This window comes from Lytechinus variegatus, chromosome 2, assembly GCF_018143015.1.
Source record: "Lytechinus variegatus isolate NC3 chromosome 2, Lvar_3.0, whole genome shotgun sequence".
Classification (NCBI taxonomy): Eukaryota; Metazoa; Echinodermata; class Echinoidea; order Temnopleuroida; family Toxopneustidae; genus Lytechinus; species Lytechinus variegatus.
In genome coordinates, this window is record NC_054741.1 from 68,633,389 (window position 1) to 68,741,410 (window position 108,022).

A 108,022-nucleotide genomic window follows, 5' to 3' on the forward strand; every position below is an offset into this window, starting at 1 on the left:
AGAGGTAGATAAAATGAAGAGAATCATAGCATTACAACAAAGAGAAGACGAGAATGACGACACAGACGAAGATGAGGAAGATGATGAAGACAGTAAAAGAACGAGGAAATTAATCGGGGAGTAGAAGAGGACAAAAGGACGTATGAGGAGGAAATATAGATGAGAAGGTGGAGGAAGAGGGAGAAAAGAAGATGGAGGAGGGGTTCCAATATGATGATTAAGATGAACAACTGTGATTCAGGTTTGTTTCTTATCTTATAACTAGTAGTAGGACACTACAAAACTGTCTTTCAAAGTGGAATTTGTTTTATTTCTTTAGAGCTTCTTGATTTATCAAATGTTCGAATATACATACTTATTTTGTCTCCCAACCCGAAACAAATTCTACTTAATTACAGCATAACCCTTCACTGCACTCGCTGCAATAAATTACATGTTTTTAAAGGTGATACCCCCTGCAAATTAGTTGCACGTCATTGAGATGTTATGAAGCACAATTTGTGTAATAATTACTACCATATGTTTTATCTCCTATTTACCGCACAGTCTAGAACATCAAATACACCTAGGATGACGATTAGATGCCACCATCTTATATCATCTCAGTGGAGGATCCTGTTACCATGGTAACAAGTCATTCAGGGCAAATCATGCTAGTTGCAACCGCCCAACAACTGACGTTCTTATTCACGTTTCTGAAGACTACCTCAATCAAACCAGGAATCTATACTCTCGTAGGCCGATGACAAAACACACGACTCCAGAATGACCAACTAATCATCAGTGATAGGAATCATTTGAATGACTGTGACAGATCATCGGATCATCAAGAAGTTGTCTCAAAAGACTTACAACTATCCTATAATAAATGGTGAACTAGGCAGAGCGGACGAGCATGTAGAAAAAAGGCTGAAAAAGCGAAATGAATTATTGCTTCTGTCCCTTTCATACAAGTCTTCAGATAAAGCAATAAGTGAAGGGGGATGTATTGTAAAAGAGGTCACAGAGAGATATATAATTAATGGAGAAAATAAATCATTGGGATAATCTTATAATAACACAATATCTTGTTTCGCTGTCTTCGTTTAGCTCCTGAAAAGATAAAACAATAGTGATGATTACATAACTAACAAAATGTTGTGGAAAGCATCAAAACTCACAAAATGCATTATAAAATGAATGGGAAGCAAGATAAGAATGAAATATGTGACCTGCCACCCCAAAACCAACAATAAGTCGACCCAAATAATTATTGATATTTTTCTTGGGCTTGACGATTAATTTCCTAAGCTTTAAAATGATATATGATATGTTGAAATTGACCAACAATAACCATTACAAGGATTTGATTGAATGCAGAGGAAATTCAGCAAGAGTTTAAAAAATAAGGAAAAAACAAGGTTTGAAGTTTGGGGTTCACTCAAGCGTGAGATGTGCATACCTGTGTAATCTCTTGAAACTTCCAAGCAGTCCGAAAAAAGTAGTGTCCAAGAAATGTATCTTTTTTTATTCAACTTCACGATATCACATTTTTACAGTATGAAGAAAAAGAATTGTTCTTTCAGATAAGCTATTTTTTAGTTTTTAGAAACGAAATTACTATATTGGCCATTTACAGAGAACCTTACCTGGCGACTTATTGGTGGTTTTGGGAAGGTAGGTCACATATAGTTTTCGGTTTAAAATGGTTCATCTCTCAAACCTTTTTAATTTGGAGGTACTTTTTATTTTTCTAAACTCTCTACAAAGTTTATGTACCATATCACTCGAACTTTATACCTCTCTTATTCTAATCTATTTCTCTTTTTATCATTACTTTCTTGTTAATTTTCTTCTTCTCCTCTTCCATCCCATCTATCTTCCTACGATCCATGATATTCCCTTCTCACTCTCTTACATTTTCTTTCTTCTCTTCCTCCACTTCCCTTTTAGTTTAATTCCTTGTATCTAAACAATTCTTTACAAAATGAACATTTTTATTTGTCCTTTTCTAATGATGGGAAAAGTGAAATCAAGAAAAGTGAACCACAGTAAATCATTGATTTTTGTAACATCACTTAATATCTCTAGGTAAAAAACCTAGTCAAATATTACATCAGCAATTCAATCTGATACAGGGGTCATTCGTTTTATACACAATATCATGATTCCACAATAACATAGAAATTCACATGCAATATCAAGAAAATCATTTAAATCAAAACCATATATTTTGCAGATAACTCTCAATGTCAGAAATTATGATGAAGTCAAACAAAATTCATAAAAAATTAATTTTGATTTTTGGATTATGATCATGAAGGAATATGGAAGCACTGTAGCTGAATGATAGAGACAGTAATGGCAAAATAAGTTAGGGTGGAGAGAGAGAAGGTGAAGAAGGAAGAGAAGAAGAAGCGGAAGAAGGTGAGAAGAGGAAGAAAATGAAAAAGAAGAAGAAAACACAGAAAAGGAAAGATGGAGGAAAACATTTGATTATTAGGAAGAAAGAAAAACTAGAAGGCAAAGAAAGAAAGGGAGGATAAAAAGGAGGGGGGAAGAAAGATAAAACGAGGAAGAAGAAAATGAACAAGTAAAAAAAAGAGATAAAAGGAGAAAGAAGTAACACATGACAAAAAGAGCGATAAAATATAAAAAGAATTGAAAAGGAAATAGACAAGATAATGAAGAAGAGACAGTTAGCTATTGATATATTGGTAAGAAAGGCCTATTCCAAAACATAATAAAAAACGGAAAAGCATAGAACTCTTACATGTAACAACTAAACATAAAGAGAACATAATTATAAGGATGTCTTGCATATACAAAAATGAAATGCAACAGTTGTACAAATGAAATAAAGTGTGATCTCTTATCAAAATGACACTATTTTTTGTAAAGGAAAATATAACCCCTGCAAAGTGGTTTTGTTGTTACATTATACGTTACAATACAAACTTACCACAATGGCATAATAATACAATTCCAAACTGTCTGAGCAATCTGAGCAAACAATATTTGTTAGTGGTCTAAGCTAAAATGTGGACCCACATGACTTTGTGATGCTTTATGTGTCTTTTAATACTTAACAGCTTGTAATTAGCAATAATTATGTTTACCCTTAACATACATGGGAGTGCAGAAAGGATCAGAATACAAACGAAAAACCTGATCTACTAAATATTGAACAGTCTCATGTTACAATGAACAATGATTTTTTCGTTTTAATAAACAGGATATATTTTCCGACAAAGTCTTACCAGTTTTAAATAAAACTTAATTCGTGCTCCTCTGAATAGTTTCGTCTTAAAATGTGTGTGCTGTGGCAACCCATGAAATCATATAACAGACCTAAGACAATTGTCAAGGGTAGGATAGTTCGTCCATTAAGAAATAGTGGATTGAGGGATTTCGGACAATGGATCACAGGACATTCGTGGGAAGAAATCTACCAATTGAAAGATCCATCCGAAATATGTGAGTTATTACTATGCGAAACAATGGCAAACTTAGACCGGTACTTACCAACGAAAGAAGTACGTTTCTACAATGTTGACAAACCATGGATAACTCCATATGTCAAATCATTGATCAGGAGTAGGCAAAAGGCCTTCAAAAAAGGCAACAAAACATTATGGCGCAAGCTCAGAAATAAAGTAATTCGCTCCTTATCTGATGCTAAACGTCATTATTACAGCACCCGTGTTAGTAACCTAAAAACCGACAACCCATCAGCATGGTACAAGCAAATAAAAGTGCTTACCAATAGGAATACTGACCCGGTAAATATTGATCCCAATCAACTGAATTTGGTAGCGGATGCGATTAACAAGCATTTCGTTTCAATCGCAGCTGACATTCCCCCTTTTGACAAAGCGTCTTTACCTGCTTTCTTACCATGTCCATGCTCATGTCCTCATGTTCAAATTTATGATGTGTACTTAAAGCTACGGAAATTGCGAACTGGTAAAGCTGGATTAACTCATGACTTACCTCTCAGGATTTTGAAAGAATTTGCATATGAATTGTGTGTACCTTTAACTGATTTGATCAACCTATCATTCCAAACAGGAATAGTACCACAACAATGGAAAGCAGCTCAAATAACACCAATTCCGAAATCATTACCGGCAACCATTAACAATCTCAGACCAATCGCATTAACAAGTCAATTTGCAAAAATTGCAGAATCTTTTATAGCCAAATGGCTTCTTCAAGATATCACTGACAAAATTGACTCACGACAATTCGGAAACCGATCTGGTTTTTCGACCACTCATTATCTTGTGAGTTTGCTCCACAAAATGTATGAGAATGGCGAAAAGAGCAAGAGTCTATCCACAATATTGTGTGTACTGATTTCACAAAGGCTTTTGATAGGCTGGATCATAACATCCTCGATAGGAAGTTGATCAAACTCAATGTTCGACCTTGTATCATTAAATGGATTATAAGTTTTTTTGAAAATCGTCAACAATGTGTAAAATATCAAGGCACTTTGTCTAATTACTCACCCAATCACACTGGCGTGCCCCAAGGGACTAAATTAGGCCCTATCCTCTTCCTGATTATGATAAATGATGCTTGTGAAAACACATCAGTCGATTACTATAAATATGTAGACGATCTTACTTTGTTGGAATGTCGTAAAGAAAATTATCCTTCTGACTTACAATCTACATTATACAATCTGGATCAGTGGTCCTCCGTTAACCACATGAAGTTGAACCCTTCAAAATGTTCTTCACTAACTGTGACATTCTCCAAATATCCTCCTGCTGAGCCAAGCTTTCATATTAATAAGTTACCTCTACAAAAACTTCAATCTGTTAAAATTCTTGGTGTAATCGTCCAATCCAATCTAAAATGGGACCTACATATAATGGAAATCATCAAAAAATTAACAGGAAATTGTACATGTTTAGGCTTTTGAAACGATATGGGCTGTCTCTATCGGATCTGAAATTGGTATACATGGGCTACATTCGTCCTGTTATGGAATATTGCACCCCAGTTTTTAATGGTGGGCCTACAAAGAAACATGTAAGAAGTTTAGAGCAAATTAAAAAAAGAGCTTGTAGAATCATGTTGGGCCCAAACTACACAGATTATGCCAGTGCTTGCCTATCATGTGAAATTCCTACTCTGGAATACAGAAGGGAGAAACTCAGCCTGGATTTTGCAATATCTTTAACCAAACATCCAACATTCAGTACCTGGTTACCTCCTCCAAAAAACTTAACCATCAATCTCCGACATACTCCTAGATATCAGCAATACAAATGTAAGACAAATCGATTTCGCAATAGCCCCATACCATATTTCATAGATCTCCTGAATAAAGACATGCCCAATCAATAAACCCATTACTCATTTGAAAGCAATACCAGCCTACTTGCAACATCTAGTTTTTTAATGAATGAGGAAATCAACTCTTTTTAATATCCATATATTTTTATTGATCTTTTACAAACGTTTACGTATTTTGTTTTTATTATTTTTAATTTACTATTTCCTCATTATCTTATGTACATGTATATAAATTTTCTTTGCCAAAGTATTCTTGCCTATACACATATTTCTCATGTCAGTTTTTACAAAGTTTACTGTTTTTTAATGTTTGAAATATGTAATGAGTCTTTTTATTGTTTTTACTTTGTATACATGAACAATTCAGCCATTTGGCTGCGACTCATGTTTTTAATAAACCTTGAATTGAATTGAATTGAATTGAATTGAATTGAGCAGATCATCTTAAGAGTTTATGACAGATCATAAAATGACATTGTGAGTTCATGCATCCATTGTGTAGGGTAATATAAATTTGTTAATTATTTCAATGCATGTTCTCCCTTTTCACTCAATAATAAGACAGTGTCGATTGAACCAAAATGAATCGTAATGCGTTCAGACACGAAGGTAACAGACGACTTAGGGAATTTTTGATGATATCGTAATAGCTGGCGCCATTTCTTGTAATGAGAAATCTTTATTGAGCATGAAAGCGCCATACTATCGCCCCTTTTGGTCACAATCTTATCTGCTTATTAACAAGCAAGGATGGTACTCGCATAGGGGGTGGAGTAATCACCCCCTCTGAATTTGCAAGTATTGGATGAAAGGTAAAAAAGTGTGGAGAAAAACAGGAAGAAAAGGGAAGAATTTTTTAAAAGAGTACCAAAAAGAGGGGTCTGTACTATACCTCTCAAGTTTTCCCACTATCAAACTATCTTTGTGCTTCGGCCTTGCTTGTCATAATCACGATTCATATCATTCAAATCAAATCAGTATTAGACAATATATAATAAAAAATAATGAATGATTAGCACCAAAAGCTGAGACTAAATAAAAATCAATGAGAAGCTAAAAAAAATGTGAAGTCATGCAGCAGCAGAAATATTAATGAGAAGAAATAAATATTAATCTTTCACAGTTCTTGGAGTAGGCCGAACAAAATGATTTTATAACCAAACTAATAAAATAAACAATAAGAACATGACAAAAGGTGAATTCTAATTTGACCAACCATGGCCTTAAACAGAAAGCACGTGTAAACTTTTTCGAAAAAAAAATCGAAAGCGAGGGAGAGAAGCAACCGAGCTTGTCATTGGGGTGCTTTTGCAGTGTGTTAAGTGAACTCAAAAGATTTTGTGAATACTAAGTACGACCATGTGACTAACCCAAAGAGTACCTTTGTATCTGTTACTCTTCATTCTACTCTTGATAATGTAACTAAAATGACAGGATTTATATTGATTTCCGAAGTCAGGATAAGGCCCCCCTAACAATAATGTAATAATCCAAGAACTATGCGGACGCGAATGCATTATTACGTCATATGCAAAACGCGCGCTTCAAGCTATTGTTTACATTAGTTCTTTGAACTGCTATATCAGTGTTCTATTGTGTTACTTGCGGTTAGCATTAGCCTATAGTTCTTTACAGCGTTTCGAAATTTATCTCAATTAAAATGGGATGCATTCGGAGCAAACCGATTCATCGTCTGGATGAAATCGAGGATGAGTACGTCTTCGATAGCCTCGATGAATCTCAGTCTACTGGATGCCAACTGAGCATCGTCGAAAGTAAATCCAATGAGAACTCCTCTGACGTCAGGAGCCTTCCAGAGGAGATGGATATTGAAAATGGTAGGCATATCAAATCGATTTTTAACAAAACATAGTTTAATACTTGTACATCATTCCCTCTTTGGATAAATATCTACGCGGTGATATTTTAGCACGTTGTTTTAACGTTAAACAATATTGTATAAACTTTTCCAAATTGTTACATTCTTAGAGACCTTGTTTAAAACTTTGAACAACTTTGTTAGAAATTCTAAACGATAGTTTTTAGAGAAAAGGGCTTACAAACGTGCACAAAATTTTTGACTGTGTATCATGACTTCATTCTATAAATAAACATGCTTTGCACGGAATAAACAAAAAGATTGCCTAAAAAAGTTGCAAGAAACTTGCAATCAATAAATTGAAAGTAAATGTTAGATCCCCAAATTAATCTTTAGTCTTAAATTGAGTCGCAAATGATTGCTGGTGTCAATCGTGTGATTCTTGCATTTTTGTTGTTGTTGAAAGTGATATAATTTCTTGTAAATTTGCAACTGAAATTTGCAATCAAGTGCATAACACTTACTTGCAACATCGTTGCCGTTTACGTGTTAAAGAAGGTGGGAATGTTAAGAGAGAGAAAGAGAGGGGGATAATAATCGAACGAATGATGGAATAAGAGTATGAGACATACACTCTTTCCAAAATGAAATGAATAGATCTAGAATGTAAGAGATAATATGAATTCGTTAAATAAGTATTATCAATCTTTATGTTTTGTCGAGCTATGGCACACTTTCCCACGTACTTTTGTTTATTAATAATTGCTAAAAAGGAATATACTTATTATGTTATTTTTGTGTATTCTCTAGTTTATTGTATTATAATAAATGATTAATTTACCACATTATTATACTCTTCGATGCTTATTATAGTGTACCAAGGGTGTTACAGATTATTCACAATAAAGTAGCAATTCAAATGATACATTTCCTAATATCTACTTTCATTTCATGAAGATTATCATGTTGCGATCACCCAACGGATCGTTTCCACCTCAAACGACAACGAGGAGAAATCTTCTGATGATGTTATGACAGAGAGAGTAAAACTCATCAAGGTATGTTACTTCCAATCAAGGGATGAATCAAGGATTAATAGAATAGGAAAAATATGAAGAGGAAATTCAGTTGATACTAAATAAAATGAGGAAAAATGACACCACTGCTTCAAAATGGATGTAACACAGGGGCATTTTTTTGTGAGGGGGGTGTTTGTTTAGGGTAAGAATAAACCATTTCCGTTTTCAAGTTCAGGTTCATGTTTTAACCAAAATAATTATTCCTACACTGTTAGAAAATTTATCCTTAAACTAAAAGAAGTTCCTGCAGCAGAGTCTCGAGAACACCTGTAATCTTACCAGATTGCGTAATCTTACAGGAAATTGGTATTTGGTGTGTGTAATCTTACAAATTTCCTTAAATAAAACACTCTTTTCCCCTTTTTCTAACAGACCTGTTCTGTTAAATTGCAGAAAAATTCCTGTTTCATGAATTTAAAGAATGATTCTGGTATTGCTTTCTGCAAAATCTTCTCTTATTTTTCTGTACAATCAGGTTTTTTTTAACAGTGTACCAAAAGCCCTTCATTCAAGAGAATAAAGTGTAAATAATAATATGCATTCTATCTTAAAAATACGTAGTTCCCTATGCAATAAATATCATTCATTTGAATTTTAATGAACAACATTAAACTATACTGTCAATGAATTTGACGATTTTCGCATTTTAGATGAGACTACAATTATTTTTCACTCTTATGTACATTTTATCGCTCCAGGAGCAACACTGAAAAAAAAACAGTTATTGTATTTTGATTCTTGTAATCCTGAATGTTATATGCAGGACATTGCCGATCTTCAGATGGCTGATTTAAGAATGGCAAGGGAAAGGTTTCACAGAACCATTATCCAAAGAGATGCCAGGAAAGTAGTTGCGTTACTGAAGAGGCAGCCATTCACTGAAGACACACAGATTGATGGGGAGAACGAATCTTCTGCAAAGAAAGTTGCAATGTGGCAATTGGAAGAGGAGAAGGAGCAGAAGAAAGAGGAGGAGGAGACTGAGGAGGAGGGGAAGAAGGAGACTAAGGAAGAGGGGAATGAGCAAGAGGAGGAGGAAGGGAAGAGCCTTTCCGAAGACACAGCTGTACCCGAATTTAGATATTTTCAGGTTTGTTCTTTAATTATTGATACTTTCCAGACAGTGATACTAAAAGAGGATAACAACCTCACCGATCTACAGACCAACACTGAAGACACTATACTTGGAACTAAATTCAATTTCATTCTTAGGCTTAAACCACAAGTAGATTGAGAAACAATATAATTAGTGTACAAGCAATGCATTTATATTAATATTTATTTTTTAAGTAGATTATAAAAGATTATTGTAATATTTTTAATAACTACAACCAATTTGATCTTATATCGCAGGATATCGTCGCCTCTCAGATGGAAGAACTGAGAGGTGCTCGGGAGAGACTTCATCGATGCGTTATTATGAGAAACGCTATGAAAGTGGTGGATGAACTGAGGAGACAGTCTACGAGTGATGCGGAGGAGGAGAAGAAAGAAGATGAAGAGGAGATGGAGGATAAGAACGAAGGAAAGGAAGAGGAGTCTGACAAGGAAGACAAGGATGACGAGGACGAGGAAGGCGAGAGGGAGGGTGATAATAATGACGACAAGGACGAGAGGGATGCAAACAATGGAGACAATGATGACGGGGAGCCTCAAGATGAGGAAAAGGAGGATAACGAGGGAAAGGAAGAGGAGTCTGACAAGAAAGATAAGGATGAGGAGGATGACGAGGACGAGGAAGGCGAGAGGGAGGATGACAATAATGTTGACGACAAGGACGAGAAGGATGCAAACAATGGAGACAATGATGACGGAGAGCCTCAAGATGAGGAAAAGGAGGATAACGAGGGAAAGGAAGAGGAGTCTGACAAGAAAGATAAGGATGAGGAGGATGACGAGGACGAGGAAGGCGAGAGGGAGGATGACAATAATGTTGACGACAAGGACGAGAAGGATGCAAACAATGGAGACAATGATGACGGAGAGCCTCAAGATGAGGAAAATGAGGATGAAGAGGAAAAGGAAGAGGAGTCTGACAAGGAAGATAAAGATGAGGAGGATGACGAGGACAAGGAAAACAAGGAGGATGACAATGAAGATGACGAAGGAAAGGAAGAGGAGTCTGACAAGGAGAATGAGGATCAGGAGGATGACGAGGATAAGGAAAGCAAGGAGGACAATGAAGATGACGAAGAAAAGGAAGAGGAGTCTGACAAGGAGAATGATGACGAGGAGGATGAGGGTGACGAGGACGAGGAAAACGAGGAGGATGACAATGAAGACGACGAAGGAAAGGAAGAGGAGTCTGACAAGGAGGATCAGGAGGATGACGAGGACGAGGAAAGCAAGGAGGAGGATGACAATGAAGATGGTGACGATGGTGACGAGAAGGATACAAACAAAGGCGAAAATGATGACGGGGATCCTCGAAATAAGGAAAAGGATGATGACAAGGGGGAGGAAGAGAAGAAGGAAGAGGAGAATGAAGAGGAGGATGGAGGGAGCGATGGAGAGGTGGACGGGGAAGACGAGAAGGGGCTTGAACAGCAGGGGCAGTCTCATGATGAAGAAAGAGTTGTTCCCGATTTCAGCCATTTTCAGGTTTGTTCTACCTTCCTTTCAACGTTTTAAATAAGGCAGTAGCATGCAATACACATGTATATCAATATGTTTTCGCTCCGGAACCCCATTTACTTTACTTCAAGAATCACCATATGAACTAGAAAACACAAATAAACTCATACTGATTTCTTAAGTGACGATCTCAGAAATTATAGAACATGTACCCCAGCCCCTACAAAAATGAAAATATGAATAAAAATTGGTAAACCCCCTCTATTACTCATAATCCGTACAAGTCATTACCCGGGTAAGAACTTAAGAAGGGACAAGATAAACTTTTGAAAAAAAAGTCCTTAACTACTAGAATCACAATTAATGCATAAATATATCATATTGGGTTGCCATATTGATGAACATAATTGAATTTCACATTAATTTGCAGAACATTGTCCAGGCTGAGATAGAAGAACTGAGAGCTGCCACAGAGAGAATACACAGGTGCGTTGTAAGAAGAGACGCATGTCGAGTAGTGGAGGAACTGAGGGGACTCTCCCTCAGTGATAAGGACGACGATGGGGAGGAGGAGAAAGATACGGACAAAGGACATGGACAGTATAAAGGAGAGGAAGAAGAGGAGGAGGAGGAGATGGACGCCATCGAATAGAGAGAGAACGAAGAGAAAGATGAAGAATGAGATGGACGGGGAATAAAAGACAGAGTTTGCCAATCTATCATAAGGGATACGAGATTAGCAGAGGAAACTGAAGAATCAAATTCTCCGTGATACGGATGATGAAGGTATAAGCCAAGGAGCTGTGAAGTAAGGAAGAAGGGAAGGTGAACGAGGATGGCGACGACTATGATGGCGATGGTGACTACGAGAATGAGCAGAAGGAGGGAAGAGGAGGAATAAGGGGAAACGGGACAAGGACGAGTTGGGAGAGGAGGAGAACAATGATGAAGAGGACGGACAGAGTGTGGAGACCCACGATAATACCAATGTTCCTGATAAAGGTTTGATATTTGTTCCTTTCATTTTTGGGGAAAAGTGATAATCATAGGCCTACTTTGTGAGAAAATCTAGCACCATTATTCCAACATGGACGAAAAATGTATTGGACAATGTTATCAATATCATTCATACAAATTAATGGATTTCAGTCTATTGTTGTCACAAATCTGCAATCACAATACACATATATATATATACCAGCACGTGTTTCGTGTAGGCCTATTGATGATCAAATGAAATTTATATTGACTGGCAGGGTATAGTCAAGGCTGAGGTGGAAGAACTGTGAGCTGCCCGGAAAACAATTTAGCGATGCATCATTAGAAAGAAAGAGTAGGAGAGAACACTGAAGACTCTAACTATCAGTGAGGAGAGGGACACTGACAAGAGAAACGAACAGGATGAAGAGGTAGATAAAATGAAGATAACCATAGCCTTACAACAAAGAGAAGACGAGAATGACGACACAGACGAAGATGAGGAAGATGATGAAGAGAGCAAAAAGAACGGGGAAATTAATCGGGGAGTAGAAGAGGACAAAAGGACGGATGAGGAGGAAATATAGATGAGAAGATGGAGGAAGAGGGAGAAAAGAAGATGGAGGAGGGGTTCCAATATGATGATTAAGATGAACAACTGTGATTCAGGTTTGTTTCTTATCCTAGAACTTAGTAGTGGTACACTTCAAAATGTCAGAAACATTTATTTGTATGAACTTCATGATTTATCCAATGTTCAAGAATACATGCTTATTTTGTCTCCCAACCAGAAACAAATTCTAAGCATTACAACATAACCTTTCACTGCACTCACTACAATAAATTATGTATTTTCAAAGGGGACACCCCCCCTTGCAAATTAGTTGCCCCTAATTGAGATAATGTTATGTAGCTCAATTTATGTAATAATAACTACCATAAATTATGTTTTATCTCCTATTTACCGCACAGTTTAGAACATCAAATACACCTAGGATGACGATTAGATGCCATCATCTTATATCATCTCAGAGGAGGATCCTGTTACCATGGTAACAAGTCATCCAGGGCAAATCGTGCTGGTTGCAACCGACCAACAACTGACGTTCTTAATCAAGTTTCTGAAGACTACCTCAATCAAACCGTGAATCTACTCTCGTAGGTCCATGACAAAACACACGACTCCAGAATGACCAACTAATCATCAGTGATAGGAATCATTTGAATGACTGTGACAGATCATCGGACCATCAAGAAGTTGTCTCAAAAGACTTACAACTATCCTAGAATAAAATGAACTAAAATAAAGCAGAGAGGACGAACACGTAGAAAGGCTGAAATGGCTGTCTAAAATGAAATGAATTGTTTCTTCTGTCCCTTTCATACAAGACGTAGTCTTCAGATAAAACAATAAATGGTTTCAGGGGATGTGTTGAAGATCATCTAACAAGCCCCACAAAACAAAATTAAGTTTACAATGGGTTATAACATTGTAAAAGAGGTCACACAGAGAGATACATAATTAATGGAGAAAATAAATCATTGGGATGATCTTATAACATGTTGTTTCACTGTCTTCTTTTAACTCCCGAAGAGATGAAACAATAGTGATGATTATATAACTGACAAAATGTGGAAAGCATAAAAAAAACACCAAACCCACAATAAAACTAATAGGAAACAAGATAAGAATGAAAATATAGTTTTCAGTAATTTAAAATGGTTCATCTCTAAGACATTTTTAATATTTGGGGTAGTTTTAATTTTCTAAACTCTCTGTCAAAAATATGTACCTTATCATTCCAACTCTATATCCCTCTTATTCTCTTCCGTTTCTGTCTTTAACATTAATTTCTTTTTCTTGTTTTTTCTTCTTCTCCTCCATCCCATCTATCTTCCTACTTTCCTATTATCCCTTCTCTCTCTCTCTCTTATATTTTCTCTCTTCTCCACCCCCACATCCCTTTCAGTTTTCTTCCTTGTATCTAAACAATTCTTTACAAAATGAACACTTTTATTTGTTCTCTTCTAATAATGGGACACATTAACTAAAAAAATATTAACCACAGTAAATCATTGATTTTTGTAACATCATTTAATATCTCTAGGTCAAAAACCTAGTCAAATATTACTTCGGCAATTCAATTTGATACAGGGGTCTTTTCGTTTTATACACAATAATCATAATTCCACAATAACATAGAAATTCACATGTAATATCAAGAAAATCATTGAAATCATAACCATATATTTTTCAGATAACTCTCAATGTTAGAAATTATAATGAAATCAAACAAAATTCATAGAAAATAAATTTTGATTTTTGGATTATGATCATGAAGGAATATGGAAGCACTGTAGCTGAATGATAGAGAGAAGGGATAGAGAAAGTAATGACAAAATAAGAAAAGGTGGAGAAAGAGAAAGAGGAAGAGAAGAAGCAGTGGAGGAAGGTGAGAAGAGGAAGATAATGAAAAGGAAGAAAACAACCTAGAAAAAGAAAAATTGAGAAAAAGCAGACTTGATTATGAGGAAGAAAGAAAAATTAGAAGGCAAAGAAAGAAAGGGAGAATGAAAAGGAGGGGGGGATATAAAACGAGGAAGAAGAAAATGAACAAGCAAAAAAAAAGATAAAATGAGGAAGAAGTAATACAAGACAAAAAAGTAATATAAAAAAAATGAAAAGAAAACAGGCAAGATAATGAAGAGACAAAGTTAGCTATTGATATTGGTAAGAAAGGCCTATAACAAAACACAAAAAAAGGAAAATCATAGAACTCATACATGTAACAACTAGAAGCATAAAGAAAGAACATAGGATGTCTTGCATATACAAAAATGAAAAGCAACAGTTGTACAAATGAAATAAAGGGTGATCTCATATCAAAATGACACCATTTTTTGTAAAGGAGAAAATAACCCCTGCAAAGTGGTTTTGTTGTTACATTAAACTTTGCCATACAAACTTACCACAATAGCATGATAATACAATTCCAAATTGTCTGAGCAATCATAGATTTGCTGTTTGTTTACATGATTTGAAATACCTACTCTAACCAATCAGAAATTACTATTAAGGGTTCTTCCTCATTCATGAAATAATTCAGCAATTTCTAATTAAAATATTTGTTTCTAGAGTAATTGAAGAGGGAAAATAAGTTAAAACATCAATGTATACATGATAGGTACATTTTAAAGCACACAGAACATTTATAATACACAATATATGTAAATTCATAAAAATCTTACATTTTTATTCACATTAATTCATAATATACGAATTCATGATCTATTGAAAGAAATTGTTTAAATGTATCTATGTACAGTACAATGTATTTTGGCAACATTTTCTATATTAATTATAACTGTAAAATCACAATGATAAAATCAATCCAAAATTGCAAAAAATAACTATTCAACAACATTACGAGTGTTTTTGATTTCAGATAAATCTGTACATGTATAAATACTATAACTTAGCGTCTAGAATACCTGATATAGTATGTGAAATAAAATGTATAGTAACAGTAACATTTTGCATAAAAACCTCAACTAAAGCACAGTGAATACACAAGAAAAGCACAAGATGAAATACAGCATAATAGATAGGGAGCATGTTAGCACAAGAAAATTTTTGTTATCCCTCATCAATCACTGTACTATATTTTTCTACAAATACTGTATCAAATGGTTTGATATAATAAAATTCATCTCTTATTACAATAAAAGATCTTTTAGCCCTTAAAATGTTGAGAAAATGACACAAATTTATAAATGATCTGGTGCATTAAGCACCAATGTTGTATGGAGTAACAGGGTGTGTATGTTTGGTGTCAATGGCTAATGTTAGTGTTGAGTGAACTTAAAATAAATGTTGGTAATAACTTTTGAGATGACTTATTAAAAAAGACAGAGGTAAAATGGGATATATCCCCGGGGGGGGCCACTTCCATTCACGAGTGGATACCATGCGCGACCATGGGGTCTCGAAAAGCACCCTAAACACGTAATTTCCATATTCTGAAAATGCACCCCTTAACAAGTATTGGCGTGTGAAACCCTACCCTTAACAAAAAGTATTGGAAACAAAACGATACTCTCGTTAAATATTCCCTGAAATGAACCCCTAAACAAGTACAGGAATGTTTTATTGTTACGGGTCCTTCGGTCGTCGATAGGCTTTACCTTATTTGGTTTAGTACTCACCCCAGCTTCTACACCTCGCGCAAATCGGACTCTAAACACGAAGTGTTGGGGCAAAAAGGACATCCTTTATAGAACATTTTAATTTTGTTTTATCATCCCCGCAAATTCGACCCTAAACACGTAATTTTCCTAGCGAAATAGATACCCTTTTTTATTATTTTTGTGTTTTTGACACCCTTATCACGTTACGTACGTAATGTGCCCTATCGTGAAAAAGACATCCTTTTTACGTGTTTTTTTGGTCGCGCATGGTATCCACTCGTCAATGTAAGTGGCCCCCCCCGGGATATATCTTTGTACCATACTAAAAATATGCATTAAAAACATCATTTCTCTCAGAGAGTCATAAGACAATACTGATTCATTCATCATTAAACTTCATTTTATGAAGAAAATCCTATGTACAAATAAAAAAATCATGAAATCTAATTAACTTGTGTGATTAACTTTGGTAGAATGAATGGAACACATATGGGACAATAAACCTTAAACCCTTTTGATTGTCAGATAATTACAACATTGCATGACCATCTTTTCCTACCCCCACCCTATCAAACCTACCTATTCATATTATTTGCAAAATTCATACAAATTCATGCGATAAATATGACGTTTCATTAATTTGAGTACATCTACATGGTTAATAAATTCCTGTCCGACTCAATTGCTTTTCAAATGTTGTACATTGTCTTTCTTCTCAAGACTTCTTCTAAGTCACTATTAAAATGATGACTATAATAATATAATATAAACATGACTTGACAAATAAAGTCACAATCCAACTTGGATTTTATCCCAACTCTAAATTCGAATCTTTATCATATTCTCTATCTATCATCAATATACAATCTCTCTGTAGTATATTAGTTATGGAGTGTGCAATTAACCATAAAAACAGGTTTATCATGAAGTTCCGAGCTGCAAGGATAACATGAACAAGCCTCTATGTAATACATACACGTACCCTGAGTGAAATAAATAAAACGATTTCTTTATACAAAACAAGAAGTTAAAAAAAAAGACAGACTGAAGTTGAAGAATACTATGCAAACATATATCTAACACAATAATGCTTATACAAGTAATACTGATCTTACAAGAGACGCATGAGTTCCATGCCAATACCATCAAAGCGTAAACGGGATCATATTCTTTCCGTTATTTATTCATTTTTATCTGGCTTCATTACATATTCTTTGAAATGCACTGTATATCATTTCCTGTATTTGGAGCTAAATTATGTAAGAAATTAGTGATCTCTTCTCATTTTTTATGTGTCAGTCAGGAATTACAAAATGGACAATATGTATGCAGCCGAATTGTGTTTACCCTGTAATAACAAATATAAAATATGCAAATTATCAATGATTTGGTAATATGTGTAATTGGCAATGGGAGAGGTATATTTCATAATATTTTTTATACAACTTGAAAATTTGCACCATCCTCAATCATTACTTTAAGTACTTTTAATACTTTTATCTTTATCAATATGACAATTAAAATAAGGTAAACCCTTTTTTTCAATACTGCATTGTAGTGTTACAATCTCTAGAAGAGAAAAAAAAGCAGTAAGTAAAAATAAATAGCTCATATGATTCGAAAATGTTTAAAATCACTGGGACTAATTAACACTTTCCATTGTAATAGTTTACGTTTACACTTCATCTACATTATTCACTAAAGATTCAATGTGCTTCTGAAATGGTCAATTCAATAAATACTGATATTCTGAAATACAATCAATTCTGGATAATACAATTTCCATACATTCATATTTAAAAATGATACATGTTATCCCCGTTTGATATTCCTATCTAATATTAATTTTTTAACATTTATAATCTACTCAATGCACAATACCACTAACCATGACCGATAAAGTAATACAATCTTGAAAAAAAAGATGGGGAAAGATTATACCGTATACCCCCTTCAAAATGTATTGTTAGTGTTTGATTCAAGGAAGCAAATAGCAAGTATTATTTCTTATAAAAAAGTAAAATCTGTCTCTAATTTTCATTAGCTTGATAGTTAAATCTTATATTTAGTTTTGGTACCCCCTAAAGTGCATTTCATTATTCCATTTCATTACTATTAATTAAAAATGTGTCAAAAAAACCCACAGCAAATTATCGCTTGAATGATCGCTGTCCATCATTTCAGTAGCTTTTAACAGCAGCTTATACCTTATCTGTAACAAGTTGACTAAACGAAGCCCTGCACTGGATCCCTACTGGTTGGTAGACCATACTCCAAGCCGTATGGAATGATGAAAGTACTGAGTGGATTTACCCTGTCGTTGAATGCCGTTAAATTCATGTGAAAATTGTTAACATCAATGATCGGTGAATGAGGTGTTTCATCAATATTTGCTGTCTGGCAAGGTGTCATATCTGACAACTTTCCTTGGTTTTGATTGGTATACAAGCAAATGTGTCTGGCTGTTACCATAGTAGCTGTCAGAGAATGAAGATTCCTTTTTGGTGCTGATAACTTTCAGAACATGGCCCACAGATGCTACGTTGCGGATGGAGTTGAAGAATGGCAAATGAGCACAAGGTCAAAAGGTCATACTATTTCTTCCATGACCTTGCGTGAGGTGTTTGCAGCACCAGTAGGAGGAGGTGACGTTCCTTGTACAGGCATGGTAATGACTGTTCCTGCAAATGAAGCATGCAAAGGATTGGGAATTAGTAACTTTTACACTGGTCAGGATCGTATTTCATAAAGCTGATCATAATTTATACGACTGGTGACCTTTTCTTAAGAGCTAAATCAATATCAGTGAATATCTGTAGCTCTATATCATTTACCACAGGATGATGTTAAGAATGATGTTATATTACATCATAATGTGTTTGATATGATGACCACAAGACCTGTGCAAAGAAAAAATTATTAGGTATCTGCATGGACAACAGCTTCTTGCTGCCTTGCGAAAAAAAAGTTTTGCAAGCAGGAGATGTTTTTGATGCCTTATTTTCGATTAAATTTGAACACAAGATGTGTCGCACTATATATGAACAAGGTTTAAGAGCAGCTTTTATTGAACAGACCCTACACACTTTTACTCATGGAGGAGACCTTTCTTGGTGTCCTTTACGAGGAACAACCTACCCTGGGTGTTCTTGAGAGTAGCTACAGATTGCACTGGAAGAGTCAAATGACCTCTTGGTTTTCTGGTAGGTGTCCCTCTACTTGACCTCCGAAGGCCCTTGACCCCTCTCTCAGGTTTGTCACCAGAGGGAGCCTTATCTTCCGGTGATGCAGGGCGCCGCTGGTCCCATACCTCGTTATCTCCGCAGCATGCACAAGGAGTCTGCTGCCGACTAGAGTCTGTTGATTTAGGCAAGGGTTGTGGATAATGCGTCTGAGGGGTGATGGTGTTGGGCGTGTCTGTTTTGGATTCTGAGGGGGTGGGGGTTTTAGAGGATGGAGAGCACACATGATTAGTTCTAACTTGGGATGACACAGAGTCTGGTGTTGTAACGGTTGATATACTGCTCTGAGGTTTGTACGGCTGGATGCCGTCTCTCCTGGATGTATTGACTCGCGTTGAGAAATTACTGCCGCTGCTGGCACTAGCATTGGCGTCGCTCCCCGACCGCTTTGGGTCATCACTGTCTGAAGTGTTATTCTGATTACGATTTGATGATTGCGTCTTTGTTTTATGTACACATGAAGGTGTGAGCTGTGCTGGTGGGCCTAAATTCCAATACTGTTGAACGACACCTGGTTTTGAATACACACACGGGTCACATCCCGTTACCTCACTGTGGCAGGTCGTAGAGCTACCATAAACACTCTGCGTGCTGTCAAAGTTTTCAGGGCTGCTTGTGGAATCGCTGCACTCAAAGTCTGCATTGAACGCCGATAGGCTGAGGCTGCTTTCCGATTCGGAAGCCCTGCGCTGGTTGATGGCACCCTGCTGGCAAGCCGTTGAGGTGACTGTCTCTAGGTGGACCTGGACGGGTACATGGCACTGATCCCGGTAATGTCTGGATCCCTGAGACACACCCTTCCTACCACTAGCACCACGTGAGCAATTCACTCCACCACCACCGCCGCTATTATTCCAAGGGACGTATGATGAATTTACCACATAGTGGCTTTCAAACGAAGCTAATCCCAGCTGGCGTGGGGTGACGCACTGGGAGTTGTACTGACCGTTGCAATTGATATGTCTATGACAATGTGAGCACACGTATTCACAGTTTGACTGCCACGTTAACGGGCCCCTTCCAAACCATCTCTCAAGCTGGCTCTGAGAGGTGGACGGGAGGCGCGGCACACCTTCCCTTACATTTGAACCACTCACTGCTGTTGACCGATGTTCTCGCTTGGACGATGACTGCGGACATTTGCTTCGGGAATGTTTATGATGGTGATGGTGGTGATGGTGTGATGATGATGTTCGATGGTGATGATGGCTTGGGGCTGCAGCATAAACCCCTTCCCACGATGCGTCTCTTGTTGGTGAATTTGGCAAGCTGACTCGAAGTTGTTGATCAACAGGACTGACATGACCTGATGGGGAAGCCTCAGAACTTTTTCCATCTAACCCACAATCTGGGAAAAAACAAAGACGACAGATACCATTTTTAATTCTCAAAATTTTCATAATTTGAAATTGAATGATTCTGTATATTACAAATACAATAAATTATCCTTTTTTAAGGTTAAACATATATGGTCACATTTCTTAAGTTGGGTATGAAAAAAAGGTGGCGGATGAACAATTTTCCAAACAGTGCCATGGATAAATTATTGCTACATCACAGCATCTTGATCAAATTTATTGAGTAAGATCTCATTTTGAAGCTAGAATTATAGGCTAAATATATTACTATAAATTAGATCAATACAATTTCAGGAACAAAAACTATAGCACATTAAGTTTGAAGTAACAGGGGTGGCAGATCTGGTGGATGCAGTGAATGATTGAATGTTAATATACAATTAATGCACATTTATGAGTGTGTTATGATGATGCAGCACACTCGAGGGTATTTACAATTATGCGAAAGCACGAGGCGCTTGCGCTGAGTGCTTTTGCATAATATTGTGAATGCCCGAGAGTTGCTCGCATCGTCACTAACATCACGAATCTTAAAATATGCATTGTTTTATAAAACGGGTCGGCAAAATGAATTTTTCATGGAAATCTTGTTCAAATCCCTCCAACTTGGGTACGATCGCACAGACGAAGAGATCACAAGACTGTCAATTATGACATCACAGGCGTATCTATTATGCGCGCTAAGTAAGCGCATCAAAATCCTAGCCAGCTAGCCTCTTTTACTGAACGCGTATCAGTTTTTACGTGCTATTGGAACTAATGCTGCACAAAAAATGCACGGTGCTGCACGAAAAATGCACGACTGGAAGGTTGCGCATAATTGAAGCATGAACACGTGACTTGAATACGCACTCACCATTGGCTACATCCTTGAACCCGTTTTATAATCAAACTTAATATAATATGTAATATGACTGTCAGCCTCATATTCAAGGCAGTTTAAGAGCAGGGAACAACTAAATGCTATAAAAATTTGACTATTTTGAAAATATGCAGGATTGAAATACATGTGTATGTCAGCTCTAAACTGCAACCTAATCTATTAGTACACTGGAGAAACTGGTTAATTATCTACTTTGTAATCTTGATTTTTAGTACAAATGTTGTGTATCATTGCAACAATTATTTCTACCCATGTAGTCATTTTGCAAAGCATGTAAGCAGTGACAGGCATTTTGGGGGCAAAAATGTAAAATTATATATTGTTAATTAATTAAAGTAATTAATATGCATACACAAGGAAAAATTTTCCTTGTATCGCATCGCAATTTGCTCCACATTTTTGAAAGACTGCTATGCATACGGTCTTTTGTGTAGCATAGTTTTACATAGGACTGCACATGACTTAGTTGAGAACTTTTCTCCTATGACAAAAAAATGCTATTCAAATTTGATAAGCAAAATTACATCCTGATACAATAACAGATAATTATTTGATTTTTGTCATAGATTTAATCATTGATATCAAAAGATTAAAACTGCAAAATAATGGGGTTATCAATGTTGCATTAACCATTTTATGTGCAGAAAGTCCAATTTGAGAAAAACACATTTTAAAATTCATATTTACATTGACGTCTATGTAATAATTAGCTGTTAATTAGTCATTTCAAGAAAAAATAAAGGTATTTGAGCATTAAAACTTTTTCATATTTTTTTGACAGAATTGTAATACCTATAACATATTAAATTATTAAATTTGTTTGACCATTTTTACCTTGTTCGCGAAATTGGACCACCTAATGGCATGCGACCACATACAAAAAAGGTATGTAGCTTCTTAACACATCACAAGGATAAACTCTTTTCAAATTTTCAATTAACGACCTCTATAACTCCCATGAATCTCCTTAGAACAAAGCTAATGTGCAAGGATTCAACTAGATCTAATGGACCCTGGTATTAGAAGTGAAAGAGCGCCATCTTCAGTTCTAGACATGCCATGGTCGGTGGCACCTCAGGCAACACAACGGTCATGGTACAGAGAACAGACTGTATACTTACCTAATATATTATACATACACAGCGGACAAGTTCGGTTTGAGAGTAGCCATGGATCAACACAATGCTTGTGGAACTCATGTGCACATGGTACTATCCTTAGCTCCTGAGCGTAATAAAAGAAAAGAACAATCACAATGAGTCAGGTGCATTGCTTTGTTAGAGTAAGCCATCACTAATCAATTAACATTTAAAAACAACATGCAAATAGAATTCATCACTAGAATGAGAAAGAGAGAGACAGAGATTGAAATGGAGAAAGAGAAAGACGGGAAGAAAGAGAAAAAAAGAGCAGAGCCGAAGAGACAGACAGCCTAAGAAGAGCTTGACACTTTATACAGATCAAACTTTAAACACACTTCCAAATGGTATGACATGAAGCAAACTTGAAAACAAAACCTCATGTTATCTTGTACATATAGCAGAGCTAGACAATAGAAAGTTGAGTTCACATCTTATAGGGTAAAACCATGGCAAAACATACTTCAATATGAAACGAAATATTGAGTTGGGACAGGAAGTCATTTTGGCTTACAGGCACAGGCCGACATTGATAGAAAATACCTCTTTCTATAAAGTGCATGGATTGTAAGATGAGACTCTACACAGCCTTAGTATAACTTGGGCATCATAGAAAATAATCGAGAGTTCATTTCTTCTGGAGCATTAGTCTGGAAATGAACTTCTAAGAAATGTTTTGGTCATCTGAGTGAAAATAGGATTTCTTCCTACTACCTGGGATGAAGTATGAAACCATTTAAAGGTTGAGTCCACCCAAAAAGAAAGGTGATTTTAAAAATACAGTAACAAATTTCATCAACATCAGATGTAAAATAACCAAGTAGTGACATTTCAATAAGTAATGATTATTTTCACCAAACAGTTATATGCTTATTGCAGGTGATATGCCAATGAACAAGTCTTTTTGAATAAAAAAAAATTGAAAAAAGTAGTGTTTTAATTCTCTGTAGATTTACTTGCAGGTGAGATACATGTACAACTGACCAGGTAAGAGAGAATTGTGATTAGTCCAAGTGGGATGGACAAATCGGGATTAGACCAAATGGGATTCGACCAAGTGAGATGGACAAATTGGGATTAGCCCAAGTGAGATGGACGAATTGGGATTAGATCAAATGGGATTAGCCTAAGGGGGATGGACAAGTTGGGATTAGCCCAAGTGGGATGGACGAATTGGGATTAGATCAAATGGGATTATTTCAAGTGGGATGGACAAAATGGGATTAGCTCAAGTGGGATGGATGAATTGGGATTAAACCAAATGGGATTAGACCAAATGGATTTAACGATTTGGGATTAGACCAAGTGAGACAGACAAATTGGTATTAGACCAAGTGGGATGGACGAATTGGGATTAGATCAAATGGGATTATTTCAAGTGGGATGGACAAAATGGGATTAGCTCAAGTGGGATGGATGAATTGGGATTAAACCAAATGGGATTAGACCAAATGGATTTAACGATTTGGGATTAGACCAAGTGAGACAGACAAATTGGTATTAGACCAAGTGAGGTGGACAAATTGGGATTACTCCAAATTGGATAAGACCAAATGGTAATTGAAGAGTTTATTACAAATCCTACCTCTCCTTCCCGGAACTCTTCTAAACATATGGCACAGATAGTACCATCCGATGCTATACTGAGTGTGGTAGCCCATCTGTCATCTGGAAGGATCTTCTGTGAATAACGCTGCTCATTATTAGAACAGTATTTTCTAACCTCCATTTTGGATAGTGCATTCAATGCTTGTCTGGCCTGAGAGGACTAATAAGAAAGAGAGAAAAGAAGAAATAATGGTGAAATTAAGCCTGCTATTCTTCAAGGTCAATTGTCATAAAATTTGATTTTTATCAGTAAGACATCAAAGGAATTCAAACATAGTAGTTATTCAAAGGAGATTGAAATTCAATGAACCTGATTGTTGGTTACAACTTTGATGTTATCACCAATAGAAAAGTGATACCTATATTGCACTGGCTAGCAACACTAAAAAGATCAGAAAAAATAAATTAAAGCTTCTGTTGAAAGGACATGTCCACCCCAACAAAAAATTTAATTAAATAAAAAGAGAAAAATCAAACAGCATAACACTGAAAATTTCATCACAATCAGATGTAAAATAAAAAAGTTATGACATTTTGAAATTAAACAGTGAAATGCACATCCTGGTTGGTATGCAAATGAGGTGACTGATGGTTTTATCGAATCACTATTTCTTTTGTATTTAATTATATGAAATATTTTCTCCTCATTTTCAAGTGAAACAATGATTAATTCCTCCCTGAACATGTTGAATTAGCAGTATTTCTCATATGGTTCAGTCAAGTTGATCCTCATTGTCAAATCTGTAAAAAATGAAATATTGTATAATTCAAACTATAAAAAACAAAAGAAATAGTGAGGGACATCATCAACTGTCTCATTTGCCTGCCACTGAGTTGTACATATCACTGTTTTGCGAAAAATATGCAAACCTTTAAAATGTCATAACTTTCTTATTTCATATCTGATTTTGATGAAATTTTCAGTGTTTTCATTTTTCTGGGGTGGACTTGACCTTTAAACACCAGGCAATATACAAGTACATTCAGCATGTCACAAAAATAAAACATGGTTCAACCTATAACATGGCTGATTAAAACAAATCTGAGAGAAATCAAGCAAAGATAGAGATGTTCAACGTTCATAATTTTAATATACATCACACACCTCTTTTCACCTGATTTGGTAATTGTAATAGGGCCACTTTTCCTTTAATATAGTTCTACTTCATAGAGTATAGTTATGCTTCACGGATCCAGCTCACGCGCCTGGTATTGTGATCATCGAGATAAACTGCATTAATTGCTTCACTCCTAGCTGGTGGTGTGTCTTACAAAGGAAGAAAGGTCTTGGGCAAGACTGACCCTAATGGTGTTCTGACAAACCCATCAACGCTGTAGAGTCATGCATGGTGTGTTCAAACATATCTTTAAACAAATCTTTAAACATGGGTATTGCAGGATCCTTATTTCAAGCGGTGAAAAGATAACAAAAGGGCTTGGGACGATTTGCCCCCTGAAATGCTCAAAAGTGCCCTGGAAATTTTTTTTAAAGAGCCCCCGGAAACCCCCATTCACTACAATGTTGAAGCTTATCAATGTTGCAGATTTAGGCAGAAAGGTGTGAAAAGTAGTCCATGGAAAAAAAATTGCCTGATTTCAAGACATGTCACAATGCAATGATAAACCTTAGAAGTAGATGCCAGCTAGAAGTGCATGCAATGCATATCCAAGCTGAAGTTCAGACCACTTTAATGACAACATAGATTCACGATGCATTCAAATGATTTTCAGATAAAATGGTTCAACAATCAACACCCTTTTCAATAGATGTTTGGTGGTAAAAACTTTTTAATAGCACAAGAGAAAAGACCTTCATGACCTTTGCTATGTGCACTTAACAGACAAGTTTGATGAAATAATGAAAGTGATACAAAAAGCAAAAGGATATAAAGGAAAGGATACAAAATCTCTCAATATTTCATGTGGTGTTTTTTTTTAGACCAACATTAAAAGTCTATTACACATAACTATAATTCTTGATTCTCGGGTAAAAATGACTGCTTAAACGAATTCTTTGTTCCATTCAGGGGAAGGATGAGGACGAGCAGAAAGGTTGATGCTAGTCATGGTGGCTGCGTTCCTCATCATGGCCATTGATTTGATTTAAACGACTGTCCACAATAAGATCTTGGTTGAGAAAATAAGGCAGCCTTATTGTCTCTTACTGGCGCTACATTCTGAGGTTTGATGTACAGTCTGAGAATGACATAGTTGACCCGAATGGAGGGGTTCTTTAACAGTCTACAGATGGCTGTTCAATAATTAGTCTGGGCTTATGATATGAAAACCGGCCCAAATGCAATCATTTATTGTCAGGCAAGCAAGCGTAGCTTTGGAGAAAATAGATGGTTGCTTTTTGTATGATGTCTTTAGTCCTGTATTTAATTCATAAGGGTAAGCTTACATTTTGATCTACTCAATATTTATCATCTCACCATTTCTAGTATGAACTGAACATAGTTAGTTTCATTCCTATGTCTTACCACAGAGGTATTACCAGAAGTATGTTCAATCTCATCCGTGGTAATTCACATATTTTCACAAAAAAATCAACAATTCGTATAATTGTTCACATATTTCAAAAAATCTACATTTTTCAGTATTACTTCATAAAGCCAAATATCCAATGCTAGAATCAGCGACTCATCTATATAAGTTCTTGATATGAAGCTACAAGGAATTTGTTTCTAGAGATGAAGAAGAGAGGACCATGTACCAAGTCTTGCTGGACCCACAGATCAAAATAGGGCCAACTGGTTATCACCATCTATCTGAAAAGATGATTTTAGTCCTGAGCTAAGAGACATGAGTTCGTCCACTAAACATCCCTGTGGAATTTTAGAAAACTTTTAGCTAGTAGGACTTAAGAAGTATGGAAAGTTGGGGCGGGATGTAGGCCCTGACTATTGAGGGTCATTCAATTTCAAATGGCCCTTTAACATGTAGTGGTAGATCTTGCAAATCCTGGTTGGTGACTATGCTTATGGTCTTACAACAGCCAATATTGTAAGGCAGAAAATTTAAGGAAAGTCCAATAAGGGAATAGAGCTCCCAAATTTAGGAAGAACAGCCAGTGATGATTTTTTTTCAGGACAGGACTTTTTTTTAAAGGACCCTTTTAATTTTTTTCATTCTATGACGTATTTAAAGAGAAATTCCAGTAGTTGCAGTTAACACTGATTTCATGAGAAAGTCTGTAAAACAAGGCTTAATTGCCAGTATGTCATCGAGGATCTAGATCTGGTACAGTTACATTAACTGGACTTTGTGAAATCTTGAAATCTACGCTGAAAAATGTTCACTCCGAAAATCCCCAACACAGATAAGCGCACGTGGGACAATGTATAATTATTGCTTAGGGCGTCGGGCCCGACGCCCTACCCGAATCCCGTGCTTATTTGCTGATTTCTCAGCAATTACACAATTTCTTCCAGAATCCTTTGGCACATGCGTTTTATTTATACAAACAGACACTTTAGTGGTCATTTCATTGGATTCTGTACGAACTCATTTTGATATCGTTACCAAAACTAGCATTTACCTTTAAGCGATGGAAATTTAATCAAACTACTTTCCCCTCACAAGATTTGTTTGTGTGAAAATGTGTCATAATGATTCCTCCATATATATGCATACGTAAATGGGAATGTATTCATCAATCCTGTACAATGTTTACAATGGGCAGGATTGTCTCAAAGTGTGTAATGATATCTTGAGTAGTGTACAAAAATAATTTCCCCAAATATACCTATAGCAAAGAGAACTAAAAACTTCTAAAATCAAATAGAATTAGATTTTCAACAAATCAGAGGCAACATGACCATCAGGGAATCCTACAATGTGACATGCTCTCCTATTTTGTATTAAAAAAAATATATATATAATCACTCACCCATTCTTAGAGAATGACTCCACCAATATTGTAACCCCAGAGGCTATTTCAATCACTAACAAGTTTTCAAGAAAGACCATGTAGTATATGCAGTACAAACAGGTAAAGATAACTTTATGTCAGAGCAATCTGCAGGCATTGGTCTTTACAGTAAGTCTAGGCATGGTCAGAGTAGTAGGTCCATGGTCTGGGCTAGTTGTTTGCGGTCTCTACGGGAAGACAACCTACCTGTTTTCTCTTCTGCCTCCATCTTAACTTGAGAACAAGGAGCAGGCATATGATGGAGATGAGGATGAAGAATGCCACAAAGATACCCATGTCAAAGAACTCATTGGAACTCTGCAAGAATAAAACAAGATACACATGGCAATGTAACAAATATCAAAATTATAATCAGAAAGCATAGCATGCAAATGCTATGCAGTAAGATGTTGGCGAGGGAATGAAGAAAATAATAAATATGGAATTGGTCACTTATTAATTAGCACAAATGAAAAAAAAAAGATTGATAACTATAAAAAGACAAAACCTTCACTGTTCTATTCATTATATCCTTTGTTTTAAAAAAATTGCAGTAAAAATCCTTGTAATTTTGAAAATTGGAGGGGGGATAGCAAGTACTAAGATTTCACACTGGAGAAATACATGAATATTTTCTGATCTGTGTAATATTGCCTGATCAAAAAATACAAGGTATTTATTGTAATCAGGTTGGTATGAACATCTTCGTAGATGTACCATCCACTGCCCACAGCATGCAAAGAGTTAAAACCGACACACTCTTCTCTCTGACACAGTTTGCCTTTTGAAATATGATCAAAGCTATTTCCTCTAGTGTGAGAATAAAAACTACAGATGGAATCCATGATTATCATCATTAAATATGGATGATTCATATGCCTGAATGAAAGTTATGGAATGGACGGGTTCCTTTGATCATATAGGTCTATGCTTTGATACAGGTTTCAATGGGGGATTTAAGTACAGAGAAACCACACCTGTGACATGCAAGCTAAATTCATGTAGGTTGTCACTACATGCCTATATAAAACATCTAACATTTTTATGCAAGATATGAATTCTGTGCTCCTAGATTGCAGTCTTTGCCAATCAACGGCCTAAATTCCAATAAGCGAGTAAAAAAACAAACCTTAATAGACTACCTAATAGTGGAATAAATCGGCTCTAAATGAATCCTTATAAACTATGACAGTCACATTAGAGTCTCTAATTTCCCGACTGGTAATGGACATAATCCATCAAAACGATCTTTTTACATCCTAGGATTTCATCGTTCGAACATAAGACGTGATCTTTCCAAATGGACAAAGGATTCCTTCTCTTTTTCTTGAGAAATAACCGACTTGCAAATAACCTTTCTCAAAGGTCAGCTTTTTCCTAAGATGCTTTTTCTTATCCAAGAGATATTTTCTCCTGCTGCAAGAAATATAATCAACAGCAAGTTGATCTTCCATAGAAATAATTACCAGTCGCATCGAGATTTAAGCCTAGGTTGTAACATCTGTTATTTATCTCTTTTAAGCAGAACATGTAGTATCAGGTGTAGTATGACCAGAATTTTATCAAATTCATTCAACTAAATAGAATAATATGATACATGGTCTGTTAAAACTACTACATGTAGCATTCTTCAATGTTCTTTCAATACATATAGGCCTATATGCAGCCACTCACTACCAGCACAGTATAATGAACAGACAAGAGCATACTAAATCAATACCCCTGTCTCCGTCCCATGAACATATACAGAAGCTGCTCAATTACAGGACAATTATCCTGCAAAGGCGGTCCCTATTACCAGCTCAAAGAGACCGATCCGCTCGCTTTACACAAAGGAACATAATTCCATTTTATACCTTGCTAATTAATGCAACCCCGATGGCTTCCGTATCGATCTGGCTTCTGAGCTCCTAATAGAAGAGAATTTCTGCAGTTGTTTGATGCACTTATTTTTCTATTTATACTTCATTCACTTAAGCTGGTTTTCTGATGAAACATGCTTTAAATGTCACTGGAAAATTTCAATTTTCAATAATGAAATGTTATTCCGACATGTATATATCACTGAATATTACAATTCTCACCAGCTGACAAATATGTATAAGAGCATTTATCAATCACAGTTACTTGTCCGTTTGAGGCAGCTTTTCATGAATGCTCATAAAATGGCTATGAACAAAAATCTCAATACACCTCTAAAGTTTTCCCTGTTCTGCTGGACATTTTATTTTCTTTTAATTAGGGAGTTTTTATTCCTATTGAAAAGACTTTGCAGAAAGATCTTACAGAGAGTTGCGATTGATCCAATCATCACAACTATGGAAAGCCAGCAAATTCAACATAAAAAATGCATGTTTTTTCAAAAACTTTTCTAAAAAAGAATGTATATCCATAAATTCATTTCTTGACAATTTGGTGTGCTCTCCTTTGTTTACAAGGACATTGTGCAAATTTCCTGTAGACAAAATTATGACACTGATGGATGTCCACAGATTTACAATTGACTCTTTATAAGACAGGGCTCTGATTGTAGCGTAGCTGTGTGTTATTGGAGAATTGCTCACCATTTATCGATGAAACCAACTTCAACCCCCCCACAAAGAATAATTTAAACATAACTGTGAAGCGTATGAGAGCAAGAGAGAGAGAGAGAGAGGGGGGTACACTGAGGATTGCTAGATAAAAAATATAGGAATTTGTTAAAATTGAGCAAAACAACAGAAAGAGAGACTGACTCAGAGAAAAGAAAAAGCATGATGTTGAGAGAAGAGAAAAGAAGAGAGGAGGAAGAGGAGAACGTTCAATCCATCATGATGAAGGAAAAGGTAAGATAAGTCACTACTGACGATCATGAAAGGAGATAAACGAGGGAATGACGCAGGCAGAGTGAGATAGTAATAGTGGCAATTGAACGAGGCGCTCTTTGCCTCTCAGCGCAATGCGTGAAAGGCAGCGAGAGTGCACCTCCCCACCATTATCATTCCCCATGAATGCAAACGGGCCAATATCTCTGGAAATTGATTGAATTTAGAGAAAAATCAGCAAGATAAATGGCAGAGTTGGCGGTTAGCTGATAGGAAACTCAAATGCTTTGGGGTGGTATGGATGCCTCCCTCCCGAGGTGAAAATGGAGGCCTAGTCGGGGGCAATTTATGGGTATTGCAAATATAACACTAGTTTTCACAAGGCATTTTATCTATGTTGGTTCGGAGATGTAGAGAGACTTTATCAATAAAGTGGAGTGCTGTCCCAACAAAAAAACATGGATTGTTATAATGGCGATGGTGATACCATTACTACTACTGCTGCTACTGCTACAACAACAACTACTACTACTACAACTACTACTATTACTTCTTCTTAAAGGCGTATTACAGATAACAATCATTAAAATGGTGAAATAATGATAATTATAGTATTGAATAAAAAAGATGATGAATCAATACTTTTCATATACCATACTCTATATCAGCTGTGGCAAGTGGCTCACCATACACAGTATCTAAATGAGACTCAAATGCCCATGAAACCTCTTTCCATATTTAAATAATATAAGCATATATCCTTTTTGAAATCATATGCAATGTAACAGCAATTTACTGTGGTATTTGAACAGCTATGTGCATTAGTAATAAACAATGAAACCATTGATACCACACAATCCTTATCAAGATTCAGGAAGCACTATTTACTTCAATCATCATGAGATAATCTGTTGCCTGAAACAGTACTTCTGACAATGACATCATCAATGACATCATTCCTTGTGGAAATGATGAGAGACTGTACTTGAAATAGAATAGTGGCATCAAATGATTAAAAACAAACACACCAGTCATTATATTCGTAGATGCAGCAAAGGAAAGTGAAAATATGACATCAATATTGAAGCTGTGACGAAGATCAGGATAAAAACTAAGCCATGGCCCTTCAGGGTGCTTTAAAAACAAATCCAAAATCCTTCTTAAAAACACTTCACTTTCTGGGAAGATGCAATTTGTCAAAGCCTTGCGCCATCTGATGCTCACTGGTTTTACTCCAGGGGTACTCTAGACTAAAAACAAATCTTGATCGAAATAAAGAGACTAAACGCTGAAATTTCATCAAAATCATCTTACATGTAACAAAATGATTGAATTTTATAGTATAGCAATATTTTGTGAAAACAGTTATATGCCAACTGTCATGAATATGCAGTAGGTGGGCTGATGTCATTTCCCTACTTTCTTTTTCTTATGTCATTACATGAAATTTAACAACATATTCATTTCATATTTTCATACGTGTGTGTATGATATAACTCCCTTATAACAATATAGGTTGCATTAATGATTACCTTACCCATTAAATCAGTTGTCGATCCAAGTCTTTTCATTCCTTAAAGTGTCATAACTTTCTTATTTTACATTCGATTTTGTTGAAATTTTCAGCATTATGCTTGTTTGATTTTTTTTTCTATTGATTCACATTGATATTTTGCTGGGTGGACTTGACCTTTAAACAAAGAGCAAGAGAAAGAAGGGGAAAAAGAGTAAATACAAATGTTGCCTTCAACACAATGGATTGTGGAGGCGGAATAAAAGAACAGCTAAAAATTCACAGCTCACACACACAAAAATGAATAAATAAAAGAGAGCATAAATGAATATATACAGGAAGGAAAGTGTACAAATCAGAGACTGATACAGAATGAGAATGAAAGCTTCTTGCAGTCATATTATAACCTCTCAAAAACAAATATGCAGAGAAGAATGATTGAAGAACAGCTTATGTAAATCTGAGCAAAATGTTATAAAATACTGAAAATTGTTTATCAAACACAACAAAAAATAAGCTCCAACCAATGCCTTTAGCATTGTCCTCCAGATTTTTAGAAATCCTTATTTTCTTTTTAAATTTCATATTCTTGCATACGGCCTTGACATCACAACGGTACACGTCTTCAATTAAATCACTACACAACATCAACTTAAATCCTTGAAAGATTGCAAATACACGTGCCAATTTGGTAACCAAGACTTGAAATTGCAAGATCATGTGACTTTTCCGTAGGTGAAAGCATGCCGATTGATCACTTGACTTTGTTACATCTGATCCCAGGCTGTGATTGATTGGGGGTTATGTTTCTTGTGGTATACCGATGAATCTTACACATCCCTGGGTATACTAGCTACCTTGCTTCCATCAACTCCTACAATGCATTCAGAGTTAGAATCTGTTCAGACACAGAATGTTTACCAGTATATAATGACTCACTAGTATAAAGAAACATATGGAATTATATACCTGTAGCCTTCAGACATTTTGCATTACCCCCCCCCCCCCCCCCTCATACAAGATCATTGTCAATTTCTATGACAAAGTTTTTAAAGTTTTTAAATTGATACGTTGTTAAGATTAGCCAATATTACCTTTTACTTGTGCTAACAATCAACCCTGCCCAGTTATAATACTTTTTCTAACTTCTTAGGACAAGATATTAATTAGCCAAACATGAAACTGTTATTTGTTATCAAATTATCAAGTTCATTTTTGTTTCATGATGTTCTGGGATCAATATGCATATTCACATTTGACTGATCACCTGTATATTACAAAGAATTGCTTAAGCTACAAAATACCTTAAAATTATTTTGAGAATTCATATCTGCCTAAACAACATATTTAAAGTAGTCATAGGAATGAGCAATGAGACTGAAAGCATTTCAACAGAGAAGAATGCACATTCACACTGAAAATATCTTGGGCAAAGTTCTTGTATTTTGAAAAGTACGAACTAATTTGCAGGAAATGTCATTAAAGTGATAATTTACGGGTCATTAATCAGCATTAAGGCAAACGTTGGTGAGGAATATTTTAATTATGAGAAAAAGCAAAGCAATAAAAAAGAAAGGGGGGAAATACCACTACTGTTTCCAGCACAGAATTCCACGAAGTTTGACAGACTGATCATCACCAAATTCACAAAGTGGCTAGAGAGGCTAAATTCAATGAGAAATATATTTTTCCCCCTGATATGACATAGTCGAATGTCTATGATCTCACAAAAAAATTTAATCTTTAATGGTAAAAATCAAGTGCTTATAAATGGTACTATTATAAAAATTAAAAAAATTGATTGAATTGTATACTTTTAGCCATGATTCAAAATTGCCTCAAAGCAAATACTAAACATAAAAAGCATTCATTTCAAAATTGGTTTTACTTGCCTCAAGGGATGCTTTGTGAAAACAGGGACAATATTATCCACATTTCCCTACTGCAATGGTATTTCTTTAACAGTTTGAATCAGTCAATACACATTGCTCAAATAAAATGACCATGACCATCACCTCGTATGCAAATTCACATACAAACAAAATTGGTTAAATTGCATTATTAGCCACATTTCCCACTGAAGTGTACAAACCTGAGAGACTCCTAATTTTTTTTAGTGACAGGGTTAGAATTAAGAAGCACACTGTCATACCCTTTTTACACACGCTAAAATTTCCTTAACTCCGTACTATAGGTGGGGCTAAATTGCCATTTAGCCCCACCTATAGTACGGGGTTAAGCTTAGCCCACTTTCTTTTTACACAGCATTTTTGCAAAGTGGGCTAACCCCACCTTTAGTACGGGATTATTTGGCCCTGCAAAAAAGCAGGGTTATCCCAGCAATTGCGGTGCTAAGAGCGATAGTACGGGGTTAAGATCGCTAGTGTAAAACGAAAGTGGGCTAAGCTTAACCCCGTACTATAGGTGGGGCTAAATGGCAATTTGGCCCCACCTATAGTACGGGGTTAAGGAAATTGTAGCGTGTGTAAAAAGTGTACGAGTGAAGTACTTGTACTACGAATGATCGACAAAAACCACTAGTCCGGGGTTAGCGAGTTTCGTGTGTGAAAAGCAAGCATTCCTTATCCGGGGGTTAGCAATAACAATTTGGCATGTGTGAAAAGTAAAAAAATAGTACGGGGTTAAAGATAGTACGGGCATGACGGGGTTAGCGATAGTCCGGGGTTAAGAAAATCCTGTGTAAAAAGGGTATCAGTTAAGCTTAATGCAATGTTTGCACAATCTATGCTAAATGAATTAAGACTAACCTTGTATCTCTGTTCCAATAATGATAAGAAATAAAAAGAAAAATTGGGGAAACAAGAAAATATAAAGTTAGTTAAAAAAAATTTAAGTAATGATATGTATTAGGAAGAAATGAAACAGGTTGCTTTTCAAGCGATTTTTTGTTATACATATATTGGACGAAATGCGTAATAAAGACCTTTTAAATGGAGATTCTGCAAAATTTCATTGGAAGATTTTAATTTCACAACAGTCATAAATAGCGAGTGTCATATAGCAATGGTCGTGCAGCAGTACAAGCTCCCAACTCTGACCGGCTAGCATGTTCTCTATATGAACCTGAAATTGTTCCATCTCAAGATTTGGATCAGCCCCTCTTTGGGATTAATCATGAGGTTCAAGAAACCCCTGTGTCCATCAGCCAAAGTAGGGGAATTCTAGTAAGAGCATAAGATGTGACATGGGGGTATGGAGTAGGTGTAATGTATGCTCCACATTTGAGTAGCATGTTGTGTATATGAATAAATTATCCCAAGCCAGTTCCAGTGTGTCTCCACATAGGCCTAATAGTTTGCAAAATTCTTGCTTTCTCCACAAAAAAATCCAAAGTTGACTTAATAATGAAATATCAAAATTAAGCCAATTAAATATCCTGCAAGATGCATTTCTAGTTCGGATTGGGAGAGCTTGCCATTGAACACACAGGCTGATGCAGAAGAGTCTATTGATGCATGCCTGGGGTAAGGATTCCTTATTTGGAACCATAGCCTACTGTATACTGTAACAAAAGCGACATCTCTTAGGTAATAATAATAAGGGATATCATAAAAGCATTTATGACCTTCTAGATAGCTGTTAGATTATACTGTATACTAATCATGGTCGAGATAGGTTCCATCACCTAAGGAATGAATTTAAAGACACCTTAAGTTTCCATGCATGTTAATGACCACTCCTTATGCGGGCAACTCTCAGTGATATCACTGTGATATCCCTTTTATATTTAGTTGAGCACGGGAGTAAATCCTTTTTGGTAGTGAAGAAGCTGATATGAATATTATCTGTAACTAGAGACTCATGTATACATCATGGAAAGATGCTGTGTTTAAAAAAACATTTTGATCAATGATTGGGGGTTGAGATCTATAATTTTTTCAGGCTAAATCAGCATTCAACATGCTTATAGTGGCAGCAGCTATGTACAGGAAATACAGATAACATGCAGATTTTGAACAGATCCTAGTAAGGGGTCTAGGTTTGGGTCTATTGGCCTGGATCGATTCCACATTTGATAAATACAGAAGAGGTAGCAGAAAGGTACTCAGAAGGTGGTTTCAAACCGCCTCGATCACAAGAATCCCCGTTAAATTGCAAGAACTTTTTTTAAGCTAAAAAATACCCATTAATCATTCCTGCATTCACACCGCCCTGAAACATACCCTTTCGGGATAAGTTCCCGAAGTTACGAGCATGCGCAGTATGGTCTGATAAGCAGGCAAGGCACGAGATTCAAAATCACTAGCCCAGCAGCCACCCACGCTGACGCGTCCAACGACACGCTGGGCTAAAAGTTCCCGTAAATTGCTTTCACATTGCCAAAATACCTGGTATTTTCTGATCGGGGTAAATTTCCCAATCAGAGAAGACCTGGAACTGACGAACTTCCAGGCGGTCTGAAACCACCTAGACATCAATTAGTTTATGTGTAGAATGTAACATTGTCATGATATTCCGATGTGATGCTGAATACAATTGTTTTAGGTTCAGATCTGTAAAGGTCTGGAATGAATGGACCGAATTCAGAAAAGGTGGTTTTTAAAACCATCGGTTGATGAACCCATGGTTTACGCAGATTTCCTGAATAAATTACCCTTATTTACTGCGTAAATGCTGATGCCCACGTTTGTAACAGTGCACCAAATTGACGCCTGTTGCCATGGTTAAGTACGCTATTCTATTCATGGGTCCATGGGTCCACTGTTTGAAGAGTGGACTCACTAATTTTAAACGGTGGACTCATGAATAAAATAGTGTGGATTACCATGGCAACAGGCATCAATTTGGTGCAATGTGAGAAAAGCGCACATCAGATTTGGACATTTTTTAATATACGCAGTAAATAATCATAATTCATAAAGGAAATCTGCATAAACAATGGGTTCAACCAAAGGTTTTAAAAACCACTTTTGTGAATTCGGGCCCATCAGTCTACAAGCTCCCTGGAGTGAGTATGAAAGAGGCAACAGATTCATGAATTTCAATTCTGTATCCATTACCACAACCCTGACCATTAACAAGAAAGAGAATCCTATCTCATTATGGAAATAATGAAGATGTATCTTTCTTGGTGTGTTCCCAGGAGAAATGAGGGTCATGCTTTTGCATCACACTGGTGATATGAATTTAATTTCTAAAGGCCTTTATCGAAGTCTATATCTCAAGTGAGATGGAAGAAGGACACATGAGACGGAAAAAAATTGAGAAAATAATGAAAAAATTCTGATGAGTGAATGTGTGAGAGAGAATAACACTGAATAAGACATATCAAGAAAGGGATATAGATAAAGACAAGCATTTTACTAGGAGACAGTATAATTATGGGAGAGAGACTGAGAAAATAGGAGAGGGAAGAAAGATGCTCAACAAGTGGGAGTAAGAGCACAGTAAAGAAAGCTAGAGAGAGAAAAAAAGAGAGAGCCAGTGAGAGTGAGAAAGTTAGAGGATGAGAGAGCAAGGGAAACAACCCTTAAATAATGCGTTCTTATTTTCTCCTCTTCAAGACACCCGCAGCAGTGTAAGGTATTAACAGAATTCATTTTCTAATCCGCACTGCGAGGACAATCACCTTCTCCCTAATGGAGCAGAAATTGGAGAAAATGGATGGTTGAGTTATAATTCCTTTTCATGAGGCACAAAATCGCAGATGGGGGGGGTATGGAGACGAAAATTGAGCAGCTCTTCTATTCGCACTGGAGGCACAGAGTCTCCTTGCAACATATGTGGTTTTGAAGTTCAACCTAGTTTGGTTAAGAGTTCTGGGCTCTGATACTTGATACTGTTACAATTTTGCCTTCGCTTCCTCCCCATTTCCAATTTCATTATCTCTCCTTCTCTTTCTCTTTTATTTCAACCTTTGACCGAGATCTCCTCAGAAGCAATTTACTGGACAAGAATCTCATTTAGATTTTGGAGGTGAAAGTGACAGAAGTAATTTTATGAATTGAAGTCACCCATTCTCTCCTCCATCCGCCTCCCTTCCCCTCATCCGCTTGTTTGTTTTAGCGGACGTGTAACGTTCCCAAGAGAATCACAATAATTACATGGGTTTTTAAAATGAGATGATGGTGTGCGGGAGACGACTTTTTCCAATTATCAGTCTTTTGATTAGTCATGTGTTTTAATCCATGGATCGTGTCATTTCTCACATTTAGAGTCATCAGGAAACCAAATTAGATTTCAAAGACTGTTGATCATTGTAAGGCAGTGAGGATTTTAATCATCCCCTATATATTTTTTTTTAACTTGAAATCATACGCTCTCCATAATTTACTTTCAATAGTAAGAACATAGAACAAGCTTAGGAGACAGCTATTTTTGAACAATAGTAAACTTCTACTTGATAATGATAAGGCAAGTTGTTGTTCTTTCAACATTTGGGCTGGGCAAAAGCTTCTCAGTTGTAAAAATATGGTCTGGCTTACTGCACTTGGCACACACAAGCTTAAGCAAACTTTCTGACCAGGGCGTACCAAGGTGTACAGGGACATGAATCTTCTCTTGTGCATCTTTGAGCAATATACATATTGCCAACAGACTATATTCTATGCAGACATAAAGAGTTTGTGTCCACACTGATTCAGGACTGATTGAATCCTATCTACAAGGTAATAAAGATAAGCCTGGCTCACACCTATGCGTTTAAGCTGCACATAGCTGCATTTGCACGAACAAGCAAAACGCAGCGTAATGCAGCATACTACGCTGAAAATATTTTGTTGCAAGCAGTAAAGCAAGGTGATGCAAGGGAAAGCAAGGTAACTCAAGGTTAATCGAACACAAACATTACATTAATGCTTGCGTAAGCTGCTTGCTGTTGCTTGTTTTTGCCAAGTCCTTGCTCGCATTTGGCCATCTGAATTTTGGTTGCGTTTAGTTGCAGATGTTTGACAAAAATAATATAAAACTACCGAAGAAGTAGTTAGTCTGCATACTGATCTCGTATTACATGTAGCTCCTTTCATTGCAATCCGCAGCTGAACACCCAAAACATAAAGGTGTAAGCAAGGCTTTAGATACGAATAGAGTATGTCTAAGCCCAGTGCACACTATGCAATCCAATGCGACGCAATTTTCTAATAAATCACATTTCACTTTAAATGTGAAATAAACTCATTTTAGTTGAAGTTCAACATTGTGTTAGGAATAATAAAATCATAATTTTGCTTTGCGACAAGTCATGTGGTCAGAGCAAAGTCAAATTCGGTTTCACGTCACAGCGGATGATGATGTCATTGCGATTTGCAATTGAATTCGCTTTTATTCCTACAAAGACGCTCGAACCAGACTGAATTTCAACTTCAGTAGTCCTTAACACTATTCTGAACTCGGATCACTAAGATTTTATAGGCGAGAATGTTCATCTCAAATGTTTTTACAATTTCTTTGAAATTTGGATCGTCGAATATCGCAAAGTGTGCGCCGGGCTCTAAGCATCATATGAATAACCAGATTGATAATATCACCATTATTGTTAGAATGATGAATATTTGATACTTACTGGGTCTGGGGTGAGTTGGGGAGGCGGTTGTATCCTAGCCCAAGCCTCCTCCACTTTGTTGACTATTTCCATCAATTTATGAGCATCTTGACCCGTTATTAGCACAATAGGACGATCCAATGCTGCCGACTTCTCAGCTTCCAACTAAAAAAAATACAAAGCACAAAACAGAAATAATAATAATTACCATGGTAATTACAGCTTTAAAGTTTTTTTTGTGCTGCAGCAAAAATTAAACAGTTGAGAGAAAAATGCTCACTTATTTAATAATTTGCAAATGCTGGCCACCAAAGACCAGCATAAACATTCACTTTTGTTATCGTCATTGTTTTCAAGATGTATCCCAAGAGGCAAAATGAATTAGTTCTTTATATATATACACACAGCAATATATAATGAACTATACTGCTGAATGTCTATAATTCCATAACAAATTTCAATTTCTGTAATGGGCTTACTCAATTCCCTAGTTATTGTAGTATCATGACCTATAACAAATGAATTCAATACCTTAATACAAAACCTCTCTAAAAAAATTCACAAAGCAAATGTTAAGCTTCAAATGTGAATATCTTAAAATATGTTTTTGACTCTCTAAACAAGGTTCTCGAAAACAATGGTGATATAGACCCTTGATATTCACATAGTGAAAGATAAGGGTCATCTTCAGAAAAAAAATCTACAGAGAGGGGGAGAGAGAGAAAGAAGAGGGGGAGGGAGCACATTCAACATTGTTTCTACTGCAATGTGCAATGATGATGCTACATGTACGTACTGTGCAATGATTAACCTCACTGCATCTGACAAGTTTCTTTATTTGATTCTCAAAATGTCTGCAAATGTAAGGTTTGATTCTAAAACATTCATCAATTATATCACTTGTCATGCATTTCAGGGAGCTGCATTCCAGTAATTAAGTAAATGAATGAATGCAGCTTCAAATTCCTCTAGCTTTTGAGAAGCTACTCATCATGAAGCATCCCCTCAAAATTAATTCACCAAGCAAATAGTAATAAAGCAAATACGACAGGGTAAGAGGGGAATCAGAAACGATTTGTCTCCTTCGACTGAAGCAACGAGCGAGTGGAAGCAATGAGCAAACATGCTCGGAGTCTACCACAGCCGATAAATACAAGCCTCCGTGTCCACTTGATGCAAAACATTACCCCTCCGGCCTGTGCGCCGCCTGCCAATCAACATGTCTACATCAGGGGTAGATCGATACCCCTCCTGACTCATCCCCCATTGGGTCAACCCTCTCTCTCACCATGGCTCTTGGAAGATCTTATCGCCATGGAAACCAATCCTTCTTCCCTCCATCGCATCCCAGTGACAGGAGAAAATCGTTGGGCTTAAAAAAATGCCCCCAAGCTCCTCTAATGATTTTGCTTCAAGGGAATTTGGGAATATTTGTGTGAAGAACGAGGCTTTGATAAGAAAAATCTGTTTCTAGCCTAAGATGAAAAACATCCTACAAGTGTTGATGGATGTAACAGAATGTCTTCTATTGATTTGTTGTATTGATTTCTATCCAAGCTCCTCTCTGCATACCTCTATGAAGCATAACATATTTTCTAAAGTTAAAAATTGATTATCTCTTGTCTCCCAATATTCTTTTTCTCAACTACTTACCTTTCTCTTAAATTTGACCTATACTTTTTAAATCAATAGAATCACCTTCTAAAACTTCTTACCTCTTTCTACTTTTAAAAATTCTTTTTTTTTGCTCTAATTTCATCAAATTTGTGTACCCTCCTTCAAAACTGCATTTACTGAATTTGATAACAGAATCAGCTTTTTAGTTTTTTTTCCAACGAAAGATTTTCACATGGATATGGGATGACCGTTATCGTTATGAAGGATGTTTTCTTGTCTACTATCCATCACATATCATCCCATTTTTTCTTCATTTCTCTTCCTAAGCTTTCCTGCTACTTTCACTTTCCTTCCCCGTCTTATTTTCAAATCAATCCCAGGCTTCCTAGCCTAGCCGAACCTGAACACACACCCACGAATCTCCTGATCTTTGTTGCCAGTTTGCCATGAGCAAGATGGGGCAACCTCTCAAGACTCGTCAATGCTTAATGCCCATGCTGATTATACGCAACCTGTCAATCAATTGGTTCAATTTATCACTACCCCCCCCCCTCTCCCACAATTCCCAATCACCAGAAAATGACTAATGACAATGGGTGAAATGAAAGCTTAAAGCTGCAGCACAAACTGTATTGTGTGCAATGCTTTGTCCCAGAGAAGAAGAAAAAATGCCAATGTTACATTACATACATCTAAGGTAGATATCAACATGTAATAATTAACAATATCATTAAAGGTCAAGTCCACCTCAGAAAAATGTTGATTTGAATCAATAGAGAAAAATCAGACAAGCACAATGCTGAAGATTTCATCAAAATCGGATGTAAAATAAGAAAGTTATGATATTTCAAAGTTTCGCTTATTTTCAACAAAATAGTTATATGAACGAGCCAGTTACATCCAAATGAGAGAGTCGATGATGTCACTCACTCACTATTTCTTTTGTTTTTTATTGTTTGAATTATACAATATTTCAATTTTTACGAATTTGATGATTAGGACCTCCTTGCCTGACGCACAAAATGTTAAAATAATGGAATTCCATGTGTTCAGGGAGGAATGAAACTTCATTTCACATGACAATGACGAGAAAATCAAAATATTTCATATTTCAAACAATAAAAAACAAAAGAAATAGTGAGTGAGTGACATCATCAACTCTCTCATTTGGATGTAACTGGCTCGTTCATATAACTGTTTTGTTAAAAATAAGCGAAACTTTAAAATGTAAAAACTTTCTTATTTTATACCCGATTTTGATGAAATTTTGAGTGATATGCTTGTTGAATTTTTCTCTTTTTATTCAAATCAAGTTTTTGTTGGGGTGGACTTGTCCTTTAAAAAAATTTTTTTTTTTAAATTTAAGGACAGATTAATTTGTCAAATGATCATTCAGTATCAATTGCTATTCACCTATAAATGGAGTTTAACACTTCAGAGCCGTGTAAAGAGACTGTCACACCCCGGAAGTTTTAGCCAGCATATGCCAACGCATGTATGGCAAGATGTTTGATCATGTATTCCTATTTCTTAAATGGATAACAAAAATTGAATTCTTGAAATCATGATATATTATTACAAGTTATGGTGAAGTGGCTGTCTATAACATAAGTTTACATTCAGTGGCTAAAACACCAGGGAGTGAAACATAAAGAGATGTAATAAAAAATTATGAATGGTTTTAAAATTCTTGAGCAATATCAGCTATGCTAGAAAGTTAGTGATTGCAGGCAGGGTTGCAACACCCAAGTGAATTACTACCAACTTTAAACCTATAGCAGATTTCCACACATTCCAGCTCGTTTCATTTTTTATTTACTGGCTCAGGAAGAAAATAAAAAAGAAATAAGTAGGTGTATCAGGTATAGTTAATGTTATCAATCTACTGAAGATGTTGACATGTTAATTTATACACTTTTTTATCAGCTGAGGAAAAGCCGATGAAAGAGACACCTAATACCCTCCCACATGCAGCTATCATATCACATCTTCTTTATTCCTAACCACAGTGATATTTTCAGAACAAAACATTTAAAAATACTCCATACTCCATCTTCTCCCCCATCTTATTCAACATGAACAGCAACAGCATCAAGAAAAACAAGCGGGAAGATGGATCACACTCTTCCGATGTGATGACATCTCGTATCACACTGGAAGTCAAGACTTTTAAGTCATTACCGCCAAGGAAAGAAACTCTAAACAAGACGTGATGGGGAAGGGAAGTCAAAGGAAGAGTGGTTGGGTTTTTTTTATGGAAAGGTTTTTTTTTTACAATACATACAGGTTTCACTTTCTTTGTGGAAAGCTACATCTGCACTGACAACTGGCGAGAGTTTATTATTCTCCGCTTGACCTTTTGGGATGAAGATCTGTAGTCCAGTGATTGAGAGTGGGGGACATTGGAGGAAGGCCGGTGGACACGGGCTTATCCCTGGCGTCTTCTAATCTCCTATCCATTGGGATTTCTCGAGACCTTTGAAACAGCATGCAAAAACACAAAATCTGTTCATCTGTATACCGATGTTGGTTGCACGGGATTGTTCCAGTTTCCTAATATACTTCTTTCTTTGGAATTGCATCTCATAAATGAAAGAAGAGATTTCATCAATTTTACCATTGCTTGAAGGGTTAGTATGGAGTAAAGCAGCTCTCATATCACTACCTCTCTGTGATCCCCTTCTTCTGCTTCCAGATCCCTTAATCTCATCTCACCCCCCCCCCCCCCTCATCTGCAATGCTCTTTCTCTTCTCTCTTTTCTTAGTCTCCTCTATTCCTCTCTCAATCTTTCATAAACATGATAATGCTTTCCATGGAAACCACTTCTGTTACGAAACTGCTGCACCAGCGGGCCCTACATTATATAAGAAAATACCTGTTCCTTATCAATTACACACCCATTGTCAGGTTTCTCATCCAAAGTTTGTCCCTGAAACCCTTGATCAAGATGGGAAGGGGTAGAGTTCTCTATAACCATTTAAGTTAGAAGATGGGAGGAGATTTATCCCTGCTCAGTGACTGATGTGAGCACAAGAGATTTTCTATTTCCCTCCATGTATAACGCACACACACACACATATATATATATACACCCTCTTTCTTTCTTCTTCCCCTCTCTTCCTTTCTCCTACTCATCACTGTTTCACAACCTTTCAATTATTTTTCATTATCTACAGTAAACTTTCACTGTCGTCTGAACCCCCCCCCCCATAAAAACTACTACAATGTTGCCTATTAACAAGCTTTTGAAACTGAAGAGAATCAATCCATGATAGAGTAAACTATAAATCCAATTATATCAAACAAAATACAAAAATAGAGAATAGAGAGTCTTGTGATTCTATTCCTAATGTAAAGATATCTAAAAATCAATCAAAATCTATGACGAATATAATGTACCCCGAGTTATGGTTACACTTTGATCAATAGTAATCGATGCTGAGTGTGGTGATTTTAAAGATATCAACATTATGGGGCCTAAGGGGGTAACTACTATACTACATGTATAAAGCCTTGTTGTAAGGGGAAAATGAAGTAAAGATGAATATAATAACAACACAAAGATCTTTGATTCATAGATTACAATAAAGAGGAATAATGTCTCTTCAGAAGTCTAAATATAGCGTAAAACTCATAAAGCTCTAACTTAATTCTTTCAATAAATACGCCTACAATTAAAAAAGGAACATGCAAGTAGAAAACGTACAGATCGTACTGAATGCAATGACTGTACCATTCTACACCATATCAAATTTATTAATAGCATGCATGTAAGTATTATAACACCAAGCATCTTTTATTTGCCAAATATTTTCTTTTCTCTTCAAACACTGATAAGCTTCAAGAATAATTTTGAAACAAAGTCAAAATGTTGACAAACGAAGGATCAATTGCATTGAGATGCTACTCACAACTTTCCTGGTGACAAGGTGGGTGTTCCATGAAGCTGTTTGTAAGTTCATGAAATGGCCCCCTGTTCTACTGGTAAATGACATACAGGGTACCCAAGGTTTTGTTTGTTTATTAAAACTATATTAAAGGACAAGTCCACCCCAACAGAAAGTTTATTTGAATAAAAAAGAGAAAATCCAACAAGCTAAACACTGAGAATTTCATCAAAATCGGATGAAAAATAAGAAAGTTATGACATTTTAAAGTTTCGCTTATTTTCACAAAACAGTTAAATTCACATCCATTTCAGTATGCAAATGAGGAAAGTGATGACATCACTCACTCACTATTTCTTTTGTATTTTATTATTATATGAAATGTGAAACATTCAAATTTTCTCCCTGTTGTCCTGTGAAACAACTTAATTCCTCCCTGAACATGAGGAAATAGCATTGTTTAATTTTGTATGGTTCAATTAACGTGGTCCTAATAAGGTCAAATCTGTAAAAAATGAAATATTGTATAATTCAAACAATAAAAAACAAAAGAAAAAGTGAGTGAGGGACATCATCGACTGTCTAATTTGCCAGAGTTGTGCATCACTGTTTCGTGAAAAATAAGCAAAACTTTAAAATGTCATAACTTTCTTATTTTCCATCCGATTTTGGTGAAATTTTCAGCATGCTTGTTTGATTTTTCTCTATTTATTCAAATAAACATTTTTCTGGGGTGGACTTGACCTTCAAGAGTGAATTTCCTCTAACCTTATTCATATTTCACAAATTACAAATATTAATTTAATTCCACAGTAAATATATGATAGATTGAAATGAAACTTAAGAATCTGATCTGGGACCCACAAAAATGTTCCAGACATGTAAGCAATGCATACATACATGTAAATAACCTCATCATAATAGAACTATGATCCAGATCTGTAGCATGAAAGAAATTGAGTTTCGGTAAATCGAATGCAGTTTGATTTTCAGCCAATCTGGAATCTCCATGAAGTGCTTGTGTTAATCTTTTTTCAGCAAATGCTTTTATTTCAACACTTGTACAACAAGCCTAGAGGATTAGCACTTACCCAAAAGTGATCTTAATGACAATAAGACTAAGATATTTCAAACCGTCTTTTGTGCAAATTAGCAGGCTAGAGCAGAAAATATGCCCAGTGTTCCCTCATCAGATCTCATCTCATCAAATCATCAATAGTGAGGTATTGCTCCAACTTCATTCCGATGAGGATACCCCTAGAGGGGGATGACACTCTTCGCTAAGCAAAGCATCAACAAAATGACTCACTGGACAAAAAGGGAGATATTGTAAAGGATGTTTATTCTTAATCAAATTTGCATTCACGCAACCTTTTGTTTTCACCCAAGATTATTTTAAAAAGACTGTGTTCAAATTCAAGCAATTTTTTATTTGGTTATCTTTAGTTTTATCTTTTATTCTTATCAACGTTAAATTTTCACATTCTAGATGAATTTGATTTGCGAGAAAAATTGTGTGAATGCACCCTTAGCCAGCCTTCTCTGCTAAAACGACAAGAATCAAATCACTGGTTGAACGGGATGAATCATTTCTCACAGTCAACGCCACAATCATTGCTTCATGGCACTATACCATAGCTCCTACCTACAGAGAGCGATCAACTCATCATTTATCAAGTTTACAATGAAATTGAGGCAATGAGCAGAGGGTGAGAGGGAAAAAAGGAAGAGATGGCGAGAGGGAAGGGATATATCTTTATAAAATTTGCCAAGTTGGCCAATTTGAATATAATTAATGAGATGAAGATTAAATTTTGATAATAATGAATACAAATTGATGACAGAAAACATGGCATTGAGCATGATATATAATATGCAAATGCTGCTGCAATGTGTTTTTGCTTTTTTAAGTAAATTATAAATTTGGGGATAAACATATTTTTGATTGATCTAGTCCAAATGACATCTACAAAATTATGGCTCCTACGTGAAGTGAAAGCGAAGATACCACTGGCAGCTCGCGCTATGGAATAAACACGAAGTAGTTCCAGATAATCTAATCTTTCTTAAGATGCATTTAATCTGCCGTAATTTCTTCAGCTTGAACCACAAAAAAGAATCACATATTAAGATCAAAATGCAAACACTAAAACTTTATTACATCAATATATCGCATTTAATAGCACTATTTACTCTCTTTTAAAGCATTAAGCCTACCCACTTCATATTGTAAGCTTGACCCAAGAATTAAACGTCAACATTAGAGTGTATGCAATACTTGTACTAATCAAAATATGTATCCACACTCTGCAGAATCCCCTTTCAAATACATATTTTCAGCGTTTCACTTTGCGTTCCAAAAGACGACCAATTCGCTCATTACAAGCAAAAAAAAAAACGATTGAACACATACGTCGTTTGAGGTCAAAATTAATGAAACACCATGATTAGAGGATAGAAACGTCAATTAAATGCAGCCTAATTGTTCTCACAGGGGACAGAGATCCCTCTATTAATTATCCAATGATTAGAGCACCGATGCTTGATCAGCACATCATGTGCCGGGAGACATTTAGCAACCTTGCTGTCACAATCATTTTTCTAAGCCAGCAGTGAAGTCTTATCCCCACTACCTCGGAATATTCCCTGAGAGGAAGTCTATTCTTTCGTTTTTGTCGGCTGTTCACAAGAGCTCTTTTCAGACATTCACAGGAGAAACCTAAGAGTGTTTCTTGTACTTATTCATTCTGATTTCCCCTAAGCTCTTGTTGAACTTTCAAAAATTAAATTGCTCCTAGGTCTACTTCTTTCTCTCACACTTTCCCTTTTCACAGTTTGTCATTTTGATTTCATTCTAGTCACCCAACAACTAGCCCCCTACTACTCTCTATCTCTCTCCATCACTGTATGCCTCACTCCCTCTTTTTCTCTCAACTTGATTTAACTCTACCTCCATGCACTACTATTTGTCGCCCCTGTTCAATGCCCTTTTCATATCTCAGAAGTAAAAAAAATCCAATATGGAATATCTGTCTCATTTTCTACAAAAATCTAACAAGAGCGTCGCTGGAGCGAGCGCATAATATGCCTGCCTGTGTAACGCGGAAAATGGAGATTTTGGTCAAGCAAGAAAAGTGGAATATGGCGACTTGGTCTCTGACCTTCTGTCCTCAAAATCAATAGGCTTCCTGAGATCCATGCTGGTATCATACACACATTCATTTATTATTGTAAATATGTTCATTTTTATATGCATACTCATTATTGTAAATATGTTCTTGCTTAGAATCTCATACTCCCGATCGAGGGTCGATAGAGTTTAATAAAATCTTATCTTATCTTACACATCAAATTATATGAGCCTAGATTAAGTTAAACTAAAGTTATCGCGTTTTCAAGGACTTCAGAAGGGTAAGATGAAAACATGAGTCTTACATGACCTTAACCTTTGACCTTTTGATATAAAAATCGATGGGATCCATGCCAGTATCATACAAACCAAATTATATGAGCCTAGGTTAAGTTAAACTGAAGTCAACGGATGGACAGACGGACACCAAGCGTGATACCATAACACATCCCGTAGGGTGGGCCTATAAAAATTGACAAACTCGCCCAAAACAGACCAGTTAGATGATTCAGATGAATCATGACGATATTGTACCAGTATTAAATGTATAGCATGGATTGATGTATCTAAAACCAAACTAACAAAACACTGTATAAATTATAATGAACATACGGTCTGAGAACTGAACTCAATAATGAATATTTGTTCCTTGTGTTTCAACAAACATGCCAATAACTTCGAACAATGGTTTAAAAAACTAAGGACCTGTGCTGTTAATTTAAAGCCATCTAAAACTTTGTTAAAAAGTCAATTATGTAAATTACATTTGAGTATCCTCAAACAAATCTTAGAAAAGGGTAGTGACCAATGTATATTTTTCATCTGTTGATTCCTAGAAGAAAAAAAATATCTGCTGCCCTCTCTTGACACTCCCAATACTTTTCTTTTATTACATATCCTTATCTGACAAATGTAAAAGATTTATATCAAAAAGCTAAATATACAGTATCGCCCAAAATAAAGTTGACACCCTTAACGCACGTAACGCCGCACCGGCCCGTTATGCGTTTATTTTTTCATTAACGTTCACGCGCGTTATTGCCAGCGCGGAAGGATATCAAACAAAAACCCAAAAAAAAGTACCTCGTATACTTACGTCGCATTATTATTGCGATAGCGAACGCGATAATAGCGCAATAATCATGAAGATTGTCATAATAAGATGAATCGGCGCGCCGATGTTTTACTAAAACCTCGTGTAAATATCTTGAAATTTACCACCCTCTTGGAGATCGAAATCCAGGAAATCCAAGGGTGTCGATTTGGGTTGATTAACGGTGCGCTAGTTGACAAGTCAACAAACTGAAGAAGTCTCGGAGGAGGTGACTTGGTTTGACCAGACCTCAGAGCTGCCAGAACTCTCGTCTTCTCGTGCCATCATGAGAATGCTCGATCCGTTCTGATTTGGAGTTGTTTTCCCCATGATTCATTAATATACTCGTTTTAACTGGTGTCACTTTTTAAGAATTCTCATTTGTCTTATCGTGTTTCACTTTCTTTAAATGCGTGTAGTTTGTTTTCAACCTAAAAGACATTTTGTCCAAGAGCAAAAATAAGAAATAAAAATAACATGATAAAAAAGGTTTTCAACCCTTATTTATATCACTTCGTCTCAGAAAAATTTTGACAAGCTGAAGCAGGAATAAATAAAAAAAAATGAAATGTTCACTTTCAAATGAGGCCACATTTTTGTTTCCACGGCATTTTTACATTACAAATTTTAATTGTGCTTCTCGAAAGTGGGGGGGGGCGGGGCAAGGGTTGTCTGTGCCCCCTCCCCGGGATCCTCCAGTGCTAGTGGATACAAGATAATACGCGGGTGTTGTACCTCTGTGTTGTGATGTTATGTGATGTTGTACGAGAGATTTGCAAAGCGAGGGGGACACACGCATAAAGATAATAAATACACAGAAAGTAATACGACTTGAGAAACCACAAGAGAATGACACAATAAATAGCGAGATGCATAAAGATATAGTCCTTTAATTTGTCCCCAGATCAGGATGAAAAAAAAATCAGCTCCTGCTTTGCGCTCGTATAACTTATTGGAAAAGATTTCCATGTTGCAGATCAGATCTATCATTTTCAGCTCGAGCTGAACTATGTCATCTTCATGAGTCACACTGTAAGCAGACCAGTATATATAACTTCAGCTAACGATTTGCGCTATATTTTTTATTTGCTGAGATACAAACCGTGATACACAATCATCTTCGGCACAAACAGTGCTCATTACAATGTTTAATTTCCAGGGCAAAGACATATTTCCCCCAATATTTTAGCTCACTCTTATTTGTGTGATATACAGTAATTTGTTAGTTAATTTCTTTGAGCTCTCTGACAGTTACTAAGCTTTATTCTTACACACAAAAAAGGTAAGGTTATAGGGGAAGATGGGGCAAAGGATCCCAGGCTTTCGGGCAAAGGAATTTTGAAATTTGCTAAGTTAATAATTTTGAAGCAGACGTTCTACATGGCGACATAGTATCAACCATGAACTTGTAACATGTAAGAATATAAAGCAATAAAAGTAACTATCGCGGCTACATCTTGAACTGTTCAAAGAAACCACAAAAAATCAGCTTTTACCTGCAGTTCAGGGAAATGGATGAAAATACCCCCCCCCCCCTTATTGGCGGAAGCTGCATCCGCGGCCCCTGTTTCTGTCAAGTCTTCAAGATCCATTTGATGGTGTAGTACTATCGTAGCCGGGATTTATTTGTGGGGGGGGGGGGCGATGATTGCACGCGAAGTGTATAACACTTGCAGAGCGCGCAAATTTTAAATAATTTTTCTTCCCGCTCGAAGCGTGGATGTTAAATTGCATTATAAAAAGAAAATAACAAATGCCTACTTCGGTATAATCAGATTTGATAGAAAAAAGATTCAGCAGCATTAAAAACAGAGTAGAAGACAAGTATGCTATGCAGTAAGGGAGAAGTAATCCTACCCGCGGATGACATAGATGCTCTGAAATTTCGAAGAGCACGATGTCCAGGTCATATCATGGTAACACCAACATGATTTGTTTATGATTGTGCTCTGGCATTATTGGCTCATTGCGTGATATTTAAACACAAAAGGAGGGGGAACATCACGGTGACTTCTCTTTTAATATCCTTTTCGCCGTTGTCAGAATAATGTTTTCTATTTCTATCATGTCTATAGAGAGTAACAAAAGGTAAATCAAGTATCTTAACTCCTTAGCATCTCAAAACAATTTTGAAACATGTCCTGATCATTCGTTAATCAAATCTGAGATGTTTTTGACTTCTATTTCCTTTCCTTTTGCCGCTGTCGGAAGGTTTCTTTTATATTTCTGAGAGTGTTCATAACAAAAAGTATATAAAATATATGTTAACTCCTTAGCATCTCAAAGCAATTTTGAAACATATCCTGGTCATTCGTTCATTAATCTGAGATGTTCGTGATTAAAATCGTGAATTCTCTTTTATTTTGTTTCCTATTTGCCGTTCTCGGAATAGTGCTTCATTTATCTTTCTTTGAGAGTTCATATCGAAAAGTATTATTTTAACTCTTTAGCATCTCAAAACAATTTTGAAACATGTCCTGATCATTCGTTAATTAATCTGAGATGTTTATGACTTCTATTTTATAACCTTCTGCCGTTGTCGGAATAATGTTTCATATATATATTTCTTAGTGGGTGTTGCAAGAAAATATTGCAAATATTCTGTAACAATTTCACAACTGATTTTTACAACGTTAGCTGAGCAAACCAGATTAATACCTTGGTCACATTTACTCTACGACGGCGAGTTGAAAACAGCCGTTTTAACATTTTTTTTTGGTACTAGCTATACATACATGACACAGGTGGCTTGAATAAAAATGAATAATGAATGAATGCTGTTTTCGACTCGCCGTACGGCCCCCGTAGATCAAATGTGACCGTGGAATTAACTTCGTGTTTAAGGGCGCAAATTAACAATCAATTACTATAATTTGCAATTAATTACAAGACATAATAGTGATTGATTTAGGGACCAAGAATAGACGTGCAATTGATCGCAAGTTTCTTGCAACACACCAATAAAGAGCTCATAAAGAAAGGTATATAAAATATATTTTAACTCCTTGCACCTCAAATCAAATTTGAAACATGTCCTGATCATTCGTTCCTTAATCTAAGATGTTTGTGACTTCTCTTTACTTTCTTTTCACCGAGAGGTGCTGATGAGTTAAATATATTTTATACACCTTTCGTTATAAACTCTCTAGGAAATATAGAAGCATTCATATTCCGTCAACTGCGAAAAGGAAATACAATAAAAGAGGTCACAAACATCTCAGATTAATGAACGAATGATCAGGACATGTTTCAAACTTGTTTTGAGGTGCTATAAGGAGTTGAAGTAAATTTTATATACCTTGATCCTTAAAAACTAAGAAATATAGTCACTGCATACTTGTAACTCATATTTGAGTGATTTCGGGTGATTTCATGCAAGGGTCTAGAGTGGGCCATAATCGGGCCATAATATGCCTGCACGTCTATCATGTACTGCATAGAAGTGTTGGTGTATGGTTGAAGTTTAATAATAGCTACTTCGACCCGTTGAACCTGACTGGGATCAATATTCGTCAATTACGCCGTCTAGCACGTTTTGAGAACAATGGACGAAGGTGTGAAAATCACAAAGCATCCAACAATAGGAAGAATCCTTTTCAAGAAGCTATGCTAAGATCTCTTGTGTAGCGGTTTGAATGTGAATTAACCCTGGACGCCTGAATGGTCTAAAAGAAATTACGCCTATTTTATCTTCAAGACAAACAAAAATAAATCAATGAAATAAATAATGTGTGTTTTTATAAACGTGTATCAATTAATCGAACATCTTATTTGCTGTATTGATGAAGAGTACCAGGTCGATAACATGATTTATTGATGACACCATGTGAGTTCTCAAATAATATAATGGTACAAGATTTTAGAAAAAAAGTTTTGGGTGTCGTCTCGTTTTTATCAAATCTCAGCAAATGCTGAAAAGTTTCTGAAATGTCATTACTTTGAAAGTATGCACTTCATTAAACGTGCACATCAGGATGGTCTCCCATCCTGATGGGAATACATTTTGCCTTGCCATGGGGGAAACTCCCCATGTAAGGAGACAAAGGAGCTGCACTCCTTCCCTATCATTTCAGCGGAAAGGAAGTGATTACTCAGAGAATTCGGAGATGGAGGGGAGAAAGAGGAAGGTAAGGATCTGTCTATTCAAAAAACAAATGGAAGAAACATAAATAGAACGGGGGTGGGGAGGGGGGCGGCGGAAGGAGAGGTTTGCCAAATAACAAATTATGAAAACATTCAGGTCACTGTATTAAAAGCAAGTAAGTTCAACTATTCAAAAAAAATATATATCACATTATAGTAAAAATATAGGCCTACATGCGATGCAAGCGACTACAGTAAAAGTATGATTTTCTTTAAATGAAAAATATGCATGTCCTCTTCCTCCTCTCCTTTTTTCTCCTCACGTCATTTTCCTGATCACTTCATCTATCGTAATTATGATTTATCATTAATCTTTAATTTATTGTGAACACTATCATGTTAAGGATTGGTATGTGATAATTTATTAATAAAACATAACTTGAAAAAACTATATAGCATAGACAAATTGGTTAAAGCCCCCCCCCCCCAAATCTAGCTGGTCCAACAGTTGGGTAATAACAACGTATATTGGTTCCATATTTATTATTATTCTAAGGTTGCGTATATAGAACATGGTTTAATCCTGACAAAATGACTTTTATTATATTTCATTTTACTTTATTTTCACCATTCGTTGTGCCCAATTTCGGCTCCAACTACTCTCTTCCTTTCTATTCGTTTCAACGTTTCCTCTGCCTCTACATCAGGGGGGGGGGGGTACTTAGATTTGGACAGGGGTGTGCATCTGAAAGTTCAAAACCAATAACCATTATGGGTCATTTTGGCTAAAAGGTACCCATTATTAGGGTTTTATTAAAATTTGACCCCCCCCAAAAAAAAAAAATGGAGAATATGGACCCACGTTTAATTCCAGTATCTAAAAATTAGGGCCATGTTTAGGGATTTTTCAGCATAAAATGTAAAATCAAACCCCATGTTCAGGGGTTTCTTTCAATAAAAAGCGACCCATATGCCTTATTTCGTGAGTACCAACCCCCCCCCCCCCCGGTGGTCTGAATGTATTCAAAATTTTCTGAACGTTAAAATATATGACTTTATGGCTCATAATTAATTACCTCGTAATTTTTTCTATTATATGCCTCGACTGCACTGATTTTTGCTTTTTGCAATTTGCAGATACCATATTAAGACTCGTGAAACGAAAATTAAACGGCACGCACTAAATTTACAATTCGAAGCCAACACCGAGCTCTATCTAATGAAATTAGATCTAACTGTTGTCTTGTCGACGGAGAAAGGTCATTTGTTCGCGATTTGGTATATTTCTCCTTATCCTGGGACTGACTTCAAATTGTAAATTTTGTGCGTGCCGTGGAATTGTTTTATCACAACTTCCAAGTCCGGACGACTGCTGCACACGCGTTGATCCTGTTGACTGTATCCACCGTCTTCTGACTCGTTAGCTCCACCATGGGCATGGTACAACTACGAAGTACAAGAACAAGTCCTGCATTTGCCTGGTCTTTGGCAGAGCCTCTCTTTTTCGAGGCTCAGGTTGTGGAGTAGGGATTTTCGTTTATTTGGTTCTCTGGTTATTTTATTGTTATTCTTTTACTGGCATTTGATCTATCCATTACTTTCTAATATACTGCCTGGCCAGGGTTAAACTTTGGGGAAATTGCAGAATTTTCTGTTTGGGGGGGGGGGGGTCGAGTATAAAATTGAAAATCAAATTCAAAATCCTTTAGGTCAATCGATATCTATTAGCATGATTAGGTAAATAAGAGTAGGTCTTATCTTCATGTCGGCATCATGTTAAAGGTGTGCTAGCTCGGAAGGACAAGTGGAAAAAGTATATAGATCAACCAGTTGCCTAGTTGTGAATGTGAAAACAGATCCTCTTTTTAATCTTCTTTCAATCCTAAAATTCAATTTTTCTTTAAAAGTTTGACAAATGTAGCTGTACCAAAAACCTAATACAAGTATTAAAATCATATTTCTAGGGGGAAATCCATGCAGTGCGTTTCCTTCCCTTAAAAATTCCAAACTTAGGCAATTAACTCTTATTCTTAAGAAGTCACCATGTAATCAAATTTTTGCCCACGTAATGGCAACTAAACGATGAATAGACCTAAGGAGAAAAATTTGTCCATTGACAATTTGACATCGTTTGCTATTATTATGTTACCTGGTTATTGTTCATTCGTTCACTTTTTGAGGTTCATGGGTGGAATCTCGAACCGATTGAAGAGTTGCAGCTCTGTGATTACTGATAGCTTGAAGTAGAAGTTCGCCTTGGTGAGAAACTGAAACTGTTCAGTATATGACCTACCTTTAATTTTTAAATGGAATCTCAACAAAAAACAACTGCATACATGCCCCCTCCCCACTGCCATGCCATCACCATCGCAATAATCATCATTGACATATAATCATTATTATCATAATCATTCTCGGCACCTTCATTATCATCACCGTCAACATCATAAAACATTAATTAATCATCACCGAGGGGCCGAAGCAGGGGATATATCCTATTTTCATAGGGTGCATCAATAATTGTCCACTGCAAAATATTATCCTCTGATCCGCCGCCCATGATCACTGTTTGCTATTCTCGGGATTATTTCGGTCACATTGGCGACGGGAGCAAAAACATTTAGGGGAGGTCCTAAATTTTTTGACACACAAAAAAGCCCATCAACCTAAATTTTAGGGGGAACAAAAACATTAAACATCTCAAGGGAGGGGGGGGGGGAGTCCACTTGAATTTAGAGTGGACGCAGGAAACAAAATTGACAAGCAAAAAAAGTTATCAACAATAAAATTTAGGGGGGCACGCCCCCCGTCCTCTGCTTTCGCCGCCTATGTTATTTTATAATTCTATAATGATCAATTATTAAGATCATTGTTACCACCCCATCATTATCTCAACATAATTATCATCATCACCATTCTTGTCATTGCCACATCATTAGGATCACAATCACATGCATTACCTTTCTTATCGATAATGATCATCACGATCATAAAAACCAGCACTGTCATCACATGTTACTCAGAAAACTGATTTAAAGACTTCCCAATTCGACGAATTATTCTCTTGTTTCAAATGTAAAGCTTAAGTAATACCTCTTTAATAGAGAGGTACAATCAGTTGCATCGTACTGATAACTGCAAATAATAATAATTGTTATTATAGGGCTCGGGTCTCATTCGAAAAAAACCCCGCTATAGTGGTAAAATTAATAATAACATCGATGAGTATGATACTAGTAATCACAATAATAATGATGATGCAAAAAGCTATGTGACTGTAAATACGGCCCTTGAGATTTGGTTCAGCCAGCAAAGAGTCAGCATCAGGCAGATGAAGGGGATTTTCAAAGACGTATACTTGGACCCTAGCTAGAGCTGGAGAAGGAAGAAAGAATAAAAGGGATAATTATTGGTTGGGTCTGAGCATGTAATAGGTCCATGGTCTGAGGGACGATTGTGAGTAATCTTTTCATCATTACAATGTTAACAAGTGCTTTGCTGGACAGCTGCACTGGCAAACAAACTCGTAGTCAGCGTCTATCAACCCATTTCATTTCGTACGCGCGTACGGCGCGGAGAACTGAGGCTACATGTACAGTAACCAAGATCGTTTGCTAATAGACGGGCATGTAATGCGCTGCCGAGTAGATTCTAGGACTAGATTCGTATTCTAAAGCAGAGCGATTCCGCTGATCTCTACATGTGAGTTGTTTTCCAAGCCAATCAGTTATCGAAAATGTAATTGAAAGAAACAATCGATGTCCACAATCTTTGCGAATGGTATAGAAAAAGGCTCGCTGATTTGGAGTCCTCATCCTATCGCGATAAATTATCGCAGCTTGAGAAAGTAGTTCGCGGCCGTGGCCGTGCACCGAATCACCGGCCAGAACAAGGCGATATCTGCCACAGACTAGCCTAACGTTCACGCACGTTAATATTGCGATAGTCAGACCCACATCGATTAGCGCGTTTCACGTGCGATATCTGTCAAGTTTATTTTGGGCGATACTGTATATATAAAGATTGTGTTTTGACATTTTCATCCCTTTCAAAGAAGTGATTTCATATCAAAAGAAATAATATATTCAGATATCTTTATTTTGACAAGGCACTCAAGCAAGCTATGCTCTTGACTTTCATGTACCAAAACTAAAGAGAGGATGTAATTCTGTGCAGTACCAAACTATCATACAACATCGATCAGGATGTGCATATGATAGGCCGATAAATACAACAATGATAAAAGTTCATACGTTTCATAATCAGGTTTCAGTACAATCCTTTGGAATGTGAACAGGCTCCAAGTCCACTACTATATAATTCAATATCATTACCAATGGGTCACCACTACCAGAGTGCTGGTGTTCTCATCACCTTCCCTTACCCCCCCCTCCCCTCCCGTCCCAACAATCAAATACAATCTCGGAACATCAAAGAAATCTCCGCCAATGACCTACACCATGGAATGTAAAGTAGGCTTGAACTAAATATTAAAGGGGAGATCTCTAACGTTTTTCAATTATAACAGTACTGCTTGAAATTACTGATTAGGCCTGCAACCCTTGTAAACTAGTAATCTTACATCCAACTTCCAAAGCGTATAAAATATCAAATTCTTGAAATCACTCATCTAAAGCCTATTTCATTCTTGTTTCAGCAAACTTTACTTTAAATATGAACATGCAATTCAATTTTAACTACCAGCTGATATGCAAAATTATACGAGAAGACGTATCAATATTTTACATCTGGCCATCAAAATCAATTCAGAAACTGAAAATGATGTTCTCAGAGCAAATCAAACCAATATATAGGTAATATCATTACAGTGAAGTTAGACAATCTTGGTGATCAAGTTAAAGCTATATGGCATTAGGCCTAATTAATGGAGAGAAAAAAATAATGCCATGCAGGCTCCCCCGTCTCCATTAAACAATTCTTAACTGCAAAATATTTGATAACCAATTAAAAGTTTACATGCACATGCTACTATTCAAGTTGATAAAAACTTCTTTTTTGAGGCGAAGTTAAAATCTAACCCGATTTTGTAAGCGTCAAATTGCATAAAACATGGTATTTTACATTGTTTACTTCTAATATGAGTAGGTCCTATAATCACTTTCCAGAAGCAGGGAAAAAATTTGGCTTACAAGCGATCATTACCATTACTAAAAACATCTAAATGAAATATGAAAGAACCACACTCACCCCCCCCCCCCCCTCTTGCAGCTCCTCCCCAGTGATTAGATGATAGCGATACAGCTTGCTAAAAAGAGGAATTCCATCATTCATAAGTGGCATTCTTTACACTGACAAACAAGCCGATTATCTTTCATTCAATCGGTATATTTTACGCTGCTTTATACAAGACCATTCTCAAGGGCAGTACCTGATAATAGTCCCATGTATTAATGAGGGGAGGGTTACATGTTATTACACGTTCAAATCTTCCTTCTTAGTCTTGCTCTTACTTATGAGGAAAATTATTTGAATGATCACATGGAATACAGTCATGACAGGTAGATAAGCAAGCATGAATTAGAATATTTCTAGTGGCAATATAAGGTTAAAAGGAAATAAATTTTTAAAAATTATCATTTTGTTGCATATTAAAATGATACAAAAATATCCTAATTTACTTGAACTGTATAGCATTAACAGGAAGTTGAATTATCATAAGAGCGATATTTCATATTTTTTCTTCATGTATGGTTCATTTCGGAATTGGAATTTGTTTTTCATGAAAATTTTCCCTTGAGAAATATATGTATCCTCATTTTTTACAGATTGTTATGATCATATTTACCAGAGGCGATCTAAATTTTCCAGAGCTCAAACTGAAAGAAAGTGTATTTAATCTGTTTCTAGCCTTGCTTTCAGGAAGTTGTTAAACTGTTGCTTCTTTTCATGTCATCAGTTTTCTGGGTAACTTTCTCATATATTCTGATGGAGGTGGATTGACGTAGTGTTATGGATCATAAACTATCAGGTATTTTCTCTTTAAGAGTTGGTGTGAAAGCACATCCAGTGGCAATTTATCAGTGACGGATGAAGAAGCTCAGTATGAAAACTAGCATCAAAAGAAGGCACATCCCCATCTGAGGTCATTTAAGGTCATAATGAGTAGAGGAAATGAGTTTGTCTACTTTCACCTGCTAAATCATAAATTACAGCAAAATGTGTGGAGGAAAGGAATTAAAGGGATTAATAAACTTTGTCAAAACTTTAAAATTTGGTTGTGATTGAGTGAAAGGTATTGGGATCAGAAACATCCAGTAAAAAGGTAACCAATAATTAATGATTGGCCACGGTGATACCATGACATTATAAATACCTTTTTGGCTTATATTAGCTCATATATCCACTCTGGCCATTCGTATATGACAATAAGGATGCCACTGCATTTAGCAGTTGAATCATTAAATCTTATTTTGAATCCTGTAGTATAGAAAAAGTGACTAGCTACCTTCAAAGGAAAGGTCCATTCATAATATACTGCAATGTTGTTAAAAATGAAATAGTCCTCATTTGATAAAAAATAGAAATTGATGATTCATATTTTTACGAGAAAAGAATTCTGTTAAAAATAAGTATCATCCATTTCTGAGATAAATGAAACTATTTTTCAACCTCTTTTAATCAGTAAAATAGCCTACAAGGTATATATGAAAATGAAACAACTTTAAAAGACACAGCACTGATTTTTCTCACATTTGCTGCATTTACTCAAAATAAATTCACAAAATGACGGCCAGTCCCTTTAAATTGGTTGTTTATCCATTACACTGAGGATTACAAATTATTGGAATGTTGTTGTTCTTCTTGAATACCCCCCCCCCCAAAAGAGTTTTCCGTTAAAATATGACCTCTATGGTCTATCTTGGAATGTAAGCAGATTGTTGATTATATTTTGATCAGAAAAATAGTTGCTTTTGTCCTGTCATGCTGGAAAAGAAACAAAGCAAGAGAAATGTATTTATGCCTTATGTCACTTTACAGGTCAGTTGTATTTTGAAGCTCAGGGAAAATGAAAAAGAATTTTGAAAAAAAAATCACATAAAACAAAATATAAAGGATGAGGAAAATACACCTTGCATATAAAAAAATAGTAATTTGAACATAAATTCCAGTTTTGGTAACGATCTCAAAATGACTTTTTGCAGAATCTAATATAATGACCACCAAGTGTCTGTTTGTATGAATAAAAAATATGTGCCAAAGAATTCTGGAAGAAATTGTGTAATTGCTGAGAAATAAGCAAAATAAGCGCGGATTCGGTCACTTCCGTCGGATCTTTATTCCAGCAATAATAATACACTGTCCCACGTGTGCCTATCTGTGTTGGTGATCTTCAGTGTGAACGTTTTTCAGTGTAGATTTCAAGATTTCACAAAGTTCAGTTTATGTAACTGTACCAGATCTAGATCCTCGATGATATTCTGACAATTAAGCTTGGTTTTACAGACTTTCTCATGAAATCAGCATTTACTGCAACTACTGGAATTTCTCTTTAAGCTGAAAAATAATATGGTAACAGACTTATGAAAAAGTTAAAGTACATTACAATCATCTCCTGAACTTTCAGTAAATTAAACACAAATTGGAAGCTGTGACATTTCATGCAAGCCAAACTCCAATTTCCTCTACAGTATTTCCCTTCAAAATAGTAATATTCATGCAAGCAACTTCAATTTCTCAAATATATGAATGACTTTCTACGTACTGAATATACAATCCTTAAGATGGCATTATCAAGAAAAGTTAACCTTTGCAATTTAAAAAATACATATCACAGGCAAGAATATTATGCATAATATGAAGGTCAGTGCATATAAATGCAGGGGCTTTTAATATGGACAAAAGCGCAGGAAAAAATAGGAAAGCAAGACTTTAGCAACCCAATGCTCTGGCCTTTAGAGTTTTAGACACGATGTGACAAAATTTAAGCAATGCTTTAAATGTTAAAACTATATAGTGAAACACGTCACCCAACATAGGGTGTGTTCAATTGCATATTATTTCTTTTATTGTATTTTCATCTTGATAGGGGAAATCTTCACATCAACAAAAAAGCATACATTTTAAATCAGACCACATGATCTCCAAAGAGGTCAAAATTCTTCTATACCACAAGGGCACAGAACGTGAATAGGAAAAATAATTTCTGTGTGTTGGTATGTCCCAATTTCTGAAACAATGATCAAGAAATTAGATCTACCCAAATTTAAACCAAATGTCATTTCAGGAGCTTCGGGTCAAAGGTCATCAAATCTTTGTTTTGTTACAGATATGTCTACATTTTTTATTGTTATTCTTTTGAATAAAGGTCATCTGTTGTGAGCTGCAGGTAGGCTACATGCCAAAAACGATCTTTTCAAATTTTAATGGTTAAAACCTAATCAGAATGGCAGGTTCTTGTCGAAATGAAAAGTTTGTTTACATGATATGATATTCATGTCCTTGTCTTTTTAAAGAAACTTTATATTTTTAGTAGGAATTCTATTAATTGCTCCTCTGATAAGATATCTACCTGAAATCAAATAAATTAATTTTAGTGTAGTAGATATATTACCACTTGTATTGATAACATATTTTGAAGATAAATGCTAGAACTGAGGATTATTGTGCCTGATAAAATGAAGGGAAAAGTCAGCATCTGGTATACTTTTCTTTCTTACTAACCTACCCCTACACAGTAGATGGTTTCAAACCGCCTCGATCACCAGAATCCCCGTTAAATTACGAGAACTTTTTTAGGCTAAAAATACCCACCGCCCTGAAACATACCCTTCGGGATAAGTTCCTGAAGTTATGAGCATGCGCAGTATGGTCTGATAAGCAGGCAAGGAGCGAGATTCAAAATCACTAGCCCAGCAGTAACCCATGCATGGCGGCGCACCCAACGACACGCTGGGCTAAAAGTTCCCGTAATTTTCTTTCACATCGCCAAAATACCTGCGACCTTGGAAAAATCCCCTCGAAAATCCTCGTAATTTCGTCAAGTACCTACTATTTAGCGGATATTTTCTTTCGGGGAAATTACGTGTAGTTTGCTTTCAGATTACCAAAATACCTGGTATTTTCTGATCGGGGTAAATTTCCCAATCAGAGAATACCTGGAACTGAAAAACTTCGAGGCGGTCTGAAACCACCTAGTTTAATCCTTCCCTTCAATCAAGGGAAGAGAAAAGGCACAGAATTAGGGGGCATTAAAAGATGCATTCTTATTTTGTTTGAAAACTAGACCCTTAATACATCCGTCACTTGAAATCCCTCTCTTAAGTCGCCTTACATGTGAAAATCATGAACACAGGGAAATTCCCTAATACATAAAGCTGGATGCTGCTTTTATCCTTTCATGGATTCACGCAACCAAGTTTAATTCCAAAAGTAATTTCATATTTGAAGAATAATCAAACCCTAAACTAGTATGCTTTGTTAAATGCAGAAAATTCGTAGAAAAATCTAAAACCTTATGATAAATAATGTTACTATCATAAATATTTGTTTATCCCCCCCCCCATTAATTAACGGCTGTGGCAAACACCGTTCAAGATAAAAAGGAATTTTGAATTCAAGCATTTGCAAGGAAAATTTATTCGAGAAATATTTTTGTTATGCCATCTGAATAAAAGTCAACTGTGATTCACGGAATAAATTTGATGCAAGCAATTCAAGAAAAATCTTACATTGTAAAATACAGTGTATTATCATTATAATAATTTTCACCAAGTTGTGTTCAGATGATTTTAGCAATCAGGATTCTTGCAGAACACAGTTAGTATCCTTGAAGGATCACACCCTGAGGTTTTAAAACTCCACCCTTGATATTGAACATAGCAGAAAAGATAGTAGAAGCACATGTATTATACATGTAATACCCACATTTGTTGAAATCAAATGACACAAAAAAAATGAACACCCAAGAGAATGATTTTTAATGCATCTGTTTTTTTTTTCTAAAACCATTCTTTTGAAATAGGAGGGGGGGTAATCACTGAAACATATCTCACATACTTGCCAATATGAAAGGGGGTTTAAAGTTGGTCCGCAGTACAAGCGGATCAACTCAACCCGGAGTTACTCCAGAGTAACTCCACTTCGCTTTCACTATGAAAGGGGTATCGGTAATATTTGACACCGCAGAAATAAAGACAGCATGTATCATGTGAAGTTTGTGTCTGTCTGTCGGAGACTAGGTTTGGATCATATATCAACTTGGGCTGTTTGTTTCAGTGGCAGCTCCATTTGTTTTACAAACTTTTATTGCCCATTTCCAGAGCTGTTAAGTTCAGTCAAACGGGGATGGATGACCTGGCATATAAATCGTTGATGCCATTTGAAATATTATCTCTCAACAGGATGCAGTTTGTATCCTTGGTGAGAGCAAGCTGGAGGAGTCCTCCAGAAAGCATCTCTTTTCTCTCTACTCATCTACTCTTCATTTCCTTTCCATCTCTCCTGAATGTTTTTGTTTTCATTACAGACCAGAGCAAGCCATCACTTCCTCAGCTGGCATTTGTTTTCTTCACTCTCAGTATTTCAACTATGCTCTTCTCTTTTATTTTTAGCTAGCTGATGACTTGATTCTTTTGTTCACTGTCCTACTCTTTCTCCGTCTTCTCCCTCCCATATATGTTTCTTTCTACTCATCCATATCCCCTCCTCATTCTCATCCTTCTATCTCTCTTTCTGCTCACATCATTTAGGCCCAACAGTACTCAGCCATCTTGTAGGTTGTCACTATTCAAGATTCTGTCACTGTGGGTATAAGAGTCCTTCTACTAGTCAAGATAATCAATGGATTTAGGCGACACTGAGATAAAATACTATGTTGGCTAATAAGAACCTCGCATCAGAGTGTTGGTTAAACATAATTTTATGTAAAATAAAAGTGAATGTTTTGTCTTTAACCAACAGTAACTTGCTAAGTTCATCAAGAAACATACTTAATAGGTTAAAAAGAGTATAAAGTATAGATCCATAAAGCTAATGACTTCTTGCTGTTTTATGGAGTTCAAGTTGGTATCAATCCACAACTTAACCCAGTTAAGTACTTCAAGATGTAGAATTGGTGGTGCATTTTTCACATAAGTGGGGACTGCCAAATTGGCAACACCAGTCATTAAAAGCGCATTAACCTTTGAAGTTGACCCCCTGTGGCACCTGGAAGAATTTGACAGTTTCCCAGTCCAAAAGCAACTCACAACACTACACAGTAAAAGGCAGAGCCATTGGTTTCACTCAAACTATACTATGGTCCCACATAATATGGACATGCACTCTTAGATCCCGTTCTCATATACACTCTTAAACCAGATTAGTGAAAATCAGTATAACGTGTAATGGCAACACCAAAGGGATCTTGGAAGTGATCGTAAGTGGTCTTAAAAACCAGTTGGGGAATCCACCTGGCGATGTGGTTTTCAAGACTGCTTTACCTTGTGAAAGTGGTTAATATGAGGACAGTGTGGTCTTCGGGAAGAGATCTTCCCCAGAATTACTGGATTGTGTGCATGTTGGGCATACTACTCTGTACACACTGTGTGCAGAATCTGAATGCCTACGCTGTGGTTTCATATTTTGCAACACACATGTGACCCCAGTGAGAGCATTTCCATAGCAACAAGATTGATTTACATAGAGTAGCTTTGGAAACCAGTTCTGGGGGCAGTTTCATAAAGCTGTTTGTGAGATAAGAGTGACTTTCAGAACGACTGATGAACCTTTCTTACGTGCTAAACCATCGGCAATTCAATATACCATTTACCACAAGAAAGATTCGCCAGCCGTTTTTAAAGTCACTCTTAACTTACGAACAGCTTAATGAAACACCCACCAGGAGAATTGCGAAGAGAAGAATAGAATGTTAGAAAAGTGACCTTCGAAACAGGTTTTGAGAAGTGGTTTCAGGGAAAACAGTTTCAAACGTTTTACATAATCTGGTTTTAAAAATTGCTTCCGTTTGGGCAATTATTTAACTTATCAAGTGTCAACTGTAAATCAATATCTGTATTGAGATTTACCTGTGAGACTGCTGATGGGTTATTGGACACCACGAAGATGACGGCTGTGGCTCCACGATGTATTGCTCTTTTTGCCTGAAAAGATACAAAATATATGATGGAAAATTACATTAAGGATGAATATGATCATGCCATAGGCACGAGACAGAGAAATATTAACAAGTGGAATGCCTCTGGCCGTCTCACCCACATCACGTAGTTCAACATAGCAGCAGTGCTCACTTTGAATACTACTCTAACTCGCACAAGATGTTCAGTGATACTTGGTTACTCTTATTTCCACGTTTTATGAACTAGACCAATACACTTACAGAGATAGGATGGTAATTCAACAAATACCCCAATGTGGCCAAAGTTCATTGACCTCACATGACCTTCGACCTTGATCAAGTGACCTAAAACTTGCACAGGATATTTAGTGATACTTGATTCCTCTTATGTCCAAGTTTCAAAAGTCAGATCAATAAACTTACAAAGTTATGATGGTAATTCAACAGATACCCCCATTACGACCAAAGTTCATTGACCTTTGACCTTGGTCATGTGACCTAAAATGCACACAGGATCTTCAGTGATACTTGATTACTCTAATGTCCAAGTTTTATGAACTAGACCAACATACTTTCAAAGTTATGATGGTAATTCAACAAATACCTCCAATTTGGCCAAAGTTCATTGACCCTAAATGACCTTTGACCTTAATCATTAGACCTGAAACTTGCACAAAATATTTTTTAAAGGATTTCAAAGTCCTTGCATATATATCTGTGGATCTGCGCAGAAATGTCATGCCTATCATTTTTGAAGTTTAAATTGAATTCAAATCAATATTAGCCTGTGCCTCTAATATTCCTATCCAAAACATGAATATGGAAGAATAATATGATTCAACTGCAAACCATGGTAGGGTTCATGTGCAAACCATGGTCTAATAACACCTCCTTGGCTAGACCAATTATTTTAACATCCATAATAACCCTTAACCTAAAATTAATGTGGAGCCAAGAGTGGGAGCTTAACTAGGGCTTATCAGTTGGCTCAAAATAGATGAATTCTACCCTTCGTAATGGGAAAAAGAGGGCACCTTTGTTTATTAATCTTCCCCACATTCCTTGATAGAATTATAAGAACTGAAATCAAAGATTTATTTTATTTTCCTAGCCCCAGGTGCTTTCATACCCACTGCATCACCCAGGCCACCTCCAGATAGTTTATAGTTATTTCCGTATCCACAAGAACCAACCAGAGTCCTTACCAGTAAAGTTCTTTGAGATATGAGCTTGCAAAGATGAGCAGTGCACTTACAGAAATCCTAGTTCAATAAGAAAGCAACCTATTGCCCTGCGATGCCAGTGCCCAACATACTCAGTCATGGAAAGGTCTTGTAGTTTCTACCTCCATGGTAGTTTCAACCTGTGAGAATACCCTCACATCTTGGAAGAATCCCTGCATAACTCAACTTTTTGAGTAGGGGACTACATGTACTTTCAAATTAGCAGACAATAGAGACTTTTAGGAGCAGTGAACGAGAACCATGAAGCAGTTGTCTGATCGTTCGAGTCAACGTCGTCTGCCCTTGTTCACTACAGATGCAAATACTTTAGTTTTCACTCGACTTGTACGTGTACGTACGACCATGAAACAGTGCGATAACCAGCGGGTCATGACACGCTGCCCGACCCGGAAGATCTGGCGTACCATCGCCTGGCGACCTGGTCGGGTGATGCGAAGGTGCAACTTGTGCACATTTACCCTTTCACTTGCTTTGATTCCTTTTTACACAAGTTAGGATATATATCAATATATATTTTGGATATCAGAAAGCAATTTCAAATATGATAAACATAATGCATCGTACAACCTACATTGATTTTGTGAAAAGTCACTGAAAACTGTGTTTTAAAAGGGAAAGGTTGATCTTCATGCTGGGCTTGAATGAATGCTTAAAATGACGTCACTCACGTGCATGTCCACTATGAGTTTGGAGAACTGCAAATTGGATGTGGCAAGGTTCTCAATTCTGATAGTGGACGTGTGTGAGGACCTCAGGCATATGGAACACCAAAAAATGATGTCATCTCGTATCAGTCGTCTATGTGGACGTGCATTTCTAAAAGTGCTCATTGTCTTTCAAATTTATGGATACCACACTGGCAAAAATACACTGTACAAAATAAACTGTATCTGCAATATCTTGATCAGGGTAGATCACTCTACATTTCCCGTTCAGAAAATAGTATTTTTGGTTTTCTAAAGGGCGTGAAAGCACCTATTGTGTCTTGGGGAACAGGGACGTTGCTCTAAGAAATTGGCGCTCCTTTGAGCTATGTTATCTCGGAATAGGCTAATTATGTTGTGGGATTATCCTCATGATGATTAAGTATTGTCCCATTCTCCCTAGAATTAAAAAAAGTTGACTGTTCAATTGACAATCGATGGAAACCTTGAGTACCCTACTACTTTAGAAGGATTGGGTAACTTTTATGCAGACTCAAGTGAGTTTGATGTTTGTGTTGTACAATGATATTCACAGAGAATAAGAGGCAGCCAAAAATAGGCTTTGAAAATAAGATATGTACCTGAATGCAGCCATCGCATGCAGATAAGGTGGTTACACACTGCCTCGAAGTTCGCCAGTTCCAGGTATTCTCTGATCGGGAAATTTACCCTGATCAGAAAATACCAGGTATTTTGGAAATGTGAAAGCAAACTACGCGTAATTTCCCCAAAAGAAAATACCTGCTAAATAGTAGGTACTTGGCGAAATTACAAGAACTTTCGTGGGGATTTTTCCAAGGTCGCAGGTATTTTGGCAATGTGAAAGCAAATTACGTGGGTGGCTGCTGGCCTAGTGATTTTGAATCTCGCGCCTTGCCTGCTTATCAGACCATACTGCGCATGCTCGTAACTTCGGGAACTTATCCCGAAGGATGTGTTTTGGGGCGGTGTGAATGCAGGAATTATTAACAGGTATTTTTTAGCCTTAAAAAGTTCTCGTAATTTAACAGGGATTCTTGTGATCGAGGCGGTTTGAAACCACCTATAGTGTGTTTTTTCCCCTCTAGGATTTGAAGGGGCAGGTTAATCAGTAGTATTCTGTTGTTGATATTCTCAATCACAAATGAATGGACAATGAAAATAAAACACAAACACCTTCACAAAATCTTTTTATTTTCAAAATTGTATTTAGGGGTTCTGCCAATTTCCAACCTATGAAGGGTGTTTGAGACTTGCAAAAGATTAACAGGAATACCAATGAAAATGATATTCAAACTCTACAAAGCTTTCATCTCATCCGAAACAATATCTGCATTCCCTTTGGATTTGATCAAACTTGCGACAAAGAGCGCGAAGGAGTTGCAGACGTATATCATGGGAACGAGTAAGGGAATGCAATCATCAAAACATCCCAAGAAAAAAAAAAGTTCAAGAAAAGGGAGAGAATTTATGCAGCATATGTTGGGCGATCTGTTATGACGATCAAGGGTAAAGTGAGAGACTTGTTGAACTCCTCTCTTCAAAGGTGTCTATCACAGTCATTCCCAAGACTGTTAAAACAATTGACCTATTGGCATGGCAAGGCAGAAGAAAGAGAGAAAGGAAAGGAAGAAGAGTGATAGAAAGGATAAAAGTAACAGAAGATTCATTAGTTTTGGTAGATCCAAAGTATATAATGATTTTAAAATTCAGATTCATTACTGATGTAATGAAAGATCACAAAAGACATCTTGGATAAAAGATGTGATCTCAATGCTGATAATCATAAATAGGTATTGTTCACAATCAAACCGACTTGCATGAAAATTTTAAAGCTTTCTCCCATAATCATTATCTGTCTGATAATGCTCTGAATTTAATATAAGAAAGCAGAGAAAGTGAATTCTAACCCCACAAGCAGAAGAGAGTAAGAATAAATTGACAATCACATGGAGCAAGAAACATGTGATAGCAATTACTTTGCAAAGAAGAAACATAAACCTTCAGGGGAGAGGCAAAAGGTGGGTGTATACAACATTATCTTTACAAAATGAACAAACAAGAACATTAATCATTAAATAAATTATTGAAACCCAGACAGACATGATTATAGGGATGAGAAGTTATCAGAGGATAAACAAATTGAAAACACAGAGAGGGAAAGAGACAGTTGGAGAAGATAGAAAAATAGACAGACAAGGATGAGGGGTGATGAGAACCAGGAAGAGAGGGAAAAAGATGTAAAAAGGTTAAGAAAAAATATGAAAAGCAGGGGAGACAGACAAAGGTAAAGAGAGGAGAAAGAAGAGGAAATAGAAAAAAGGTGAGAAACAGAAGATGACTATGAAATTGATCAAATTGGATACAGATGAAGAACATGATGATAATGGGAAGGTGAGAATCGGGATGTGAAGACAGAGAGGAAAGATAAAGTCAAGACAAGAGAATAATAGATGGATAGAGAGAGGGAGGGAGGGAGTCGGAGAAAAAGGAAGCGGCACTTGAAAGGTATACCAATGTATCGTTTCCACCAAAGCATTATAGCAGACACACTCTATACCAGAGCGTGGTTGTTGTGACACTCTCCTCTTGGTCTAAAACATCAAAGACAGAGGCCGACAAACCCTGTCTGATCTCCTTTGTCAGTAACTGGATTTGTAAGCTATTTATCTCCAATGCACTAAAAAACATGCACTTAATCCTCATAATTGTTCGGCCCCTTTGTGATGGTTGTTAGTTTCTGGAATGCGCATTGTCAAAATTCAAGTCTAATCAGCTTATAGTTTACACCACCGGAGTGAATAGGGCGTGTGAAGGATGAGAGTATGATATATATCACGATGTTCTTAATAGAAAATGAGACAAATACTGTTGGGTTATCTCAATCTTTGTGATATGTTCATTAGAACAAAATCATGAACACACTGGAGCAAGAAGAGCAAATATGAATCAGAACAATAAGAAAATTATGAATATATAAGATGCTATCAGGGGAGATAATATATTGTGCAGGGCTTAGATTAATCCAAGGCCATGGACTTTAAGGGGAAATTCACCCCGTTTATCGTAAAAATAGCTGAAAAAAATCATCAAAAAATATTGGCGAAGATTTGAGGAAAATCCATCAAAGAATAAATAAAGATATAATTTATGACATCATATGCGAGTAGCTTTCCTACATATCGTCTGGTAAATAATAAATGAAATGGTTTTTATTGTACCTTCAGTATATCAATACACAAATGATTTCACACCTGCTCCTAAAAAGAAAATCAAAATAAGTCATCACAAACCAATTAAAAAAAATAAATTTAAACATTCTATATTACATAACATATGGGGCAGCTGCTTCATTATGACATCACAAATTAAAAACTAGAAATTCTAATACCAGTAACTGTCTTAATCTTTAATGAAATTTCCTTATACCATCAGTGATTTTACAAACTTGCTCAAACCTCAGCCGGTCTCCAAAACATGATTTCAAGATAATCACGTTCAAAGTTTTGATGTTTTTCAGATGCTCAACTTCGGCTTTGAAAGAAACCAGATCAATCATTTATACCAATTTATTAAAGCATATATTCTTTTCTTTTATAATATACAAAATTTTGTATGCAACTAGTATTCATTCTTTAAATATTTGAAATGACACTCATGTATGCATTTCAGAAGCTGCTACATTTTACCAAAAACAAGGGGTTTGAGTCCGTTCGTAAAAGCATGCGCACCATGCGCACTGTTTTTAGCGGCACAAACCACGGTTTCAGCCAGTTTGTAAAATCATTCATGCCATGCGCATGTTTTTTAGAGGCACAAACCACATACGTGCAGCATCCAAGTTGGGTCTTTGAAGAATGGTTTGAGCCAGTTCTTAAATCATGCTCTTATTATTTAAATAATAGGAATTTGATCTGAAATTTGGCAAATCAAGAGAGAGAATCACAGGCTTTGTGTCCTTTTTAACTTTTCCCATTTTGTGCTGCAATTTAACAATGTGCCCTTCTAGAAAGTAGTCTTGCCCTACAGTGTACATGTACATCACCGTTCTTACAAATTGCAAAATAGTAACATTTGACCGTGGCCACAAGTTAACAATTCTGCATTATTTCAGAGTCGGTTCATCAATTCCAAGAAGTGATTCTGATATGCCTATAGTGCAGACTATATAGCAGCAACAAAAGAAATCATTTGCCTATAGTTTACATCTACAAATTGATAAACTATCAATCAAAACCCTATACATGTACTGACCTTATCATAAACAGATAAGCACGGATGAGGATCGATAAATGAAGACTCGAGGCTGACCACGGCGACTGTTCCGAATTCTGTTTCATCATCATCGTAATCATTGCACAGGCCACGAGGATGGAACTGAGAATATCATTAACAAGAAAACATTTAATTAGATATTTATCATTAATGCAATTGAAACAGAAAATGAAAAAGATAATTCAAAATCATTGCAAGCTGAGCTGCTTTATAAAAAAAGATACAGGTAAAGCACTTTTAAAACATTTTATTCAATAAGATGTTGATAATAATGATAATAAGAATAATAATATCCTCATTTATTGCGCTTAATATGTCGATCATCGAATTCTGGCTTGCATGTACATGATACATACATTTCGTCACTGCCAGGAGAGCACTCCAGCAAGTTTCCAAACTTATACCTGTACTACATTGACTCGGTACATTTTGATCTTCGTTCCTCTCATGATTCCCAGAGTTTTAATAACTTTAAGAATCATAAGGAAAACAAGGGGTAGATGATTATAGAAAGCTTACCAGGGTAAAATAACTGAGAAAAAAAATATTCAAAATACCATGGCATACAATGCAGGTGGGTAGATCCATGATCACGATGGATATTAACATAAAATAGTAGAGTCTGAGAGCAAGCCAATGCAATTTATGAAGGGATGCTTCTAATCTTAACCCAGTTATTTTAACAAATTGCTGATCTTTTGATCAAGAACTCAATCACCTTTCACACGGTGCAAAACATCTTTTAGCTAATTTCTCAGGAGATTATTTGTGAAGCAATTTCCTAGGTAACAAGCCTCAAGACACCAGAACCTGTCACAATTTATAACGAAGTACAGATGAGTACAAATCTCAAGAAACTTGGGCGCATCGCTGAGGCACAAGAGAAGAGAAAAAAAGATGACTAAAGCCCAAGGGCCCGTTTCATAAAGGACTTGCAACTGTGGTAACTTTGCCATTATGGAAACTACCATGGAAACCTTGATTATGATTGGCTGCTGAGCCCTGTTACCATGGTAGTTGTCTAAATGGCAAAGTTACAACAGTTGCAAGTTCTTTATGAAACAGCTCTCTCATCGACTGTCTCATTTGCATGTCACTGAGTTGTACGCATCACTGTTTTGAGGAAAATAAGCGAAAATTTAATGACCCAACTTTATTACTTTACATCTGATTTGAATGAAATTTTTAGTGTTATGCCTGTCTGATTTTTCTCTATTTATCAAAATCTGTATTTTTCTGGGTTGAAATTGACCTTTAAAAGCAGAGGACTGTCATGGCTGACCATACAAAGTAAGCTCACTCTCTATAAATTTTACCTGCAAACCTACGTACATTGGTGTGTGTGAAAAGAGCTGGTTAAATAGAAAACTAGAGTGATCCATTATCTGTCCAGTCTAATACTACATCCCCTCAATCTCTCTTCACCCTTTACCTTCATTCCTCTCTCTTTTATTCATTTTATAAGTACTCCTCTCTCCTTCTGAAGTTCTCACTGTTCCTCTCATTCTTTCCTTTTCTACATTTCTATTCATTCTTTTCTCATTCCCCTCCTCTCTGATTTTCATTTGGCTCAAACTAGAAGCATTTTTCAAGGAGGGTTAAAAAAGGCTATTACTAATTACCGGTAAGGCAATAGTGGTAACGTCATAAGAGGTGGTTTCAGACTGCCTCGAAGTTCGTCAGTTCCAGGTATTCTCTGATTGGGAAATTTACCCCGATCAGAAAATACCAGGTATTTTGGTAATGTGAAAGCAAACTACGCGTAATATCCCCGAAAGAAAATACCTGCTAAATAGTAGGTACTTGGCGAAATTACGAGAACTTTCGCGGGGATTTTTCCAAGGTCGCAGGTATTTTGGTGATGTGAAAGCAAATTACGGGAACTTTTAGCCCAGCGTGTCGTTGGGTGCGGCGCCGTGGGTGGCTGCTGGGCTAGTGATATTGAATCTCGCGCCCTGCCTGCTTATCAGACCATACTGCGCATGCTCGTAACTTCAGGAACTTATCCCGAAGGGGTATGCTTCAGGGCGGTGTGAATGCAGGAATAATTAATGGGTATTTTTCAGCCTAAAAAAGTTCTCGTAATTTAACGGGGATTCTTGTAATCGAGGCGGTTTGAAACCACCTATTGTCTCAAAAGATTCTCATTATTCCTGACATAGTCCTGTCGAGATTTCTTTCTGCCACTTATGTCATAGCTTTATATCGTGGGGATTTTTTTAAAGATGTCCTCAACATTTACAAGGTACAAACCAGGTTTAACAGCCCAGTGATGATATCTCTTTCTTTTGAATCAGCCAAACTAAATTACTTTCTTTAGAACACGTCAAGTATACTCTGAATGACATCAACAGAATTCTCTAAGTTACTGGTAAGAAGCATCTTTTGAGAAGTAAAAACGCCCTACTCCATCTCCTCATCTCATCCTCACACTCCTTTCTCCCACACTCGATACATGTATATATTCAGGCATTCACTTCAGCTCTAGAATTTAAAATGAGAGAGGCTCTACAGGATGACAGCATTTCATCATACCCACGAAGCCACAATTGGGACAAAAGCACGTATTTTGAGTTTCCTGCCACCAGTGTGCTTAATAATAGGGAGAGAGATCTCTGGCTGACGTTCGTGCCTGCTCACGGGTTTGTTAGGCAAGAGCCAATTTCCGTCCACAGCTCCCACTCTAATATAGTTCAGCAGGTCTCTAAATATCAGCTCTAAAGCTTTTCTTTGGGTTGTAAATCGAAAGGTAAGTAGTATCAAAGGAGTGTAGAGAAGCTATCGGCCTCCGACATTCACTTCCTTCATATCCAGGCCCCATTCAGAACAGATCAAATGCCTATTGACTTGAGATGTTCATAGAAACTGCTGGGTATGATACTTAAAGGGAATCCATAACATGGATGGAGGCTTTACTAAAAAAAAGTTGAATTTTTATCTTTTTTGTTCATAGGGAAACATAACGTAACAGCAATTCTAAATACAAACAAAAGACTTCATTACAAACATTTTTACGGTTTGTCCAAGATCGAAACATAACACAGAGACAATCGTTTTTTTAAAGCATGCACCTTTTAAAAAAATGCATCAACAGGACTATGTGAAAGTGTGTTTATGAGTGTTTGAAAACACTTCTTCTGCCTCAGCAAAGGAAGCATGAACACACCCTATGACTGAATACTCTAGTAATTGCACAATATTTCTTAACGATTGAACTGATCCCTTTGGAGGAGCAATGCAAGGACTGAAGGAGATAAGATAACCTTTCCATTCATACTCCTTCTTTATATAAACCAAGATACTTTATCAGGGAGAGTGTACCCTCACATCCTCTCCAGGTTTAATTGGAAGAGCAATCGTCAATGCATCTCTGTCTCAAATCTTGTTCAAAGAAACCGTTACATGTGTGCTTCTCAGTCCAAACTCATGCTTCTGAATCTGATATGCATTTTGGTTAAAACATGGATGCGTTCTTGTTTGTAAACTATCAAAACGGTGCACTTATAATCAACAGTTTCTTGGGAAACATGAAAGATAATGAGTTTTATATTGAGAAAAAAGGCTATCCTCTTCAATTTAAAACAATCTTTATATGCCTATACATGTAGGCCAATATCATACAACAACGCTTGATTCAATTTCTTCTATTTCATTTCAGAGACAGGAATTTATTGTCAACATTCTGATTTTGAATAGTTTCGGAAATTGCCTATAAATTGGTAAATTATCTTACCCCTTTCTGTGCAGACGATTAGAGAATCATTTTAACCCACTTTAATTGGATGATTCTCTTTGAAAACATTACCTTTCCTAGTTTATTCTCCCCCTCCTCATCCCTATGGGTGTAACCCAACAACCTTGAACATGCCCCTCCAATAGAATTAGATACATCTGCTAGTTAGTTACCATGGCAACACTGATGGAGCATTTCAAAGACCATTTCAACCGTTTGTCGGTTTCGAATCCTTGACCACGGGGACTGGATTTCTGGAGTAGTGGCGGCTTAGCACATCTGACTGGGACAATTGGCTAATTCAATTTTAGACCGATAAAACCAACTTTGCCAGTGTTTTTGGCTTTATTGTGTTAGCTCTGGTAATTTTATTCCTGTTGAGGTATTTTCCTCCATTGGCACAGGTAACTGCACTTTTACGTCCACGGTCATCACACAATTTCAAGTTGAAACTGCTGCAGAAATTCAATCACCATCAAATCACTCTCTTCTTTTGGGTATGGCTCAGTCTCCCTCTATCTACAGCTCCTCTATTTTTTTTCTTAAAAAGAAGTTTTGTTCATCAATAAACCACCTGTATAATTTCTTCTAGATAAAAAGTACTTACAGGTGAATCTAAAAAATCTTTCTATGAGATTAAGTTGCACTTTCAATGCATTTATTAACTCTAAGCAAAGCTTTGTAATAAACAAAATTATGTATTTGCAGTCATGCACATTCAAGGCATCATACCTTCTTTGAACTACATGTATAAATCATTGTACGTACATGTATAAACAATCTTGACTGTTGACCTACATTGTTCCAACTTTTTCTATTTTGGATGCCAGCAACATATACATTAATTTCATGCCTTATTGAGAAAGGATATTAAAAAAAATCAGGACAGGAATTTGCTATTTTTCATTAAAAAAAAAATTCTAGAGCCCAACACTCTTGACAATGCAAATAAAAATGCAAAATATTACATCCGATTTTGAAGAAATTTTCTTATGCCTTTTTTTTATTATTCAAATCCACTTTTGTGAACTTGTCCATTTAAAACACTAGACATTCTTCATATAAAGAATTTTTATTCTTGATATTCTGTGTTAACGAAATGCAAGTTCTTGATATTAAGAATGGAATGATTGATATAAATAAATGGGATTATTACAGAAGAAAACAGCTTTGTCTTTTATAGAGTGAGGGTTTATCATGTATATTTATGGTGAATGTTTTGATATGGGCCCAATAGTTCTGGTAGAAAATAGGTTAAGGATTATTCAATAGTTCGGAATATCAGCAAGTCATCTTGTCATTAGATGGGTTGAAGGTACACCGAAGAGGAAGGCTTGTAAGGAGCACAGGGTGTCATTCTCTATGTACATGTAGGCTATATGTTAAGGTGATATATCTCTTTAAACTGAAAATGATACCACAACCCTACATACATCTAAAGGAACCATTGAAAATAAACACTTAAAATTCCTTGTGCCACCAGGCTGGATAGAAGTGTTACAGTGGGTCTGGCTCCTGGGAGTAAGATCAGAAGATAGAAGATAGATAGCCTGTTCAGTTACAATACTGACAACGAGATGCATAAAATATTCAATGTATAGCATATGGATCACTCAGACAAATTTCTACATTGAGGAGAACAGCATAATTTGCCGAACTGTATATCTGATGTTGCTATACGTGTAGTCACTGCTTGTCCTAATACACAAAGATGTGTTCCTTGCATCAAGTTCTAGTGGTAAAGACTCTTGCCTTTCAATCTGAGGGATATGGGTTCGATTCCCAGCCACAGCGTGTTTTCCTTCAGCAAGAAATTTACCCACATTGTGCTGCACTCAACCCAGGTGAGGTACATGTAAATAGGTAATAGCAGAAGTAATTCCTAATTTCAGTTGTGAGCCCTGGGATCGGAAGACTAGCTTAGCAAGGGTAATATAGGAGTGCCTTGAGCACCTAACAAGGTGAATGCATGCGCTATACATACAAATCCTATATCATTTTTATAGATTTTTTTAAACCTTCATGGTTAGACTCTGCCTAGTTCGGCAACTTGCAAAAGGCAGAGCCATTATCATGTCAGAATCATGCAAGTGTCTTTGCATCACTAGTCCTTACATGGGAATGCAGGGAAGCAGCAGTGAAAGATGCATAGCAACTTTATAGCAGGATTCAAAGGCACTATGCATCAATTACAGACCCCCCCCCCCCCTCCATCCCCATTGTTCCATCTATAAAAAAAAAATAAAACTGAAAAAATAATGTGTTTGTACAATTACAGGTATTTATATATTTGTTCAAATTTCATTGAAATGAATGGATATGAATTTGAAATAGCCGAGATATTGTAAAGGGCCTACTTTGCTTGGGCTATTCTTGATCAGGTTCACTTCCAAAATCGGAATAAGGGGGTTATGAGCATATTGAAAATTATTCCAGATGAGAATAAATCCTAGTTCGCTGTGCCAAGGGATGGACTACCACAAAACTGAAACCAAAGACTTGTGGACAGCTCCTAGGGGTGACCACATTGACTCTCTTGGATGATATTACAACCAAGACCATGATATCCGAGATAACTCTGAGACCTTGTCTTTGACCTCGGTTTGATCAAGGTCAAAGGTCATCCCAGCTTTTCAATGTGCGGTGTATGTACATGTAGTAAGAGCACAAAAGCTATGCATTTCTAGTCCTATATTCATTCCTAAGCTGGGAAGGAAAGGCATGCCAACCACATGTTGGTTTGTATCTCTGGTGATCCATGGGACAATGCCGCAGATGATTTTGACATGCTGTATGCACAGTAAGGCTGGAAAATACAATCCAGATATAAAATGTATATGGACCTTATTTCATATAGGAGTAAATATGGTTGCTACATGACACAGTTTTTCAAATGCATATTCATCTATCAAAATCATTATTTTACCATAAAAATGGAAATACTTTCTCAAAGAACTCTTTGAGTTTATTGCACCAAAACTGTGCAACAAACTCAACTTTGATTATAACTTATCAGAGGATATGTCTGGCTTTACGATTGCAACTTTTGTCAGCCATTACATGGAGGGGACAGTGGAGTTCTAATAAAGGAGACAGGTTCTTTTAACAAGTTTAAGTTCCAGAGTTCCAACATATCCACATTCTTTGACAATCTTTGAGAAATTCCTCTGGAAGCGAGTATTCCCGGCTACCAAACAATGTCACACCTACCCTCAATCAACTTTAATACAGTCTATTCGGAGTCAGGGAATTACCGTCAAAAGATTGTGGCCCTGTAAACACAATGTTTAGCATTGATTGTAGAACTGATTTTCACAAATGATAGCATTGACAACAATGTACTATCAATCATGAGAATCAATCATAAGATCAGTTGCTAAACTTTGTGTTATGGGGCCCCAAAGAGACAACATCGCTTTCTCAGGGACAAGTATTAAACCTTCCATAAAACATGGCTATGATTTATCAAAAAAAAAAACACAAGCCGCTAAAACAGTAAACCTTTCAAATGATATTCAAGAAACACGTCACCTGCTAAGAAAACCTCATTATCTTTACATATATCAAGCCCATATTCATATATTCATTTTGAGTTCATCAGCAGTTGGTCTAACTGAATGCTGATAGCTGATTATGATATCATTTGGCTAAAGGCCTACCCATCTATGGTAGTATCAATTTAGACAGTTCATCAATCATCATCACTTCATGATCAGTAATAATAATTCCCTGATCCTCCACTGGGTCTTTTAGGCTTAATATTTGGCAAATTATCATTTGGTTCAGTTACAACTCAGTCTTTTGCTTGGTCTAATAATCAATTGCCCAGTTACTATTCAACTGCCAGTCTATAGCTCAAATGGTCTAATTGACACTTTATTCCCGTTTGGTCTATGACCAGAAAGTCTTGTCAGATAAGACTAGTGGTGTTAGACCATGACTCTGGAGTCCGGACCAAGATGGTATTTAACAAAGTGGGCATGGCTTGACAGAATATCAAGGAGCTTCTCTTGGAGAATATTAAACAAATCAGTAAATTCATTAGCAGCAGTGGAATTCAGACCGATGGAATGTCATAATGGAGTTGGGCCATGAGGGCAAGACCAAATGAGAATTAGACCAAGTGGAATTGGACAAACTGGCAATTCACTGTTTTTATGAGGGCGCCAGTGTATAACTGGCTCAAGTTTATGATGGAATGAGTAAATCTTGATTATCTATGGCAGAAGGTAAACTGGGAGCTGATGCCGTATAAAGTGTGGTTGACACTGCTCAAATATTGCATATTTGTCTAAAGAATCATTGTCTCTAGCAAACAAAAGGGGTTTCCGACTACCACACTTTGATGATGGCTTGGTTGGTGCAATGATATAACTGCAATGGCACATGGCACTCAACACAGTATAAAGCTTCATCGATAAGTCCCTCAAATGGACTGGAAAGAACAATATATTCAAAGAAATACCAACAGCAGTTAAACTGGTATTCATCCACCTTTCCGATAAGATAAATGTCACAGTAAAACAAGTATTGGATCATGCAAAACATAATTTTTGCCTATTCAAATTTCTATCATCATCAAGTCCAATTATTTTCTAAAATCCTAAAAGATTCCAATAAGAAAAAAATTGCCTGAGCTTTTAAATTTCACTAACAAATGTTTTGATGGCTCTTGGCTTAAACACTGACCGTTTTCTTATTTTTCTGAGGGTCACATTATGGTAGCATGACCTTTACTACAAGTAGAAAGCAATCTCTATGGTAATTTGGGGTAAATTTTTTTCTTACCCTTTGTAGGTTTTCCAACGCAATAAAACCATTCATGTACATGTGTGAATGGGGCTTTGATTTCAAGCAGACATCAAATTGGTAACTCTTAACACAATACACTTGAAGTGATTCCTCACATATAAGAAGTAATCGAAACCAATCTCACTCTCACTCTAGCTGCCCACTTTAGAAATGTCCACAAACAAAACATATTAAAAGCAAGATAGAAAGTCAGATGAAAAGTATGACCCACATTCACACAAGGTCCCTGTTTACACTGAGTCGTTTTTTCCCCCACCTATACGGGACCTATGGCATATGCGATGAAAATACTTCAAGTCAAGTAAATTGAGCATTCGCCACTTATTCAAGGTACTGTTCTTTAAGCATGTCTTTAGCTTTGGTAAACATCCCCAATGTGGGTATCACTCTTCCAATTCATTACTACAACAGCTAATGTGTAGAGGATATAAATTGAAAATTTTTGTTACAGGATAAATTTTGTGATTTTACATAAATACATGTATCTATTTTGATCAGTTGCCCCATCAAGATAAAACATCTGCTTGGTTTTTTTCTAATTTAGATAAAACCTATTCCCGTGAGTACGCTCATTTTAGATCTCATTACAGTCAAATTTCTTTTTAGCCCAAACTATGTAAACTTGACGATTTGATTTAGGCAGTGGCAAAACAGTAGGCCTATAATTATGTTGAAGTTAAAATTTGGTTATTCTTGATTGCGCTTTGAACCTTCTTATATCATGGTAAGACAGGTCAGATGAAAAAAAAAACGGATTGTTGTATTAGGCTTAGTGTTTGACAGTTCTCATATTGATGCAAACGTATGACCATACAGAAACGGTTCCAGGACATTTGCTCCAGCGACAGTAGCTCTGATGACAAACCTGCACGTTAGCAAAACATAAAATCTAACGTGCAAAACTTAATAAACCCTAATTATTATCTTTACATTATTCTGAACCAAAAACGCTACTACAATCCTAACTCTAACCCTATTTCCTCCGAGATATCACGACCGGAGCAAATGTTGCGTCACCAGAAACAATCGTGTCTGAAAGAGGTCCTATAAGATCTAGAGCTTTAACATATCTCTGTTAAGTGTAAACAAAATAACAGAGCTCACTTTCCGCTGATGTCCATCAGCAAACCTGGCCATTACGCTCACTCAGGTTACATACATGTCATGGAATACTCATCATTAAAATGTAAACAAAGTGAGCAAGCAAAATTGAGGGTTGTTCACATGACAGTTCAGCCTCATGAGAAAAGGGTATCAGATGAATCTCAACTACCCTGTATCATCAATGTAGGTTATCAGGATGGGGGGTGCAGGGAAAAAATTACACAGGGGGGCAGGTGCAATTTGGCCCCCGAAATGCTCAAAAGAGACCTGGGCCCTGTAACACAAAGATTAGCGATTAATTGCTAAATGAAACAGCCTATCAAGATCATCGTTGCTTGCGTATTTTGCTGATTAGACTGACGAGGAACCAATCAACATTGTTCTTTCATATTAGCGATTAATTGCTAACCTTTGCGTTACGAGACTCAGGAAACTAAAAAAGATGAGCCTTGGAAATCCCCATTCAGGCAATGTTAAGGCTTGACCAATGTTGCAGATACAGGCAGTAAGTTGTGAAAAGTAGCACCCGCAAAATATAAAATTAGGTTTCAGCTGGGGAAGGGGAGGGGGGATGGGGGTGGGGGAGTGATAGTGAACCTTACCAGGATCGAGTTGTATGGCAAACATTCAAATAAACAATATTTGCGTCTGGACATACCAGGATAGGTTGAGGGGGGGGGGGTGGTAGGGAACCTTACCAGGATAGAGTTGTATGGCAAACATTCAAATGAACAATATTGGAGTCTGGACTTTAAGGATAGGTATCCGGATTAATTTTAGTTTCTACCCAATATGAAATAAATTATACTGGTCATTAGTTTTTTATTTAGAAAAAAGGTCCAGATTTGCTTTCCTATTACACCTTGTAAAGTGAATTGCAGTGGTCTGTATGCTACGTGAGAACTCGTCACCCGCATACGAGACTCAATTACTTGAGATTAGACGCTTGCCTGACCCATTTATGTGCTACTGGCAGTGCGTTTAGCAGGCGATTTCAGCAACAGATACGGGTGAATGTAATTGAGGTCTGTTTCTTAGAAGGGTGGCATGCATTGAATCTACAGCCAAGTGAGATGGCAAGTTTTGAGACTTTGTAAAACACAAATACCACATTGTTCTGCAATGTAGATACAGTTGGATTGAATGAGAATTTTTTTTTTAATCTAATGATCTTCTCAGTCAAATTTTATTCAATGGGTGTTTAGACCAAGAAAACATTTTTGTTTTCTTCCAGATGTAAATAATCTCAATGTATGCCTTTTTTCATGTTCAACTGTTTCTTCGTTTAAATGCAAGCTCAAAAAGATCATTATTAGTACCTATTCCTAATTTGAATTCAAGCTCACTTCATTTATACATGTATTATTTTTGTTAATTAATGGATGTTTCGGGTGTGCTTTTGTGTGTTATGATGACGATGTTCCACGGTGGGTGTGTGTGTCTGTGTGTGAATGAGCATATTTCGCCCCCCCCCCCCCCCTCTTCATCTGATGTGTACATAATTTATATTGATTATTGTATTCTTTGGAGGCTTCTTATTTTCAAGTGTAAACTTTTTTTGTCCTCCTTTTCTTGCAATGGTATTTCTTTATACGAATGTACAGTTTGATGTTTTTATTATAATCAAGAATAAATTGAATTTGAATTGAACAAATGTTATAACAACATATCAATTTTGTAGCAAAACTGATTATCATATCATCACAATTTTTACAAATTATGCCTTTTGTACATAAGGTTTCAAACTCAGACTTACAGATTATCACCTTTAACTTGCAATTCTGTAAGGAAAATTGATAAGGCATTTTTTGAAAATAAATGAAGGAGTGAGGCCAGCAGAGTTATAAAATAACATACCATTTATGTTACAATGCTGGGTGACAGAGTACTATTCACGTCTGGACAGCAAAGTACAGTTAGTTACATTCTACGTATAGGCCCTCTGTAGGTCATATAGGCCTATAAATTCAAATAATCTTCTAAAGAAAATCTAAATCTAATTTGTAAGGTTTTTTTCAATGGTGTATTTTCATTCCAATATCAAATCAGGAACACAGACCTAAGTGGTTGTTGCAATGTATATCATACACGTTTTTTGCACAGGGTTTGTACTGCTAGACTATTTCATTAGGATGAACTTTTACAACCTTTGGCCACTGGCAAGGTGAAGGTCGGATTTGTTGCAAAGAGAGAGAGAGAGAAAGACAGAGAGCAAAAAAAAGAAGAGAGAAAGAAAAACGCCAGGCAGATAGGGGAAGAGGCTGAATATGAGAGAAAGAGAAAGACAAAGACAATGAGAGAGGAAGGAAAGAATGAAAAAAAATGTGTCTGAAGGTAATGAATTTTTTCAGAAAAGAGATTTTGATTCAAAGAAAGGTAAAGAAGCAGAATGAAAGCAACAATAGAGTTAGGATATATTGATATGACAGAGATTGTACTTTTTTTCCAATACCCTCATCAGCAGGAGGGGAAATTGAAGAATGATTAAGCCAAGTGAAAGATCCATGGAAAAAAGGTCTTGCTGCCATTTGAGTTTATTGATTAGTAAATCAAGCCATATGCATACCATTCACATGCATCTAAATCAAAATTACAATGCAAAGTACGTTTTGATTAAAATTCCTGGATGTGTCCATTCACATCTCTGGATCAATGTTTCCCCTGCAGATTGGGTTTCCTAGCCAAGAAAGCTCGCAGCTCATTACAATACATCCCTCGTACTGCCATCCCCTCACTCCTGATATGTTTCGAGAAGTCCTTGTTGGAGAACATGCCAAACCAACGTTCATTTACACTCTTATTCTGACAGGTGGGTGATGGGGGGTTCTGCCCAATGGCTTCGCAAGTCCCACCGTCTCGCTCCTCTGTGGTGTGAAATACAGCCTGAAAGCACCTGCCTGTAATTTTGCCACCACGTCCATGCTACAGTACAATAATTTCATTTCTCATGCATTCCTGCTTCTTCTCCTTCCCTGCTTCCATCTCTCCATCTCCCTCTCTCCATCTCTTCCTCCTCCTCCACTCTCTCACTCCTTGCCTTTCCTCTTCCCCCATTTCTCCCCCTCCCCTTCCTCCTTCTTTGCATCTTGCACTCCTTCCCTCCCTTCCTCTATTGATGTACACACTCCATTGATGTAATGTGACAATACGTTCATGCTTGATTTTCAAAGGCAAAAGGATTTTTTAAGCATGGTAAAGGCAGATTAAAACACAGATAATGCTAAAACTGTCGTAGGCTCGGGTGCTTCTCTATACCATACAGAGCTGCACCTACCCCATGACCCATCCATTCATAGATCCACCTATTCATTTATAAATTGATCTATCTTTTGCATTGATCTTGAAGTTTCTGGCTGCCTAACTCCATGATTTATGCAATCTCTAAATTTTATTCTATGCTCTCTCTCCCTCTTAGCCTTTTTTTCTCAAACTATCATTTCTCTTATCTTCTTTCATCACTATACTTATTTTTAAACTCTTGAATCACATGTTCCCCTTACAGCTTCTTCTGGATCCATTATGTTAATCAACCACCTAGAGATGACAGGTAGCAGCTTTCGATGACGCACACAAAAGAGCTCATCATCCCTAACATGTACTTAGCAAGAAGATATACCTGGATATAACACTTTGAAGACAGAAAAAGAAAATAGGCATTTAATCGGAAAGACACATCTAGAATTTTGCATGGAACATTAACATTTCTGATGGAAGCTGGTGGGTTATGGGCCAACTTTCCAGGGAGGACAACTCCCCCAAGAGGGAGAGAGTTGTTCTCTGGAAAGAATTTCTTCATGGGTCATGGGGGAGGGTGCTGGGGGGCTGTGTAATCCAGGGAAGTTGTCAAGTGGGATTCACTTTGGGGGAGGGGAAGGACAGATTTTTGTTACTGACCGGCTGGTATAACCAATATTGAAAACAATGGATCATTGGTAAACATATCACCCTAAATGCGTTTTTCAGGACAAAAGTCATGTATAAATACTTTTGAGTAAAATATATAACCAAATAAGCAAATGTTCAACAGTCTGATCAAAATTAGATGCCCTTGTCTGGACAATCATCTAAAAAGGGACAGGGGATTTGATAGAATGTAAACAACCCTGTTGTTGCCAGTCATTACGCGGTGCTGCACCAGCCCGAGTTTGCTCAATCTCGAGATTTTAGCCCGATCGGCTCTCTTCACGATTAATCCCGAGATTCAAGAAACCTGTCTCCATCATCACAAGAAGAGCAATTCCTGCTCCAGCGAGGCATCGATGCATTATGGTCTCAGGCCTGACGCACTATTTTGCTAATAATCCCAGATTAATCCAGAGAATTAGCGCGATAATTGCGTCTCCATTAAAAATAATCTCGAGATGGTTCAGATCAGGATAATTTGCCAGATCAGAAATAGCGCACTAATTTGAAAACACGAGCTGGTGCAGACAGCCCTTAAATGTTTGCAGAACCTGATGATAATTATTTGACATTTATTTGCAAGAAACTTGCATAAATTTTTCATAGAGTAGCTTTCAATGCATGTATACATTACTTGCCCCCAGGCCAAACCCCCTCCTACCATCAGGGAACCATATCTTCATTTTCAGGAACAAATAAGGTCACAATACCACCAGTGAGAGTACAGTATAGTTTACAAGAATCAATCTAGGGAGCTTCTAACCTTTGCAGAGAAAGTAAATGTAACTCAAAGAGGGTTTTCACATGATACATTTGGCCTCATGTTCATGATGAAATATGAATGATTACAGTCAAACTATAGAGTGTATTAAGCACAAATAGATTCAGCGACTGCAAAAAATCTGATCCAACCCGAAATTCGCCCAGAAGTGCGAGCAATGCGCCATTATCTACTTGCCTGATCAATGGTACTAATGAAATTAAAACACCACAAATAATTAAACATTCTCAGAAAGCTAGCAAGTCAATGGGAATGTGGTTTACCTATTCATATGTGCCATTATATGGATGAAAGTGATTGATAATCCCATAGAAATAAGATATTGTGAGCAACAAACTGTAATATCAACATAACAGGCAATTCACACTTTTTGCTCTGTGCAGAATACTGATTCGTGGTCATGTTAACTGCTAAATTAAACAATTCAGATTTATACAATTAACAGTACTCTTTGTTTCTAATTTGCTTTCACAGGAACAAGAAATGCATGTACCTTTATTTCATTAAGTTTTTCAAGAACAAATACTGCAGAAATCATTCATCTGAAAAGGGTCGCAGTGATTGGAGGGAGGTTTCACAATTCAAATATCACATCCACAATGTCAATAGGAATTTGACAATTCCAGAATGACGTTTTTCATATGGATACTTCGATACACAATATCACTCAGGCAGTGTGGGACTGCATGAGACCTGGAAAAGAAAGGCAAAATATCATTTTGAACTCCCTGCTAGGAATGCAGACGTTATTGTACATTTGATTTAACTTGGGTTATTTAAGATAAAGATTATATGAAAAAAAATATTGTATTCAATTGATTATTCACAAAGAAAGTATCATTACCCTTTTCATATTAGAATACAAATCACTAAAATCTATTCTTAGTCAGCGACAACTTAGAAACACCCCACAAACATACTGTCCATAATTGTTCAAATCAAATTTATATCAATCTGCATTCTCAATACTGGCGAAGCAAAAAAAATATACTATTCACCTTTGCAATGAAGAATAAAGGGATAACTTTTATGGTGAAATAAATTCCACCTACATGGGTAGACTGAGCATTTAACATATAGGCTTATTTGTAAAAAAAGATTAATAAGCCGCAAACTGGTCTGATTAATAAATTTTAATGTTTTGCAAAATAAATACTGTCATCACAAAAGTAGAGCTCTTGCAAACCTGTTCATATAATAGAAAGTTCATCACTTAAAAGACACTTAATATTTTCAACAATTCAACTTCATAAAAAATGAGATAGATAATTTTGAATCTCTTTCATATTGAATGGAATTTTTGTTTATTAAAGGAGAATGAAACCAATGGAACAAGATAGCTTGTGTGAAAACAGAAAAATCAAAGAAACAGATCAACAGAAGTTTGAGAAAAATCGGACAAATAATGAGAAAGTTATGAGCATTTGAATATTGTGATCACTAATGCTATGGAGATAGCAAATTGGCAATGAGACAAAGATGTGTGATGTCACTTGTGAACAACTCTCCCCATTACTTTAGTATATATTTCACTTGAATTGCTGATTTTATCACATCTATCCACAGATCATGTGTTCATTCTACATGAGGGCATGTAATACATATTTTTTAGAATACATCATGGATAGAAAGTTTGTATCATCATAAGAAAAAGCAAAAAGAGACATTTTGAGGGTATTTTATAGTCCACCAAAGGGAAAGTTGTTCATCAGTGACATCACACTTCCTTGTCGCATTGTCAATGGGAGGATCTCCATAGCATTAGTGATTGCAATATTCAAATGCTCATAATTTCTCATCATTTGTCCGATTTTTCTCAAACTTTCTTTATTCTTATTCTTTGATTTTTCTGTTTCTACACAAGCCTATTTGTTCCAAAGGTTTCATTCCCCTTTAAAAATAAAACGAGATCTAAATGAATCCAATTGAGGGAACTGCTTTGTAATTGTACTACAAATTCATGCAACCCCCCCCCCTCAAACCTCTGAAGCCCCAACCCACAAGACCTACCTTCACACACAATTCTATGAATGGCAGTACTAATATTTTCACAGGGGAAATCTCCTGATTAAACTGAATTAATGGGTGGCAACATCTTTGATTTACTCTCAGTTAGAGATCGGGCATGAATTGTATAAGGAGTTGGGTCAACAGTATGGGAACCATGGGAGTGTTTCATAAAGCGAATAGTCAATAATTTTTTCACTGACAAATTTGTTCTGAGCCAATCAGATGCAAGGATTTCAGTAGCTTATAACAGTTGTCAGTAGATATAACTATTTGTTTCATGAAATACTCCCCATACATGTACGTAGCTCTACTCAGCTGACAACATTTTAGGAAGTATTGAGGTTGCAGTGTGGTCACTTTGATTTTTTTTATTTTATCAAATAGCACAAAAAATAGTCAAATACAATCTAACACTAGAACTATCACTGAAGGTCTTGCAAATCTTTACCTCAAGACCAATGTGTGCCCCAAATTTCTTGAGAATTGGTTAAAAGATGAGGAAGTAGTTCGATACAAAAGATTTGCAACGGACCGACCGACCGCCTGACTGTACACTGATTCCTATATACCCCCTTCAAATTTGGCGGAGGTAAAAAATTAAGGGGAAGGATTTTCCTATTGTAAAATCGATGAGAGAAAATTACATGTAGGGCCTATATTTTCTCCTTTTCAGAAATTTTGCCTTGGAAGTTGGATTAAGCATTCTGTAGTTTACCTAGGAGCTACAATAGATTGGTTACCCAGGAAATGATCTAAGCAGACTGATATGAGAAGAGAGAACTCTCCTAGCTTTTTTTGGGCCAATGGCAATATTGTATACCGGTAGTAACCCATAAATGTCTTTATATAAACAACACAAATATGACTAAAAGAATGGAATTACAATGCACCCATCCCGAGGAAAATCAGTTTCATCCACAAATATGTTTTGTCTCACAACTTTTTTCTTTCAATGATTTTTTTCACTTTAGGCGGTGCTGTACCATCCCAAGTTTGCCCAATCTCAAGATTTTAGCCCGATCGGCCCTCTTCGCGATTAATCTCGAGATTCAAGAAACCCCGTCTCCACCATATCGCAAGAAGAGCAATTCCTGCTCGAGCGAGGCATCAATGCATTGCCGTGTATAAATAATCCTGAGTGCGTCTGCACCTACGAATTAGCGCGATAATTCGTGAAATAGCGCGCTATTTTGCAAATAATCCCAAGATGACTTGGGATTGCAATCTCGAGATTAATCCTACGAAATAGCGCGATAATTGCGTCTGCATTGCAAATAATCTCCAGATTGTTCAGATCGGGATAATTTGCCAGATCAGAAATAGCGCACTAATTTGAAAACTTGGGATGGTGCAGACGGCCCTCTTGGGTCTTGGTGGCCATTTCATAAACTGTTAAGTTATGCATGACTTAGCGAAAGACCACAAACAAGGTCTTGTAATGCTTTATCAGTTTTAAATAGTCATTTTGATTCCCATTCACGTAAAGTGGATTGATATTTGTAGATCGCTGATTAATATGCATTTATGCATTTAAATGTAATTCTAATTAGCTGTCAAAATTAGGTTTTAGAAGATAAACAGGTTGTAGTTGAAGCTGAACATGTGAGATAAGACCAAACCGAAAGTACATGTAGGTGAAGCCGGTGTAGACCGATCAACACTTATTCCTACCTGTATGGAAGATCTCCCTTGTTTGTGGCATAGAACATGGAGGATTGGATGGAAAGGTAACTGTACTAACACCATCTCTATCAACACCAGTGCAACTTTACAACCATCAAAGCAAGACTATGAAATATCACACCAAAGATATCCTTGGTAGAAGAGTTTATACCAGGGCAATCCTCTCCAATCTTGAGAGTCTACACTTTGACATTGTGATCTATCCTTTGACTTTGACATCATGGGCACCTATTTCTCATACATATATGCAATACACCTCTGTATCATCATGTTTTAGTAGGTCCATGGTATCATTGATGCTCCAAAGCTAGTCTTTTTTTTGACTAGTTAATTATAGTTGCTTCATGACAACTTTGTCCAACTGTATTTAGGGAAGGGATTTCTTTTCTATTGTGGCAGTCTATCCTTTGACTTGGACAATGTTCTGAATGATTAAATATAGAGATAATATGAATACATACTCTGTATATTCTTTTAAACAACTGCATGCATATACAGTGACGACGCAATTCACTATTATACAAACTTGATAATGAAAATAATTTTCATGTTTATAGCCTGTACTATCAAATGACAAAAGATATGTGAATGCCCATTTTAATACCATCGACTGATGGCATCTTGCTGGAATATTTTTTTTCTCCTGAAACCAAAGCATCGCAAGATGATCTCCCCTCTGAACTCTTTCCCAAACCATCTCCTTCACACAAATGGGTATGAAAATGTTCCTTAATACATTTATCTCTGGCACATCTTGATTTGAGGAGAATCTGAATTTCACCCCAGGCATTGCTAATCAAATGTTTTTGTGAACATATTACCAAGGAGCAATAATCCACATTCTGCAAAGGATGATGAAGAATAATTCCCCTTGCGCTGTTTCCTTTGATGTTGCGGGGCAGTGCGGCTTGTGCATGACCGCAGCACATCATAATCTAAACATAGAGGCCGATGCTGCAGGCTAGCCGAGCTGGCGAGCAATAACATTGGCCAAGCTTCTCCACTTGGTCTTTGGTCATACAATTTAAAGGGATGTGTAAGGTTGATCATGAAATAGAAAATACATAGGGTATACCAAATAATGACATACTGGTACATTTTATTTCAAACAAATTGGTTTCCTTAAGACAGTCAATAGAAGATTTATGGCATTTGTTTCATGAAAGTTACTGCACATTCTTATCAACATCTAATAGTCTTGACACTGAATTTTTTTTTCATTTCAGATCCCATTCAATAGCAAAAAGAACTGTTTTTGTTGAAATGCCCCATTGACAATCATTAATGGGTACCTTTATTTAGAAGTACATGTAGAACACACATTTCCCATGGCCCCCTGCCTGATTACAAATGTAGCTTACAATAGTACTGAAAAGGTTTATCTAAGTTCATTTCAGACATGCGCATCAATGGCCATAAACTGCGAGCATTATAAAATCATTGGGTTTGAAAGAGAAGAGAGGAGAGTTGCAGTCCGACTGAAATTCAAGATGTTGAGATTGACGCAGCCAAATCCCCCAATGACTAGATAGTGTTCTTGATCAGCGGACCTGAAGACATCAGGACACAGAGGAGTTGGGTGGAGGAGACAAGATGACGGCAGCGTGGTAAACTCATCATACGGCCCGCATCCACACTTAAACTTAACCCGCTCCTTGTTGCCCCACCCCGATGGCAATGGCAATTACCCATTTTATATACTTTTGCATGAACGGGGGGGGGGGGGATAAATTGGATTCATATTTTTTAGTCCTGATTTATGAAACATTTCAGCTAACCATACATGTATCTCCCATCTGAAACTTTCCAGAACTTTTTTTACTCTGCATTAAAACTTGGGTCAAAATGCAAGTCTGTATTCTTAAACCAAAATTGACAGTGGATAAAAAAGTTTTATCCTGTGTGTACAGTATCTAAATAAGTGGTAGACAGATGAATGATAAATGAGTCCAAATTGACAAAGTCTGTTGGTTATGCCAATAACTTCTGACATCAGGATGGATTGAGGGCGCTATATAATATGTAAAAAAAATTGGGGATTTAATGAATATCAAAAATCTTAATCAATGAGCTGCACCTGCAGAAGATTCTTGAATCTCAGTTGGATGTTGCGACAGAGCTCTCTGCACCCTAAACATTTGTCTCAATCATTAGGAAGAGCATAATTTGAAGATCATATCACAGCCATCAGCCAACATCTTGTAGGAATGTGGTTTGTAATGGGTTTATAATGGAAAGTGAAAAGTGACATTTCATATGTCTTGTAAATACGACATTGCACAATCCATTGCGCTGCACCACATGAAAGTAGTTACGAAATTGTTGCGACAAGTCAAAAATTGTCATTTTCCATCAGCCTGAGTTTCCAAATTATCCCTCTATTTCTGAAACAGTCAATTATCCTGATCAGAAAAATATCAGGATTATTATGATGAAGACACATGAAAGTCTATTTCATCAGGATTATTTTGCAATCGGAATCCAGAGTCGACTGGAGCTGAGTCAAAACATTAAACACTATTTATACGATCATTACAGAGCATTTAACACTTTCCTATATTGCTCGTACCTATGGTATGGAAAAAACCTTCCCAAAACAAAGACAAGGCAAAAGCGATTTTGTGTCTCGCCCACGTATGAAAATAACCAGAAATATCGTGATTCGCGAGGGCATGCAACAGAATTGTATCGAAACTTCATTGTAATATGACTGGGATGGAATAACACTTGCCTTATAAGAGCCTTGCGCGCAAATTTTAATGTTGACCTTAAAATGACCATTGACCATATCATGTGACCTCCGCCTGCAGCATATCATGCAGGTCCCCCAAGTCAATCTACCATCCAAGTTTGGTTGAAAAGCACCTTACGGTTGCGGAGTTAGGTAAGGTTGACCTGAAAATGACCTTTGACCTTATCATGTGACCTCCGACTGCAGCATAACATGCAGGTCCCCCAAGTCCATCTACCATCCAAGTTTGGTTGAAAAGCACCTTACGGTTGCGGAGTTAGGTAAGGTTGACCTGAAAATGACCTTTGACCTTATTGTGTGACCTCCGACTGCAGCATATCATGCAGGTCCCCCAAGTCCATCCACCATCCAAGTTTGGTTGAAAAGTGACTTACGGTTGCAGAGTTAGGTGTCATAAGAGAGTCTTGCATGTAAACTTTAACGTTGACCTGAAAATGACCTTTGACCTTACCATGTGACCTCCGACTGCAGCCTAACATGCAGGTCCCCTAAGTCCATCTACAAGTTTGGTTGAAAAGCGACTTACGGTTGCGGAGTTAGGTGTCATAAGAGAGTCTTGCATGTAAACTTTAACGTTGACCTGAAAATGACCTTTGACCTTACGATGTGACCTCCGACTGCAGCATATCATGCAGGTCCCCAAAGTCCATCTACCATCCAAGATTGGTTGAAAAGCAACCTACGGTTGCGGAGTTAGGTGTCATAAGAGAGTCTTGCATGTAAACTTTAACGTTGACCTGAAAATGACCTTTGACCTTACCATGTGACCTCCAACTGCAGCATAACATGCAGGTCCCCCAAGTCCATCTACCATTCAAGTTTGGTTGAAAAGCGACTTACCGTTGTGGAGTTATGTGTCAATAGATTTGTGACGAATGGACGACGGACGGACGACAGACGACATTTGGATCCCTAAGTCCCGCCTTCACCTCTGGTGTGCGAGACAAAAATGAATAATCACTTCTTTCTTGACTGTGAAAGATCGTTTTTTATACATGTAGTACAGTACATGATGGTGTGTCTCTTCAAGACAAATAATTCACAGTGTAATAATGAATAACACAACAAAATTAGCAAACGTACACATTCGTAAATATGGGGATACTGGCCTACTCTAAGGTGTCAATAACATATTAACCCCGACCACCTACAAAAGTTGGTTTTGCTCATGCAAAACCACAGAAATTCTAAAAATAGGACCATCTCCAGCCCAATGGATATTCCATGAAAAAAAAACTGTAGCTGTATTTATATTGCAAAATAAATGATTGATTGTCAAATTCTTGAATGTTAGTTAACAAGAACTGAATCCATGATGAAATTTATCTTAATTAATTTTCATTCAGGGGAGGGGGATAAAACTACATCTAGAGCACAAATCAACAAATCACCATTGATCACCAAATAATTTTTAGACTTGGAAAAATTAAATGACTCCACCCCCAAGAAAAGTGAATGGTGCACACACAAAACAAAAAAGAAAATGATTTTTGAAGTTGTAGGAATTGAGACACTGCATTTAGGCCTACAAATCGTGTTATAGGCAATATTCTGCAACTGAAATTGGTACATGTGTCCCTCTACACGGTGCTTTTTTCCTCTAAAGTTTTTTTTCCTCTAATTACATGTATTCAGCTCACCGTTATTTGACCGACATACATGTACTCATTTTCTACCTAGTTGTAAGAAAACCTTTACCCATATTAATGAATTCAGCCAATAAATTCAACCAATGTATTCCAAACGGACAATTTGAGTGTGAATGCATCCTGATAAAATTGCCTACAGGGTCACTATAGTTTGACCATGGGAATCTCTTGAGTCAGTGAGAAGCTCTCCTCTCGCATGCATTGTCGCATGACCAGCCATTATGGCCCAGATGCCTTTCTAATCAATGCTCAAATTGCGCATTACCCATCAACGCTATACTTCTATTCTACAATTTTAGTGAAGAGGAGGGATAATAGCAGAAGAGAAAAGAGCAACGTTCAACACTGGTAGCCATTTGCTCAATATCTCAGACTCATGAAAATGGAATACCCCTGAATGAAAAAAAATTCTTTGTAAAGAATCTTTCAAAGGTATTCACGTAAAGTGATCTACAAATACATGTACTCACTCTTTAAATGAAAGCATTTTTGCTTTTGCCATCACTTTAATGTGCATTTGAAAATAAGAATCGGTTTTAAAAATAGGTTATTCCATTTTTTAATAACACATTTGGTGATGTGATTTGCAATTTATACAGTCTATTATTTTCTGAGTAATAATGAACAAAAAGTTTAATGATATTATAACACATACATGTAGTACATGTAAGAAAATTTTCATTATTTATTCATATTTGCCACGTCTCAGACTCATACTCAGATTTGCTAAACACACCTTCCAAGCAAATTGAATACCAAACATGCAAGATAGGCTACCACACAGACAGATTAATCTAGTCTACAGCACACCCCTAGTCCATATGATACTGATAGGGGTCAATTCAATCACCTTACAATTAACCTTAATCCCTCTTAATCAGGGATTAAATACCCTCTCATTAACACCCTATCACAATCAGTTCATAGGTGTTAATCTTTGGCAATGCTGTAGATAGACAGGTTTGAATATAAAAAAGGGACAAGCATAGAGAGGTCTCTCTTTTATACATGTAGGGGAACTGATTTTTTTAAGAAAGAAAAGGACACCCCCCCACAAAAACACACACACAAAGATCTCCCGTTAACAACCTACATGTATTACTATTAAGAGTTCATAGTCATACATGCACATTGCACAGGTTTTAATGTTCAAGCATGTTCTAGAATGACAGGTGAGGATGAAGAAAATTGAACAAGATAATAAGGTTCAAGGCATTGTAGGAAAAAAATTAAGAGTGAAAAGGTGGTTTCAGACCGCCTCGAAGTTCACCAGTTCCAGGTATTCTCTGATCGGGAAATTTACCCCGATCAGAAAATACCAGGTATTTTGGTAATGTGAAAGCAAACTACGCGTAATTTCCCCGAAAGAAAATACCCGCTAAATAGTAGGTACTTGGCGATATTACGAGAACTTTCGTGGGGATTTTTCCAAGGTCGCAGGTATTTTGGCGATGTGAAAGCCAATTACGGGAACTTTTAGCCCAGCGTGTCGTTGGGCGCGGCGGCATGGGTGGCTGCTGGGCTAGTGATTTTGAATCTCGCGCCTTGCCTGCTTATCAGACCATACTGCGCATGCTCGTAACTTCGGGAACTTATCCCGAAGGATGTGTTTCGGGGCGGTGTGAATGCAGGAATAATTAACAGGTATTTTTTAGCCTTAAAAAGTTCTCGGAATTTAATGGGGATTCTTGTGATCGAGGCGGTTTGAAACCACCTGAAGACAAAGGCCATTTAAAGTGATTGGTTAACATTGGTTTGACTTTTAAAAAATCTGAGCTAGAAGGTCACACTTGTCACCTGTGTCTGTGATATGTTCCAAAAATGAAGCCCAGAAAAAATTGCGTTCGAAAATGATTATTTAGTGCTTCAAAAATTGAAATATAAAGTGACCGGAAACACCGTCTTAATTTCATCCCATACACTTATGTGTACTATTTAGGTGTCTATAAGACGCCTGTTTACAAAATCGAGGTTTGCCTTGTAGTTTTGGCTTTTCATTCTCAATAATGGTTGTTTTCAGGGTTTATTAGTTCTAATACATGCACTTGTACACATGTTTCATCTTGGTTTGAGAATTTTTTAAATCAGCTGCTCACAAAGTTAAACAATACCTTTAAGCAGTTTTAACAGAACCCAATCAAAAACAGTTCATACAGCCTACATGTAAACTATGGCACAAATATTACACGTAGGGGGGCCTACACTCTATTTTAGGATTTTTGATATACCTATCATCTTTTATTTCAAAGTACCTAACAAAATTCACCTAAAAAAAGGTACTATCAAAATTCACAAGAATATAACTCATTAAAAATTTTAGTGGGTTTTTTTTTATCCATTCAATTGACTTATTTTATCGAGTGCATATTTCTTTGTGAATAATAAAATCAAATTAAAAGAGGCACAATTTTAATTACTGGTATTATAAACATTTATCAACAGAAGGAAATTATGATGATTTACACAGAGGCAGGATCACTGACCATATCTCACTTTGCTTGATAAATGCTTTATTCATGAAGGAAGGGAGCAATCCTAATAAAAAGGCAGATAGATTGAAAGGAAGATAAGCCCTTTTCATCATCAGGTCTTATATATACCATTGATCATTGGCAATAAAGAGGTCAATGACCTGAATAGAATACAAGAATACATTGCAATGAGAAGACTATAAAAGGGGGTGAATGACCCTCTTCTACATAATGTCCATTAAACTGTACAAGCAGGTATTAATATTCATGCCTGGTCACATTGGCAAACCCGAGCCCAAATTGACCAAAGCTATTACACTTCAAAAATGATATTTTCAGCATTGCGCATGTTTGAATAATTTTCTCTTTTTATTCAAAAATCCACTCTTTGTTGAAATGGACTTGCCTTTTCCTCAATGTAAAGCCCACATGAAGGGCGTACATATAAGACCTTATCGCTTCTATTGGGTAAGTTATACAATAACAATCATAAAGTATTTTACATGTATATATACATGTACATGTAGGCCTAAGTGTACAATACTACAAGTACTGTACATGTAGATATACATTGCTTGGAATATCGGTCACTGTATCATGCAGGGCAAAGTAGCTTAAGATCTAAATACCAATGACGATCCAATTGGATGGTTTATCTTGGCTACCTCAGGCTCTAGTAGAGGTCATTGGAGTTTACTCATGAATATTCTTCATTTGACAAACAGAAAGAGAGTGTGAGACATCAGTATTCAGTATCACACTTACAATACACGTGTAGGCCTACTCTAAGTCTAACCCTGTATTAAATTTAGGAAAATCAATATAGATTATTCATTTTGGGATTTCATATTTTACAATAACAAGCAAATATGATGTGATTCTAGCATTTACATGTATAATTTCCTAATCACAAATGCTCAATATAGTGTCCACAATGCCATAAACCTATAATAGATCAGATTATTTTTTTAAAGTCAAGGTACATGTACATACCGGTGTTCGTAAGGAGTCTAAAATCACAAGGTAGTATCTAGGCCAAGGTGATGATCAACAAATTGAATAATAATTTTTCTTTTTTAATTCTTGTATGCCTTTATTTCAAACTGTAGTCTGATAAATACACGTACCATAACAATGGATTTATGTTGTCTTTGTGAGATTTGTTACCTTGTCCCACATGTACAAATTGATGATAGTAATTGAAGACTGATTTTAATTTCTGAAGTCAAACTTTTGATGAGGAAAAAATGAATTGTTTCTCATTTTACTGGCATACTTACATGTATAATATAGTCAGCATTTCTTATCATGTAGCAAGTTTCTTCAACAATTCTATCTAAAAATCCAAACTAAACTTTACCTTTAAAAAGATGATTACATGATGTTTGTACATGTGGTGGATAATTAAATCATACAGGGAAAGTCAAACAAGGACGAATCCAACAAACCTTCCTAAAACTATACAAAGAGTAAAAAAAAAATCACAAGAAGCAAAAAGGGGCAGTCTAAACAAAACTTTGAAAAGAAAATTCCAAATCCCTCATCCCAAATAAAAGAAGATGAACCTTTGGTAGGCAGTCCCAAGGTAACAGAGCAGATTTATCTTAACCACACTACACTAATATTGGTACAAGGGGTATTATGACCAATAATTGCCATTTTTATGACTCCCTATCTGACCCCATCAAACCTCATATTTTTTAGTGAGTGCATGCATTTTATGGTGGTGGAAAGAAACAAACATGGATACATATTTAAAGGGAAAAACTGAATTGTCATGTATTTCGTTCAAGAAAGGGGAACTGTTAAAGCTTAGGAAAAATTACAAAAATAAAAGTGAGCTATGTACATATATGTAGAACCTAAATGTACCTTCTATAAATATAATCACTGAATTAACTCACGTACATGTAAATCCTACATTGAATTTCGTGAATTAATAGATAGCTTTCTACACAATTTAGAATGTATTTTTTATAATATTATTCTTTATTTTGCATTTTTGTTTTTCTTCTGACCCCCCCCCCCCCCCCAAAGAAAAAAAACAAGTGAAAGTGCTAGTGAACATGAAGTTGTTTTCTTTAAAACACAACTGAAAATGCAGAGAGTTTGAAGGTGGGTATTATTAAAGAAATTAAAATTCAAACTTGAGTACATGTATATTAGAGCAACAGAGACTCAATGCACATGTACATTATCCATGCATTTTTTCCTTTAAATTTACATGTACTAAAAGTAAGAAAAATATGTGGTATGTTTATTGTATGCTTTATACTGCAGTAATAATCCTGCAGTAATAATCCCGCTTTACTTTGTGTAACCTACAAAGCACTCCAGCACATGAATGTAATAAGGACCTTGAATTGCGCAAAACATGCTTATTGAAAGTGAATATAAGAATGTAGTGATCAATAAATTCTGTGAATCTTCAATCTGTGTATAAAGGGTTTAATTCCAAAGAGAGGGCAAGAGGGCAAGGGGGCAAGGGAAGGAGGGGGTAGAGGGAAAGAAGGAATGGGGTAGGGGGTGGGGAAGGAGATAACGTATACTGTAATCAATCAAGGATAAGATGTGATATTGAATACTGCAGGAAGGTCACAGTGCCAAGCTGTTCACCCCTAGTTTCAATTAAAATGCCTCCACACCAAATATCACTATCTGCTTGCCAAATCGACAAAGAATATGATTCCATAAATAATGAAAGGCAAATCAGTACTCGTCTAATTATGACTCAAATTGATGATATTATCCCTCATTGGGCCCACGTCTGTTGGAGCTATCTGACTCCAAAGCAAACGCCGACACAGTGACATGCATGACTGCTACCTTTTCTGGCCCAACATAATGGGCCGTAATTATAATGGAGAAAGCAAGCCCAGCCGCCTCACTGCCACCATAATAATGCTACTCCATTTAAAGAAGAACTGATGAGCATCATTGCTCAGAGCAAAGCCGATAGTCTGCCAGGCTCCACTTCACAAAAGCATGCCGACAAGTACAGTCAAAGGGCCTGCCATGATGAAAGGGGGAAAGCAAAGGGAGCGAGTGCTGCTCCTGTTTCGTACCGGAACAGAATGAAAATAAATTGCTATCTCCTCTGATAAATCTAATAAGAGCCATGCAATGTTGCATATTTTCCCTCCATTCAGGCAATAATGAACGATTTGTCAAATTATGTCAGGTTACGCTGAGAGTCTGATTAAAAGGAAAGGGTTCTTCAACCGAATGCTTGAGGATCAATTTGTCTGGGGTGTGAGCTTACAGATAGCTATCAATCTATGCTATCGACAATTGATCATCAGTGGGTAAATTACAAACGAAACATTGGTATGCCGCCTCAATAGCAAATAAATAATTCTGACAAATGAATCGACTCCATTGTTATCTGCGTGGTGGTAAAAACTAGCACAAACACCTCTTTGTGAACTGGTAGTTAAGTTCACAATTCAAGAGTTAGTGGATATCAATATTCCATAATTGATTGAATTTAATGTCTCTCTTTCAAAGTGCTAGATAATTTATGGTCATTTTTTTCACTTGGGGCTCAATCATGCACATAGATGCAGAAAGCATATCAAGAGATGCTACAAGGAATTCTAATTACGATGTCGTAGAGTGCACACATAATTGGCCATAATTTGGACATTAATCATGGATAGCATAAGTAGGAAGTTTTAATCTGTCAGGTCCTATCTCCATGCCCCATCCAACTGAAATATTGTGAAATACATGTAACAGTTGAAGAAAAAAAATATAAAACATGGATACCCAACAACAAGTGGAATGCCTTTGGCAGTCTTGCCTGCAAAATGTGATTCAATACAGCAGCAGTGCTAACTAGGAAAACAACCACGATAGGTAACCATTCATGAAAAACACCATTCATATGATAATAAAATACAGAGTTCATTGTCCCTAAATGACCTTTGGCCTTCATCATGTGACCTGAATTAACTTGTGCATAATGATAAAAATTTACTCTTATATGTTCAAGTTCATGAAATAGGTCCATCGACTTTTAAAGTTATGACATTTCACAAGATTGGTTTACAATAATGATACCCCAAACATGGTCAAAGTTCATTGGCCTTAACCTTGACTGAACTGACCATGAGAGCTGAAACTTGCGCAAGATAATTATTGATCCTTGATAACCCTTATGTCTTAGTTCCATAATTACAAGGTCCATAAACTTTCAAAGTTAGTGATTGACGACATTAAAAAAAAATACCCTAACAACTTTAAAAATCTTTGACCCTTTTTTACCTCATTCATGTGACCTGAAATTCAAGCAAGATGATCAGTGATACTTGATTATTCTTATGTCAAAGTTTCAAGATATAGGTCGGATTAGTTTCATATACTTTAGGTTATGATAAATTTCAAAAGCTTGACCTTGGTTAACATTTCAAAGTCGATATCCAAAGCATGGTCAAAGTGCATTGACCCTAAATAACCTTTCTTCCCAAAAATTTGACAAGCAAAAAAAAAGTCTTCCCTTAGGGTGCGCCATAAAGGCATTGTACATGGTGCACCATTATATCATGAAATTGTAGAGTGCGCCCGCACCTTCTGCCACCCCCCCCCCCCCCCCCCCCCGGATCCGCACCTGAGATGGTCAGTGATACAAACCCTTATGAAACAGGTCCATATTTCTTAGTTATGATGAGTCTGACATTTCAATGTTCATGACGCCAGCAATGCCATAGTCGCTGCTGTCGGAAAAGCAGCACCTACATGTATAGTCTCACTCTGCTCTGCAGACAAGAATGTGCATAAACATATCAATAAAAAAGTAATTGCGGACAATATTTTGATAAATCGTATTTTTAAAAAGGGAAAATTCACTCTGATGAATACATGTAGTTGGTTTTAATAAAAGCAGATTTTTTTTATTGGTGGAAATTTTATTGAAATTAATCAAATATCAGAATTATGAATTTTCAGAAATTTCTATTTTGTGACATAACAGACAAGCAGCTCCTACATAGATGTATGTCATACAAATAAAAATTCCACCCAAATTACATTTTTTTCAAAAAAATTGAAAGTAATTTTATTTGAGTGGTGGATAACATACACATCATTGCACATCCTTCTGGGAGAAATAATTATCATTCATCACGTTCCATTAAAAAAAATGGAAATTATGGAATATATTTTTGATATGTATTGTATGGGGAAATGCTAACAAGTTGAAAACTTTAGAAATTGACAGCTCTCTTATTCTCACCAATGGAATTTTCATCAAATCTTCATCAATATTATTTCTTGAATGTGCCCTCTTAATGAAATTCAGTGTTTACTACATGTAGTACATGTATATCGATTTTGACCCCCCCCCAAAAAAAAAAAAAAAAAATCTTGGTAACATGTACACTGTGCAGTGCATGATTACTCTCTTCTGTTCTAGGCTGCTCTAAGGTACCAGAGTGAGAATGAAAGGGATAATTTGATTTGTGCATTATGAATACATACAAACCAATGCAGAAAAAGCCAGAAATCATTGAATTCAGTACATGTATGTGATTAAATGTGATTATGTGATGAGCCATATGTACCCTTGTTTTATTTATCTACATCAACTGCATGTACATGTAGATATTGAAGACAGGCAATTTGAACATCATTTTCATTTAAGACAACAGGCAATCAACAAACATCAATTTTGTGGGACCTACAATGTACTGCACATGATATTAGTTACAAAAATTGATCTCTCTTAAAAGAATGTCCAAACCCGAGAATGAGACAAACATACATATTGTACATATTCTGCAAGCAATAGTCTCAGTTTCATGCGTCAGTTACATGTAGATAAACCGACCAATAAGAATCAGTCTCTGTTCCATTTAACATTGCCAGCTCCTGATGCCCCATGTCGAAGCAATGTTCATGTTTATCTGCATGATTCTAAATCTATTCAAAGAAGACATGCAACATGCGACATGTAATCTTTACATCTGCAATACAGAGTATTCATTGCATAATTTAATTCAAAATGGTGAAATTATATAAAATTTCAGGCATTTGATGAAAAAGCCACGCTGTGCAGCCTCACTCATCAAAATATCAAAACCATGCAGTGGTGTACACAGGAGGGGGGGGGGGGCCGGGGGGGTTACAGCGGTTCCACCCCCTAAAATTTTTTTTGTTTGTTAATGTACAAAATGACATATAATTTCTGGTGAAGACCTGTTGTTTTTTTTTTGCTTGTCAGTTTTTTGAGGGGTAGGTAACAACCTAAAATTGATGATTTTTTTTTTGCTGTCAACAATTTCATTCAGCTTGAACACCCCCCCCCCTATAGATTTAGTACAATGCAAAACATCGCAATCACAGGTATTACAATTGATCTACATGCGATCACAAAGGGACTGTTTTTGAATCGGCAGAGTATTTATATCTTATAACATAGAAATAGGTGCAGGTTTTAAAATCAGAAAGATCCATGAAAAAGGACCAAACCAACGTTAGACTTTGCTTATCATTCAAAGTTTTAAAGATGCCTCGTCACCAAAGTTGGGCAATATAGGGCCATCTCGGGTGATGGTTCGTGCCCACTACACTTCACAGTCTAAAATTCCCGGCAGGGCGAGTCCATAAAAATTGGACCATTGATTCTGACTTGCATGATTGAGGTATAGACACTGACTAGGCCCTATCTTGATTAGACCAAAAGCTTCGGTCTCTGTTATATTGGTTGCTCTGCTGAACTCCGTTAGCTCCACTCACAAATTAGAGACCAAAGTTCTTACTCGATCTGTACAGGAACTCAATGCCCATATGTTTATGTATTAAGTCGTAGAAACTAGGAAAGATGGAGTTGCGCGACAGCTGAAGTAAGTCATTTTTTTTCCAACAAATTTTTTTCCTGTTTTGGTGCATTTCAGGCCAAAACGGAATAAACTTTATTTTGGTTCAGTTCTTTTCATATACATGTATTTTAGAAAAAAAATCTATGAGCCCCGTTGGGGGATTTCACATTGCTAACCCCCTAATGGCGGCTGCACGATCACGAACCGCAGTGAGTGGCAGTGTACACACCCTAGTCCCCAACTCACAGTCACAGAGAAAACTAAGTCTAACTTAGACAAGTATGGTGGTGTGACCTTAATTTGCATGTTACCTAATTTTGCGCACGGTCAAACATCTCTTGAAAAATATCTTGAAAAAATGATATCACCAACAGAAAAAGCGACCCAAAATTACTCAATATGGTAATTTTCTTGGAGGTAAGATCTCAAATTGTGAAAATATCGGCAAAACATCTGCAAATTTTGTTACCTTTTGCATTCGCTCCAAGAAAATCCGATCTTCTCGACAAGCATCCAGAAATCGCCACTTTGCAAGCACAGGTCTCCAAATACAATGTAAGTAAAATGTGATACCAACCAAATTTATGGCATTTTGTCCTCCATCTGATAATTATCTTACCTTTGTCTGCTTGATTTCTTTTCTAAAGCTTTGCAAAACGATTGCACACAAATTAGATTAGGTCACACACTTTTATGACACTTTTTCAGCCAAGCGTGCACTAACGTTAGTCGATCGCCATGGAATTTTGAGATCGGAATAGTACGAGCGAAACCCTTGACTTTGCTTTGGGATCTTGCCTTCCAATCCATCTGGTATATGATTTTGATTAATTTGTGTGAATTGTGACTGAGAATTTTTTATTGAAAATCAACTTCATAATTTTAAAATGTGGGCTAATCAAAGACATCTCTACAGTACAATACTCAATAGTTAGATTATCTCTTCTCCCGAATAAGATTAAGTCCTAGGTCCTACTAGGAATGGATAGGACAATTACCTGCAGCACTTCGCCTTCAGCACCAATCTTTGCACCAGCAGGCGAGAAGTTCCCCGTCAAATGGTAAGTCTTGGTGGTGTATTCGGCATTCACCGCAGTTTCAAACAGCAACACATCAATACGAGCCTTACTTGCGTCGTTTGTAAGGGCCGAATCTTTGGCCGAAATCCCCAAGAAAAACGCACATAACAGCCATATTCTACACGTCACCATGGTGCTCACATGTCTGGAAAATCTCTAGCCGAAATCCTATACAGAATCGGAGGTAAAATATCACAGATTTGGTATCTAAAAGTGTTCTAAACATTCATTTCTTTACCAGTTCGTTAAAACTTTTGCTCCGCGAACTGCCCCCGAGATCCGAAACGTTAATCCGCCTGGGCTGCTGGCACAGAATTCTATGCCACACGTTTGTGTACAAAAATAAATTCAGCAAGGAATTTTCACGGCGCTCGATAGTCACTCGTGTTGATAAGAGTCGGCTTGCTTTGATGTTTCAATGCATCACGTGACAATTTGAGTCCCGCCTCCAACAAATGGATCATTCCATTTCAATTGCAGGGATTGAAACTCGGTGATTATAAAAAGAAATAAATTTAATTTGTTTTTACAGTCTTTAATTTTAAGCGAAAAGGGGGTAACCTGACATTCTTAACTAAAGCCATACCTACTGAGTGGATAGAGAATTCAGCTTTGAAGATTTTGTTGTTGTGGATCAGTGGCGTACTGAAAGGCAGGTGGGGGGGGGGGCTTTCAAAATTTGCACAAAAAATACGTTTTTGCTCCCCCCCCATGCAGAAAAAATTCTGCATTCCGCCATGATTAATGATCACTAAAACTTCTCAAACTATTCGAACAATATTCTTCAAGATACATAAGCTCCTAAAATGGTTTTGAATTCTAAAACGAGAACGTTTATGTCCCGAGTGCTGTACTCTGTCGAAGACTCCGAGGCCTTCTCGATAACGTTCCTTTATTTTAAAGGTCAAGTCCACCCCAGGAAATTGCTGACTTGAATAAAATAAGAAAAATAAACCTAGCATAGTGCTAAAAAGTTCATCAAAATCGGATGTAAAACAAGAAAGTTATGACATTTTAAAGTTTCTCATATTTTTCACAAAACAGCGATATGCACAACTTGGCGAGTCAGTTGATGATGTCCATCACTCACTATTTCTTTTTGATATATATTCTTTGAATTATACAATATTTTAATTTTTATAAATTTGACAATATGAACCAACTTGACTGAACCGTACAGTATTGAACAATACTAATTCCACATGTTCAGGGAGAAATCAATCGTTCTATCACTTGACAATGAGGAGAAAATTAGAAAAGTTCATATTTCATATAATAAAATACAAAAGAGACAGTTAGTGGATGACGTCAAAGTCACCTCATTTGCATACCAGCCAGGATGTGTATGTAACTGTTTTGTGAAATAAAGCGAAACTTTAAAATGTCATAACTTTCTTATTTTGCATCCGAATTTGATAAAATTTTCAGTGTTAGGCTTGTTAGATTTTTTTCTTCTTTTTATTCAAATCGACTATTTGTTGGGGCGGACTTGTCCTTTAAGTTGTCCTAGAACTAATTGCGTTGAATTACTTTCTATTTAAGATTCAGAAAAAGGACTTACCGAACTGCAATTTTTTTTTAAGAAATAGAAACGATGGTACTTTCTTTCGTTTTTAAGCCAGATTGTGGTAAGAGCGTTTGTAAGAAGACTCTGATTTAATCTGAACTATAACTTTGTATAAAATGTTTGGAATTCCATCTAACAAATTCTTGACTTATACCGTATTTATTGTTTAGTTTTTCATTTACCTTTGTAGATTTCAAGACATAAAGCCAAACTTTAAAGATTTTAAGACATACATGGGAAAACTGAAGGAAACTTTCGACTGAAAAAAACTCCACGTCCATTCCAACTTCGAATTAATGTTTATGAATGTTCCAATTGTTTATCATTGGTATACAACCGTATGTATGTCAAGCTATCTGTATCAGATTTACTTTATTATTATTATTATTATTTTCATTATTATACTTCTGGTATTTGAACGTATATTGTCTTATAGTTTGATTAGTTTTAGTGATTTTGTTATATGTTTGTCGTTATGTTAATAAATAAATAGAACACTAAATCATGAAAAGGGTTAATCCTCGGGAGGGGTACCTATTCTATCGGCACGACCGCGGGATACAAAACATACCAAGAAATGTAGGAGGTATTCGAACCTGCAGATTCATGATGCATGAAGTGCTAGTACATCAAAAGAATAAATTGCAATTTCCCGATCAGATCAGCCACAATGCAAACTTGCACTGCTGCTTATATTTCAAATGATCGCGGTCCCTCAATTTCGCATTGGTCATAAAAAACAAAAACAAGGTAACCCGGAAGGTAAACCCCTCCCCCAATGTATATACTACCTGTTTAATACAATACAAAGGTCAATGTTACAGATCTTAATGATTTTTCCATATTTTCATTGGGTTGATCTTGAGCCCTCTGAATAAGGACTCGATTGTATGTTCAAACTGGCGCTAAGTATAGATTATGTTCAGAGAGGGATACAGGTTAAATACATTCATACAGTACTATTTGTAAATATTCATTCCCACTCGGTTTTGCGGGTGAAGCTGGTGGATGAATATCATCTGTATCCGAGAAGTAAAGATCAGTGTAGTATAATTACTATGATTGGCCAATGTAGTTGACTGAAAGATTAACATTTAAAAGATAAGTAGACCTCTGATAGATAAATAGATGGATAGATGGATGGATTGATGGATAGAGATAGATAGATAGATAGATAGACAGACAGACAGACAGACAGACAGACAGACAGACAGACAGACAGATAGATAGATAGATAGATAGATAGACAGATAGATAGATAGATATCCAAATAAATAGATATATTTTCATCAACATTTCCGCGATCGGCCACTAAAAACAGATTTATTTTTTCTTTATGGGGGCGGTGTTAACCATCAGAATAGGTTTTAAGGACACCTTAACTTTATTCTTGCAAACGAGATATCCCATACGACCTATAAGTAAATCAAGCGAACACAAAGCGCTAGCTATTTCCCCCCTCATTTTTGTATTTCTGTATAGGCCCTTTTTAGACCTGAACATTGAATATTCTAAGCATTTTCACAATCATGAAAGAAATGCGTATCTAGCTAACCCATTAATGCGAATGTGAAGCGTGAGCTGAAATTTTTCATATGCACTGTCATGAAAAAGAGATATAGTTATATTTACAATTATTCAGGAAGAGCATGAGCTGAAAATTTATATTCCGACCTGAAAACT

The 108,022-nt window shown here is 36.5% G+C and overlaps 2 protein-coding genes across 3 annotated transcripts; one reads left to right on the forward strand and one right to left on the reverse strand.

Moving 5' to 3' along the window:
* Positions 1–6,949: 6,949 nt before the first annotated feature.
* On the forward strand, positions 6,950–11,413 carry LOC121406934 (glutamic acid-rich protein-like). Its single transcript, XM_041597808.1, has 5 exons — positions 6,950–7,127; positions 8,066–8,166; positions 8,951–9,277; positions 9,541–10,788; positions 11,192–11,413. Exons 1-5 carry the CDS (start codon positions 6,950–6,952, stop codon positions 11,411–11,413), a joined length of 2,076 nt encoding a protein of 691 aa, XP_041453742.1.
* Positions 11,414–16,194: 4,781 nt separating this feature from the next.
* Positions 16,195–72,080, reverse strand: LOC121408788 (E3 ubiquitin-protein ligase ZNRF3-like). 2 transcript variants are annotated; one of them, XM_041600421.1, is made up of 9 exons: positions 71,957–72,080; positions 65,726–65,800; positions 39,910–40,053; positions 35,156–35,164; positions 28,278–28,388; positions 24,135–24,317; positions 22,532–22,634; positions 19,066–20,517; positions 16,195–18,608 (listed from the first exon to the last, which is right to left on the reverse strand). In XM_041600421.1, exons 3-9 carry the CDS (start codon positions 39,979–39,981, stop codon positions 18,517–18,519), a joined length of 2,022 nt encoding a protein of 673 aa, XP_041456355.1. In that variant the 5' UTR covers positions 39,982–40,053; positions 65,726–65,800; positions 71,957–72,080; the 3' UTR covers positions 16,195–18,516. The 2 variants fall into 2 exon arrangements, with proteins under 2 accessions (XP_041456355.1, XP_041456356.1); XM_041600422.1 differs by lacking the exon at positions 35,156–35,164.
* Between the last annotated feature and the right edge of the window lie 35,942 nt (positions 72,081–108,022).

Bases quoted from the DNA above. Each gene is read 5' to 3' on its own strand.
- LOC121408788 (XM_041600421.1), bottom strand. From the start codon at position 39,981: ATGGAAATAGTCAACAAAGTGGAGGAGGCTTGGGCTAGGATACAACCG. The intron at 24,318-28,277 runs GTAGGTTGTCTT...CTTTCTTATTAG, and splicing joins GGAGGCAGAAGAGAAAACAG to TCCTCTCAGGCCAGACAAGC. The intron at 20,518-22,531 runs GTAAGTATACAG...GTTTTTTCCCAG, and splicing joins GTGTATGTATAATATATTAG to ATTGTGGGTTAGATGGAAAA.
- LOC121406934 (XM_041597808.1), top strand. From the start codon at position 6,950: ATGGGATGCATTCGGAGCAAACCGATTCATCGTCTGGATGAAATCGAG. The intron at 8,167-8,950 runs GTATGTTACTTC...TGTTATATGCAG, and splicing joins AGAGAGTAAAACTCATCAAG to GACATTGCCGATCTTCAGAT. The intron at 10,789-11,191 runs GTTTGTTCTACC...ATTAATTTGCAG, and splicing joins CCGATTTCAGCCATTTTCAG to AACATTGTCCAGGCTGAGAT.